The following is a 144,179-nucleotide window of genomic DNA, read 5'->3' as shown; positions in this document are numbered from 1 at the left end:
GTGACGTGTGTTTTCAATTTTATAACAGCAGCAGCAGCTCGCTAACATTATTGCAAATCATCTCTGTGACACCTCCCATTTCTCATATGTGAGGTCCTGTTATAATCTCGAAGAAACTTTTTCATGAATGTTGCTTGAAACATAAACACATTTCTCTGCAAAAAGACTGTAATAGACTCACACATCACCCACATTGAAAATAAATTAAAGGAAAACTTTATTTAAAACAATATGTTTATGGATTATCCAAGTTCATCAGGACAAGACTCTCTGCAGAATGGAGCTGGCTCTATCAAGGACCCCTCTGAATGCTATATTTGTCTTCAAGGTAGGTAGATAGATGTAGTGTTAGGTATAGAAAATCTGTACACTTGGTTTTCAATAATTTGTCTCTTGATAGTAAGTCCACGATATATGGACCTGACCTTACGTGATGTTTGAGTCACAATACCGCAAGAGTGCAGAGGGAAAGGTACCCAGTCTGGATGTTATACCCATCGACCTGATAATATGCCACACCAGTTTATGGGCGGCCCGCTGACCAATGACCAATGTTTACAATTGAAAATGTGCAACTTTACCACACTCATGGGCATCCTCTTCGATTGTACCAATCTTTAAAATGGGCGATGGATCCTTACCCAGTTGCTATCGTCCAAGCTCTCTCATAGATATTCCAGCAAAAACCATTGGGCGTGTTCTATATCGCAAGATTATTGAGTGAGTGGAGGATAACAGGATTCTAAACCCAAGCAATATAGTTTCTGTAAACCTATTGGAACACAGGAGCAGTGCCTGAACCTCAGTTCAATACTGGGTAAATACACTGTGCCGAAGCGTATCTCCATGTATTTAGCATTCATGGATCTTACCATGGCATTTGACTGCGTAAATCGGTCAAGGCTATCGCAAATACTATTGGATGTGGGGATAAAGTAGCCACTCGTACACCTCTTGGCATCCATAAACGTGCACACAAGGGTTAGAGTGAGGTTTGGCCAAAGAAGAGAACTACACTGGAGATGACAGTTGGGAATGTGGGGCGTGGGGCGTGGGGTGCGACAGGGGGGTGTGCGTGCCCCCTTGCTGTTCATCTTGTATATAAACAAACTCAGCACTCATTTAACATCATGTACGGCATGAGCTCCTATGGTGCTCTGCACCCCATACCCAGTTTGTTATATGCAGATGATGCAGCGTTATTAGCTCGCATGCCCAGAGCTCTGCGATTGGTCCATTCATCTGTGGAATTCATAGGGACCCTTGAACTGTTGAATAAATCTTTCATCATGGCTTGTGTCTCAAAAAGTATCCCACTCTCAGGTATTTCAGTAGGAATAAGCTGCCTTTCTAGCATTAACACATTTTCCTATTTGGGGGTGATTTTTAGTTCCATTAGGTCACGGAGACCCAACATAGTTGACCTGAAAACCAAGCTATCAAGGGCTGTTGTTTCACTCTTCAGCTTGCCGTCCCCACCAGGGGGTCGAGCATTCGCTCCTATGTTACAAATTTATTCAACGCAATGTGCACTGGTTGCTGCGTATGAGGTGGGATTCTGAGGCATCATGGACTCTTCAGCTATCCAGACAGAGGAAAACCGCTTCTGCTGAAATCTGTTATCCATTCCTTTTTCCACCTCACACTTCATTTGCCTTAATGAGCTGCGCTCTAATGTTCCTCTTTCGGGCAGACACAATAAAATACCTATTATGCTTCCCGTTAGTCTTCCGGAATAATCTAGAATCACTTGTATGTCTAGCCAATAACACTTGTATTATTAATTCCTTTTATTAAGTCTGGAATTATGGGGGGCCTGGCTTTGGCGCGAACTAAGATAGCCGCCTTTGCGTTGAGCTCTGTGGCGGTGTGAGGGGACAGGTTTCCTCCTGGTGTTAATTCCCGTTGTCTGGACCCCACAACCGCACATTTACATAAACGACAGTAAAGCCCAGCTGTGAGCTTTGAGCCGTCTGCCAGTATCCTGGGCGAGTGCTACCTGCCTTTTCTTTTCCCATTCCTGACGCGCATCGTTACTTGTGGCCGCCTTTTTGTTTTTGACATTTTTGCCACCCGGACTTTTTCCTCATGACGCTCGACCGCCTCCAACATTTCTTTCATTATTCAATGCCCCACATGCTTTCTGACATGCTTTCTGGTGAATGCTGACTCTAAACATTATTTTCCCAGGATGTAACTTTTATCTCCTTTGCTCCTCATACATTACATTAAGCACACATCATTTTTTGAAAGAATCCTGTCACAGAGGGATTTTCTCGATCTACTGACTTCTCTAGGCAGTGTGGACTACTCCATTTAAATTATTTTGCATAAGAAGCTCCTGTAGGTTTCTATTTTATGGCAAAAGCGCGCTCTACTGTGGTAGTGTTAATTATTTTGACTGTACTCCATTAGAGGATTATAACCCTTTCAGCACTTTACAAGAGAATATGGAAGATTTAGATTCTGGTCATTCTGCCACTGGGGGTGCAACGCCCACTATGCCTCGCAATGCTTCTAATGATAATTGGGGTTGTGAGGAGCACTCCGATTTAAACAAAATAATTATTCCAATCGTACAAATTATTCAACTGGTGCTATGATTACTCAGGAGAGTCAGTCCTGGGCGCTAAATTGATAAATTATGGTGAGTGGTGGCCCACCTAATCATGCACTGTTCACCTGGTGCTATGCACTTTAAACCATACTCAAAATGTTATACCATAATAAAAAATGTTTATAGTGGTGATTGTCACATTTATTCAACAATTTTTTGAGATGAATTATACATGATACAAATGTTTGTTATTGTGTCATCATAACAATTCACACATTTATATATACAGATCAATTATGAAAGCATAACAGTTTGTACATCATTTTAACTGTATTTTACATTTCAAATGATTGACATGAAGCCCAATGCATTTCGGCACGTGGTCGGTGCCTTCATCAGGGGCAGTTCTAAAAGAAATGAGAAAGTGATGTATGTCAGTATCTGTGTATTAGGAGACATGGGGTGTTTGAAAGTTATGATATATGGCGTACCTTAATATTCAGCTGCTGGAGGTGTAATGCTGATGAATGCCAACTCTACAACCAAGAAAATATATGTGGTTGATAATGCTGTTGTTTGCTCATTGATTAAATGATGAGCAATAAAGGTGTTTAAATGACATACCTGGTGATCTGAATGCTGATAGCTGTAATGATAAATAATAAATGTAGCTCAGTATTTAAACCATAATCCCAACCAAAAAATGCCATGTACTACGAAATAAAAATAGCCCTACCTTATCTTCGTCGAAATCTTAATTCTACACGGAAAAAAGAACCGAAGGCACTTTGTTATTGCCAGATATGAAATAAAAGCATACGCAATATAATGCGCAATAATGAGTGACTGTCAGTTTACCTTATACTGAAAAAACGGGTCGTCTGCCACAAACGCTCGCTGTTAACCTCTTGGGTCTGATACGGAGTACTGCCGACTGACTCCATTCAAGTATAGTTTGGTCCACATGGTGTCGTGGCCATAAGAATCAAAAACGGACTAACCAACTAACAGAGAAGTTGACGTGCGCGCCATCTTGGAATGGGGAAATCAGCTTATCATCCCTTGTAATTGCAATTGTACAATCAATGACAACATCAAAGATGCTGATAAAACTCTATAGTCATATACACCAACTTAAATGAATAACTGCTATATCGTGACGAATAAAGGGGAATATTAAATACCCGCAATGAAGTGCGGTGTAAACCAAGTATTCAATGCGCGATGTTATCTACTAATGCCCGATAGAGCGTCAGTCAATGAGACGGGAGATACTGTATTTTATACGGTAGGGTGTGACCACCCATGTGAAATTGCGAACCTAAGATGGACTTCGCCTGGTTGGAAGTAAAAGTGTGTTAACATAATAAGTAGTGCATCATGGGCTATGTAGTACATCTGAATACTGGTGACATTATATAATGAATGTTTTGCATGCTATCGACAGCATAAAGAATGTTATCGTGGTAGATTGTATTTGAGCCCAATACACAATATTACCTGGTGGTTTAAGTATCAAACGTTGACAATAAATGATAAACAATAACAGTTTCTATCAGTTGTAGGTATAGTAGTCATCAACCATATTGCACAAGATGATGCATTAATATGTAACAGATTTGCTGACATGGTACATCATGAATAATACTGTGGGCATACTGTAGGTAACCAACATCAACCGAGCCTCAGGATGCATGTATCCATTATGTGAATAAAGTGCTCTAGTCTGTGAATGAACAGACTGCCCTATTCATAACAAATAATGATGTCACATTGTATACATGAATGCATTTACAGAACCATGAAAATATATCCTATAGGTAACATGAAAGATCATATTTATCATTCAAACCCACTGGGCCCAAGGTCCCGAGAAATTTGATCCAGAATATTTCTCTTCGTAATAATCTTTGCTGATTATCTAGACCTTGCTGAACTTTCACATGTTCGAGAATAAGAAACCTCAGTTGTGAAATAGTATGTCGTTGTTCCTTCCAATGTAACACCAATGGTGAGGTGAGATTCTCATTGCGAATGCGGCTTTTATGCTCTGTAATACGTACTTTGGTTTTGCGTTCTGTTTTTCCTACGTACATTTTTCCGCATGGGCATTTTATAGCGTACACAACATTGGTCGTGTTGCAATCACTGGAATGTTTAAGATGTATAGTTTTCCCAGAAGTTGGATGTGGACACGTGTTACCTGTGATTACATTATTGCAATTTGTGCAATTAAGACATCGTGTAGTGCCCTTGTAGGCTGTTGGTTCAATTGAATGTGGTTTCTTCTTTAATCTCTCCCTTAAGTTTGGTCCTCGTGTGTACGCATGTAAAGGAAGTTCCTTAAAGATACCATGAAAGTCTGGTTCCAATGTCAACAGTTCCCATCGCTTGTTGATGATCTTCTTGATCTGTGCTGAGAGAGTTGTGTATTTGGTCACAAACACCATCCGGTTCTGTGAAGATTTCTTTTTTTGTGTCAGTAGATCCTGTCTTTGCATCTGTTGTACCCTATTCAATTGCGATGTAATAACATCTGGTGGATATCCTCTAGCCATGTATTTTTGAACTTGGTTCTCAAGTGTGGTCTGGCACGTTTCTTCGTTGGAGCATATGCGTTTAATGCGAATGAATTGTGATACTGGTAGATTCCTAATCAAATTCTTAGGGTGGAAACTGGTATATTCGAGTGCACTGTTCCGGTCAGTAGGCTTGGTATACAAGGCTGTGTCAAATCCATTCACTGTTGTCGTGATTCTGACGTCTAAATAGTCAATGGTGTCTTTGCTGATTTTATGAGTAAACTGAATCCTCGCGTCAACTTGATTTAATCTGTTGATCAAAGATTCCAACAAATCCTGAGTATCGTTCCAAATTAAAAATATATCATCGATATATCGTCCATACATCAGCACGTGTTTCCATTCATCCTGTGACATGAGGTGTTGTGATTCAAAGTAAGCCATGTATGTATTTGCATACGCAGGAGCCCCTGCAAATCCCATTGCTGTCCCACTTAGCTGTGCATAGAACTCATTTTGCCATATAAAATGGCTATTGTATAAGCAAAATTTCAACAATTGCAGCAAAAAGATTTTTTTAGTGGTGGAAAGCTGCTCCATTTTTAGTAATGCCCATTCACTGGCTTCCAGTCCTGCTTCATGGGGAATAGAGGTGTAAAGAGCCACCACATCTATAGTGCACATAATCCAGTGGTCCTGATACCCTTCTTTGATCCACTTCAGTTTGTTAAGGAAATCCGTGGTGTCACGTATGTAAGAGCCCCAATGTTGTACAAATTCCTGCAGGTGGTAATCAATATATTGTCCGAGGGGGTCAAAAATTGACCCACATCCCGAAACAATAGGTCTAAAAGGTGGGTTGGTAGGGTGCTTATGAATCTTTGGGATCATGTATATCAATGGCCGTCTCGGGTGTTTTTGCGTCAAAAATGCAGCAGTCTGCTCATCTATCCATTCATTCTGTGTGGCTGTTGTCAAAATAGTATGCAACATTTGTTGTAATGTAGTTGTGGGATCAGATGGTAATTTGAAATAAATGTTTATGTCATTCACGTGCTCATTGACTTTGAGTTCATAATACGTTGTGTCCATAAGAACCAAGGCGCCGCCTTTATCTGCCGGTTGTATAGTAATATTCGGGTCGGTAGCCAGGTTGTTGATGATGTTCAGTTCATTTTTAGTCAAATTGTTATGGTAAGTTTTTGTGTACTTCAGTGTACGTAAATCTCTTTTGACTAACAACTCAAAGGTATCCAGCATCTTGTGTGAGACCGGAGCTTGGAAAACACTTTTGGGTTTAAATTGCCTTTGTGGAATATCCTGGTTAGAATCTGTAGGTTCCACCACGTTTTCAAAGTAGTGCTTGAGTTTCAGTGTCCTCATAAATCTGAAAAATGCTCCTTCTGTTTCAATCTCATTGGTCGCGATTGTAGGAACAAATGTAAGTCCTTTGTTTAACGTTCTCATTTGTTGTTTAGTGAGGGTAATAGACGAGATATTGATAACTAGGTCAGTGTTCGACCACTCCTCAGTTCCTTTCCGACCGTTTCCTCGCCTTGTTTTCCTCTTGATGTAGACTGTTCCGTCTGGGACGTGGGTGGTTGTGCTGGTGTTTGAGCCTGTGACAAAAAATTCACCTCTCTACTAGTGGTAGCTTGACTAGCCATCTCTGGAGAGATTAAAGAAGAAACCACATTCAATTGAACCAACAGCCTACAAGGGCACTACACGATGTCTTAATTGCACAAATTGCAATAATGTAATCACAGGTAACACGTGTCCACATCCAACTTCTGGGAAAACTATACATCTTAAACATTCCAGTGATTGCAACACGACCAATGTTGTGTACGCTATAAAATGCCCATGCGGAAAAATGTACGTAGGAAAAACAGAACGCAAAACCAAAGTACGTATTACAGAGCATAAAAGCCGCATTCGCAATGAGAATCTCACCTCACCATTGGTGTTACATTGGAAGGAACAACGACATACTATTTCACAACTGAGGTTTCTTATTCTCGAACATGTGAAAGTTCAGCAAGGTCTAGATAATCAGCAAAGATTATTACGAAGAGAAATATTCTGGATCAAATTTCTCGGGACCTTGGGCCCAGTGGGTTTGAATGATAAATATGATCTTTCATGTTACCTATAGGATATATTTTCATGGTTCTGTAAATGCATTCATGTATACAATGTGACATCATTATTTGTTATGAATAGGGCAGTCTGTTCATTCACAGACTAGAGCACTTTATTCACATAATGGATACATGCATCCTGAGGCTCGGTTGATGTTGGTTACCTACAGTATGCCCACAGTATTATTCATGATGTACCATGTCAGCAAATCTGTTACATATTAATGCATCATCTTGTGCAATATGGTTGATGACTACTATACCTACAACTGATAGAAACTGTTATTGTTTATCATTTATTGTCAACGTTTGATACTTAAACCACCAGGTAATATTGTGTATTGGGCTCAAATACAATCTACCACGATAACATTCTTTATGCTGTCGATAGCATGCAAAACATTCATTATATAATGTCACCAGTATTCAGATGTACTACATAGCCCATGATGCACTACTTATTATGTTAACACACTTTTACTTCCAACCAGGCGAAGTCCATCTTAGGTTCGCAATTTCACATGGGTGGTCACACCCTACCGTATAAAATACAGTATCTCCCGTCTCATTGACTGACGCTCTATCGGGCATTAGTAGATAACATCGCACATTGAATACTTGGTTTACACCGCACTTCATTGCGGGTATTTAATATTCCCCTTTATTCATCACGATATAGCAGTTATTCATTTAAGTTGGTGTATATGACTATAGAGTTTTATCAGCATCTTTGATGTTGTCATTGATTGTACAATTGCAATTACAAGGGATGATAAGCTGATTTCCCCATTCCAAGATGGCGCGCACGTCAACTTCTCTGTTAGTTGGTTAGTCCGTTTTTGATTCTTATGGCCACGACACCATGTGGACCAAACTATACTTGAATGGAGTCAGTCGGCAGTACTCCGTATCAGACCCAAGAGGTTAACAGCGAGCGTTTGTGGCAGACGACCCGTTTTTTCAGTATAAGGTAAACTGACAGTCACTCATTATTGCGCATTATATTGCGTATGCTTTTATTTCATATCTGGCAATAACAAAGTGCCTTCGGTTCTTTTTTCCGTGTAGAATTAAGATTTCGACGAAGATAAGGTAGGGCTATTTTTATTTCGTAGTACATGGCATTTTTTGGTTGGGATTATGGTTTAAATACTGAGCTACATTTATTATTTATCATTACAGCTATCAGCATTCAGATCACCAGGTATGTCATTTAAACACCTTTATTGCTCATCATTTAATCAATGAGCAAACAACAGCATTATCAACCACATATATTTTCTTGGTTGTAGAGTTGGCATTCATCAGCATTACACCTCCAGCAGCTGAATATTAAGGTACGCCATATATCATAACTTTCAAACACCCCATGTCTCCTAATACACAGATACTGACATACATCACTTTCTCATTTCTTTTAGAACTGCCCCTGATGAAGGCACCGACCACGTGCCGAAATGCATTGGGCTTCATGTCAATCATTTGAAATGTAAAATACAGTTAAAATGATGTACAAACTGTTATGCTTTCATAATTGATCTGTATATATAAATGTGTGAATTGTTATGATGACACAATAACAAACATTTGTATCATGTATAATTCATCTCAAAAAATTGTTGAATAAATGTGACAATCACCACTATAAACATTTTTTATTATGGTATAACATTTTGAGTATGGTTTAAAGTGCATAGCACCAGGTGAACAGTGCATGATTAGGTGGGCCACCACTCACCATAATTTATCAATTTAGCGCCCAGGACTGACTCTCCTGAGTAATCATAGCACCAGTTGAATAATTTGTACGATTGGAATAATTATTTTGTTTAAATCGGAGTGCTCCTCACAACCCCAATTATCATTACTTTACCTAGTCATTTGCGAGGAGGCACCCATCATCTAACGAAGATGCAGTTTGAAACAATTAGTGGAATGACGGACAATAGGGCCACCACGATGGCCTATACCAATGATCAGGCGGATCAAATTTATTCTTTAATTAGGGAAGTGAGAAATATGGATGTACATGGGGGATCCATCAGCCAACAATTAAAACAATTGGAGTACATTACCCGACGCCAACTAAACCAAAGGATGCACGCCTCTACGCTGATACAATATCACCGGGCAAAAAGGATACCCAGAGGGTTGCGCTTATCTATCAAACCTATGCTTTTCCGGTTCAATCTCAACTCGAAATTTATGGACAAATGGTTCAGCATACTTAACAAATGCTCACTAGATCTCATTTTATTGATAATTGAGGAACTCTCTAAAACCATCCGAGAGTTAGAAGAAGAAATCTATACTTTAAAATCAGAACTTGAGGCCAGAATGGAGGCAGACACTTGGAAAATCAGCTTGGACAACATTAACATCAAACTGGATAAATATGAGAAAGAATTGCAGGAGGGTAAATTGAGGAAATACAAACGTGACACCATAGACTACAAACTAAGGGCCAGATGTAGGTAAATTTTATTTACCGACCTCTTAAATACCGAGTCATACCGACTCGGTATTTCATAGGTCGGAAAATAAAAATACCGAGATGTAGGTAATTGCAGATGTGCAATTACCGAATCGGAAACAGTCGGTAATTTCCGATGCGGTAAATACCGACCAGTTAATGCCCATGCATTCCTATGGGCTTTGAAGCCCATAGGATTGATTGGGCATTTACCGGTCGGTATTTACCGCATCGGGAAATACCGACTGTCACAAGGGTGCAGGGGGTGTCACTTTGACACCCACTGGCACCCCCAAAAGAGGCTCGGGTGCCATGTGGCAGGCATACCTGCCCTAAGGGCAGGTCTGCCTGTCATATGGCATAGGTGTGCATGCACACATGTGCATGCACACCAGAATCGGTATTTTACCATCAAGTATTATTTGATGGTAAAATACCGATTTTGTACTGCTTGTGGGACTCAGAAGAGTCCCACCTACATACCAATTTACCGGTATCCGTAATGTTACCGACTCGGTATTTTACATACTCGGTAAATTTACCTATCGGTAAATTTACCGAGTCTGTAAATTACAGGGACCTACATGTCAAATTGCTTTTACCGGGTGGTAACGGCCGAATTCGGCCGTTACCACCCGGTAAAAGCCTACCTACATCTGGCCCTAAATGAAGTGTACACGTGGGCTGACATCTATGCCAGACGGCAGTTTATTCCTAAAAAAAATCACCATCTGCACGTTCCTCAGAGGAAAGTCTTGTAACAGATAAGGAAACATCCATTCGAAGAGGACCAGTGGGAACCACCCAAGATGGGAATATAATACCTCCAGAGATGGCTAGTCAAGCTACCACTAGTAGAGAGGTGGATTTTTTGTCACAGGCTCAAACACCAGCACAACCACCCACGTCCCAGACGGAACAGTCTACATCAAGAGGAAAACAAGGCGAGGAAACGGTCGGAAAGGAACTGAGGAGTGGTCGAACACTGACCTAGTTATCAATATCTCGTCTATTACCCTCACTAAACAACAAATGAGAACGTTAAACAAAGGACTTACATTTGTTCCTACAATCGCGACCAATGAGATTGAAACAGAAGGAGCATTTTTCAGATTTATGAGGACACTGAAACTCAAGCACTACTTTGAAAACGTGGTGGAACCTACAGATTCTAACCAGGATATTCCACAAAGGCAATTTAAACCCAAAAGTGTTTTCCAAGCTCCGGTCTCTCACAAGATGCTGGATACCTTTGAGTTGTTAGTCAAAAGAGATTTACGTACACTGAAGTACACAAAAACTTACCATAACAATTTGACTAAAAATGAACTGAACATCATCAACAACCTGGCTACCGACCCGAATATTACTATACAACCGGCAGATAAAGGTGGCGCCTTGGTTCTTATGGACACAACGTATTATGAACTCAAAGTCAATGAGCACGTGAATGACATAAACATTTATTTCAAATTACCATCTGATCCCACAACTACATTACAACAAATGTTGCATACTATTTTGACAACAGCCACACAGAATGAATGGATAGATGAGCAGACTGCTGCATTTTTGACGCAAAAACACCCGAGACGGCCATTGATATACATGATCCCAAAGATTCATAAGCACCCTACCAACCCACCTTTTAGACCTATTGTTTCGGGATGTGGGTAAATTTTTGACCCCCTCGGACAATATATTGATTACCACCTGCAGTAATTTGTACAACATTGGGGCTCTTACATACGTGACACCACGGATTTCCTTAACAAACTGAAGTGGATCAAAGAAGGGTATCAGGACCACTGGATTATGTGCACTATAGATGTGGTGGCTCTTTACACCTCTATTCCCCATGAAGCAGGACTGGAAGCCAGTGAATGGGCATTACTAAAAATGGAGCAGCTTTCCACCACTAAAAAAATCTTTTTGCTGCAATTGTTGAAATTTTGCTTATACAATAGCCATTTTATATGGCAAAATGAGTTCTATGCACAGCTAAGTGGGACAGCAATGGGATTTGCAGGGGCTCCTGCGTATGCAAATACATACATGGCTTACTTTGAATCACAACACCTCATGTCACAGGATGAATGGAAACACGTGCTGATGTATGGACGATATATCGATGATATATTTTTAATTTGGAACGATACTCAGGATTTGTTGGAATCTTTGATCAACAGATTAAATCAAGTTGACGCGAGGATTCAGTTTACTCATAAAATCAGCAAAGACACCATTGACTATTTAGACGTCAGAATCACGAAAACAGTGAATGGATTTGACACAGCCTTGTATACCAAGCCTACTGACCGGAACAGTGCACTCGAATATACCAGTTTCCACCCTAAGAATTTGATTAGGAATCTACCAGTATCACAATTCATTCGCATTAAACGCATATGCTCCAACGAAGAAACGTGCCAGACCACACTTGAGAATCAAGTTCAAAAATACATGGCTAGAGGATATCCACCAGATGTTATTACATCGCAATTGAATAGGGTACAACAGATGCAAAGACAGGATCTACTGACACAAAAAAAGAAATCTTCACAGAACCGGATGGTGTTTGTGACCAAATACACAACTCTCTCAGCACAGATCAAGAAGATCATCAACAAGCGATGGGAACTGTTGACATTGGAACCAGACTTTCATGGTATCTTTAAGGAACTTCCTTTACATGCGTACACACGAGGACCAAACTTAAGGGAGAGATTAAAGAAGAAACCACATTCAATTGAACCAACAGCCTACAAGGGCACTACACGATGTCTTAATTGCACAAATTGCAATAATGTAATCACAGGTAACACGTGTCCACATCCAACTTCTGGGAAAACTATACATCTTAAACATTCCAGTGATTGCAACACGACCAATGTTGTGTACGCTATAAAATGCCCATGCGGAAAAATGTACGTAGGAAAAACAGAACGCAAAACCAAAGTACGTATTACAGAGCATAAAAGCCGCATTCGCAATGAGAATCTCACCTCACCATTGGTGTTACATTGGAAGGAACAACGACATACTATTTCACAACTGAGGTTTCTTATTCTCGAACATGTGAAAGTTCAGCAAGGTCTAGATAATCAGCAAAGATTATTACGAAGAGAAATATTCTGGATCAAATTTCTCGGGACCTTGGGCCCAGTGGGTTTGAATGATAAATATGATCTTTCGTGTTACCTATAGGATATATTTTCATGGTTCTGTAAATGCATTCATGTATACAATGTGACATCATTATTTGTTATGAATAGGGCAGTCTGTTCATTCACAGACTAGAGCACTTTATTCACATAATGGATACATGCATCCTGAGGCTCGGTTGATGTTGGTTACCTACAGTATGCCCACAGTATTATTCATGATGTACCATGTCAGCAAATCTGTTACATATTAATGCATCATCTTGTGCAATATGGTTGATGACTACTATACCTACAACTGATAGAAACTGTTATTGTTTATCATTTATTGTCAACGTTTGATACTTAAACCACCAGGTAATATTGTGTATTGGGCTCAAATACAATCTACCACGATAACATTCTTTATGCTGTCGATAGCATGCAAAACATTCATTATATAATGTCACCAGTATTCAGATGTACTACATAGCCCATGATGCACTACTTATTATGTTAACACACTTTTACTTCCAACCAGGCGAAGTCCATCTTAGGTTCGCAATTTCACATGGGTGGTCACACCCTACCGTATAAAATACAGTATCTCCCGTCTCATTGACTGACGCTCTATCGGGCATTAGTAGATAACATCGCGCATTGAATACTTGGTTTACACCGCACTTCATTGCGGGTATTTAATATTCCCCTTTATTCGTCACGATATAGCAGTTATTCATTTAAGTTGGTGTATATGACTATAGAGTTTTATCAGCATCTTTGATGTTGTCATTGATTGTACAATTGCAATTACAAGGGATGATAAGCTGATTTCCCCATTCCAAGATGGCGCGCACGTCAACTTCTCTGTTAGTTGGTTAGTCCGTTTTTGATTCTTATGGCCACGACACCATGTGGACCAAACTATACTTGAATGGAGTCAGTCGGCAGTACTCCGTATCAGACCCAAGAGGTTAACAGCGAGCGTTTGTGGCAGACGACCCGTTTTTTCAGTATAAGGTAAACTGACAGTCACTCATTATTGCGCATTATATTGCGTATGCTTTTATTTCATATCTGGCAATAACAAAGTGCCTTCGGTTCTTTTTTCCGTGTAGAATTAAGATTTCGACGAAGATAAGGTAGGGCTATTTTTATTTCGTAGTACATGGCATTTTTTGGTTGGGATTATGGTTTAAATACTGAGCTACATTTATTATTTATCATTACAGCTATCAGCATTCAGATCACCAGGTATGTCATTTAAACACCTTTATTGCTCATCATTTAATCAATGAGCAAACAACAGCATTATCAACCACATATATTTTCTTGGTTGTAGAGTTGGCATTCATCAGCATTACACCTCCAGCAGCTGAATATTAAGGTACGCCATATATCATAACTTTCAAACACCCCATGTCTCCTAATACACAGATACTGACATACATCACTTTCTCAGTTCTTTTAGAACTGCCCCTGATGAAGGCACCGACCACGTGCCGAAATGCATTGGGCTTCATGTCAATCATTTGAAATGTAAAATAGTTAAAATGATGTACAAACTGTTATGCTTTCATAATTGATCTGTATATATAAATGTGTGAATTGTTATGATGACACAATAACAAACATTTGTATCATGTATAATTCATCTAAAAAAATTGTTGAATAAATGTGACAATCACCACTATAAACATTTTTTATTATGGTATAACATTTTGAGTATGGTTTAAAGTGCATAGCACCAGGTGAACAGTGCATGATTAGGTGGGCCACCACTCACCATAATTTCGCAATGCTTCTAAACAGTCATCTAAAATACCTTCTGCCTCATCATCTGTATCAGGTAAACGTGTCAAGAAGGAACCACCTTCTCCTTCCAACTCTTCAACGTCAGTATCTATGGAATTACTTCTTGAGGAAATACGTGCTCTCAAACTTTACATGTAGGAAACAAATGTCTGTCTCCAAAGTCTTGAGGACAAATGGTCAAACATGGAACAAAAAGTTACTCACTTGAAACAGCAAGTTGACTCTGTACAAGCTGTTACCAAGCAAGTTCCTTCCTTGCATCTGGAGATTTCACACCTTAAACAGCAAGTGGAAAATTTGGAAAACCGTAATAGGCGTAATAATTTACTCATTTATGGCCTTGCGGAGGGTCTTGAAGGTTTGGATCCTCTTTCCTTTTATCAATCCTTTCTCCTGAGTCTTCTGGGTTTTCCCGAAACTCCAAAATTGAATATTCAAAGAGCTCATCGCGTGGGGCTAAACCCAAGATCATCATCTTCCTCAACCAAAACAAGAGGCGGTATTTTATATTTTAGTACATTGATTTGCTTAAGGTCCTACAAACTGCCAGACATAAAGGAAGCATTTATTTGCAGGGATTCAATCTTTTCTTCGTTCAGGACTATGCCAAAGCAACAGCAGACTGATGGAAACGTTTTTGGGACATGAGACCTGCTCTTCGCAGTTTCAACGCTAGATATGTTTTGTTCCATCCTTGCCTTATGAAGGGGACTTACAACAATAAAACTACTGCATATGAAAAACCGGCTTGCCTACAACATCTCTTGGATACCTGAAAAAAAGAAAACATCGAGATTTCTCATTCATCGATGATTTGATTATTTTCTTGTTGTTTGTTATGAGTCTATATTTTATTCATATTGATATTTTTTATTGTTGTTTGTTGTACTTACAACTAATTTATTTTCTACTGTCAGGTGTGGTTTATTGTGGTCTTCTGCTATGTGGCCCCGTTTCCCGCATGAGTGATGTCTCCCTTTCTCATCTTCATCCTGGAGTTACCCGCCTGACCATGCCGTCTTCCTTATGTGGCTCCACCAACCCCATGTTCATTATATGTTTGTGGTATGTCTTATTGTTTTTCTATAATTTTCTCTTTGTAATGTCCTTTTCCCACGTATCTCTTCTATCCTATTTCACTTACATGTTTTGTTTTTATATCTCTTCACACATATTCTAATTTTTTCTTCACATTCCTATTTCCCATTTTATTCCTCTTACTGGGCTTACTCTTTCCTCTGAGTTATTGCTCATTTTTTGATTTGCTGTAGTTATCTTTCCTACTTCATATCTTTCTTATCTATGCATACTGTTATTGTTCTGGGTTCTTATTGGAAAAACGTACTCATGCTGCATTATTGTATTTTGCTACTTGCAGTTCTTTCATATCAAGCTTTCTTAAATGTTTTGCTTATTTAGATGTTCTTAAAAGTTATATCTTGGAATCTTTAAGGTCTGGGATCTCCCATAAAACGCCAACGGGCTTTTTCGCATATTGCTGGTTTTAAAGGCGATATCGTTTTATTGCAAGAGATTCATGTGACAAATAAAGAGATAGCTAAACCTGAGCGCCAATGGGTGGGGCACGTTTTTGCATCTCCGGGTTCAGGGAAACGACATGGTGTAGCTATCCTTTGAACACCAACTAACATATAGCATTAAGTCGAAAAAAACCCTTTGAAGGTAAGGGTTAGATTAATGCGTGTGCTGATGGCGAAATCAATAATGGGGCACCTTCAAGTTTATTACAGTGTTCCCATCAGAGTTCCATCCTGTACCGCCCTACATCATTTGGGAAAGCCACCATAAGTACACAAGGTGAGACCCAATGTACGATTTGGCGCAGCGTAAGCCTGGTGGTGAACAATTACCCAATGAACTATGTACAGCAGGTCGGGATCAGGAAGTAACTAGTAAGCAGTGCTAAATGATAAAGAAAATAAAGAATTTTTCAAAATGGTGGTGATTTAAAAAGGGGTGGAAGAAGGAAAATAAATTTATTAACAACCTTCTGCTCCCACTCTCTAAAAACAGTGCAAATGGTAGTGTCAACAAATAACTACCTGGACAGTTCTCATAGTCAGGGTCGACATGTTTCTGCAGCTTTACCTGTGCCCCGGGGTCACCTACTGCTTCGTCAGGACCTAAATTGCTACTGCTTGATTAGTGCCTCATAAACACAGAAACTCAAAAGGTTAAAATAAATGTCACCTGTGATTCTCCTGGTAAGAGGACCATTGGATTTCACAAATTCGCACACACATAGAAAAAAGAGAGAAAAACACGCTTGTTAGCAAATCTCTCAGCGGGGCTGAGAATCTTCTACAGTATCTCGCTTTGGATGGTAAATGATCCATCCCATTTTACTTATCTTGTTATAACAATAATTCACAAGAGAGCCAAGTTACCAATCGTGTAAAAAACACTCACCCTCTATTAAGGAGAATGTTGCCCCACCTCACCCGGCATTAGCTCAGGTAACAGTGCATAGAAACTGCCCTTCTTTTGCTGTAATCCAACCCTCCCCGAGGGCTTCCTCCACTATCTGAGTTATTTGTCTGGTAAGCCTCTCAGTGGGGTCTAGGGTTAGTTTCCTATATGCCCTGGTGTCCTCTAGTTGGCGAAGGCACTCTTGCCTGTAGGCATCAGAGTCGAGTAATACAGTTGCCCCACCCTTGTCGGCCGGTTTAATGACCAAAGATGGATTATTGGCTAGATCTTTGACTGCATCTTGTTCGCCTCGTGAGAAATTTTGGAAAGGTCTATGCTCTTTCCGAAAAAGCTCTTTCAGGTCTTGGTCTACAGCTTCTTCAAAAGTGATAACTTTGGCTGGCATCCCCATCGTGGTTGGGTTAAAGGTTGAGGGTTTTTTTAAGCCAGTGTTTACGACTGTCATAGTCGTTTGGCTTGAAGCCTGTTGTTTATGTGCGAAAAGGTAGTGTAATCTTATCTTCCGATAGAACTTACCCATTTCAATTTGGGTAATAAAGGGATCACTTTTATTAGTGGAGACAAAGCCTAAACCTTTGTTCAGAGCTTTCTCTTCCATCTCTGTAAGGTGATGCGAGCTTAGATTAATCACGATGTTTGACCGCTCGACGTCCCTGCTTGATCTTGCCCTACTACCTTCCCGCTCCTCAATCCCATTGCTTGGGGTGGTGGTTGAGGAAGATTCCAGCGCACGTGACCTTGTTGCGCCGTCCGTTGACGTCCCCGTCCCCTCCGGCCAGACCCTAAAAAAGGTTGCTGTCCATATGTTTGGAAGGATTGATGTGGATCATATCCCATCATCGGAGGATAATTTTGTCAGTAGGACACTATATTATGTAGAGTGATGCGGGCAGTTAACAACGTAAATTTAGACACTCCGGTACATTAGATCTGATATTAAGTAGTCCGCGAGTATGACCGCAAATGGGCGCTAGGAGAACTACATTGCCCGGCAATCCGAGCGTGACGCTTATTCGTCATCGCGCTGCGCCAACCAATGGGGAGACACCCACGATACCCGGAAGTGGACAGACGACGCTTTCAGCCATGAGCGCGGCGTCCACAACCCGGTATGTACACCTTGGCTTATAAAAGCAAGCTTACTCCCGCCGTCGGTACCTCCCACAGACAGCCCAGTTGGATGTCTGGAGTACCGACGGATAGGTGAGTCACGAGGCACATTTTAGTGTTTTAGAGAACCATGCAATGTTGATTGGCTTGCCTTGGCTCGATACTACCTCCTTTTAACTGGTTTTTTACGTGTGTTTGTTTGTTGTTTACACAGAGCGGGGCTCCGTATTACCTGAGCTAATGCCGGGTGAGGTGGGGCAACATTCTCCTTAATAGAGGGTGAGTGTTTTTTACACGATTGGTAACTTGGCTCTCTTGTGAATTATTGTTATAACAAGATAAGTAAAATGGGATGGATCATTTACCATCCAAAGCGAGATACTGTAGAAGATTCTCAGCCCCGCTGAGAGATTTGCTAACAAGCGTGTTTTTCTCTCTTTTTTCTATGTGTGTGCGAATTTGTGAAATCCAATGGTCCTCTTACCAGGAAAATCACAGGTGACATTTATTTTAACCTTTTGAGTTTCTGTGTTTATGAGGCACTAATCAAGCAGTAGCAATTTAGGTCCTGACGAAGCAGTAGGTGACCCCGGGGCACAGGTAAAGCTGCAGAAACATGTCGACCCTGACTATGAGAACTGTCCAGGTAGTTATTTGTTGACACTACCATTTGCACTGTTTTTAGAGAGTGGGAGCAGAAGGTTGTTAATAAATTTATTTTCCTTCTTCCACCCCTTTTTAAATCACCACCATTTTGAAAAATTCTTTATTTTCTTTATCATTTAGCACTGCTTACTAGTTACTTCCTGATCCCGACCTGCTGTACATAGTTCATTGGGTAATTGTTCACCACCAGGCTTACGCTGCGCCAAATCGTACATTGGGTCTCACCTTGTGTACTTATGGTGGCTTTCCCAAATGATGTAGGGCGGTACAGGATGGAACTCTGATGGGAACACTGTAATAAACTTGAAGGTGCCCCATTATTGATTTCGCCATCAGCACACGCATTCATCTAACCCTTACCTTCAAAGGGTTTTTTTCGACTTAATGCTATATGTTAGTTGGTGTTCAGTAGTTTGAAGGGACATAGCATTTTTGGTTGTTAAATCTCCCTTTTTTGACCCCCCCTAGTGATTGTTGTAGCTATCCTTTGCCATAAACTTTTAGATATCCAACTTATAGATGAAGATGCAGATTATGAAGGTAGATGGGTTTCGGTTTCTTTACTAGTTAATACAATTTCTTTGACCGTTTTTAATTTATATGCACTCACTAATCCTGATAAGCTCTTTGGCCCCAGAGTTTAACTCAATTGATGACATATACTGATGATTATCTAATACTTTGTGGAGATTGTAATATGGTTGTTGATCCTTTTATAGATAGGCGCTCTACCTCTAAATTTACTCCCTCCTTCATATATACTCAATTTATATCTACTATAACTCAAAGATCCCTTGTTGATGCTTGGAGATTATGTCACCCCACCCTCCAAGAATATAATTATTTCTTACTGGTTCATTCCTTGCAATCTCATATAGACTATCTATTATTTTCTAAGGCCCTTACCCAACATATTTCCCATTCTGACATAGGAGCTATATTAATTTCTTATAATGCCCCTGTCTCCTTAGATCTGTACCTACTTCCTCCCATTGAAGGAACTAAGAGATGGAGATTTAATAATGCCCTTCTATTGGACCCGAGATTTACACCAGCTTTTCAGAAATTTGCAGACACTTTACAGAAAATGAATCTCCACATACCTGTCCTCAAGTTATTTGGGACACTTTTAAAGCTGCTTTTAGGGACTCCATTATTTCTTTTGTAACTCCGAAACAGAGAGCGTCTTCTCAAAACATTCAATTGCTTGATTCACGTATTAAGCAATTGGAGCATTCCTATTATTCTACAAAGCCCTAATCTGATTTGAATGAACTTATCAAAGCCACATTTACTTTTAATAAACTTTCAACTGAATCTGCTAATCTATATTTACTTAGATCTAGTGCTAAATATTATAGTGCACAAAATAAAGCTGGCAATCGTCTTGCCAATTATCTCAAGATTAAAAAAGAACGCACTAATATTAAATCTATTTTTAACTTCAGTCAATACTACCATTCATAAGAATGAGGATATTCTTTTGGAATTTACAAACTTTTATCAAAACCTCTATACTCCTGAATCTCCTTCTCAACAGACTGATGATGTCTAATATTTATCCTGTATTCCTCCACCACCTTCTCTTGATGCAGATTTATTTTCCTTAGAAGATGATATTCAAATTAATAACATTCTTACTGCTATTCATTCTATTAAAAAAGGGAAAGCCCTGGATGGTTTTACCATTGAATTCTACACACATTTTTCCCAGCTCCTTCTTTCCAAATTACATCAATTATTTTTATACTTTATCTCAACTCAGAAATAGGAGGAATATTTTCAGGAAGCTTTGATTTGATTTCTCCCTAAAGAAAACAAAGACCTCACATTGAGTAAAAACTACAGACCAATTTCTAGAATTAATTCAGATTATAAAATATTTGCGAAAATTATTGCCCTTCGTTTGGATTGTTTATTGCCTCAATCGATTGGAAAAGAACAATATGGTTTCATTAAGGGACAACACTTCTCTGACAATACGCCGAAAAGACATTCGATAGAGTCAGTTGGCCTTTTATTTTCTCAACGCTTGCTTGGTTTGGTTTCGGCCCAAAATGATCAATTATGTCTCTTTACTCTATTCCCCTCCCAGGTCTTTTATTCCAGCTAACGGTCTTGTATCTCCTTCTTTTCCTCTTCATATAGGAGTTCGGCAAGGTTGCCCATTATCTCCACTTTTATTTATCCTTGCCCTGTAACCTTTTTTAATAAAAATTTGATCAAACACAGACATCACAGGTTTCTCACATGGTGTCAATCATTTAAAACTCTCATTATATGCAAATGACATTTTATTATTTATTTCAAATCTGCAAACCTCCTTGCCAGCATTTTGCTCTTGTTTCAGGTTATAAACTCAATGTTGACAAATGTGAAATTCCTTCACTAAACAAGCTCTGTTTTCATGCTGATTTTTTATCTTCTTCTTTTCATTGGAATCCACCTAAAATTAAATATCTCAGGCCATGGTTCACTCTCTCTATTAAAGATAGGGTTGCTTAAAATCTAAAAGAATTACAAACAACATTGACTACTTTCACGTTGCGTTGGCACCCCTTAGTTTTATCCTGGTGGGTTAGATTAGATCCTATAAAAATTATGCTTGTTCCAGTAATATTGTTTAATTTATCCAACATTCCGATTAATATTCCTAAATCTTTCCATAAAAATATATATAGTATTCTTTTGAAATTTTGATGGCATAACAAAAAGCCTAGGATATCTCTTTGTAAACTTAAAAAGCCTAAACACATGGGTGGTGTTAATTTTCCGGATTTTATTCCTATCACACTTCATTTTTCCTTAAACAATCCTCTTTTTTTATTGTCTGATAATGAAAAAGATTCTAACCTTTACCCTTTGTGGGTGGATATTAAAAAAATATTTGTTCATCCTTTTACCTTAGAAGAATATATTTCTCTCTCCCATGTTCCCTTATCGCTATCTCTTCCTATCTTTAAAAATGCTTGTAAAATCTTCCAACCACTCTTCTCATCTGTTCTGGATGAACGCACACAATTTTTAAATTAATCAATTTGGTATAATAAACATATGAAACTGTACAACAGGTTTATTTTCTGGAAAGATTGGTTAACTTATGGCCTTAAATGGACTCATCAACTTTTTCAAGATGGTATATGTATAGCCTTTTCAGTAATACAGTCCTGTTTTTCTCTTCCCTCTTCATATCATGCCAAATATGTCATTGCTGCGGCTGCTCAAGCCTCTTATAATACTTTAGTCTCTACTCATACACTTACCTCTTCAACTTCTATTATGATATCGTTTTTATGTAACTCCCCTTCCGCATCTCAAATATATAAAAAGTTAATGGATAGCCCCATTACTCATGATAAATCTGGTGTGGAATGTAGTTGGGAATCTGATGTGGGAGAACCGTTTCCTATTCCAATATGGAATAAAATCTTGGCTAAAATAAGGAAGTCTTCTAGAGCAGAAAACACTACTCAAACTTTGTTTTTTATCTACAATAGGCTTCTTTCTGACCACTCCAGCTAAACTACATAATATTGACCCGGACATCCCCTCTACTTGTTGGTCTTGTAGTGCCCCATCAGCAGAACTCAAACATATGCTATTTGACTGCCCAGCCATTCACACTTTTTGGACTGGAGTTTGGCAACAAATTAATACTATTTGCCTCACCCATATTCCTTTCTCTCTTTCACATATTTTTCTAGGTAGTATTTCCAAAGTTTGGTCCTCTCATGTTGCTAAATTTCGTATTATTGATTTACTCATAGCTGTTGCATTTCAACAAATCACTAAGTCATTGAAAGATACCTCTGCTGTATCCTTTCAAGCATGGTGATATGGAGTTTGCTCTAACCATAGATTGGGTAGAGCCTATGTACACCCAACCACGCTTGCTATTAAACAAGACATACTTTGGTTGCCCGCTACTTATTTCTTAAATGTGTCAGCTAAAATGCTACCTTCACATAACCCCTACATTGAGGAAGTTTCCAAGCCCCCTTGATTTTACAACTACTGTTACTTTAAATAATATTATCCTATGTTATAGAATAATTTAATATAGTAGGAATTTTTATGCATAACTGTTGTTTTTTGCTTATAAGGACTAGTATGGAATTTACATCCCCTCTCCTTTCTATCCCCCTCTCTTTTCTCACTTTCGTTCCTCTCCCTCCCCCATATAATCTAGCTGTATTATTCTATACTTATGTAATATTCTTTTGATTATTGTACTATGTTTTAACTTTTCAGCAAATAAAATCTCTTTTAAAACAAAAAAAAAAAGTCTGGAAATCTGAGAAATTGCATTTGGTCATTACTTTTTTCAAAACCGCGTCACAATGACGAAACACGTTTTAATGTAAGCTCTGGATAATCAACACATCTTGATTAAGCTGCCATTTTCCCTCTGTATGGCCGTAAGCTCAGAACAATGTACTGTCACAGTGTCTCAGAAGCACAGTCACTTTAAGAAGGCCTCTTTTAGATATGTTTTGTTCTTTATCTTTTTAAATTGTATATGAATATTATGACAGCTGATGTGTGTGAAACTCCTGTGACCGCACTTCGGATATTATAAGTATTATTGACAATTCTGTACTTTTATGGTTGCACGGCAGCCAAATAAAGTTATTTCATTGATTTATTGATTGATAGCCCAAGATATTAGTGACCCACTATTTCTTGGACTTGATATTCCCGAAGCCACACCAACCCATCTGCGCAACAATCTCACTGTCTCCCCAACCACCATAACGTGCTCCTCTACGAGCGCTTCCAGATCCTTCAATACCCTCCTACATTAACAGTTGCTCAGCATCTACATTTCCTCACCCTCACACACTGCCTCCTACTCTTTCCACACCCCTTAAATCCTCTATTCCCCTTCTAGCCTCTCACATACCTCTGGTGTGCAAAGCAGACTATGTAACAAGACCTGACGTGTTGTACCCAACTCTTCCTACATAGTACATACTACACATACAACTCCAACCTACCTGCAATCACTCCGGAAAGCTCAGATGCTACAATGCGCACATACAAATGCTACATAACATGATGTGACCCATATGTGACCTCTGACCTCCCCTCCCTACATTGTTGCCAGTGACCAATAACACACAGGAGGCAGAGCACGGCTTCTCTGTACAGTTTTATTCGATGGGCGAAACACTCAAGTTACAAAAATGTTTTTTTTAAAAGAAGCGACACTGTACAATGAACAGGCAAAAATCGCAGTCAGTTCACTGACACGCTACACCTGCTACCACGAGAAGAGAGGGGGACCGACATGGGGACAAAAAGAACTCAAGAAAGGGGGGACGGACCATGGTATGAGGGAGGGAGGGCAACGTAAGAGGGGAGGAAATAAATACGAGGTTCAAGCCCCCTGGCAGAGCAGTCCTCTTCACAGGGATGTACTGGGGTAGGGAGTAAGCAGGTGAGGGCGGGAACAGATTAGCATTTCAAATAAATTAATCCCGCCATTTTCCTGCCATTAAACTCCCGCCACATTTCATGCTCTCGAGAATTACAAAAAGGGACAAGTGAAACAGGAAGATTTTTAGAAAATCTTGGTAAGAGGGGGCCGTAGTTTCCTAATTTAAACTGAATATGTTTGTTACAGGTCATCAGCTAATCTCCCTACCCCACCAGTCAGTTGCGGGTTTACTTTTATACTTATTTGGCTAGGAATGCCAGCGAGACCCCTCTTTGGTTCAAGTGAGGGAGATCGGGGTCTAAAGGCATTTATTTTCTCCCCAAACAACAAATTTCAGGATGCAACATTTGTACACATTTCCATCAAAACACATGAAACAGCTGCATTCGCCAAAATTTGTAGTGGATAGAAAATGTTCTTGGTGTATCTTTTGGCCAATTTGATCCTTTTCTTATTTTTTTCAGACAAAATTCAAACCACAGCTTAGTGTCTCTCATGGTCAATCAATGTTTACCCCCACCATAAACTGTTGCCTCAGCACAGTTTACATGGGACAAAAGGAGACTAAACCCAAAATTGAGAATTCCCTATTTTGAGAAATTTGTGGTAGCAAGACTAATGGAAAGAAATCCCACCTGCCCGATCACGTGCTCTTCAGCAGACATTCATGGAGCTCCGTTGTGCCAAGGCTGACGTATGCATTTCTATTATTTTTCTATATTGTGAACATTATTGTGAAGCAACACAACGCTGCTCATAGTAACGAGGCAGACGTAGAACCTATGTGAGGGAACAATGGGAGAGCTGCACTACTTCCAACATCTCGTCTCAAATATTGGAGACAAACTTTTGGCTACCAACATAATGTAAAGATTACTATAGACACAAATATCCCTGGACGATATATAGCTTTTTTAAAGATACATAGCTGTAGCGATCTAAATTGTAGCTCTATACATCGCTATATGTTCTTACCTTTACAATATATTAGTTGTCGATATTTAGCAAACGTATTTTGGTGTCACTATGTTTTTTGTGCTCGATATTCCGGCATACAACCGTTTGCGATTGTGTGCGAGAAGACGGTTCTGAGAATTAAGATTTTGGCCTGAGTCCAGAGGTCCTCTCTGAAGACTTGGGTTTTTGGTTCCACGGTCCACTGTCACCCTCCAGGCCATGGAGGTGCACATTATATGAGAGACCGGAAGGGGTGGATTATGGGTGATGGGTAAAGGGCACAAGGCCATCTACAGGCTGTGCTGGCGGAGTCCTGCCTCTGGGGGGCACCATGCACATTCTGCCTTCCTAGACATATACAAACAATACTTCAGCCCAGTCCCTTATGGAGATGTTTGAGGCCAGTAAAATAAAATCAACAAGCTCTTAGCTAACTATTAAACTGGTTTACGCAATATCTCTTCTACCTAAGGCTGCTCAGAAGTATTGTTAAAATGGGTGTCAAAGCATCCCTGCTTTGGGTAGCTCGGTGCAGATCAGGGTGCCTACAAAACTGGGTACCTGCTAAGCCAACCAGACAGTAACTCATAAAACTGACGGACTACTCTGAAAATCAGAATGGCACTCTTATAAAACCAACTAGCTATCTGCCAGACAGACTGTCAATCTTATAAAACTGACTAACTACTCTGCCAATCAGAATGGCACTCTTATAAATTCGACTTGCTATCTGCCAGCCAGGCTGCAACTCTTATAAAACTGACTGGTTACTCTGCCAATGAGAATGACACTCTTAAAAATTCGACTGTCTATCTGCCAGCCAAACTGTGACTGTTATAAAACTAACTGGGTAATCTGCCAATCAGAATGGCATGCTTATAAAACTCTTTGGCTACTTTGTCAACCAGGCTGGGATTCTTATAAAAGCGATTGGCTGATTTCCCAATCACTTATAAAAGCAATTGGCTACTGCACCAACCAGACTGGAGCTCTTACCGACTGGATTGGTGGCCTTGCCTTCCATTAACTGCACTCCAACAAAGAATGGTAGCTATGGTGTTCCGCCTCTCACCTCTCCCAGATGCATCTCCAATTGGTATTGAAGAGGTCTTGTTTACTCCCAAGGTTTTAAGCGCTAGACTTAACAAGAAGAATGGAATGAATTTCACATTTTTAGCCATGTCTTATGTGTTCCACTTATAACACATTAACTTAGTGCTGTTTGTGGGAAGACAGTCTTGCAAAAACAGTGCCACCCTGGTATTGGGAGCACTCAGCCTTGGCACAAAGGACGTTGTCTTGGAGAAGGTATGTACAGCACTCCAGGTGGTTGAGCTTTCTTTCCAACAATGCCACGTTTGCACCCACATCAGACGGGACAGGGCTCAGAATACACTTGCAGTGGGCAATCAAAGGACATTAAATATTGCCCATTGACTCAATTGTTAGTGATGGATAGCAACAATCCCCAGGTCCTTCCATTGCCTGGAAAGTTTTGGGTACGATTCGAATACGTGGTGAGGACAGGGAAGAGAGGATTGTGTTTTAAGTTCTTGTTTTTCACTGAATGGCAGAGACACAGGTTAGGAGGGTAGGGCAGTCCCTTGGATTCCTTTGAGGAGATTTAACTGGCACCAAGAGAGTGGTCAATTTAGGACAGAGGTTCTTCAGGATAATACAAAATATGGAAGCATTTTCTACCCCAAGAGTCACAGGTATTGACAGAGCTCTTACCCCATCCCCTCCCTCGCCGCTGTCCTTCACGCAGTGTTTCTGATTCTCCTTTCCCGTCTCAACCCCTCACAGTTCATTCAGACATTAACTCATTAGACATAGCTGAATGTGAAGAGCAAGCTGCCTCCAGCTCTGGTTGCTGGAGGTCTCTTACTACTCACGCAGTCAACGGTGGGCTTCAAGATGGAGCAAAACCCATGAGTTTGATGTTTTTTATCAACTTACTAAGACCATTCAAGGTTCTGAATCCTGTATGAAGGGAAAAGGACATCTCTTTCCACCCAAAGGCATTGAGATGTGAACACCGGACCAGGGTCTGAGGGACAATGGTCTGTAGTTGATACACGAGCTTTTATAATGAGCTGCTACATCTAAAAGCCTGGTTAGGGTGGAGAAGAGTCAGTCACATGACAAGTACTGATTCACCAATGAGCTAGACTGGAGACTCGTAAGGTGCTCCAGCCTAGCTTAGAGGTGGATTTTCTGGCGCCTGCATGTCATTAGAAACTATTGAATCGAGAAGAGCGGTGGTATGTATAACTCTTTTTAATCGCAGCCCATCCTCCCTCAAAAGTTATCAGGTTCCAGTTAAAACAATCAAGTTCCTGTGCCACAAGCGGATCAGCAACTCAATGTACCCAATTTGGCACTGAGATGCGCCCACAAAAACTGCTGGAAAGCAAGAAAATTGAAGTTAGAAAATACTGAGCATAGGCCTTGCACTAAACAGATTGGAATGGAATGGCTTGGGTGGATGGCAAGCAAATTACTTTAGTGGCTATTATAATTATGCACAAGTGAAGGTAGATGCTAATTATGGAGCTAAAGCTGGGGACTTGTAGAGTTTATTGCTATTGTAGTTTGATTTCTCAAGATTTGGCATCAATTGGCGACCAAAGATGTGCCGGCAAAAATTTCTTCTCAGCATAAATAAGAAAGAATCTTGGGGCCACAAATGAATGTATTTCAACCCTGGGGTGAATCACAAGTATATTGACTTTACGATGCAACCAGGCCCTGCGGGACACTCCGTTAAACGTTAAATGGTGGACTCTACCCTCTACGTCTTCACAGTTAGTTTTGGGGGGTTTCCGGTAACGTTGTAACCCGTTGCATCATGATCTAAAAGCCATATAGATAGATGGTTGTCAAGAAAAATCAGAAACATGCGTGAAAGACAGACGGACAGAAAGAGACCAGGATCCAAACAATTCATCTGACCCCAGTTTAAAAAAACAGTATTTAACCAAAATAGAAAAGACTCGGCCCTATCGCCAGTGGTTTCTCTTGCGGAACAATGATAGAATCAGCACAAAGAGAACAGTTACATCGTTGTCACAAGTAATGAATATTATAATCATCAATATAGTTACAAGAAGCTAAAATTTCAATGACAAATAGTTAAAAATATACAATTTTCTTTGCTTTGGATTGCTGAGGTCATCATGCCGGTAACTGCATTATACACTAAAAAGGTAGCGGAGTTGTGTGTTGATAAATGAAGGTCTTTGGTTTTTTCTTTTTTACTTTGTTTTTCTTCTGCCCACCTAAGTATTTCTTTATTTTGCTCTTGCTTTCTTTTTCTGTAAATTTTCCTTTGGATTGAAGCTGTTTGAATAAAATGGCAATTTTGCGCTGAAGAGAGGTTTGGGGAGGAGACAGTCTTGAAAGTCAAGGAGTCAATGGGCATTCCCACAAATCTGCTTCTTGGCCATTTTCTTCACTGTGGTGTGGGAGAGGTTGGGAAAAGTGGATCCACACATAAAGAAATACAAAGTCAGACAATCTGCGAGATCAGCCGGACAATTAACATTTCGTTTGTGTTTTACTTATAAATTTGCTTGCTCGAACTGCACACGTAAAAGCATCACCCTGGGCTTAAATAGAAAATCACTTACAAACGACCCCCCTCGCCGCAACAACAAAAAACTGCAGAAAAGTGAACATTCCCCATAGGATATTTTTGGGCAGAAGGCCTGGGAATTTAGCTTGTCCCCCCAGTCTGAGAGATTATGAGGATGTTACTTTGGTATTTCTTGGATTCCCTCAGACATAAAAGGAAGCAGCTTCCGACATTCAAGTTTTTGAACAGGCACATGAAGGGCAATGTCCCACAAAGGATGGGGTTTGTGAAACTGTGACATGGAGTCTCTCGGTGCAAAAGTAGGAAGTGCCTGGGTGTAAAAAGAGGAAGCCACCAGGTGTAAATATAGGAAGTCCCTGGACGTCAACACAGGAAGTCTCCAAGCATAGCCACAGGAGGCTCCCATGCTTAAACACAGGAAGTTACCTGATGTTGACACAGGCAGGTCATTGGAAATAACTCCAGGAAGGTCCTGGATCTAAACACAGCAAGTTATAGGCCTGAACACAGGAAGTCACTGTCAGTAAACACAGGAAGTTACTGTGAGTAAACACAGGAAGTCACTGTGAATAAACACAGGAAGTCACTGTTAATAAACACAGGGAGTCACTGAATAAACACAGGAAGTCACTGTGAATAAACACAGGAAGTCACTGTGAATAAACAATGGAAGTCACTGTGAATAAACACAGGAAGTTCCTTAGAGTAAAGACAGGAAGCAGCCTATAGAAAACACAGGAAATCCCTGGGTATTAACAGAGGAAATCTTCAAGCACAGTCACAGAAGGTTCCTACCCATAAACACAAGAGATTAACTAACCTTAACTCAAGAAGGCTTTCAGAACAGGCTGTTCCTGTATCCAAGCATAGGAAGTTCCTGGGAATAAACACTTGAAGCCCCTGAGCACAAACACAGGTATGTACTGGGCATAGGGAGAGGGTGGAGTTAGCTGAAATACAGGAAGGCCTTGGGCATATACTCATGAAGCCCCTGCCTGTTAACACAGGAAGTGCAGACAAAGGGAGTCAGGAGCGCAAACACAAAGACCCCTGATGCAAACACGGAGGCCCAGATTTATCATACTTTCACGCAGCGCCGCGCAGCCACCTTGCTGTGCTACACTGCGGTAAAGGGAAACGGCTGCACCATATTTAACATTATGCGTCACATTCCGGTCCTTTCGTAGCGCTGATGCACAATGTGCTGTTGTGCACCAACACAGGCACCCTTGCGTTATGGTGCACGGGTGCCTGCATTGTAGGCAGGGTTGTTTTTGTGCAGGAAGGGACACCTTCCTCCACAAAAACAATCCTCTGAGGCATTTTCCTCTAAGTGGAAAAAACGAGGAGAAATAAAGATATTTATCCTCGTTACGCCTTGTCTGTGGAGGTCTAGTATTTTGACCCATTCTCAGGTCCACCACTAATGGTAAATCCGGGAATGCACCGGCATCTATGGGTGGATGCGGGGGAACACCCACGCTCCACCCATGGAACGCCTCCCTGGGGCAGAGTAACGCAACGCAGTGATTTGCACTGGTTTACGTAACTCTAGATATATCAAGCCATGATGGGCCATGCAAGGTGGCCTTGCGTGGCTGGACAAATCTGACTTTAGTGTTACATCTCCCGCAACACTGATAAATGTGGCCTTAAGTCCCTGAATAGAAGAACTAAAAGCCCACAGAGGGAGAAAAAAATGTCTTTCTATGGGATCTCACAAAAATGTAAAACCAGTCGTTGTTTGAATTTGAACATACAAAGTCAATCGCTTCAAAAACGGAATCTCATTTTGGGCAATGCAATGAGCCGTGGCAGCAAAACAGGAGGTTTGTGGGCTTAGCCACAGTCGTTCATCCTTTGATATCAAGAATCAGAAACAGTCTAATTGAGGGCACAGGAAATAGAGAAAAAACAGGACTTCAGGAAGTGCATCATAGCACAAGGGGCTTCACCTTTACCCTTTGTTCTCAGGGGCACAATATGTGCTCTGGTGTGACAGGCTTCGGGTGTGCCTCGAGTCACACATGTATGCACTGTGTACTTGAGAAGCATCATTCTGAGGCACAAGTCTTAGTTGTTGCTGCCTTAGGATCCCACAACTTTCTCTCCCTTTAATTGAACTGTTGCCCTAAATATCTCTCCTAAGCCCTCCTGTTGTGGTAGTTCCCTAATTTTGCATTATGACCCCAGTCATTGACATAAGCTTGGAAAAATTGGCTTGGCAAGGTTCATCTATCTAAGAAAGTCCTATTGGAACCCTTCGTTTGGTGCGATACATATTGAGAGTGGAGTTGCAGCAATCTGGTGACTTCCAATTTTAGGCATAGCGCTGGCCAAACAGAAATCCTGGGGTGGTCCGAACATACAAGGGAAACTTGTCGCTACTGTGATCACTAAATGTTCAGCAATGCAACCACTTCCTAAAGAAGGGCACACCACGCAAAGAAAGCGTGTGTGTAGTGGAAAATTAGTCACTAAGGGCCAGATGTGGGAAGGCTATTACCGGTCGGCAACAGCCGAAAATAACGAATTTCGGCCGTTACTGACAGGTAATAGGCTTTTCTGATGTAGGGGCCGAAATTAACGATTCAGTAATTTACCGAATCGGTAATTTAAGGAATCGGTAAAATACCGATTTTCTTAAATACCGATTCGGTAAATTACAGAATTCCTAATGTAGGGAGCACTTAAATGATTGCTTATCCCATGTTAGGATTCGTTATTTACCACCAACTACAAGTTGGTGGTAAATAAAGAAAACACCCCAAAAAGCAATTTTATGCAAATTGCTTCAGTGCCATGTTGCAGACATACATGCCTTACGGCATGTATGTCTGCAACATGTGCACCCATACACAATTGAGGGGTGCAACAGGGTGTCAAAGTGACACCCTGCCACCCTTAAATGTTTTCCCCCTTTTACCGAATCGGTATTAACAGATTCGGTAATTGACATTATGAATGGCAATTACCGAATCGGTAAATACCGATTCGGTAATTTTTACCGAATGATTTGCTACTTAGCATTTACCGATTCGAAAATACCAAATCGGTAAAATTCGGTATTTTCGAATCGATAAATGCTATTTACCTACATCTGGCCCTTAATCACCTACTCCAAAAGGAACAATCTGGCTAGTACAGAATAGATAAATCGTCTCACGATGTAAGACTTTGCAACGGTTTAAAAGTCATAATGTCTAAAGCGGTTTGAGTATCAAGAAGATAAAAAGACCGTATGGTGGACACCATGGTCTCCAAACTAAGTCATTTAAGCACTTTTTAAGATTCTACCCTAAACCTTGCTCACTCACCCAAGACTTGGTTATACATCCCTACACCTATGAACTACCTGGGATTGACCCCAAGACCTAGATTGTAGTTGACTAACTTCTCACGAGGACCTATGCTCAGTTAGGACAAGTTGTCGGTCTCTGCTTCCAAAATGTTGTGTCAATGTTGGGGTGAAAAACTGAGGTCTTCTAAGTTTTCCCTCCCTACAATAAATCTTGTGCATTGACTGGGGTGGAGTTTCAAGGAGGGGCCTTCTCACCCAGTGGCTTTTACTAGGGGTGGGCGGAATTTGCGTAGTCGCACTACGCAAAGCTCTGTGAAATGTTAAAAAATATCCGCGAACACGCGGAGTTGCTTGTTCGTCCATTTGCGATGCTTTTTTCCTGTTCCCGAACACTGTTTGCATGCTCAGGGAGAAATATCCCGCGTACACGCATTTTGAAAGCACGTACAAGCAAAAATTCTGCGAAGCCGCGTATTGTGGAATTTTTGGCAATTCCGCATTCTCCACGGAATGCAAAATTTCGCCAATTCCACGAGCGGAAGGAATTTACCGCCCAGGCCTTACTTTTACCTACTGGAAATCTTCTCTGGCAGGAAATTCACAAATTTCAATATAGCAAAATTAGGCCATTTTCTATGTGGAAAAGGTCAAGGAGACACGGTGTACAGAGAGACGCTACGCTAAAACCTGGGAAGTGAAAAACATTCTGGATGGAGATGGACAAGGTTGTCACCGACCTCATGGGGATCCCCCTTCAGGCACACCATGCACCCCAAGTCCAGACTACTCCTACATCTGACACATATCCATTGCAATGATGTCACAGATCACATTTGGCTTCTCACAAAGCAGGGCATGGACCACCATGAATTTTGAACCACAGGCCGGCCCAACACATAGCGGGTGACTCGGTAAGGCGCGCACTCTGACCCATTGCAGGAAGGCTCAGAGTGCGCTCTCCCGACCCATTCATCGGAATTGACAGAGAACAAGAGGTGGCAGGTTGCTGGGATAAGAAAATTCACATGGACTTCTCTTTGGTGCAGTGTTTCAGACAACAATAAAAAAGAAAATATTAACTGGATTCCCTTTTTTTTTTTACTAGTTACATTTTCTGTCGGTTATTCTCAGTCCAAAATAAATAAAAGCACATAACAGCAATGAAAACATCCTAAGAACTAAAGGGCAGTCTCTATGACTCTACCTTTGGCAAGTATAATGTACAATAGATCTCTCATCACTCCCATAACCCCCACATTCTCGTGAGCCCCATTGAGGGCACGCCCCTCGGAAAAGTCAGAGAGGCTTCAGCGTCCCCATGCGTAAGAGAGGGCAGCAGAGGGAGTAGAGAACATTACAGTATTGGCGCGTCGGGGCAGCCAGGTTACAACTTGGCAGGGGGGTTTAACTGGCATCTTTTTCCTTCTGCAGAGCACGGTGCATGGTTTATGCCTCTTCCGCGCCCTGCCAGTGAGTCCACTGTACACACCCACAGGTACCTAGAACTGAAGTATGAGTACGTCTCTCTGTAAGTGCTGTGCCTCGTGAGACCCGAAGTTCTGCGAAGGAGCTTGGGAATTCTTTTGGATGGAAGGGCTCTGGGTGGAAGCATCAGCAAGCAGAGCTGGATACGTGTGTAGGGTGTCATTGTGAGATCGCCGGCTACCTGGGTGAAAGAGCCCTGTCTATGGTGTAGGCTGGAAGGGCATGCACTGGCCCCCTCATCACTGATCTTTCTCTTGATTGGTTTCCTCTAGGGGCCACAGAGGGCTCTTTCTAGAAGTCCATCCTAATCTTAGGGCTTTATGTAGAGTTTGGCAGACAGGATACTCCATCACAAATGCATTATAGCCTATGGCACTTGTAATATGGCGGACAGGAGATCCTCCATGTATTGGCAGATTACCCCATCTTCCAAGAGGGGGCCTTACTTAGAACCAGTTGCAAGATGACTTTTATGCGATGGTGGGGGGAGGGGACTGTCTGCACTGAATCAAACTTCTGGTGTATCGTAGGGACTGATCAGCTCTGCTGCTTTGGAACCCTCTTCTTGCGCCTATATTCCCACAGTCAGTGCTCACATAGCACCATCCCCAGACTCTGCACGTTGGTTCACAGTGACAGGGCTCAGAATTCTGGCAAAAATAAACGATGCACTCGCTTCTGCCCGAGTTCCACCCCATTTGCGGATGCCTGCACGTTGCCCCCTGGTGCCACAAGGTCTGACCCAAAGACACATTCCTTTAACACATGTAAGTTCATTTTTTTTTGGTTTATCTCTATCATCTGAGGTATGTAACAGGCTATCTCCAAATCCCTGGTAGTGGGTGGCCAGAGAGGCAGCACCGGACCCAGAAGCAGAGAAGCAGCCAGGCCAAGGAGCCAGGCACTAGCGCCAAGCCCTGACAGCGGGGCAGCAGTCGGGCCAAGGAGCCAGACCACTACTGAAGGCGTCGCCTCTAAATATTTGGTTTAACAGCTGCTTAAAGCTCTTTCAGGAGGAGGGAAGGCAGAACTGGTACACAGGTGTGGCCGAAGGATGTGGGGGGCGGAGAGCAAAGGGACATTGGAAAAGTGGTCAGAGACAGATCAGATTTCTGCTGGAACCTACTGGGGGGGGAGACATTCTGTGTGTGAGTGTCCTTAGGAAAGTAGCAGGTTGGTCTGTGGCAGTGGACATTCAGTGGTCTTCCGTCCTCAGGGGGTGAGGGGATTGGGGATATTCCGCGGGTGTTCGCTGGATATCAATATAAAAAGACATGCAGTCTCCAATGTCTAGAAGTGAGTTGGAGTAGAAGAAGAGAAATTTGGAAAAAGGGGCTTCTGGGGCAGGTGAAGAGCAGAGGGGCTTGCTGGTCCAGGGGGGCTGCCTGCTGAGCTGCCATCTCTGCCAAGACTCTTTTTCCAAGATCCACACCAGACATGGAAAAGAGGCAAAGATACATGAAATATTTTGGAAGTTTTAGCCACCACCACAAACACTAACACAAACCCATGGGATGAGCCTCTTGGTCCTCCTGTCCCCTCACCCTTTCATCAGCCCAGGCGCTGTCCTAACCACACCCCTGGGGGAGATAGTGAAATATTTGGTCTAGAATCAGTAGTATTTTTTCTTTTCTTCCTTGAACAGTCAGCAGAAGAGCAGAGGGTGTCCTCAGACTGCCTAAGCAGAGCAGAGTGCACCACCCTATCCTCTATACAAAGCATAAGAGCATGCACTCACATTCTCTAACCAGAGGCTCTGGGTGCACATGTGTGCGCTTGCGCTCTCTAAAAACTCAGGGTGTGACGGTCACATTCCACCATGGTGCTGCTTTAGTAGTATGTGAGAGTGGTATGGACATGTGTGTACTCCCAGCCCCCTTCTGGTTCTTCACCCGCATGCCTGCACGCCCCACCGCCCCCGCACCACCATCTTTTGGCAATTCCTGCATGAAACAGGAGGGTTTAGGCAAGTGGTGGCGATGGCAGGGGATGCACAGGGCACCCAGACCAGAGACCCCCAAGCCCTTTCACACCCCCCTCCCCCATTCTCCCACTGAGGACCTCCAACAAGTTAGATGTGGCTTCCCACCACGAGTCTGTCCCGCAGAGGTGCATCCGAAAAATGCTTTTTTCCAGGCATGGCAACACCCACCACTCAGGCAGTACTTAGCAGGAAGCATGAGTTTAGTCCGCGTGACGTCATTTCCCCTGCCTACCCCGCACCCCCAAGATCCGCTCCCCTCGCACCTGGACAGGATCCACCAGTAACACGTAGACCTCAAGGTGCAGAGAAGTCCTTTCGCTCTGTGTCTTTCCACACGGGGAGGAGGGATCAGAGGCTGGGGACATTTCACATATATATATATATATCTATATATTATTATTATTTTTGGTATGGTGTGGTCGTTTTTCTTTTTGGAGAGAGTTCACTGTTCACAGTATATTTTCTTGTCAACCACCTGACATCTAAAACACATCTACTCAATAGCTACCATGAGGTCATTATTCCAGTAAGAAATGTCAAAGTTCAGCCCCCTTTGTTCCATATTTTTCCAAAAATCCCATAACTTTGCACCTTCTCCGTAGCATTCCTTCTTTCTGTTAATATGTTTCCCTCTCTCTTTTCTATTCATGCCCTTTCAAAGGCTTTGTCTTTTTTTTTTTTCGGGCACTCTTTGCTTGTCATTTGACTCTCTCATCCTTTCTTTACCGCTCTTTGTATTTTGGTTTGTCCTTATTTGTGTATGTGTTTCATTCTTTCTTTTCCGTATTGTTTTTTTTGTTTTGTTTTGCTTTATGTCCTTCTTTCATTATGTTCTTACTATTTCTCATGCTTTGTGGTTTTGTCCATTCAGGTGTTCCTTCTCTCTGTCTTTGTTGTGCCATTCTTTCATTCTGTTAGTTGTGTTTTTCATTCAGTAGGTCACTCTTTCTGTTTTCCTTTCTCTTTTTTAACTTTGTCTTTCTGTCAAAGTTCTCCCTTGGAGTTCTCACACTCTTGGAATCCCCATGGCTAACATCCTTCTCAGCAAAGCTAGACTTTGGTTTAGAGGAAAAAAAATATTGAAACAAAACATTTAAGAAGCCACGTAAAGCTTTTCATACGGCGAGGGAGGGGTGCTTTCATAACCTTTGTGGGGTTATTTTTTGGTTTGGTTTGGTTTGCTTTTTTTGGTTCAAGGTCCCCTCCCTCTTGCGTGATTTTGTTCTGTACAACATCTGGCTTCTTAATTTGTTAATGAGGTATTTGTAGGCAGAGAAAGATAAATCGCTCACTACGGGGTGCTCCAACCGGTCGCACATCAAGTCTAGTTGACCGTGGTTCTTGCGGCATTGGTTTTTGGTTAGTTTCGCGGTTTTTTCCTTTTTGGTTTACAACTTCTCCGGTCACCAAGACGACAAAAACAAACAAAAAACTGAACAGAAAAAATAAATACAAACACAGCCTGTAGAGGTTAACAGAGCGCTGGCGTCCCTGCGCCTCTGTGGGCGCAAAAGCTTCTATTGAAGAGCCTGGTTCTTTGTTTTCTTCATTTTCCAGTTTTGATGGTGTTTGCTTGGAACGTCAACTCCCCCTCACAGGCACTGGAGAGATAATCTTTCAGATACATATCTTCAACGAAAATTATATTAATTGTAATAAATTAAACTAAAAAAATATTTTTGATTCCCGAAGGGAAGTGAAGAGTACAGTTTGAGAATAGAAATAAAATTCTACAAAACGAGTTGGCTGAGTTTGTTCCAGATATGTTGCGTGTGAAACAAAAATTATTTCCATGCAATCAGGGAGCAAAGCATGGATTTGGTTAAAAAAAACTGGTTTCAACCAACTAAATCGAAACAAACTTCTTTAAAAAAAATTGTGACACTAAAAAAGAAACAAATATACAAATATAATAAATGAAAATAAAATCAATACTGTATTCTCTTAAAACAAATCCAAATATATATATATGTGTGTGTGTATATATATATGTATATATATTAAAAAAAACATATGTACAAAAACCTTTGGGTGAAGCTATTGATATTTGGCAGCGCCATTTGGCTTAAAAGTTTTCACATCTTCTTTTGCTTTTTGTTTTTATCATTTTTAGTCTTGAAGTGTCCAGACCAAAAAAACAAAACTAAGAAAATGCTGAGGTTGGTTTTTCTTTTCAAGGTTTTTGTCAAAAAACAAAGATAAAAATTGTTGATTTCTGACTGTGGGTTTCTTGTTTTTGGCTTCCGTTTCATGCACTCGTGAATTGGTCGCAGTACAGCGAGTCTCTTGGTGTTTGCTGTTTGGTTAATTTAACTTTTTTGGTATCTACTGTTGGTTGAGCTCCCTCCCCTCATGGCGGGCAGGGGCTAAGCTGTTTTGGTATGTTTTTTCTTGTTTTTTTTTGGTTTCTCCATTCCCTCCTTGGCACACACGCCGTCCGGTTCGGAGAGAGAAAAAGAGACTGTGGCAGAAGCCACCATGACGCTCACTCGCCTTTGTTTCCCAGCTCAGAAATGCCAGCTCCTGGCGGGGCTGGGGTCTGGGCAGCCTCGCTGGACGAGGAGGAGGAGGAGGAGGAAGATGAGGAGCTGGAGGGGCTGCAAAGGCTTGGTGATTTGGCAGAGATGGAAGCAGCCATGGCAGCAGCCGCCGCGGACACAAGGCTGACCCCATGGTTGGTGCTGAGCAGAGGCAGGCCGGCATGGTTCAGGAAGAGCGGTGATGTCACGATGCTCTGGGTGCCGGGGCTGCAGGTCGCGGTGGCCAATACCAGGTTCCCTCCGCTGTCCAAGCCGCTGATGGGTAGGTTACCACCACTGGCTAGTGCTGGAGGAGATGGAGAGAAGCAGAGAGAAATAGAGACGGATAAGGAAATGGGCATTGATGACCTACAGACAAGAAAGACTATTCACACAGCCTCAAATTCAAGCACTGGGTGAGGTGAAAGAGACATGGTACATCAATGCTATGACTCACAAGGGGATGATGAACCTAGGGTGAGGGGAGGATACACACGGGACTGAGTATGAAACTGGAACCCACCTGTCCCTCCAAACCATTCTTTATATAGTAAGCCACTACGGCAACACCCTCTACATCGGTATCATCGCACAGCTGCTGAACAGACTTCAGACCATTCAGAACTCAGCTGCCAGGCTCGTCCTCAACATCCTGAGGCGGCCCCACATCACCTCTCACCTCGGAGCACTACACTGGCTCCCTGGCCGCGAAAGATGCTAGTTCAAGATGCTGACCCATGTCTACAAGGCTCTACACAACCAAGGACCAGCCTATATCAACCACAGGGGGGACTTCCACCAACTTCTCAGACAACTGTGCTCCGCCTCCCTCTCCCTAGCCAAAACTCCCCACCTCCACCAAAGCTGAACTGGTTCAATGACCGCCAAGGCCTGGAATGCCCCCCTCCACCTCTGAACCTCCCCCACCCTGCAGGAATTCAGGAAAGGTGTAAAAACCTGGCTGTTTGACCAACCTGCACCCAGCAGCAGCAATCCCCAGTGCCTGGATACCCTCATGTGATAGCAGCGCTTGCCAGTCAGTCATGCTGTGTACAGTGACTCGTCGGGTCTCTGTCAAGTGAGCACTTTATGAATACTAACGTGAGCAATACACTGGCCCAATCTGTATATGCCACACTGGGCTGGCTCATATATAACCACTGGCTCAGCATAATATGTGACCAGCATTTACCCGATGCATGCTCCACCCAAGAGCTGCCCACTCGTGCCAAGTATGTGCTTTGCAGGAGTAGGCAAAATATTTGGAGCTTTTTCTCCACAAAACACAGATTCCCACCTCAGTGCCTGACCCGCCTGTTCTTCCCGCCATAGTCAATAGAGAGAGAGAGCTACCCTAGAATGCCCGTCCCACTTAGATATGTTCCATACCTATCCAGTGACTGACTGGTGTATGGCCAAGCATGTGCCTTTAGGTTGTAGGCTCCCACCCTGCTGTGTACTCAGCCTGTCCGAGCCACGGACACTTTATTGAGCAGTCCATGCTAGTGTTTTACCAGCCTGGCCTAGTCAGGCATGTGGTTTAGAGTGTGCACAGGCTCCACATTCAAGCATCTGACGTACAATAAGAGTGACCAACCTAGTATGCCCGATCACATTCAGGCAAGCTTTAAACAGTGGCTCACTCGAGTGCATGTCCAGCTGGCCACACTCAGACAAGCACCTCACAATGATCTAACCCAATGTGCTTATCTAGTTTATCTAAGACATGCTCCATATAGTGACCCACGCTGGTGCGTGCCCAGCCGCTACACTCAGGCAAGCTCCATAAAATGATCTAACCTAGCGCGCAAAACCAGCCCATTCAAGACATGCTCCATATAGTGGTCCACGCTAGTGCATGTCCAGCTGGCCACACTCAGGCAAGCTCCTCACAATGACCTAACCCAATGTGCATGCCCAGCCCATTCAAGACATATAGTGACCCAGGCTGGTGCGTGTCCAGCCGGCACACTCAGGCAAGCTCCTCACAATGACCTAACCTAGTGTGCATGCCCAGTCCATTCCATACATGGGCCATATAGTGACCCACGCTGGTGTGAGTGCAGTCCTTTCTCCTCTGCACGATCCACGCACATGCAGTGCCCCATCCTAGTATCTGATTAACGTGTCATTCCCAAACAAACAGAGCAACAGACTTGGTCATCACCACGTCACACAAGTCTACGGTAGAAATTCTCTTGAATGAGCCCCTTCTTCACTTAAACAATCACCCAACAGGCATTGCCTCTTTCCGGAGCTGCTGACACCCTCTACATCTTCTCTCATCCTTTAGTGACAATCTTGAGATGAGCTATTTGGAGCTGGTAAGAGGAGCTCGGCACAAGGAATGGGTGAGTGAGTGAGACGTCCAAACGTTCAGACAGACCTGGATGGAATGGTTAAGACAGAGGAAGAGAGGACGTCTGGACACAAAGGGACGTGTGCGACTGATCCACACTGTCCGTCTTGGAGATGCACAAATACAGAGGGAGCACGAGAAGGGGTGGACAGATGGCATGGGATGTGAAGTGTTTGCACCCACCTTGGATCGTGGCCAGAGGGTTGTTGGCCATGAGGGCAGAGTTCACCCCTAGCATTGTGCTTCTGGAAAAATCAAAGGAGGGGAAAGTCAAGAAAGATAGAACAGCTGGATGGATAGTCAGAGAAATAATAGGCACAAGTATGTAGGGTCCAGGGAGTAAAGAAGACACTGTATGTACAGCCCTGCCCTTCAAGTGTACAGAGAAATGGCGACCAAGGCTAGCACAAGAGTCCCTGTCCACCGCATGCAAAAGTAAGGTACAGAAACTGGAAAGGGAGGAGGCTCTGTCGAGATGCATGTGACTGTGTCCACTGCGTGTACAGAGAGATGGCGACCAAGGCTAGCACGAGAGGACCTGTCCACCGTTTGCCAAGGTACTGAAACTGGAACTCTAAGAGGTCCTGTCGAGGTGCATGTGACGTTGTCCACTGTCTGTACAGAGAGGTGGAAATAAAGGGTGGTACAAGAGGCCCTGTCCACCGCATGCCGAGGGACAGACACTGGTACTGGAGGACGTCCCGTTGAGGTGCATGTGTGTAGATGGCGACCAAGGCTAGCGCAAGAGGCCCAGTCCACTGCATGCCAAGTTAAGTACAGAAACTGGAAAGGGAGGAGGCCCTGTGAGGTGCATGCAATGGTGTCCACTATGCGCAGAGAGAGGTGGAGACAAAGGGTAGCACAAGAGGCCCTGTCCACCGTATGCCAAGGTACAGAAGCTGGAACTCTAAGAGGTTTGGTTAATGTGCATGTGACGGTGTCCACTGTCTGTACAGAGAGATGGCGACCAAGGCTAGCACAAGAGGCCCTGTCCACCACATGCCAAGGTACAGAAACTGGAAAGGGAGGAGGCCCTGTCGAGGTGCATGTGAGGGTGTCCACTGTGCGTTCAGAGAGATGTTGAAAGGTATGTGTTGAAATAACATAAATTATCTTTCTTTTTTTAACAAAAGTGTAAAAGTTGAATTCATTTTTAATTTAAATTGGGTTGATTATTGCATTTTAAAAGAATAAAATCAGTATTTATATATTTTTAACATTTACTGAAATATATAAAGATATACATAGTAAATGTTAAAATAATTGTATTTATTTATCTGTCCTTTGTATGAGAGTTATTTTAAGTCCTTGCCTCAATTATTTTTTATGAGTGTGTTGCAGCACTTATGTGTGGCCATGTCTGCTGCTTGACTTACTCCCAGTCGAGGCTGGAGTACATTAATATCTGTTTTTGAGTCCTTTAGAGGTGCAGTGACTTTAGAGGTGTAATAGCACAGCTTACTCTTTTAGTAGGTGGGTTTTTATAGTAGCCGATACATCCGTAACACCCTCCTTATATTACCCTAAACCCCTCCCATTTTGTACTGAGTAGTCCCCATTTTCAAATAACTCTCCTTTGTCATTCTGCATTTACTACTAAAACTTGGGAGTATGTGTGCAGTGATCTCGGCCACTTTGAACAGCTCTGTAACAAGGTAGGGGAGGTAGAGGTGAAGGTCACCACCTGTAGGTAAGTCAACAACATTTTGTAGGATGTGAATAGTGCTACTGTGGTACTAGTTCACATACCATAAACTGCAGCTGGTGAATAGGCCCTAAAGGTGGAGACACAAGGCAGGGCAAAAGGTCCTGCCTACTGTGGTATAGAGAGATGAAGAAAAGAGCAGCACAAGAGGGACTGTCCAATGTGTGCATAGAGAGGTGAAGCACAAAGAGTGCTAGCCAAGAGGCCCTCTCCACTGTGAACAGACAAAGAAGCTCTGTCAATTGAGAGACAAAGAGGCTCTGTCCATTGAGAGACAGAGACTCTGTCCGTTGAGAGGAAAAAAGGCTCTGTCCATTGAGAGACAAAGAGGCTCTGTCTATTGAGAGACAAAGAGGCTCTGTCCGTTGAGTGACAAAGAGGCTCTGTCCATTGAGAGACAAAGAGGCATTGTCCATTGAGAGACAAAGAGGCTCTGTCCGTTGAGTGACAAAGAGGCTCTGTCTATTGAGAGACAAAGAGGCTCTGTCCGTTGAGTGACAAAGAGGCTCTGTCCATTGAGAGACAAAGAGGCATTGTCCATTGAGAGACAAAGAGGTTCTGTCCATTGAGAGACAAAGAGGCATTGTCCATTGACAGTCAAAGAGGCTCTGTCCATTGAGAGGCAAAGAGGCTCTGTCTATTGAGTGACAAAGAGGCTCTGTCTATTGAGTGACAAAGAGGCTCTGTCTATTGAGAGACAAAGAGGCTCTGTCTACTGAGAGACAAAGAGGCTCTGTCTATTGAGAGACAAAGAGGCTCTGTCTATTGAGTGACAAAGAGGCTCTGTCCGTTGAGTGACAAAGAGGCTCTGTCCATTGAGTGACAAAGAGGCTCTGTCCATTGAGAGACAAAGAGGCATTGTCCATTGAGAGACAAAGAGGCTCTGTCCATTGAGAGACAAAGAGGCTCTGTCCATTGAGAGACAAAGAGGCTCTGTCTATTGAGAGACAAAGAGGCTCTGTCTATTGAGAGACAAAAAGGTTATGTCCACTGAGAGACAAAGAGGCTCTGTCCATTGAGTGACAAAGAGGCTCTGTCCATTGAGAGACAAAGAGGCTTTGTCCATTGAGAGACACAGATGCTCTGTCCATTGAGAGCCTGGAGTTGTGGAGTCAGATGGCTACGGCCTGGGAATATTTTCTTAAAATGCTTTTCACAGCGCTGATGATCAATAGCCCAACTAGAAACATCATAGGAAAACTCCGCACATGCCTGAGAAGGAAGCAATGCAGCTTGTCAAGGTCTGCAAATATCTGTGAGATGATCAATACTAGCTGGATATGCAAGAACCAGGGCTCAATACACCTCCTGCTGTGAGAGACCTGCTTCCATGGGGAGGCCTGTATCTGTACTTTTGAGTGGAGGGCCAGGCCTTGCCCTGGGGTGGTATAACTGTTTCTGATTGGGTGAATGAGGCTGGAACCTGTCTCCTCTGTGTTTTCTCCAGTGTTAGAGGCCTGTCTCTTCACCAGGGTCTGTCTCTGAGGCTTGTCCCAAAGTTGTGGTTCAGGAGACCAGACTATGTCCTGGGTTAGAAGGCCTACCTAAATGTTCCTGTGAGGGAGGACAATCTATGAGGTGTGTAAAAGGGTTGTCTCCCTGCTGGGGTGGGATGCTTACCTGTGGTGTGACATTGGAGGCCTGGATCTGCAATCTGTGTAGTTATGTGTCTCTGTGTCCTGGCGTGTAACGTACAAGTGGCCTTGTTAAATTGCACCTTGCCCACACAAGGTACTCCCCCCGCTCTGTCATAGTAGCAGATGTGCTGTCAACTTACCCTGTGCTGGGATTCAGTCCGGACAAGCTGATGGAGGAATGACTGCTGCTCTGAGGACTTGGGTTTGTGCTGTTGTGGGGAGGTGGGGTGACTGAAGGGATGGAATTAAGCAAGGGGACTCCTCCGCTTCCTGATGTTCTGCTGGGGGCCAAAGATCCCATCGCTGAAGACAAGGTAGTAACTGGAAAAGAAAAGATGTGCTCCATTACAATCTATAACAAAGTCCTAGTTCTAGAGAATTCAGAGAGTGCAAGGCCCAGAGCATGTCACAGAGCCAGGCAGTGCAAAGCAGCTAGGAACAGGCAGTGCAAAACAGCTAGAGTCAGGCAGTGTAAAGCAGCTAGAGTCAGGCAGTGCAAAACAGCTAGAGTTAGGCAGTGCAAAACAGCTAGAGTCAGGCAGTGCAAAACAGCTAGAGTCAGGCAGTGCAAAGCAACTAGGGACAGGCAGTGCAAAACAGCTAGAGTCGGGCAGTGTAAAGCAGCTAGAGTCAGGCAGTATAAAGCAGCTAGAGTCAGGCAGTATAAAGCAGCTAGAGTCGGGAGTGCAAAACAGCTAGAGTCAGGCAGTAAAAAAGCAGCTAGAGTCAGGCAGTATAAAGAAACTAGAGTCAGGCAGTGTAAAGCAGCTAGAGTCAGGCAGTGCAAAACAGCTAGAGTCAGGCAGTGTAAAGCAGATAGAGTCAGGCAGTGTAAAGCAGCTAGAGTCAGGCAGTATAAAGCAGCTAGAGTCAGGCAGTGCAAAGCAGCTAGAGTCAGGCAGTGCAAAACAGCTAGAGTGAGGCAGTATAAAGCAGCTAGAGTCAGGCAGTGTAAAGCAGCTAGAGTCAGGCAGTTTAAAGCAGCTAGAGTCAGGCAGTGTAAAGCAGCTAGAGTCAGGCAGTGTAAAGCAGCTAGAGTCAGGCAGTATAAAGCAGCTAGAGTCAGGCAGTATAAAGCAGCTAGAGTCAGGCAGTTTAAAGCAGCTAGAGTCAGGCAGTGCAAAGCAGCTAGAGTCAGGCAGTGTAAAGCAGCTAGAGTCAGGCAGTGCAAAGCAGCTAGAGTCAGGCAGTGTAAAGCAGTTATGGTCAGGCAATATAAAGCACCATCAAACAAGCACTACCACAGCTGTACAAGAACTACCACCATCATACAACCACTACCACAGCTTTACAAGCACTTTCGCTATTACACAATCACCCCCACAGCCATACAAGCACTACCACCATCATACAAGCACAACCACAGCCGTACAAGGATTACCACATCCGTACAATATAATTTATCTGATAAACAGCAATATTGCAATGTATGCTCTCTCCCTAAACATTATATCGAGATTTAGGGCCTCATTACCTCTCACTAGCCAAATTTATGTTTCGTCACTGAAACTTGGCTCCATTCTTCAGCAACCCCATGCATTCCTATAGCCATTCCTGAAAGCCATATTTTACTTGAGAGAGACAAAAAAAATGGGCAGAGTTGCTATCGCTTTCTGTGCCCCGCTAAAGTCATATTAATTGATACCCTCTGTAAAGACTGGATAGAGCTCTGTGTATTCTACTTGGAGACTTCTCCTGGTGACTTGTGGAGGGGTGCTCTAGTTTACCACCCTCAAGGCCCAAAAAAAGATTTTAGTCATAATCTAACGGAATTCCTTACCCCCGTGTGCTCGCTTCCAATAAATTCCTCTTAGTGGGGGATTTTATCTTCCATGCTGAAACACAGTAACCAATTTCCAATATGGAAATTTTGGGGCTCACCCAGAAAACAACTGGCCCCACTCACATTGACGGGCACACACTAGACCGTATATTCATGAACGCACTTGATATACAGGTGAACCCCCCTTCCGCTTTAACCTGGTCAGACCACTCCTTGATTACCTTTCTAATACCTACGATTGGGAAACAGCCCATGAGTAATAATGTATCTTGTAAAAAAAACAGATCCCGGAAGAAAATTGAGGACACTTCCTTCTCGCCAGTCTATCTTAACCAAAATGTTTCAAATTTTTCTGCTATTAATTGCTCTGTCACAAATTTCAAGGAATCTTTTTCTCAGGCCTTAGATAAAATTGAGCCCCTCAAGCGTAACTCCTGCAATTCTACGAAACCCCATTCTCCTTAGTTTTCACAAGGACTAAAACTAAAGTAGGTGGCCGATAGGAAATTGGAGCGAAGGTGGTGCTCCTCCAAATCTATCCCCCACAAACACCCTTACAAAGTGGCCCTATATAAATACCATAAAAATATCTAAGTTACCTAAATGTTGCAATTCATTAACAGAATTGATCCTGCACGTAACTTACCCATAGAACAATTAAAAGTTCTGAATGCGTTTATGAAGCCCACTGCCTGCAACTCATCGATTCCGGCCTCCCACGAACTTTTCAACGCCCTGGCAGACCAGTTCAAAGAAAAAATAGCAACCATCCACCAAAACCTCTCTTTTCATCCCTCACCTACCAATACTGTGGCTGTTGTTTCCCCATCCCAATCCCTTTCTTCCACTCTGGAGCTGTTTGAACCCACCACACCAGGACTCGTTTTAGAATCATTGAATAAAAGATCTCCCTCCGACCTCGCCCCCCCAGATTGTACTTTGCTTCCAGATATCATTGCATTGTTCAACCTCTCGTTAAACACAGCGACCACCGTACCCCTGGCCTAGAAGAGTGCGCATGTGATGACGATTCTTGAAAAATCTAAAGCAGATCAACTGAGGTTTGCAAGCTATAGACCCATATCACTTTTGCCTCACCTCTGCAAAATTCTGGAAAATCTAGTAAATCATCAACTATCCCGCAATGTGGAATCTAATTCCATTCTTGACACCTCCCAGTCTGGCTTTAGAACCTCACATAACACTGAAACTGCGGTGAAGGCGGCGCTAGACGACGTCAAACTCTCCCTCGGAGATGATCCCCGGCCATGCTGGTGCTACTTATTATTATTATTATTAAATTACACTTGTATAGCGCTATCTACCCGGAGGCCTCGTAGCTACTTGACTTGTCTTCTGCCTTTGACACCAGCTCACACTCCATCTTGGTCCACAGACTGTTTACAAGACCTCCTGAATGACTGTAATCAAACAGTAAACGTAGGATCTTTTAAATCGAGTGGCAGGTCCATCGACAAAGGGGAACCACAGGGCTCACCTTTGAACCCCCCACTCTTTGACATATGTGTTCCCCTTATGGCCGAAGCAGTTAGATCCTGCGGTATGGAGGACATATTATACTCAGTTAATTATATTGATGGGTCCTAACTCTGAATCCACACAATTCAGAGAATGCAGCTTAGCGGCCGAGAACCTGCTGTTTGGCAAAGCCCATGCCCACTGGTCGGATGACTGGTAGCCATCCAAACTGGGTACCACCCCTCAACCTAAAAAGGCAGTAAAAATGTGGACATTCTTATAGAAGACAACCTCCCCATGAAAGAGAAGGCTAGGTCCACTTGCAGAACCTGTTTTAGGATCATGCGAATGCTGAGGAAAGCATTTCAGTGACTACCTATCCATACAAGGAAGACTCCCGCTCAGGCATTAGTGGTTAACCGCCTCGACTATGGTTATGCCCTACTGGTCCAGGTCAGTGAAACACTTCTATCAAACCTTCAGGTGGTCCAGAGCACCGCCGCATGCCTGGATTGCAACCCCCCCCCCCCACCCCGACTCACCCACTCACTCTTCGATCTTTCCACTGGCTCCCTATCAGGAAACGTGCCACTTTTAAACCTATTTGTTTAGTAGACAAATCACTGTCAGGCAGGAGCCCTGGTTACTTCTGTAACAGACTTCAACATTATGTTTCCACAAGAATTCTGAGATTAAAAAACTCAGCATTTGCTCTGTCCTCGTTGCAGCCGCATGGTCAAATAAGGTGGCTGAATGTTCTCCTATCCTGGCCCTGAACTTTGGAACAAACGTCTGTAATACATCCATGGTCGCTCGGACTTGGTCTGCTTCAAAAATTCCTTAAAACCTGGCGTTTGTAACCCCCTTCCTTTCTTGTCCTCTTCCACCTCCTGGCTTTGCGCTCCAGCGCTGAGATATCACTACGGGGGGTGAATTGTTTTGCTATACCAAGTCTTCTTAAAATACCATAACATAACAAGGACAATCACCACTGTACAATCACTATCAACATTGTACAAGTACTACCACAAAGGCTCATATACTTCCGCAACCGGTCAAGCACTACGACAAATGCTAAAAACTCTTTCACAACCGTACTAGATCTGCCACCACTGTACAAGCACTACCACAACCGCACAAGCGCTATGAGAAATGCCCAAACACTTCCACAACCGTACAAGTACTACCACCACTGTACAAGCAATACCGCAACCATGCAAGCACTACAACAAATGCATAAACACTTCAACAACAGTGCAAGAACTGCCACCACTGTACAACCACTTCCACAACTGTACAAGAACTTCCATAACTGTACACGCCCTACGTGTGTTGTATGTTGATGATTACAAATCAATTAAAAATGGTTTAATAGAAAAAAACTGTACCACAACCACACAAGCACTTCCGCAAATGTCCAGACACTACCACAACCGTAAAGGAACGACTACTATTGTACAAGAACGACCACAGCTGCCTTTCGGCTGCGTGGGGTCCTAATTCGCAGGCTGTGCCATGCGTTTGCTTTCATCCACAAGTGAACTTCTGGGCCGCTTGTTGGGGTGCGTTGGTGACTATGGACTGCTGGTGATTGGGGATAGTTGGGCAAAATGCCTTAATGCAAAAACATAGGCAATTACACAGCAACTGCATACAGGCAGCCATACAGAAAAGTCAGTCATAGAACACTGCATACACTGGGGCAGTCATAGGAAGATCAGCCACACATACAAGCTGTCATTAAGCAGATATACATATAAGTAACATACAGGCAGGAATGCACTGACAGCATGCGGGGAGCCACACACAGGCCGCTACTCATCAGCATGCTGCCAAGGAGTAGCACAGATTAGAACTGTTGTATGCACTCTCTGGTTTTAAAGTACCTCAAGGGCAGTTTTTGAACAGATCTAGTTAAGAGAATCCATGGAGAATGGGGTGGAGCGATTCATCTCACCACATACCTGTTGTGCTGAGGCTGCCGGAAGCCTGTGTGTTTGCCAGGGACACACCAGTCACTTGATTTGTCACCTGCAAAATAAAACAACCGGTAGAAGGTCAACATTATGAACTGTAACGCTTATTCATAACTTCAAGACACAACGTTTGGGGAGTACCAGTCTCACAATTACTTCTGTCCCACTACACGACCATGCACTACATCGGCCCGCTGTTAGGCAGACGGCTCTGCACAGAGGAGCGAATCCCTTGAGCAAAGTGGATCCCTTAATACCAGTGGTTGTGCCACAAACAGCCTCCAGCTGACACCAGATGCTGTCAAAAGTCTTTTTCGGACTTAACATCAGGTGACCAGAGCCAGATATCACTAGGTGGTGGGTACACAATACCACCCAACAGTGGGTCCTGTAAGGGCTTGGTTTGCCTACAAAAATAAATAAATAAGGAAGGGGGAGAATGGCTACTTTCAAAATATAAATGTAGTTCACACATCAGGGAAATGGCCACTTTCAGGACTGTCAATACTCAAAAAACCCCAAAATGTTTTGATAAACCTCCTGGGGAAGGCAAGAAGTCAAAACATGACTGTTATGTATAATTCAGGATGCCTACCCAGGCACCACACAGTGCCCAGGATGCACTGTGCCCTGGTTGCTCTGTGCCCCAGCTGATCTGTGCCCTGGCTGCTCTTTGCCCCCATTGCTCTGTGCCCCTCTGCCCTGTGCCCAGCTGCGCTGCGCCATGGCTGCTGTGTTTCCCCTGCTGCTCTGTGCCTGTGCTGCTCTGTGCACTTGGGCTCTGTGCCCTGATGCTCTGTGCCACCTGCTCTGTGCCCCCCCTATACTGTGTCCCTCTTCTCTGTGCCCCTGCTGATGTGTGCCCGGCTGCTCCGTGTCCCCACTGCACTGTGCCCGGCTGCTCTGTGCTCCCTTCTCTGTGCCCCTACTGCTGTGTGCCCCGGCTGCTCTGTGCCCCTCTGGTCTGTGCCCCCAATGCACTGTGCATGGCTGCTCTGTGCCCAGCTACTTTGTGCCTCTGCTGCTCAATGCCTGACTGCACTGTGCTCCTCTGCTATGTGCACGGCTGCTATGTGCCATGGCTGCTCTGTTACATCACTACCATAGTTCCTCGCTGCCTCATCTGCTCCATGCAGTGGCTAATCTCCTCTCCTTATCTCACACACTCCAGTGTTCATTCTGCCTCCTCTGTCCAGTTCTGCACATTGTCTGCACAAACAAAGCTGCTTCTCCTTCCTCCCCTCAGGCACACATGAGATGTGACCAGTGGCAGAGTGTGGCAGGAAAAGAAGGCCTTCCGAGCCTCTGCTGAAGTCTCTACACTTCAGACACGCAGCACCGACACACTTCTGATCTCTTCTACGGTGGAATAAGGCAGAAACGGATGGATGCCCCTAACTTAGCGTTCTACCCAGCATGCAAAGGAACACGCCACATGGCGCTTCTAATAGACGTTTTTATTCCTCAGCATACAATCACACACTGAACACTCATTACGTCATAACCGTGAATAACCACACCGTAACACCTCCCAGCAAGTTACGTAATTCTTCTGTTGAGTCCGCCCAGAACCAGAAGGGTCCTAGCGCACATAGTCTCACGACACTACACCTAATTGGGATTCAGGGGCTAGTTAGGCGTTCAGTTTCCCAATGGCAGCCAATACAAAGCAGCCAGATATACTCTCTGCCCACAGCACAGGGGCTGCACAAGGCCCATCCCTTCTCTGGAGGCAGTGCCAAGACAGGCTCCCTGGCATGAGGGCACATCCAGGCACTGGCAGGAAGCTGAGGAACCCACACACATTCAGATCTGACCACTCTTTGCAAGTTCAAGACCTTATATTCAATAGTGCGATTTCAAGACGCGCTACTTCGCGAAACTAGAAAAGCTGCCTGAAGCCGCCTACAGGGTAACAACCACTCCTAAGGAGAGTTATGGTGTCGCGATCTCAGGAGTCAGATGCATATGGCGATTTACATAACGCATGACCCTTTGTAACCGGCAGGATGTATGCATCTCAGTAGCACACATCATTCCCAACATGAATGCATGAATGCATAGCCTTTAATACATGTTTGTGATAATAATAAAAGTTTATATATCAGTACATTCTAGTGGCATAACCAGGCACTCTAAATTACAGGTGTTGTGATCCTCTGTGAGAAAGTGTCTACTGAAATGGACACTCATGAAAGTAAGATCTAGTATAGATATAGTGGAGTGGTGTGGCTCACTGGTTAGAGGCGGCAGACCCAGAAGCAGAGGACCGCCCAGGACCAGGGTTCAATTCCCGACGCGGCAGGGTCGTGGACCAGGGTCAGCGGACTCGATAATTCTCGCCTCGGTGCCTACTCTAACCAGGGAGCACACTCGGCAACTCTGGGCATTAAGCTTGCCTCATCTCTACAACGGCCCCCCACATTCGCCGGGGATGCCTGGTTTCACCTTGGAGATACCCAGTAGGGACCATCTCACAGGGATAGCCAGGACGGGTTCCCCAGCGGTATACAGCGCCAGGACGCCCCATTGCTGGGGTAGCCATGCGCTTTACAAGACAACATAACATAACATAACAACAGCAGGATCCAAAACCTTGCACTTCAGAAACTGAAGGGTAACCTGAACTTCAAACACAGTAGATCATTTCATGTGTAGCCTCAATGTCCCCTCTTCGAGATTCCCAGGCCCTCTGCTAGCTCTGGAAGAGCCAGAGACCCTTGTGAGTACTAAAGTCAGTCATGATCTCGCGAGCTCCTGAGCAGATTGTTGCAAAGGTGGCCGGGCCTTTGCGTATCTGGGCCCTAAGCTCTGGAACGACTTGCCTCAAATGCTGACAGCCTGTAAATGGCTCTCAGCCTTTCGCAAGCTGCTTAAAACTTGGTTGTTTTCACCTCCTTAATTGCAGCCAATGCTGGTTACTCTGTAAATGTCTGGTTGACTCTGGGTCAGTGAGGAGGCAAGCGCTGGGAAACCTTTTTAAGTAGCCATGCACTCTACAAATCACGCATAATATTATTAATATTGATATGAGAGTAACGTGTCACAAACGCCTCATATAATGTTTATAAAAAAGGATCTGGTTTCCTGAGATTACTGCTGTGTATGAGACAGGTGTACAAGCTCGGAGTGCGTTACCATCACAAATGCCCAGTACCATGAGTATGTCCTCGTCTGGAGACCGATTGCTTCCTAAACTTACAACATGTAAACCCATTCCAGAACCTAGTAATTAGGCCTAGGCGGTACATTCCGTTCCGCTCACGGAATTTGCGGAATTTTACGTTCCGCAGAGAACGCAAAATTGCCCAAAATTCTGCGTTCCGCAGCTCCGCTGAATTTTTTGCTTGGTCGCGTTCTCAAATTGCATGTTCGCGAGATGTTTCTCCCCGAACATGCAAACAGTGATCGCGAACAGGAAAAAAGCATCGCGAACAAGCAATTGCGCATGTTTGCGGAATTTCTGCGTGTTCGCAGAGGTTTATTACCGTTTCGCGGAACTTTGCGTAGCACGACTACGCAAATTCCGCCCATCCCTAGTAATATGACACCAGCCATGAACCCAACCCTACTGGGATGTGAAGGCAAAGGGCCAATGCAGGGTGCTGGACACGAATAAAGGTGAAGGGGAAGTGACTGCACCCTGCCTACCGTGTGAAGATGGCCGACCGGCCACGGCAGGGATGGCGGCTCATCTACCCTGTCCCCCTGGCCCAGCAAGGCACATTCAATGTGGAAACTGCAGGGTGTTGAATGGGTGGAAATGGAAATGAATGAAGGACAGGAACTCACCGCCATTGGAAAGAGGGAATAGTATAGGGGTGGTCCTGGGGGGCTGTCCCCTCCCCACTAAGGAAAGAAATTGAAAAAAAGGTGTGACAGGGTATATTAGCAACATAGTTGTATTGCAAGAACACAAAGTGTACTGAACTTTGGGGCAGCACCTCTTGTAAGGAGCACAATCAAGAGGCAGGGGGTGGAGCTCCCGTTTATTAAAAACCACGGTGAGTGGGGCGTGTGGACTTCTAGAACCCACTACTGCGGGGTGGAAAACAGGGAGAATATTCCCTCATCAGCAACAAGCTGTTCTTTGTTAAGTGCAATGCCTAGCATAAGGAGCTGGCCAGACCACCATCAGCCAGGCACAGTGACCCCTGAAGTCATGACTATGTTTACAGCTTAGCACAGTGACCCCTGAAGTCATGACTATGTTTACAGCTTGGCACAGTGACCCCTGAAGTCGTGACTGTTTACAGCTTGGCACAGTGACCCCTGAAGTCATGACTATGTTTACAGCTTGGCACAGTGACCCCTGAAGTCATGACTATGTTTACAGCTTGGGACAATGACCCCCTGAAGTCATGTCTATGTTTACAGTTTGGGACAATGACCCCCTGAAGTCATGTCTATGTTTACAGCTTGGGACAATGACCCCCTGAAGTCATGACTATGTTTACAGTTTGGGACAATGACCCCCTGAAGTCATGACTATGTTTACAGCTTGGGACAATGACCCCCTGAAGTCATGACTATGTTTGCAGCTTGGGACAATGACCCCCTGAAGTCATGACTATGTTTACAGTTTGGGACAATGACCCCCTGAAGTCATGACTATGTTTACAGCTTGGGACAATGACCCCCTGAAGTCATGACTATGTTTACAGCTTGGGACAATGACCCCCTGAAGTCATGACTATGTTTACAGCTTGGGACAATGACCCCCTGAAGTCATGACTATGTTTACAGCTTGGGACAATGACCCCCTGAAGTCATGACTATGTTTACAGCTTGGGACAATGACCCCCTGAAGTCATGACTATGTTTGCAGCTTGGGACAATGACCCCCTGAAGTCATGACTATGTTTACAGTTTGGGACAATGACCCCCTGAAGTCATGACTATGTTTGCAGCTTGGGACAATGACCCCCTGAAGTCATGACTATGTTTGCAGCTTGGGACAATGACCCCCTGAAGTCATGTCTATGTTTACAGCTTGGGACAATGACCCCCTGAAGTCATGTCTATGTTTACAGCTTGGGACAATGACCCCCTGAAGTCATGACTATGTTTACAGTTTGGGACAATGACCCCCTGAAGTCATGACTATGTTTACAGCTTGGGACAATGACCCCCTGAAGTCATGACTATGTTTACAGCTTGGGACAATGACCCCCTGAAGTCATGACTATGTTTACAGCTTGGGACAATCACCCCTGAAGTCATGACTATGTTTACAGCTTGGGACAATGACCCCCTGAAGTCATGACTATGTTTACAGCTTGGGACAATGACCCCCTGAAGTCATGACTATGTTTACAGTTTGGGACAATGACCCCCTGAAGTCATGACTATGTTTACAGCTTGGGACAATGACCCCCTGAAGTCATGACTATGTTTACAGCTTGGGACAATGACCCCCTGAAGTCATGACTTTGTTTACAGCTTGGGACAATGACCCCCTGAAGTCATGTCTATGTTTACAGCTTGGGACAATGACTCCCTGAAGTCAAGTCTATGTTTACAGATTTGCACAGCAATCCTGGGGTGGGTTAGGCACTAAAGGGTCAATTGTTATGTTATGTTAATGATACTTGATAAAGCGCACTGAATTAAACCCAGCGGTACTGTAGTTCGAGGCGGGTTAAGGCACATGTGAGTGCTGGGACACTTGTCAGTATGTGAGTCATCATGAGGACAAGCTGAAGCTCTGTACCAGGTCTGAGAGCCACAAACATGGGAGTCCTGACACAGAAAGTGGGCCCATTCTCTGCAGCAGATGTGGGAACCACTTCTAGAATCTTTGGAACAAACATTGGGCACGTGTTCTATTGTGGGGACCACCAGAGGCAAGCAGATGTTTTGTGGCAGAAAGAGGGGTGCCTTCAGTACCATTTGTGGGCTCTGCTGGGGATGAGGCTAGAGTGGGGTGGGTAGAGAGGAAAAGGGGATTAGGAGGACCTGAGGTCCAGAGGAGTGATGCAGTGATGGGTTGAGGCAGAGTGCAGGCCAGGTGGGTCCATACCAGATGAGGGCTGTAGAGGTTGGGCTTGCCCTGGCTGGACATCAGCGGGGTGGTGCTGCAGGGGTTGATGCGTTTCTCCTTCTGCCTGCGGTTGCAGAACCAGACCCGTATCACTTCCTTCTCCATGTTGAGCTGCTCTGCGATCAGCAGGATCTCCTCTGAGGTAGGCTTTTGGTTCTGTGGGAGAGGAGAGAGAGCAGGCACATGAGAGATCCTGTACATATATGGGAAGCACAGTACATGGAGAGGCAGGGGCGTCTTAGCGCCTGGAGGTAGGATCATTGTGAGAAACAGGGCATCATGCAAGGGAAGCAGGGGACAAAGAGGGGCAGGAGAACCTTAGCGGCTAGAGGTAGGATCATTGTGAGAAACAGGACGTCATTGAAGGGTAGCATGATATATCGAGGGGCTGGGGGATCTCAGTGCATATACGGAGTAGCACTGTGTTAGGGGGGCATCATGCAAGGATAACACAGCATGCAAGCGAAGCATGGGACATTGAGGATGAAGGGAACCTCAGTGCAGGAACCATATTGCATTGTGCGAAAGAGGGAATCATGCAAGGGTAACACAGCATGCAAGGTAAGCATGAGACACTGAGGGGCAGGGAACATCAATGCAGAGACAGAAGCGCATTGTGTGACAGTAGGAAACAGAAATCATTGAGGGACACACAGTGCATCGATGAACTCATGATGTACTGTTCACGGGTGGCACGTCATGCATGCTTTGCACAATAAGCACAAAGGCACATTATTTCAAGAGGGGCACCTAACATGGAGCACAGCACCCCGAGGATGGAGCAGTGCATCGAGGGAGGCATGAGTCCTCGTGCACGTGAAGCAGAGGGCATCAAGGAGGCACGTCCTGCAGGGAAGGCGCTATACTGAGGGATGCACAGCGCATTCACTCAGATGCATAGCATCAAGGCATGAAGGGCCCTTCGCAGGAGGCAGGTCACTTGCCTCATTTGGGTCGACGTTGTTTTACAAGAGAAGTACAGGACATGGCGAGAGGTTAAAGTGCATTGAGAAATGCACCATGTATTGAGGGCACCCAGTACATCCTGCTTGGTACAGTGCCAGGGCATGGCATACCAAGAAAGGTAGTACCCAATGCAGAAGAAACGTAGATGCAGAGGGATGCCACTCTCACCAAGCGTGGGACTCTACTGGGCGAGGAGGAGCTGTGCTGAAAATGCAGCAGAAAGAAGCCTTTAACCTACAGGAATGGAGTCACAGGAGGCCTCCACTTTACAGGGGTTTGGGCAACTGGGCTCTAAGGATACCACAAAGGGCTTCCGCTTCTCAGGTTGGGGCAACTGGTCTTCAAAGATATCACAGGAGGGCCTCTACTCTAGAAGGATACGTGCAGCTGGGCTCCAAGGATATCACAGGAGAGCCTCTACTCTAGAAGGATAAGTGCAGCTGGGCTTCAAGGATATCACAGGAGAGCCTCTACTCTAGAGAGAGCCTCTACTCTGGAAGGATAAGTGCAGCTGGGCTTCAAGGATATCACAGGAGGGCCTCTACTCTAGAAGGGTACGTGTGGCTGGGCTTCAAGGATATCACAGGAGAGCCTCTACTCTAGAAGGGTAAGTGCAGCTGGGCTTCAAGGTCACAGGAGGGCCTCTACTTGAGAAGGATAAGTGCAGCTGGGCTCCAGGGATAGCACAGGAGGGCCTCTACTCTAGAAGGATAAGTGCAGCTGGGCTTCAAGGTCACAGGAGGGCATCTACTATAAAGGAACATTGCAAGTTAAGCAGACTTTACACAGGAGAGCTTGTATTTTAGAGAACTCAAGCACATACGGCTAACACAGTCCATGGAGTAGATGAAAAACAACTCACTGCAATAAAACTCTTCTCTAAGGCGTATCGCACGTTGGTCTCGATGCTTGTCCGCTTCTTGCGCCGGCGTCCGGGGAGGCCATCAAACCCCATGCTTGGGCTGTTCATTTGGTTCGGGCTTGGCAGCGTGGTGTCGACAGACATGGTCTCTGTGGTGCCCCCGTCATCAGAGGGAGGGTTGCGAGAGTATCCATGAACAAGAGAGATGAAACAAGAGGAGATGCAGGCGGTAGAAGACAAACAATGATAGGAGATGGTAAGTAATGGTGGCAACAGGAAAAATGTGAGAAGGTGAAGCGAGAGTAAGATAGTAGACAAAACCAGGTGATATTGAGATACAAATACAGAAGAGGCAGATGGCCAGAAAGAGGCAGTGCAGTGAGTGAGGATGGGAACACAGCAATTGGAAAGTAGCCCAAGTGAGGTAGGAGAAGCAGAGAAGAATCGAAGATGGGAACAAAATGAAAGTGAAATAGGAGAAATAGGGTATAAAGAGGTAGAAGTAACAGAGGTGAAAAGCAGATGGGTTGGAGAGATAGTGTGAAAAGTAAGGCAGGAGAAAAAACCAAGATAGGTTGATAGTATGAAACATGAAGGTAGAAGCAAGTAGAATGAGTGAAAGAAAGTGGCAATATATAGAATAGGGCGGACCAATTTAATGGAGATGAAATTTTGGGAAGGACGTTTGGGAATAGAAATATGTAGTGAGGGAGGGAGAGAGTTATGGATGGAAGAGGGAAGGCATGAATAAATGAAGTGAGGTTGGGAGCAAAGAATGAAGTAATTCCCAAATGTAAATTAAAAGTGAGTGAACATCAACAGGAAAGCAAAGGATAGTGGCAGGTAAATTAGCAGTGAGAATGAAGATAAATTGTGGATAAAGTGATTGGAAAAGAGGAAGTAAAGAAAGAAGTAAAAACAGAACAATTGTTAAAACAGCATATTCATGTACAGGTCTTCCTTGTCAAACACACCGCCTGTCTCCTAACTCTGCTGATAAAGAGGGAACTGTGATTGAACAGTAATGTATGTTTTGGGAGATCGAGTGTGGTTGGATAGGAGGAGCCTGATGACGTGGACACGAGCACGGATGTGACATGATGGCCCCACTGAGGAGACTCACTACTGAGGTCTGCACCAGACACTAATCAATCCCCAATCTGACATCATTACCTTACATAAAGGGGATTGTGATATCTCTAATGGGGGATCAATCAATCATAGACAGAATATGTCTCCAGTGGGAGATCGAAGATTCATGGACTGCAAAAATTATAAGGAGAGATACTTTCAATGGGAGAATAATAACTTCTGAATAAGAAATGTCTTCATGAGACAATGAATGAATCGTGGAGATCACATGGGGCGTCATTGAATCATGGACAGGTGATGTCTCAATGGGAGATCAAACAATCATGGACAGGAAAAGTCATAGACAAGAGATATCTGTAACAGTAGATGAAGGAATAACGGCTAGGAGAAGCGGCAAATGGGAGATCAGTGACTCGTGAGCAGGCGATATCGCCAATGGCAGAAGAGTGAATTGCTGAATTGAGGTTTGTCCAATGGGTGCTCAGTGAATTGTGGACAGGAGATGTCTCCAGTGGGAATTCAATGAATCATGGGGAGGATATGTCTCCAGTGGGAAAAGAATAAATCATGGGGAGGAGATGTCTCCAGTGGGAAAAGAATGAACCATAGCAAGACAATATCTCCAAAGGAAGATAAGTGAATAATGGACACGAGACGTTTTCAGCAGAAGATCAAAAAATCTTAGAGAGGAGATGTCTTACATTTGAAAACAACAATTCATGGTGAGGAGATATCGATTCAAAAAAGTCTTTATTTCGATTATTCATCATAAAAGACAGAAAATAAAATTACAAAAGTGTACAAAGCTCAGAGTTCATCATACAAATGTCTGATAAAAGAACCATACTTAAAAATATAAATAACAGGAATACTTTGAAACCATACTAAGAAAAGATTAGATCTGGTATAATCACAAGACTTTTTATATGAAGACAAAAAGGCAACGCCTATAAAAATGCTCAGTCAAACCAATTAATACAATAATTCATTTAGCTCTAAGAGGAGATATCTCTAGTGGGGAAAGAATGAACCAAGGAGAGGCGATGTCTCCAATGGGAGATTAATTAATCCTGGACAAAAGACTAACTCCAGCAACTGCTATTTCCTTCAACAAGGAGTTACAACTATTTTAACCGCCAAAGAAATCATACTTTGTATGATGTTACCCGGACCCTTGGTAGATTATTGGCTCACCTGACACTTTTTCCATTATTGTCACAAATTTTTAACTAATTCTCAGGGTGGGCACCAAGGGGAGGAGATTAGACTTACTGCTTACATTCTCTCTGCATATGTGCAGGGCCTCGGTTTACATGCCCAGGTTGCAGCAATAGTGACTGTGTCCATATGGGTGGGTTTGGAAGGTGCTAGTCAAGGGAGAGATAGCTGACCTGGAGAGGATTGTCAGACACCCATCAGAATGAGAGAAGCTATGGTCGTTTAGTCGGGAGTTTGACAGGATCACATGAAAAGGGGTGGGCAACAGATGATGAGAAGCAAAAGAGTGGGATTGTCCCAGGAGAGGGTGATCGTTTCCTGGGTTTGCGGGTTATGACAAGGACCAAATCATGGGGGAAGTGATCTTGAGGGGCTTAGTGGGAATAAGAAATAAAGGAGCAGTCAGGAGCTGTTCATTATGGATAGGATGGAGGCTATCACAAGGCAGTGTGGGAAGGAAACTAAGAGCAGACATTCGATGCTGTATAGAAATGCAGGAGCCAGTCAGAAAGGGTCTTCCAGGCTGGGGTGCAGAAACCAGAAGTGCTCACCTGCGTCGTTCAGCCATTTCTCCAGCAGCGGCTTCAGCTTGCACATGTTCTTGAAGCTGAGGTTCAGTGCCTCAAAGCGCGATATGGTTGTCTGGCTGAAGTCATTCCCGTACAGCTTCCCCATGGCTAGTCCAACATCACCCTAGAGGAAAAACACATTGCATTTAACCCCTGTGTGTTGGCAGCTGAAGAGTTTATTTGAGAAATCATCAAAGTGCTGGCCAATTTAGGACTCTGTACTAGAGTTCAGGGCTGAGCTGGCCTATATGGGTGGACCTGCTTATGGTTGGTTCTGGTTGAAATGTAATAAATGACTGGTTAGCGCCAGAGAGTTCCTTCACCTGAGTAAAGCCCAGCTTGATTCTTCGCTGCTTGAAGGTCCTGGCGAACTGCTCCAGTTCCTCGAGGTCACTCGGCTCCTCCGGGTGGGACGCCGTCTCTAAACATTTGGTACTTTGGGAGTGTGAGAGGTGGGATTCGGGGAGACCGGGTCGGGTCACTGCCTGGAAGGAGTGCATAGAAAAAAGGAACATCAGTGTGAGAGACCACAGGAACATAGGATACCCCCAAACACAGCGTTGCTAAAATAAATCCCCAAGAAGGTATGACATCCAAAGCTTGAAACCATAGAAATAGAGCAGGCTAATTGCAGAGGACAGCAAAAACAGCATTCCTCAAAACAGATACCGAGAAGCCATACCATGGATATAATGTGCTAAAAGATGCACAGAGGAAATGCAAGAGTTTAAAAACATATCTGCAATTCCTTAAACATTTAGAGAATAAAAGAACCCCCAGGCCGGCACCTTCATTCACAATATTAAGGAACTCAATAACACACCACCCAAAATACAAGGCTAGCAGAAAATGCAGATCAAGAAAAAAGAAACACAGTGCCCTGATAAAAAACAACCCCTCGTAGCATCAAAGACAACATCCAAAAAACAATCTGTGAGAAACAGAAGCTAAAAAACAGAATCCCAAGCTCACAACTGTAAAAACTTGCAGCACAAAAACACAAGACATCGTTAAGAAGTAAAGTTCAATAACAATCAGAAAGTGTAGGTACCAGAAAGCAACAAGAAACTACAGGACCGCAAAGCCAAAGCTTCCCAAAAGAACTGCCAAAGTATAACAATCTCAGAGCACAAGAACTGAAACATAAGTTTACAAAGGACAGGTCCTCCAAGGAAAAACACCCAGAAACACTGCGACTTAAAAACATAAAACCACATAAACATAAAACCACAAAAACCTAGGAACTATCGAAAGTCAGAAGACTTAAGCCCATTAAAGGAACAGTCCATACAGCTCAGACCTTAAAAACAAAAGTTCTTCTAAAAAGACACTCGATAAATTCAGATTTGCTTAACTTCAGCTGCACTAAAACGTAGACCGACAAAACATAACTAAAACCATGAAAACAAGTGATTCCAAAATGCATAAACCTTTAAAAAGTTGTAGCTCCTAAGGAAAACCAACCCAAAGAACAAAATCCTACAGAATGCCCCTAAAATACATTATCCCTAAAATATACAGTTCCCCAAAAAATAAGCAATCTAGAAAGAGTATTTGTGAAAAAAAACACAAAAACCTGAAAAACAGGACCGCTAAAGCAAAATCCCACAAAACAGAACAAGCTGAAAATCCAAAAGCCACAACACAACGGATTCTTGAAAGTCAACGTTCCTAAAATTACTGCACCCTGAAAACAGAGTTACCTAAAAAAGATCCCAGGAAGCAGAATGTGACCACAAAGTAAACTGAAACCGTAATACTCAGGATCCCCCCAAAAAACACCAGGAAAGTCATAGAACCTTCGGACCTCATCAATCAGAAGACAAAGAAAATACACCTCAAAAACTACAAGTATGTCTCTCAGGGTGTGGGGTGTCCCCTTCCCCATGGATACTGACCTGTGCAGGGAGTCCTGCCCTGGGCTGTGCCTGAAGGAGCCCCCCCTGGCTCTGCTGAGGTAGCTGAAATAGATTTGGTGTCGAGAGCAAGCCTGCCAAGGGAGAGAAAAGGCAAAGTAGAAGTCAAGTGTGAGTTTACATGTCCTCATGCTGGACTTTACCCTTGAAGGGACACTTTCCAACACTGTGCGCCACGCATGCGGCCCGCCACCCGCCACAAGTGACCACTTGAGAACAAGAATGCCGCCCTCCAGGGAATCCAAACCTTCTGTGCCACTGGGGCTGTTAGACCCCTCAGACATTGAGGTCCCTGTTGGAAAATACATTATTCTGCACATAATTTGGGCTCGATTCACAAAGGTAAACTGAGACGAAAGTATTCGGTATTCACAAAGGGCATATACAAGTGGTAAAGTTAGACTTTTGTCTCAGTTTAACTTAAGTTTTAGTCACAGCGCCATCACCAAGGAAGGTGACAGAAAGCCCACATCTGTCCGCAGTTCCTATCCGATTGGGCAAGTTCTGCCCTAAGCTGGCCTCGAGACCTAAAGCCTGCCTAAAATGTTCAACTAGAGCCCCGGTGCAGCACGTCCCGAGTAAAATGGAGCTGTCAGGCCTTGATGGCCGGCCCATGGCAGCCCATCCAGCTGTGAAACTAATCCTCAAGCCTCCAGCCAGAGTGGCAGGATGACCGACCCGGACCTGTCTGGTTCTGCCCAGAAAGAACCGTGAATCTTTAACTGTTTTTAGTTGAGAGGGCAATGCTTTAAGGGCCTTATTCACAAAGGGAAACTTACACTTGCGTGTAAGTTTACGAGTGTTTGCTATTCACAAAGGGATCTACGAGTAGTGTCTTTACCAGTGCAGAGTCCCGGCACATAAACACTTATGTGCGGAGACTCTGTTCTCCTAAAGAAGCTACTCGTAAATGCCTTTGTGAATAGCAAACAATCAAAAACGTACACAAAAGTGCGCGTTTCCCTTTGTGAATCAGGCCCACAGAGCGGTGCTTTTACGACCCCCCAACATCACGCTCATGTGTAGCGACACGCGCAGTACCAGCACCCCTGGCTTTTGAACGACCAGCTCTACGTTCCTGGCCACACATGCACCGTAGTCTCACCCCCATCAGATGCGGAAATTGTGAGAAATGCACTATTTATTTCCTATTACTCTTAAGGTTCAGCATCAGGAGTTACATATTTGGGGTCTTGATAGACAAGGGGCATGTCTGCTTCTTCTCTGAGTGGGTTTGAGTTCCTGATGCAGCTCAGGGGCACCTGAGCCATATTTAATGAATTCAGGAGGAAGAACAAGGTGGGTGTGTCATTCGTGTTTCTTGCCCTAAATTGTGCCCTCAGGGCTACAGTGTGCGTGGCGGACATTGAAAGGTTAAATTTACTACTCTAACTCCAGTCCTAGAATATTTTGGGAAAAGTTGTAAGTTCCCCAAGCATTTTTAGGGCAGGTTGAAAAGTACTAATTTTGAACAAATGAAGGACTTTTAGAGCGCAGCGATTAACCAGAGGCATCTTGGCGCTATGAGATTAGGAGCAGTGAAGCAATTTCCTAAATACGGAGCGAGAGGCAGCGGCCTTCAGACTATACGTGAGTCTATTGCAGTGCAGCGCCACAGACCTGAAAAAACTTCTTCTACCCCAAGGTGATCGTTTGAACGATGGCCCTACTAAGTGCACCTATGGTTCTTCCTAAAGTAACTGGAGCCTGTTCATGCAGCGTCTTATAGACCGTGCACAGGGCTTGAATGATAACACTGTGTTTGACTGGCAACCAGTGTAATTGACAACTAGCCGCTTTCACCGAGTGGAATTTAGGGATTTTTAGAAGGAAACGCGTGGCAGCATTTTGAAGGGTTTAAGGTGTAAGGAGCCCTTGGGTAGATATAAATAGAGACTAATGCCGTAGTCCAGTCATGCCAAGACCGATGCAATGACCACTGTTTTTAAGAGATTGGAGGGAATTCATTTAAAAAAATTTTTTATCTTTCTAAGTGTGTGAAAAGAAGGATGAAGTGATCTTATTGACTTGATTTTTATATTTTAGTTTGTCACCGAGCAGCACCCCAAGATTTTTAAACTTTGTAGCAGGTGCTGAAAGTGGACACAAATTGGATGTCCACCATGCAGAGTACATTAAAAAAAAAAAGATACTACTATCTGAGTATCAGCAGCATACGATGCTTGTGATAGACCAAATGATTTTATGAGCGCAGCCAAGGGTGTTACATACAAATTGAAGAGTGTTGGGCTCAACGAAGATCCCGACGGGACTCCACAGGGCAACGAGTAGGGCTCCGAGGTAAATTCTCCTACGGACACGGACTGAAGTGGTCCAGATAGCAACGACGGTAGCAGTGCCAACGCCGGGCCATCTATTCCCAGGCTATGGATATGGTCAACCAAGAGAGCGTGGTTGACCGTATCAAAGGCTGCTGAGAGATCGAGCAGGATGACGCCGCAAAACCACCCCCATCCAGGGCCACTATCAATGGCGATTCCCTGCTTTGGCTCTGCGTGAAGCCGAACTGAGTGTCGTCAAGGAGCTGATTCTTGTAATGAAATTAGTAAGTTGCTTATTTAATATTTTCTCCACCAGTTTGGTTGGGTATGGGAGCCTGGAAATAGGACAATAATTATTCAGGTGCAGCACATTTAGATTGGGTTTTTTTAATTAAAGGGAGAACTGACACCAACTTTTAATGGGTAGGAGAAAGTCCTGTCTCAAACATAACCTTAATGATCTTAATCATATATAGTGCCACTACCTCTGGTGCTAAATGCACTACTTTAGGAGTACCCGGGTCCTGGGGGATCTGGATTTGATGTTTTGGATGACAGTCTTTCGTTGCTCCTTTGGGGGATCCTCAAAATGGCAAAAGTCTGCCTTTCTGGAAGAACCCTCTAATGGCTGATTATTGTGATTAGCATTAAAGGTATTACAAATGGTTATAACTTTAACCTGGGAAAGCCCGCTAATGATCCACAGAACTCCTCGCTATTTGCCGCTGATTTACTAACTGACGGCGACGTAAAAAATGTTATGCTCTGAAAAATAGTTTTATTTTAGTCACTTTATTTGATCCAAATAGTATGCTGATTTGGCAGCAAATGAAATCTTTTTATATTCTGATATGCATAGTTTATACTTTGCTCTTTCTTTCAACTCAGGTTCTGCACTATTTACGCTCTTGTCTCCGACATCTTTGTTTGGCTGCTGTAAGAGTCTCAAGAACCACAATTGAGATAACTTCTTGGTGTTGTTAGTCCTAACTTTTGCAAAGGGCAATTGCATTACAGGGGGAAACATCCTTTCCGACGCAACTTTTACCACGCAGTGCCTTTACAACGCAGGTTTTTCAACGCAAGTCATTACAACGAATTGCGCTTGGGGCGCTCTAGGATAGGCAATAGTTTAATTTACTATCCAACACCTTCCCTACTATCCACGGGGACTGGAGTTGGAATAGTAAATTAAACTATTCACTATCCAGCGCCCCCCAACGCAAGTCGTTGTAACGACTTGCGTTGAAAAACCTGCGTTGTAAAGGCATGCGTAGTAAAAGCATGCGTTGTAACAACGTACATCCCATTACAGGCGGAGTTTAGCTAGTTGGAGTAATCCTCCAGCATATGGTCTGGGTTCTGTGAAATATCTTGCAATGAGGAAATCAAAAAGGAATTTAGTTCAATGGATTGGACCTGGTGCCAAGCTCGGCCTATATATTTTTTAATGCGTAGTAGAGAGAGAGAGACTTTTCCTGGAGCCTCAACTCCCAGAGGACCAAATGGTGATTCGACCAAGTCAATAGAAGCGTAGAAAGGCTTCCCATACCCGGGTAATTTGTAAATATCCCATCAAGTGTATGTCATGAGAGATGCGTGGAACTGCGAACAACCTGAGAGGGTTCAAAACAGATTAGAGTGTCTAAACACGAAAGGTGGGAGAGGCATTGGATCCCAAGCAAAGTATCATAGGGTTCAAGTCCCACACAAGAAGAAGACTGCGACGACAGAAATAGTAGTTCTTTCACAGTGATGCTGTTTTAGGTTCTTTTTATTTAGTATATTAAAGCACAGCAGCCAACGCGTTTCACCCACACGGGCTTCTTCAGGGCAAACATTATTGGAACACACAGTTCATAGAAGGAGTGGGGAGATTCCTCCGGGAGTTGTCCCAGGACATACCCTGCCACCGTATCTGTATGCAGTAGATTAGAGTGTCTATAAAGCTCTCCAAGTCTGAATCCAGCTAATTTTCCAGATGGAAATTGAAATCACCCAGTACTGTGAAGTCGGATATCAACAACATAGATGATTCCAGGAGCCAGCTGATCTTATCAGAGAAGGCAGCCCTTGGCCCAGCGGGGCGATACATCAGGAATCCATTAAACGATTGGGTCTTAACAAGCTCAATATTGAAAAACAGCGCCTCAAGTGCGTCCACGGAGGCAGGCGTAAAAATAGCCAAGAAGTGATCTTGATAAATCACTGCCAAACCCCGTCCCCCTCTTTCTGGGTCTGTCACGGCCAAAAGTAGAGTCTCCCGAGAGAACCGCTGCCATAAGCTCTGGGCCAAAAGTGTCACCAGCCCATCAGCCCAGGTTTCCATAATGAAAACCAGGTCAGCTTGAAATACCACTAAAAGCTCAGAAAATTCAAAATGGTGCTTAACCAAGGACCTAGTACTCACCAGAAGAGTTTAATTTAATTTAATGCTAGAGTTCTCAACTGACACCTTAACCCTGTCCTAACTGGGTAAGCTATCAGACCCCATCGCTATAGCAGTGAAGCCGAGGTTTATAACGTTGGCGTTGCAGGTCTGACAGATTGGGTGACATGACTCTATATCAGATACAGGGCTCAATAACGGGCAATTATCAGTCCTACCCTAAGGCCTGAGAGCTAACAGGGGTGGTCTCTAGATCTTTTAGATCGTGGTACATGACAACGCTGCCATTACAAGGCAAGTCGTTACAACGACTTGCGTTGGAGGGCGCGGAATGTGGAATATTATAATTTTATATTCCAACACCAGTCCACGTTACAGTAGGGAAGGTGTTGGAATAGAAAATCACAATATTCCTTATACAACAGCGCCATCCAGCGCAAGTCGTAGTAACGACTTGCGTTGTAATGGCATCGTTGTAAAGGCAACACCGTGTAAACACCGCGTTGTAAACAATGTTCCCCCTGCTTTACGGTCCAAATGACCAGCGGGACGGGCACTGGACACGGTCCAGGATCAGACAGGCGCAGACAGGCTTGCCATTGGGGCGCAAGCGGCACGCCTGCTGTGTGGACACACAATGAGATGACTTAGGAAACCCATCATGAGAGAGGCGTGTCATGGGGCCTGCCAAGCACCGCACTTGCAGCGCGGGCCTTAGCGAAAACAGGTGAGGTCAAATAAAAAGTCTATCTGAGGTCCAGTAACCCCAATCGTTAAACACAGGTTCTCCTGGAATCAACGACTACTGGTGAAATTAAAGTAAGGCAACTAAAAATGGGAGTAACAAAACACATAAATAGAACAAAATAAGGACAGCCCTGCTTAAAGATGGCGCCCAGAATAACCTAAGTGCCGACAAGGAAATAAACGAGTGACCAACTTTGCCTCACTAGCGCAGAGGCTCAATCAGCTAACTTAAGAAGTCCACCATGAGAGAGGCGTATCAGGGGGCATGAAAGACAGAAAGCGCTGCCCTGACAGAGCAGGCCAGGGCAAAGAACTAGGAATACCTCAGAGGTGTCAGCTGCAGCAATGGGCAAAGGTGGCAGCCGATTGGCCAATAATGTAAGGGGGACTGTCAGCAATCCACAGGCTCTGATAGGCCACAAGGACAACTGCAACATCAGTGACTGACACTCCCCAGACTTACTGGCTGTTTGCAAGCACCGTCTTTCCTTTTAGTTTGCATTTGATGTTTTTTTACCAAGATATTACGTTTTGAGTGTGAAAAAACCTGCATACACTAGGACGCCCATATGTTCCTCTGGCTGCTTCACAACGCAAAGGTTTGTAGAACATTTTCCGGCACAATTAAATTGTCTGGATGTCTTTTGAGGAAAGGTACACATCCTTGATTTTTTTAGATAAGGTTTTTACAGCACAAAAAGTTACATTTGGAATCATCAATTCAACATTTATCAAAGCTATTTAGAATGTAATGTTGCTTTCCAGTGAATTAAAAGCACCAACCACAACTAGGGGAGTGGTGAAGCAAGGAAGCCATCAGCCCTAATGCAAGCAAGGAAAATGCCCCCCCCGCAACTAGCTGGGTAATAAAAGAAAGCCACTGCCCCGGTGCCACTGCACCTGCGGCACAGTTTATAGCTATGCCCCTTCCACCAGGACTTAAATATACATCGAAGAAAAAGACGATACATTCTTTACTGAAACCAAAAGTTCCTGGTTACAAAGTCACATGTTCCCGAACCCACTCGGAGGAGGGGAAGGGCCCTGCTTTGTGTTACTGTGTGTCTAGGGGGCGTTCCATGGGTGGTACAGACCGATGCCCTTACCTTGCTGTCCTTGCTGGGCCTGTGGCAGCAGAAACTGAGCCTGGGACTGGAGGTGGTGCCCGGGCACCAGCACCAACTGCTGCAGCTGGAGCAGCTGCTGGATGTCCTGGAAGAGAGAATAGCGGTTAGAAGCACATCTAGGAAGGGCCAGGCGCTGCCCCTGCTCTCGGGGGCCCTAGACTCCATGCAAAAATCATGCTCAAACTTCAGGGTACAAAATACAGCAAATTACCACCACTTTGTGAAGTTAGGAGCCGATATGTCCCTCAGCTTTGCCCACCCCAGCAGAGCCCCGTGGCCCGTGCCCACCGACGCAGGCTAGCAGAGACAGAAGTGTTGTGCGTGCCTAAAGGCGCTATCCACATGTTCTTCTCATTCGGAGTTTGGCCTTAAATATAAAACCTTTCCCAACCTTTCCTTTTTCAAAAAGGAAGTAAAAGCGATTCTCATGAAAAAATTCACATGATCATTAACTAAGGAAACTGTGAGTTCACGTGAACCTCTACCTGTATTTCTTTTATCTCACAGGTACAAACAGACAATCTAGGCCCCACAGCTGCTTTCTTGTTCTGCACCTTTTTGTTCTGATTTACTCTGCACAATCTGTTATTTATACTTGATTTACCTGTTTTTAGTTTTGATTTGCTTTCCACATTATGCTATGTATACTTGATCTACCTGTTTCTATTTTGTTGTATAATTTTTCTTCACTGATTGTAAAGCGCTCTGATATCCGCAGGGGTCTTGTTCGCGCTCTATAAAACTTCCAAAATAAAATAAATAAAATAAAAATAGCCAGCAATACTCCGAATCTACCAGGAACAGTTCAAGCACTTTTTATACACCTGCAGTACCCATATTATACCACACGAGGCCCTCACAGCGCCAGGAATCAGCAGTTCGAGGGCTTAATCCGTTTCCAGCTCAATACTGTCCTCACTCCCCCTGCTGGGCCCCTTGTGTATTGCTCGGCATTTAGAGACATTCCCTATGAGGTGAGACTGCGCCTGGAGAGGGGGACGTTGCACCTGCGCCTTTCTAACCCCGCAGAGCTCTAAGGCTCAGGATTACTATCTCTTTGCTCCAGGTTTACATTACTTTTTTAATGCAAACACGACACAATGGGGCCAGATTCACAGAACTAACTTAAGACAAAATCCTAAACTTACTACCATTTTGGTATTCACAGAAGGCACTTACGCATTTCGGTATTTACAGAAGTTAAAAGCACTAACTTTAGGAATCCTAAATGCCTTCTGTGAATAGCGAAAGTCTTAAAGTTAGGATTTTTCTCAACTTTACTACTACTAAACTTAGAAAAATCCTAATTTTAAGACATTCGGTATTCACAGAAGGCATTTAGGAGTCCTAAAGTTAGTGCTTTTAACTTCTGTAAATACCGAAATGCGTAAGTGCCTTCTGTGAATACCGAAATGAGTAAGTGCCTTCGGTGAATACCAAAATGGTAGTAAGTTTAGGATTTTGTCTTAAGTTAGTTCTGTGAATCGGGCCCAATGTGTTAAGCTGAGATTTAGTACCCAGCCCCAAGCAGGGTTTGTGTTGGAAAGTTTCCCAAAGTAACACAAAGTTGAGCTTTGCATTACTGCGCGTCAGGGGTGCGTTTCATGGGTGGTAAATGGGCGTTCCAACGCACCCGCCCATGGGTTTTGAAGCAAACCCCTTTCTATAAACATTTGTAGACAGGGATTTGCATCAAAGTCTTACACCTCCTTCGAAGCAGGCGTACGGAGGAGAAAGGCGTTCATTTCTTCTCGTTGTTTGTACTCTGTATGTGTGCTGCGCTGTACAGAACACGTACAAAGCAGGAAAGGTGTTAAAGGATAGTTTTTGTACTGGATTCCCTTCTATTACAAAAGCTACTCACTGCAGAACGCACATACCCTGGCATTATGGTGCTACGGTGTGTGCGTCAGCGCAGGAAGAGAGGAAACAAACAGGCAGATGGGCCCAAGAATTCACGGGACAGTCCGAGCCAGCGCCGAGCCCGGTGTCCAGCGCGGCTCTAAGAGCCAAGTACAAGCCGAGCCCAGAAAACATTAAGCAGAGGAACCATGGAAATCTGACTCACAGCTTCCAGCTCCACAAACACTGAACAATGAGCAGGGCAGGCGGATTATAAAGTAATTTACACATCCCTCCTCCTGGAGCATTAGCCCGGGGGTCCATGATATGCTAAAAGGCAGAGCCTTCCTTTACGTCTGTTTCCACAGTTCCAACACAAATTATAAACTAGAGAAAGAGTTCCCTTCTCCACATTTAATAGGCTGTGCTTGGCACTCTTTTGTGAAAGCGATGGCCCCTCAAAGGAACATCTTGAGCGAGAGTAGCGTGTTACTTACAAAGAGGAGATGGCCTAACGGCTAGGGCGGTCGACCTCGAATCTGGGGAACTGGGTTCGAGTCTCGGCAATGATGCTGAACATCCTGTGATTCTGGGCAGATCACTTAATTAATCTCCCCGTGCCTAACAAAAATGAATGTATCCTCATGTAATGCAACTAGCGCAACGTAAAGCGCTCTGATACCTGATTCAGGTGAAGTTCACGCTATATAAAACTCTGTAAATAAATAAATAAAAATACATTCTGCTTTTCACAGCCTTTGAAAACCAACCTTCTGTTAAAAGTTTAAAAAACACCAACATGCACACTGTCTTTTAAAGAGACATGCTAAAAGGTAGTACATTTGTGTTGATATTTTTAGAGTTTCAGTCCAAAGCTGCTTTTCACAGCCTGTGAAAAACAACATTTCTTTTTCGTCTTCTCTCTTTTATGCTGTTTTATATCGCGCACGATGAACCCAAAGGTATTGGGGTGCTTTACATGAGCATCAGTAACATCACACAAGGTCCCATACATTTGTTTAGGCACGGGGAGATTAAGTGATTTGCCCAGAGTCACCGGATGTTAAGTGACGCCAACACTCAAACCTGGTTCCCCAGGTACAAAGTCGGCAGCTCTGGCCATAACACCGCACCCTCCCGCCACATTCTGTTACAAGTTTGAAAAACACCAACACGGGTGCACTATCTTTTAGACAGAAGTTCTAAAAGGCAGTGCGTTTGGGTCGGTGTTTTTAGAGCTGTAACACAATGCTGCTTTTCACCACTTGTGAAAAACAACATTCTGTTCCACCTTTAACCCCTTCCCTGCTGCCGTCGGCCAATGGCCGTCGCGAGCACTACCTTCGCAATGCTGCGCACGTCCATTAGTCGACGCGGCCCCGCCCCCGCACCGCAGCGGAACTACCACCGCAGTTAACGGGTTAAAAAGCACCAACATGGGAGCATTGGCTGTTGGTATAAGATGCCAATAGACAATGTGTCAGTGTTTGCGTTTCTTGACTCGGGTGGAGGGGAGGAGTCGGGCTCAGATCGTGTTGAGCTCGCGGGCCTATGAGGACCCCGAGCCCGAGCCAAGCCCGAGCTTTGCCCACCTCTAGGAAACAGTTCCATATCTTAGTAGATATCGTGTTATTCTGCTCTCTCTTCTTCAAGAAATGCATCACAACCGTAGTTGCTGCGCTGCGTTGAGTGACTTTTTGGTAAATCTGTATATGGGTCTCTGGGGCAGTGCACTTCTTACCTGTGCAGTGCACGGTCGCGAGACAGCACTTCTTACCTGTGCAGTGCACGGTCAAGAAGCAGAACTTCTTACCTGTGCAGTGCACCGTCAAGAAGCAGCACTTCTTACCTGTGCAGTGCACAGTCGAGAGACAGAACTTCTTACCTGTGCAGTGCACAGTCGAGAGACAGAACTTCTTACCTGTGCAGGGCACGGTCGAGAGGCAGCACTTCTTACCTGTGCAGTGCACGGTCAAGAAGCAGCACTTCTTACTGTGCAGTGCACGGTCAAGAAGCAATACTTCTTACCTGTGCAGTGCACGGTCGAGAACAGCACTTCTTACCTGTGCAGTGCACAGTCAAGAGACAGCACTACTTACCTGTGCAGTGCACGGTCGAGAGGCAGCACTTCTTACCTGTGCAGTGCACGTCAAGAAGCAGCACTTCTTACCTGTGCAGTGCACGGTCAAGAAGCAGCACTTCTTACTGTGCAGTGCACGGTCAAGAAGCAATACTTCTTACCTGTGCAGTGCACGGTCGAGAACAGCACTTCTTACCTGTGCAGTGCACAGTCAAGAGACAGCACTACTTACCTGTGCAGTGCACGGTCGAGAGGCAGCACTTCTTACCTGTGCAGTGCACGTCAAGAAGCAGCACTTCTTACCTGTGCAGTGCACGTCAAGAAGCAGCACTTCTTACCTGTGCAGTGCACGGTTGAGAGACAGCACTTCTTACCTGTGCAGTACACCGTCGAGAAACAGCACTTCTTACCTGTGAAGTGCACGGTCAAGAGACAGCACGCCAAGTCTATGCAAGGGAGGCGGCTGAGAGTCAAAATGGTCTACCTGAGAAGGTGTTGCATAGCTGCCAAGTTTTAGTTGGTCTGTGTGTGACATTTATATATTTTCATGGTGCTTATGTCTGGCACTTCAATGATATGCAGTGACTGGGATGGGCCTGGGACAGTGCTTGCCTTACCTGTGCAGTGAGCTGTGGCAGGGCCTTACCTGCCTGTGGCAGGGCCTTACCTGCCTCCCCTCCCCCTCTGTGCAGTGACTGGGATGGGCCAGGGACAGTGCTTGCCTTACCTGTGCAGTGAGCTGTGGCAGAGCCTTACCTGCCTCCCCTCCCCCTGGATGTATGACGTTACAACGCATACCATTACAACGCCTACCTTTACATCGTAAGTTTTACAACGCATACCATTACAACGCATAATGCTTTTGGGCGCTGGATAGTGAATAGTTTAATTTACTATTCCAACCCCAGTCCCCGTGGATAGTAGGGAAGGTGTTGGATAGTACATTAAACCTATTCCCTATCCTAGAGCGCCCCCCAGCACTATGCGTTGTAATAGTTTGCGTTGTAAAAGTTGCGTTGTAATGGTAGTTTGTTGTAAAAGTTTCGTTGTAAAGGCTGTATACCCTCCCCCTCTTTGCAGTGAATGGGATGTCTCCGGACCGTGCCCGCCTTACCTGTGCAGTGAGCTGGATGGGCTGAGACAGTGCAAGCTGGTGGGGCTGCTGCTGGCCGCCGGACTGGTCGGCCCCGGCCTGCTGGGACGCGGCGGCTGCGGCGTTAGACTGCTGGACAGCAGCAGCGAGCAGGTGTGCCTGGGCCTGCTGCAGAAGCAGCTGCTGCTGAGCTGGCATCAGGGCAGTAAGCTGCAGCAAGAAGAGAGCGCAAGAGAGGGCAGAGACAGCGTTAGGAGGAGGAAGACAGGAGACAGCCAGGCAGGAGGAAAGCGACAGGCACTGTAGAACCAAAGAGACAAGCAGGCCAGAAAGAAGACAGTCCCACAATGGGCAGACACAGGCAGTGGAAGGCAGAGACAGGCATAAATGGAAGGTAGAAGAACAGTGGTGGAGGGGCAGACTCGTGGACGTCAGTCTGGGGTTGCCAGAGGTCGCAGCTGTGACCACTGGTTTACCTCCTGCGACCCCTAGCACTGTGCTTTCAACCCCTGGCCTCAGAGGAAAGTAACAAACTTGCAAAACAATTCATTATTGCTGCATGTGGAGCAGGTGCCTTTAAAAGGGTGTATCTCAGTGCTTAATTTGAACCGGTGGTATCCAGTGCTCGGCACCATCACTTAATTGTCAACACCAGGGCTTGTGACAGTCTGCCATGTGGTGGCGCTGTCTGACTATATTAGGTAGGAGCATAACAACAGCTGTTCATTTATTAAATATACATTCACATTGACTAATACCTGCCACCTGAGCCATTCCTATTGCTTTGGGGGCTTGGAATAGTCTGAATTGTCACACTGGTAGGGTGTGATGGTTAATAGTTGTGTTAGTGCTGTCATTGGCAGGGCTGGCAGGGGCAATGGGTGGTGCAAGCTTCAGCAGTCTCCTGACGAGGGCCCTGGCACTTATATTTTCACCAATTAAGCACTGGTGTATATGTGTGCTTTCTGCCCCTGATCTCTTGAAGAGAGTAGGAAATGCGAGTGAGAGAAGGGAGAGACAGAGAGAGAGGAGGCAGAGCGGAAATACTGAGATGAAAATAACGAAATGAAAGAAGCAAGGGGACACTAAAGAGAGACGGGTGGGAGAGCAAGAGATAAAGGCAGGTGTGTGCGAGAGACACAGGGTTAGACAGGCTCAGAGACAGGTGGGAGTTGTGAGAGAGATATAGACAGGTGTGAAAGGGAAGGAGACAGGTGAGAGGGACAGCTGATAAACATATAGACGGCTGCAAAGGGACAGCCGGGAGTCAGAGAGAGGGAGGACTGGAGAGAGGGGATGACATCATGAGTGATGTGTTGTAGACAGAGACAGGTGATGAAGAGTTATTTAAGACAGACAGGATGAGAGCGATGGACAGGTGTGTGAAAATTGATAAAGAGACAGCGATAGACAACTGAGATACAGATGGAGGGAGGTGAGTCTTGTTAAAAAAATAAAATTCAAACATTGGCAGGTAAGATAAGTAATGAAGAGGCAGCTAAGGGAGGGATGTATGACATTACAACGCATGCTATTACAACGCATGCCTTTACGACGCAAGATTTACAACGCAACTGGATAGTGAATAGTTTAATTTACTATTCCAACTCCAGTCCCCGTGGATAGTAGGGAAGGTGTTGGAAACTATTCCCTATCCTAGAGCGCCCCCCAGCGCAAGTCGTTGTAAAAGTTGCGTTGTAATGGTTGTGTCGTAAAGGTACTTCGTTGTAACAGTTGCGTTGTAAAGGATGTTCACCCTAAGGGAGTGGGGCGACAGGTGAGAGAGGAGAGACGACTGAGAGTCAGTTCAAAGAGTCAGACAGAAGGTGGGAGAGACAGTTGAGAGAGGTGAGACAATGATGTGAGACTGCTCCGAGAGAAGGTAAGACAGGTGTGAAAGAGAGGTGCGATTAAAAGACAGATCAGAAAGACAGCTGAGAGAGTTGGGGCGGTGGACAGAAGACAAATGACAGCTGAAAGAAGAGAGACATTTTATAGAGTGGTGGCAACGAGACAGGGCTGAATGGGAGACAGAGTGGTTTTACGGTTTGGGGACAGACAGAAACAGGTTACAAAAAACAGCAGAGGGACAGGTGTGAAAGAACAGCTGGAGGTTTGGAAGGGAGAGAGTTACAGATGTAATATTGAGAGAGATATGGATGATAAAGAGACAGACAAGGGAGGAAGAGAGGTGAGAGACAGGTGAAAGAGAGTTAAAAAAAAGCAGAACATGTGAGAAAGGTGAGACAGGCAAATATGAGATATTATACGAAGCTCAGGGATGTATGACGTTACAACGCATACTTTTACATCGCATGCCTTACCAACGCGGTATTTACATCGAATACCATTACAACGCATAGTGCTTTTAGGCGCTGGATAGTGATTTATTTAATTTACTATTCCAACTCCAGACCCCGTGGATAGTAGGGAAGGTGTTGGATAGTAAATTAAATATATTCCCTATCCTAGAGCGCCCCCCAGCGCAATGCGTTGTAATGGTTTGCGTTGTAAAAGTTGCGTCGTAAAGGCACTGCGTGGTAAAAGTTGCGTTGTAAAGGTTGTACACTGAAGCTCAGTGATAAAGACAGTGTTGAGATAGGGGAGGAGAAAAGGAAGGGTAAAAAAGAGACAGCAGCGTGTGAGAAAGACAAGTGACAGAGAAATAAAAAAGAGAGACAGTTGAGAAACCAACAGATGTAGGGAGGCTTACAGTAGGTCAAAGGTCATGTCACTTGACTTGCTGTGATGCCAGAGGGGAGTCAGAAGACTTGTAACATGACTTCAGCTACCCCTCACATTTGGTGAATCGACGTCCATGGACGAGCAATGAAGGACCGAGAGAGGTGGGAGCGAGAGAAACAGCAGGAATAGAGGACTGCAGTGTGCTTAATTTGAGCCGGTGCTTTCTGGTGCTGGGCACTGGCACTTAATTGTCAACACCTGCGCTTATGATGATCTGCAACATGGTGGCGCTGTTTATTTAAATTAGATTAGAGACAAGCACAACAGTTGTTTGTCAATTCAATGTACCTTAGAAAGGACTCTTGCCTGCCCCCAATCCATTCTTAGAACTTTGAGGGTCAGGAATAGTCTGAATTGCCCCACTGGATGGAGTGCAATAGTTAATGGTTGTGCTGGTACCATCAGTGGCAGAGGGACAGGGGCAACGTGTGGTTCAAGCTGCAGTGACATCCTAACAAGAGCCCTGGCACTTATTTTTTCCACAAATTAAGCACTGGGCGAATGTATGGACAGAGGCAGAGTGGATCATATAGAGATAGATCACAAGAGAGACAGAAAAAAGGGACAGGGTAGGGAGCACGGGCAGAGGGCAGGTGCAATCCAGATGCAAGAGAGAGGCAGCCTGTGTGCCAGTGGCCAGGAGGCTGCATTCTGCCAGGGCCTGATGGGTGAGGGGCGAACCCCCACACATGCCGTGGCAGGAGACTGCTTGTGACGTAGATCCCGGCATTAGACAGCCTCCGCGTGGGTGACATGTGCGTGGCACGTGCTGACTGAGGGGTCTCTGCGTGAGTAGCTGCCCTCTGAGCACCCCCCCCCACACACACACACACTGACTTACATTGAGGGTGCAAAGCTCTAACATTGACATACGGTGCCAGTGAAGGCGCGCAAACTGAGCTCGAGGTATTGGTGAATACATTTTTAGTGACATGAAAACTTTGCAACCTTAACACCCCTCAGCGTCAGTGTTTTTTCAATGAATTTCAAGGGTTTTGTATTAAACCACCTACATTTCTTTCATGGAGTGCTGCTGCCATCTAGTGTCCGAAATTGGATATTACAGGTTGCCAGTGGCGGCCAGTAGTGGCCTGGACAGGTATGGGCGGTAAGGCGGGGGTCGGGTAAATCGACATACGACAGGAAAAGTAAAATTAAATGAAAAAATAATAAAACCACTTACCTTGCGCTCACCGCATCGACGAGTCGGCAATGCGGCAAACGCAAGGTGTTTTTTTTATTTTATTTGTATTTAATTTTACTTCTCCCGTCGTATGTCGACTTACCTGACCCCCGCCCCACTGCTCTTACCTGTCCCAGCCGCTACTGGACATGTGTTCATTTCCTCTTCTGTATGTTTCTGCAGTGCCCCCGTGTGTAATGAATTGTATGTTTACATTTCCATAGTAATCCCTTCGCTGCTGGCCCGTTTCCGCCGCTATGCGGTAAACAAACGAACAGGGCGGGGCCGTGACGAACCCCAGCCGTCATCATCACACGAGCACAGCGGAGCGTGACGGTTGGGGTTCGTCACCAGCATGCAAGGGGTTAAAACAGGGAAGCACTCTGACATGAAAGGGCCTGCTTTCACTGGTTCAGGCTTCAAATAGCAATGGAGAGCTCACAGGGAGGGCCTCAAGAAAGGGCCTGGGGGTGGCCCCCGGGCCGTACAATGAGTATCTGTGCTCTAAGCTATGTCATCGAATGCCTTGCAGGGTGGGTGCAATGGCATGGAATAAGAGATACTTAAATGCTTGGGAAAGCCACTCTGCTTTCCTGGGATGTACGTTGTTACAACGCATGCTTTTACAACGCAGGTTTTTCAACGCAAGTCGTTACAACGACTTGCGTTGGGGGGTGCTGGATAGTGAATAGTTTAATTTACTATTCAAACTCCAGTCCCCGTGGATAGTAGGGAAGGTGTTGGATAGTAAATTAAACTATTACCTATCCTAGAGCGCCCCCCAGCGCAATCCGTTGTAATGACTTGCGTTGAAAAACCTGCTTTGTAAAGGCACTGCGTGGTAAAAGTTGCGTCGTAAAGGATGTTTACAGCTTTCCTGTGCTGGCCCGTGCAGCGTGGTGGGAGGTGGTGGGGCGGAGACAACCATTCAGGTGGCCCCCACTGAACCCAAGACCAATGAAAGTCTGTGTGATCTGGGTCATCACACTATGCAAGGGGGCCATTATTTTGTGTTACGCCACTGTGGTGTCAAATAAGCACAAGCAAATTGCACGAGGCACAGACACTGTGTGTACCAGGGCCGACCACTAATCACAATGAAGAAAATATTAACTATTCGAGGTCCACGGGCACTTTCATACTGGTGAAAGTGGTTCAATGGACCATGGTGAGCGCTTCTGCACTTCCACGGGTGTCTGTCTAGCTCAGTCAGTGTTCACCAACACCCGTGCTTTAAATGAGCAGGTACTGTCCGGTACGGAGTACCGTCACTTTTCTATTTTGAGAGGGAGAGTACCGGCACTTCTCAAGAGAGACGTAATACTTTTAATTGTAGAGTACCTGCACTTCTCAAGAGAGACGTAATACTTTTAATTGTAGAATACCGGCACTTCTCAAGAGAGACGTAATACTTTTAATTGTAAAGTACCGGCACTTCTCAAGAGAGACGTAATACTTTTAATTGTAGAGTACCGGCACTTCTCAAGAGAGACGTAATACTTTTAATTGTAGAGTACCGGCACTTCTCAAGAGAGACGTAATACTTTTAATTGTAGAGTACCGACACTTCTCAAGAGAGACGTAATGCTTTTAATTGCACAGTACCGGCACTTCTCAAGAGAGACGTAATACTTTTAATTGTAGAGTCCCGGCACTTCTCAGAAACAAGCAGTTACTCTGTTACAGAGTACCGGCACTTCTCAAGAGAGACGTAATACTTTTAATTGGAGAGTACCGGCACTTCTCAAGAGAGACGTAATACTTTTAATTGGAGAGTACCGGCACTTCTCAAGAGAGACGTAATACTTTTAATTGTAGAGTCCCGGCACTTCTCAGAAACAAGCAGTTACTCTGTTACAGAGTACCGGCACTTCTCAAGAGAGACGTAATACTTTTAATTGGAGAGTACCGGCACTTCTCAAGAGAGACGTAATACTTTTAATTGGAGAGTACCGGCACTTCTCAAGAGAGACGTAATACTTTTAATTGTAGAGTCCCAGCACTTCTCAGAAACAAGCAGTTACTCTGTTACAGAGTACCGGCACTTCTCAAGAGAGACGTAATACTTTTAATTGGAGAGTACCGGCACTTCTCAAGAGAGACGTAATACTTTTAATTGGAGAGTACCGGCACTTCTCAAGAGAGACGTAATACTTTTAATTGTAGAGTCCCAGCACTTCTCAGAAACAAGCAGTTACTCTGTTACAGAGTACCTGCACTTCTTTTTTTCCATTTCAAGCACTGACCAACGCTAGAAGGTTCGATGTGTGCCCACATGCCCAGGCACACATATACACACAGACACACCCACACACACACAGGCACTAACACAGACAGCCTACACACGCAAAGACACAAACACAGAAACACGTACAGGAACTCACAAACACAAGTAAACACAGATCCGTGCACTTGCACAAGTGCGCAAGCTCACACAGCTCACGGGGACAGACACACGTGACTTACCCCCGCCAGTTGGCTGCCTGCCAGCATGAGCTGTGCCTGGGGCAGGTGTGTCTGCTGTTGGTGCGGTGCAGCCTGCGCCATATGCGTCTGTTGTTGGGGGGCGGGTGCAGGGGAGAGCGCCCCGGAATCTTCGGCTTTAATCTGCACAGAAAAACACGTCACCGGCAGTTATTATCTTGGGGCACTGACACGTGATCCGTCGTCTCTACACCCCCAGACTGCCCCCTCCTCCCTGCCCCCCGCGGAGTGAGGCCCCGCCCTCTTCTCTCCCTCTCTCCTCCTCCGCCCTCAGGGCACACCTCCTTCTTTTTATTTATTGTCATTTTATTTAATGCATTTTTATATAGCGCCGACTTTACCCAAAGGTGTCAGAGCGCTTCACAATAGAACCAAGTATGTTAGATGTGGAGAATTTCACATATATACACTATACAGATACAAACGAGAAAGAAGAAAAAGTTAAATAAAACAATTTATGGCAGTCACACAAAAAACAAAAAACAAATTAGGATGAAGATCGCACAGGCATAGATTACAAATTTACAACATTGTAAGATCTTCGTTGAGGGATGTATGACGTTACAACGCATACTTTTACAACGCCTACCTTTACAACGCATTTTTTACACCGCAACATCCATTACAACGCATACCATTACAACGCATGCCATTACAACGAATTCTTTGAAACTACCTTTACAACGCATTCCACTACAACGCATACTACATTTGCAACGCATACCATTACAACGAATAACATTACATTGTATATAAGGTAAGTGTTGGATAGTGTAGGGCTAAAATTACTATTCTAACTCCAGGGGGTGCAACAGTAGGGTAAGCGTTGGTTAGTGTAGGGCTAAAATTACTATTCTAACTCCAGGGGGTGCAACAGTAGGGTAAGTGTTGGATAGTGTAGGGGTAAAAATTACTATTCTAACTCCAGGGGGTGCAACAGTAGGGTAAGTGTTGGATAGTGTAAGGGTACTATGTGTTGTAATGCTATGCGTTGTAATGGTATGCGTTGTAATGACTGCATTGTAATGGCGTGCGTTGTAGTGGTGTGCGTTGTAGTGTCATGCGTTGTAATGACTGCGTTGTAAATGCATGCGTTGTAATGGATGTTGTGTTGTAAAAGTTTCATTGTAATGGTAGTGCGTTGTAAAAGTTGCGTTGTAAAGGTTGTTTCCCTCGTTGAGGGACATGAAAAGGGGTGTATTAGCTCTGGAAGTGTCTTTGGAAGAGAAAAGATTTGAGGTCAGTTTTGAAGGTCCGGGTAGAGTTGGTGGCGCGGGCAGTGGAGGAGGCGAGTTCCAGATTCTAACCTTCCTCCCCTTCACACAGTACCCCACATCTGTGTGTCTGCTCCCTCTGCCCACACCCCCATTCTGCCCCCACCCCTGCGCCCCTCCTGCTCCTCGCCGCCCCCACCTTTCCCCACCCATCCCCCCTCTTCCTCTATGGCACCCCTGCTTCCCTTCCCTGCCTGTTCCCCCCTTGGTTCTCAGCCCCTCCACCTTTTCTTTACCTCCTCTTTTTTACCTCTACACTTTTACCCCCTTCTCCATCCTCCTACTGTATCCCCTCTACTGCCCCCACCCTCCCTACACACAGTGATAGGCGCAGCGGGGGATTATGGGAAATCCTGCCTCACCAGTGGTGCCAACCACTTCAGGATTGTGCGGGGGGGGGATATGGCTGCTGTCAACCTTCAGAACAGGGCGAGGTGCCCCACTTACTAAACTTCTCACAACTACACATGAGGGAAGGTTAATGTAAAAAAACTGTGTGGAAACTCTCCCCCGAAAAGTGTAACTCGTAGGCTTTTCCTTAAACCAGAATTACTTATTTTGCAGTATTTTTTAACAACTGTTATTTATTTTTATTTTTTTAAACCACAAAATGTTATTTTACAAATAAATGGGTTGAGCTCAGAAGTCAACAAATAAGAATTATTTCCTACTTCTGCTGTAGGCCTGTGCGGTAAATTCTGTTCCGCTCGTGGAATTTGCGGAATTTGGATAATTTCGCTTTCCACGGAGAACGCTCAATTGGCAAAAATTCCACGATCTGCGGCTTTGCGGAATTTTTGCTTGTTCGCACTTTCAAAATGCGTGTTGGCAAGATATTTCTCCCCGAGCACGCAAACAGCGTTTGGGAACAGGAAAACAGCATCGCGAACGGGAGGAACAAGCAATTCCGCGTGCCCGCTGAACTTTTGCGTGCTCACGGGATAAGAATGTAACTCCAGGTTGTAAGCAGGGCCTCAGGCCTGGACTATGGCCGCCCAGAGGGTCTCCTGATACTACCCTTGTTAATACCTGATTACCCATAGTTTCAAATTTACTGAGCGCCATATATAGCACTTTTTCCAAGCTTTGCTCAAAATGGGGCATAACATTCACATTTTGAAGCATTCCACACCAAATTCATGTGTTCGGGTATTTATCAGGACTTCGGCATCCCCTAGATATGCTCTGTCACCAGTACCAGGGCGCAGCACCCTAGAGACGCTCTGTCACCAGTACCAGGGCGCAGCACCCTAGACACGCTCTGTCACCAGTACCAGGCCGCAGCACCATAGACACGCTCTGTCATCAGTACCAGGCCGCAGCACCCAAGACACGTTCTGTCACCAGTACCAGGCCTCAGCACCCTAGACACGCTCTGTCACCAGTACAAGGCCGCAGCACCCAAGACACGTTCTGTCACCAGTACCAGGCCCCAACACCCCAGACACGCTCTGTCACCAGTACCAGGCCGCAGCACCCTAGACACGCTCTGTCACCAGTACCAGGCCGCAGCACCCTAGACACGCTCTGTCACCAGTACCAGGCCTCAGCACCCTAGACACGCTCTGGCACCAGTACCAGGCCCCAACACCCCAGACACGCTCTGTCACCAGTACCAGGCCGCAGCACCCTAGACACGCTCTGTCACCAGTACCAGGCCGCAGCACCATAGACACGCTCTGTCATCAGTACCAGGCCTCAGCACCCTAGACACGCTCTGTCACCAGTACAAGGCCGCAGCACCCAAGACACGTTCTGTCACCAGTACCCGGCCAGAGCACCCTAGACACGCTCTGGCACCAGTACCAGGCCCCAACACCCCAGACATGCTCTGTCACCAGTACCAGGCCGCAGCACTCTAGATACGCTCTGTCACCAGTACCAGGCCCCAACACCCTAGACACGCTCTGTCACCAGTACCTGGCCGCAGCACCCTAGACACGCTCTGTCACCAGTACCAGGGCTCAGCACCCTAGACACGCTCTGTCACCAGTACCCGGCCGCAGCACCCTAGACACGCTCTGTCACCAGTACCAGGCCTCAGCACCCTAGACACGCTCTGTCACCAGTACCCGGCCGCAGCACCCTAGACACGCTCTGTCACCAGTACCAGGCCTCAGCACCCTAGACACGCTCTGTCACCAGTACCAGGGCTCAGCACCCTAGACTCGCTCTGTCACCAGTACCAGTCCTCAGCACCCTAGACACGCTCTGTCACCAGTACCAGGCCTCAGCACCCCAGACACGCTCTGTCACCAGTACCAGGCCCCAACACCCCAGACACGCTCTGTCACCAGTACCAGGCCGCAGCACCCTAGACACGCTCTGTCACCAGTACCAGTCCTCAGCACCCTAGACACGCTCTGTCACCAGTACCAGGCCCCAACACCCCAGACACGCTCTGTCACCAGTACCAGGCCTCAGCACCCTAGACACGCTCTGTCACCAGTACCAGGCCCCAACACCCCAGACACGCTCTGTCACCAGTACCAGGCCGCAGCATCCTAGACACGCTCTGTCACCAGTACCAGGCCCTAGCACCCGAGACACGCTCTGTCACCAGTACCAGGCCGCAGCATCCTAGACACGCTCTGTCACCAGTACCAGACCCTAGCACCCGAGACACGCTCTGTCACCAGGACCTGGCCCCAGCATCCTAGACATTCTCTGTCACCAGTACCAGGCCCAAGCACCCTAGACTCGCTCTGTCACCAGTACCAGGCTGCAGCACCCTAGACACGCTCTGTCACCAGTACCAGGCCTCAGCACCCTAGACACGTTCTGTCACCAGTACCAGGCCTCAGCACCCTAGACACGCTCTGTCACCAGTACCCGGCCGCAGCACCCTAGACACGCTCTGTCACCATTACCAGGCCTCGGCACCCTAGACACGCTCTGTCACTAGTACCAGGCCTTGGCACCCTAGACACGCTCTGTCACCAGTACCAGGCCTCAGCACCCTAGACACGCTCTGTCACCAGTACCAGGCCTCAGCACCCTAGAGACGTTCTGTCACCAGTACCAGGCCTCAGCACCCGAGACACGCTCTGTCACCAGTACCCGGCCGCAGCACCCTAGACACGCTCTGTCACCAGTACCAGGCCTCAGCACCCTAGACACGTTCTGTCACCAGTACCAGGCCTCAGCACCCTAGACACGCTCTGTCACCAGTACCAGGCCCCAGCACCCTAGACACGCTCTGACACCAGTACCAGGCCGCAGCACCCTAGACACGCTCTGGCACCAGTAGCAAGCCCCAGGACCCTAGACACGCTCTGCTCCAGTACCAGGCCGCAGCACCCTAGACACGCTCTGTCACCAGTACCAGGCCCCAGCACCCTAGACACGCTCTGTCACCAGTACCAGGCCTCAGCACCATAGACACGCTCTGTCACCAGTACCAGGCCCCAGCACCCTAGACACGCTCTGCTCCAGTACCAGGCCGCAGCACCCTAGACACACTCTGTCACCAGTACCAGGCCCCAGCACCCTAGACACGCTCTGTCACCAGTACCAGGCCCCAGCACCCGAGACACGCTCTGTCACCAGTACCAGGCCTCAGCACCCCAGACACGCTCTGTCACCAGTACCAGGCCGCAGCACCCCAGACACGCTCTGTCACCAGTACCAGGCCTCAGCACCCTAGACACGCTCTGTCACCAGTACCAGGCCGCAGCACCCTAGACACGCTCTGTCACCAGTACCAGGCCTCAGCACCCCAGACACGCTCTGTCACCAGTACCAGGCCGCAGCACCCTAGACACGCTCTGCCACCAGTACCAGGCCTCAGCACCCTAGACACGCTCTGTCACCAGTACCAGGCCTCAGCACTCTAGACACGCTCTGTCACCAGTACCAGGCCGCAGCACCCTAGACATGCTCTGTCACCAGTACCAGGCCGCTGCACCCTAGACACGCTCTGTCACCAGTACCAGGCCCCAGCACCCTAGACACGCTCTGTCACCAGTACCAGGCCTCAGCACCCTAGACACGCTCTGTCACCTGTACCAAGCCTCAGCACCCTAGACACACTCTGTCACCAGTACCAGGCCTCAGCACCCTAGACACGCTCTGTCACCAGTACCAGGCCCCAGCACCCTAGACACACTCTGTCGCCAGTACCAGGCCCCAGCACCCTAGACACGCTCTGTCACCAGTACCAGGCCCCAACACCCCAGACACGCTCTGTCACCAGTACCATGCCTCAGCACCCTAGACACGCTCTATCACCAGTACCAGGCCTCAGCACCCTAGACACGCTCTGTCACCAGTACCAGGCCTCGGCACCATAGACACGCTCTGTCACCAGTACCAGGCCTCGGCACCCTAGACACGCGCTGTCACCAGTACCAGTCCTCAGCACCCCAGACACGCTCTGTCACCAGTACCAGGCCTCAACACCATAGACACGCTCTGTCACCAGTACCAGGCCTCGGCACCCTAGACACGCTTTGCACCAGTACCAGGCCTCGGCACCATAGACACGCTCTGTCACCAGTACCAGGCCTCAGCACCCAAGACAAGCTCTGTCACCAGTACCAGGCCGCCGCACCCTAGACACGCTCTGCACCAGTACCAGGCCTCAGCACCCTAGACACGCTCTGCACCAGCACCAGGCCCCAGCACCCTAGACACGCTCTGTCAGCAGTACCAGGCCTCAGCACCCTAGACACGCTCTGTCACCAGTACCAGCCGCAGCACCCTAGACACGCTCTGACACCAGTACCAGGCCTCAGAACCCTAGACACGCTCTGTCACCAGTACCAGGCCTCAGCACCCTAGACACGCTCTGTCACCAGTACCAGCCGCAGCACCCCAGACACGCTCTGACACCAGTACCAGGCCTCAGCACCCTAGACACGCTCTGTCACCAGAACCAGGCCCCAGCACCCTAGACACGCTCTGTCACCAGTACCAGGCCGCAGCACCCTAGACACGCTCTGTCACTAGTACCAGGCCTTGGCACCCTAGACACGCTCTGTCACCAGTACCAGGCCTCAGCACCATAGACACGCTCTGTCACCAGTACCAGGTCCCAACACCCCAGACACGCTCTGTCACCAGTACCTGGCCGCTGCACCCTAGACACGCTCTGCACCAGTACCAGGGCTCAGCATCCTAGACACGCTCTGTCACCAGTACCAGGGCTCAGCACCCTAGACACGCTCTGTCACCAGTACCAGGCCCCAACACCCTAGACACGCTCTGTCACCAGCACCAGGTCGCAGCACCCTAGACACGCTCTGTCACCAGTACCCGGCCGCAGCACCCTAGACACGCTCTGCACCAGTACCAGGGCTCAGCATCCTAGACACGCTCTGTCACCAGTACCAGACCCTAGCACCCGAGACACGCTCTGTCACCAGTACCAGGCCTCAGCACCCTAGACACGCTCTGTCACCAGTACCAGGCAAAGCACCCTAGACACGCTCTGTCACCAGTACCAGGCCTCAGCACCCCAGACACACTCTGTCACCAGTACCAGGTCTCAGCACCCTAGACACGCTCTGTCACCAGTACCAGGCCTCAGCACCCTAGACACGCTCTGTCACCAGTACCAGGCCCCAACACCCTAGACACGCTCTGTCACCAGCACCAGGTCGCAGCACCCTAGACACGCTCTGTCACCAGTACCAGGCCCTAGCACCCGAGACACGCTCTGTCACCAGTACCAGGGCTCAGCACCCTAGACACGCTCTGTCACCAGTACCAGGCCTCAGCACCCTAGACACGCTCTGTCACCAGTACCAGGCCTCAGCACCCTAGACACGCTCTGTCACCAGTACCAGGCCTCAGCACCCTAGACACGCTCTGTCACCAGTACCAGGGCTCAGCACCCTAGACACGCTCTGTCACCAGTACCAGGGCTCAGCACCCTAGACACGCTCTGTCACCAGTACCAGGCCCCAACACCCTAGACACGCTCTGTCAGCAGTACCAGGCCTCAGCACCCTAGACACGCTCTGCCACTAGTACCAGGCCTCAGCACCCTAGACACGCTCTGTCACCAGTACCAGGCCTCAGCACCCTAGACACGCTCTGTCACCAGTACCAGGCCTCGGCACCATAGACACGCTCTGTCACCAGTACCCGGCCGCAGCACCCTAGACACGCTCTGCACCAGTACCAGGCCGCAGCACCCTAGACACGCTCTGTCACCAGTACCAGGCCCTAGCACCCGAGACACGCTCTGTCACCAGTACCAGGGCTCAGCACCCTAGACACGCTCTGTCACCAGTACCAGGCCTCAGCACCCTAGACACGCTCTGTCACCAGTACCAGGCCTCAGCACCCTAGACACGCTCTGTCACCAGTACCAGGCCTCAGCACCCTAGACACGCTCTGTCACCAGTACCAGGGCTCAGCACCCTAGACACGCTCTGTCACCAGTACCAGGGCTCAGCACCCTAGACACGCTCTGTCACCAGTACCAGGCCCCAACACCCTAGACACGCTCTGTCAGCAGTACCAGGCCTCAGCACCCTAGACACGCTCTGCCACTAGTACCAGGCCTCAGCACCCTAGACACGCTCTGTCACCAGTACCAGGCCTCAGCACCCTAGACACGCTCTGTCACCAGTACCAGGCCTCGGCACCATAGACACGCTCTGTCACCAGTACCCGGCCGCAGCACCCTAGACACGCTCTGTCACCAGTACCCGGCCGCAGCACCCTAGACACGCTCTGCACCAGTACCAGGGCTCAGCATCCTAGACACGCTCTGTCACCAGTACCAGACCCTAGCACCCGAGACACGCTCTGTCACCAGTACCAGGCCTCAGCACCCTAGACACGCTCTGTCACCAGTACCAGGCAAAGCACCCTAGACACGCTCTGTCACCAGTACCAGGCCTCAGCACCCCAGACACACTCTGTCACCAGTACCAGGTCTCAGCACCCTAGACACGCTCTGTCACCAGTACCAGGCCTCAGCACCCTAGACACGCTCTGTCACCAGTACCAGGCCCCAACACCCTAGACACGCTCTGTCACCAGCACCAGGTCGCAGCACCCTAGACACGCTCTGTCACCAGTACCAGGCCCTAGCACCCGAGACACGCTCTGTCACCAGTACCAGGGCTCAGCACCCTAGACACGCTCTGTCACCAGTACCAGGCCTCAGCACCCTAGACACGCTCTGTCACCAGTACCAGGCCTCAGCACCCTAGACACGCTCTGTCACCAGTACCAGGCCTCAGCACCCTAGACACGCTCTGTCACCAGTACCAGGGCTCAGCACCCTAGACACGCTCTGTCACCAGTACCAGGGCTCAGCACCCTAGACACGCTCTGTCACCAGTACCAGGCCCCAACACCCTAGACACGCTCTGTCAGCAGTACCAGGCCTCAGCACCCTAGACACGCTCTGCCACTAGTACCAGGCCTCAGCACCCTAGACACGCTCTGTCACCAGGACCAGGCCTCAGCACCCTAGGCACGCTCTGTCACCAGTACCAGGCCTCAGATGAGGATGAGCTGAACTGAGCTGAGATGAGATGAGATGGGATGGAGTCAGAGCGAGGGGGGGGGTGGCTGGAGTTATAGAAAGTGTGCAGGAGAAGGGAGAGATGTTCAAGAGAAAAGTGGGAGCAGTGTCAAAGAGCAAATGCCAGGTAGAGAGAAGGCGGGGAACAAACAGAGGGATAGATCAGCACAGAGCAGCCAGGAGAGAAGTAGACGGAAGAGGAGAGAGTTGCTGGAGGACAATGTGGAGGAAAGAGGAAGAGAGCAGAATGTACACAAACCAGGAAAGGAAAACATACAATATTTCCTCCTGCTCGTTCCTGTTTCTAACTGTCAATGCCTTCAGCTGCCCGAGGCAGTGCTGGCTCTTCACACCCAACCTTCCTCCTACCCCTGAACTACGCTTTGACTTTCTGACTGCACCAGGTTTTAAAGACACCATCATAACTGCACCCACTAGAATTGAATGTAAATGTGTTGTACTTGTATAGCGCACGGCTGCCTCAGCAACGGGGCGTCTTGGCGCTGCACTCATACCACTGGGAACCCTTCCTGGCTTTTCCCTGTGAAGTGCCCACTCCTGGGCACCCCCAAGGTGAAGTCAGGCCTCCCAGCGCTGTTGGGGCCATTGTGGAGATTAAGCAAGCTATTGCCCAGAGTCGGACCCATGATTGGAATAGGCACCGAGGCGAGAATTATCAGGTCCGACGAAATTAAGCCCAAGTCCTGCCGAGGCGGGAATTGAACCCTGGTCCCAGGCCAGACCTCTGCATCAGGGTCTGCCGCTCTAACCATTGAGCCACACTTCTCCACAAATTCTCTTGAATTGTATGTGCACCTATGTAGTGCATTCCTGTATACTGTGAGTCCCAAAGCGCAGAGGTATTATGCTTCAATCCATATCAGGGTGTCCGCCTTCGACCCCTTCAGGGCGCTGGTCGATCCACTTGGACTCGGATGCCTCAGGCAGCACCTGAGGTCTGACGCCGGCTTCGGCCTGTTCCACAATAGTGGCTGCCACATCCAGTCCAGGCAGGTTGGAAACCTCTGACAAGATACTACCTGTGATTGGCCTTTAGCAAAAAGAACAGATGATGGACGGAATGCTGAACAAATCAAACACTCACCCCCAGTCACAGATCTGGGTTTAATCCATCGCTTTTTTGCTCACCACGCCACCCCAGTTTGGACCCAGCCATATGCAAATCAGTCTTGAGACAGTCCAGCTCGAACCGCCATGCCAGGTCCTCCCTGGACCAGAAACAAGAATCCTGGGACCGGTTTCAGGGCATCACCCCTCATCAGCCAGGCTAGCTTGAATCCAGTGGCACAGCGAGCACCGGACCCACATCTGGGGATACCCTTCCCGCGTAGGGTGACACAAGCAAAAAGACCGGATGATGGACGGAACGCTGAACAAATCAAACACTCACCCCCAGTCACAGATCTGGGTTGAAACCATTGTTTTTTTGCTCAACGCACCTCCCCAGTTTGGACCCAGCCATATGCAAATCAGTCTTGACCCTGTGCCTCATGGGAACAGTCCAGACCGAACTGCCAAGCCAGGTCCTCCCTGGACCGGAAACAAGCTTCCTGGCCTGATCCCAGATCCAAAATCAATCCAACGATCATTGAGCAACTAGCTTCATTAAAGCAAACATACACATTCCTATGGCTGGACTAACATAGAAGCACGCCACACACCGGATGTATGCCGTGCAGCACACGTGCAATGCATATTGCGTTTTAAGAAATGGCAACAGGTCTCCGTCTTAGCATCTGTCTCAAGGAGACAAAGCCCAGCCTGGCTGTGCTGATAGAGCGAGCTCAATGGGTGTGTGCACTGTGACACCCCCCAGGTAATGCCCCCTTGAAGCAGAGTGATGCAAAACAGTGCAAAGCATTATTGCACACACCAAAGCTTTCTTCATGTTATTGTGCTTTGTTGAAACGTGTGAGAATTGAGGGGCATATTATCAAGAACGGCGTTAAAATTATCGCCGGTTTGCCGCTAAAGTGGCGATAATGAGCTTCATAATATGCCCTGAAGAATTCCAAAAGAAGCCCAGGGAAACATCCTTTACAATGAAACTTTTACAACGCAGTGCTTTTACAACGCAGGTTTTACAACGAAAACCATTACAACGCATTGCGCTGGGGGGCGCTCTAGGATAGGGAATAGTTTTAATTTACTATCCAACACCTTCCCTACTGTCCACGGGGACTGGAGTTGGAATAGTAAATTAAACTATTCACTATCCAGCACCCCAAAGTGCTATGCGTTGTAACAGCATGCATGGTAAAAGCATGCGTTGTAACGTCATACAACCGAAGCCCATGTTGGCACCAGAACATGGGCTTCTATTGGAATTCTCAAGTGCGTATTATCAAGCACATTATCGCAGCTTTAGCAGCAGTTTTCTGCCGCTAAACCGGCGATAATTTGTAACGCCGTTCTTGATAATATGCCCCCAACTTCTCACATTGGGATACTGAAAATAGAAACATATAAAGAAAATGAGACATAAAAAGGAAAACAATGAAAGACAATGAAGAACAGAAAAGCAAAACAGGATTTAGAGATAAAGAAAGGACAAATGGAAAGAAAGTGCAGAGAAGTATGAGGGTGATTAGAGAGAATGTGGGAGAGGAGGAGGTGGGCGCGTGCACAGGGTCATGTCAACAAGGAAAGAGCCTGCGCTGAGATGTGTTTACCGTGCACAGCCGGAGGAAGTGGCTTGGGGTCGAGAGCTTCCCCCGCCAGCGCGCCGCTGACACGTCGGTAAATCTCGCAGGCCTGGTTTCCTGTTTGCCGTGGCACCCCAAATGCTGTCCCGCCGGGGAATTCCCCTTTGGCGGAAACGCCTGACTCAGCTTCCGCAATAGGTAGAAGCAGGGCCGGGTTTAGCGCTGGAGGCGGGGCGACTATGTTTGTTGGCGCCCCCCACAGACCACCTCTGCCACGGATTCCCTCACTACCACCCTTCAACAGTGACCGTATGGTACCAAAATATCATCGGCAGAATGTCGGCTGACGTAAATGTACTAAATATCAAGTATAAAACCTTTGTCTCCCATCATTTAATCATAGAAAATCTACACCCAATGGGATGATATTTTGTAAACAATATGTTTAGGTCAACGCAGACTAATCCACTGCTGCGCGCTGACCAGGAAGGTTCTCTCCTGTCTTCTACTGCCTTGATTCAGTCCTGGCCGCATATTAAATCACAAAATTTCTGAATTTGCAGACTCCCCAACTCCACGACAGGCAACACGCCAATTCACAAGACTCAACCCTTGCTCATATTTCTCTCTCCAGTGCAACATACAACCTGTCCCTTGCAAACCAGTGAACTTATAAAAAGATGAACTTATTTAAAGAAGAGCCACACTCATCCCTTCTCCTTATTCGTCCTTTCCATAAGTGCTAATTTCAGATTGCTCACACTCTGTCCTGAAGAAGATCTTAACTAGGATAAAGATCGAAACGCCGTCGACCCCCACAACTGGGACCCCATCTATTGCATATAGTTAAATTGGAGTCCCTCTATGTTGTCAATGTGATGTTATGCTTTTATGTCACTTCTCACTTAGGGCCCGATGTAGGTAAATCTTTTTTACCACTTCTTAAATACCGATTCATACCGAATCGGTATTTAGGAAGTGGTAAAAAAGAGGAGGGGAGATGTAGGTATTTTAGAATCGGTAAATACTGAATTGTTAAGATTCGGTATTTACCGATTCCGTAAATACCGAATCGGTAATGCCCATTGATTCCTATGGGCATTGAAGCCCATAGGAATCAATGTGCATTACCGAATCGGTATTTACTGATTCGGTAAATACCGAGTTCAGCAAGGGTGCAGGGGGTGTCCCTTTGACACCCTCTAGCACCCCCAATACGAGCATGTGTGCCATGTGGCACACATACATGCCCTTAGGGCATGTCTGTGTGTCACACGGCACAGGTGTGCATGCACAGATGTGCATGCACACCTGAATTCGATATTTTACCACCCAATAGGATTGGGTGGTAAAATACCGATTTCTGAAGGCCTGTAGCACTGGAAACAGTGCTACCTACATCTGTGTTTTACCGAATCGGTAAAGTTACCGATTCGGTATTTTACAGATTCGGTAAATTTACTGAATCTGTAAAACATTGGCCCCTACATCTCGAAAACCAATTACCGGTCGGTAACGGCCGAAATCGGCCGTTACCGACCGGTAATTGGCGACCTACATCTGGCCCCAAGTCACAGTACGCACCTTTCTACTTATGTGAGCACCTGAACGTATAAACTTTAAATTTGTTGAGCCTTTTTTTCTGTTTTATTGAAAATAAACTCCAACTGGTTTCTCACAATCCTGCTCCCGCATTTGATCAAATACCACACTTACATTAAATGTAGTCCTTTCTATAAAGGCAAAAATATAAAGGCACACTGTGTCGCTATTCCTCTGGACCTAGTAAGGCCAACCTTGAACCGCTGTATTCCCTGAAACACTATGTTTATGTCAGGTCATATTTCTGAATACAATATTCTGACATTCAGCTCCCAGCTCCTTCACTCCCACATTGAACATTGACTTAGGGCCAGTTTAGACCTGACTGATACCTCCCTGAACTGTGTCATGTCCTGGAAACCAATGGCTGGACCCTTGGTAACGGGAAGAGGTGTGGCGCAGCGGCCAGGGCAACTGACTCCGGAACCCGGGGGCTCGCGGCTCAATCCCCGGCACCCGTAGCAGATCAGCCCAGCACTCAGTGACTCTGGGCAATAGCTCACTTAATCTTCCCAACGGCCCCCAGCGCCTTGACACCCTTGGGTAATTGTTCGCACTTTACATATATTGGACCTTGGACAACCAGCAGCACGTGATGTTACAGTTCAGAGCGTGGAAATCACCCCTCCACTGTGGAAAATGCACAGCTGTGTGCACAAGCTGTAATGTCACACAAGCCCTTGTCACTCTGCCACTCTTGTGAGGTGTGTGTCGGTGTCAGGATATCCTGGAGAGCGCAAGAGTGTTTTGTTTTCTTACGGAGTTGCAAAGGTGCTCTTCTCCATTTTGACTGCTGAGGCTCAACCTGCAAGCAGGGCCAATCAGCAGCCGTGGACTTACAGGGCATCCAGAATTTAGAAGAACAGCCGCCTCTGGGGTACCGGTGCCCTTAGTACCCAGTGTACCATATACTAGGGACTCACAAAGGTAACCCAGTAACCAAACTGGAGTGTACCTAAAGTACATGCAATCATTTTAGAGAGGAAGCAGCTAGGCTGGGGTCCTGGATAGCAGGACCCCAGCCAGACTAAAGTCGAAAAACAGTGAAACACCAGCAAAAAGTGGGGGTAACCATAGTAAGCAGATCCTACTCTCCTACACTTACTACCCCTATGTGGGGTACTGAAGCGCTTACTCACATGGATAGCAAGCTACACCGTGTAGGGTGTGTGGTTGGCGGCCGTTGTTTTTATTTTGAGCCTATATGGGGTGGGTTTCCATGTCATGCGTGATGGTCACCCAGGTGCAGTTATCATTTTATGTGATGTAGCGCCTTGACAGAACAGGAAAAATCTTCAAGTTGCAGCCGACAAAAATGGGATGTCACCCGCAAGTGAGTTTCACCACCAGCAACAGCAAAGAAGCACTGAACTGGAGCCGAAGGAAGCACTTCAAGTGACAGCACTGTACTGGACCGAAGGAAGCACTTTAAGTGACAGCACTGTACTGGACCGAAGGAAGCACTTCAAATGACAGCACTGTACTGGACCGAAGGAAGCACTTTAAGCAACAGCACTGTACTGGACCGAAGGAAGCACTTCAAGCGACAGCACTGTACTGGACCGAAGGAAGCACTTCAAATGACAGCACTGTACTGGACCGAAGGAAGCACTTTAAGCAACAGCACTGTACTGGAGCCGAAGGAAGCACTTTAATCGACAGCACTGTACTGGACCGAAGGAAGCACTTTAAGCGACAGCACTGTACTGGACCGAAGGAAGCACTAGTACAGTGCCGAAGGAATCACTTCAAGCGACAGCACTGTACTGGACCGAAGGAAGCACTTCAAGCGACAGCACTGTACTGGACCGAAGAAAGCACTTCAAATGACAGCACTGTACTGACCGAAGGAAGCACTTCAAATGACAGCACTGTACTGGACCGAAGGAAGCACTTTAAGCAACAGCACTGTACTGGAGCCGAAGGAAGCACTTCAAGCGACAGCACTGTACTGGCCCGAAGGAAGCACTTTAATTGACAGCACTGTACTGGACCGAAGGAAGCACTTTAAGCGACAGCACTGTACTGGACCGAAGGAAGCACTTCAAGTGACAGCACTGTACTAGAGCCGAATGGAAGCACTTCAAGCGACAGCACTATACTGGACCGAAGGAAGCACTTCAAGTGACAGCAGATAAGTAAAAGCCCTGGTATTAAAAGTACTGGGTAGACCACATTCAGAGAACCAAGGTCACTCCAGCCTCAGTCAGCACAAAATAAGAAGACACAGACAAGATAGAAGAGAGCAGCCAATGAGGAACTAACTCCCAGGAGACCAGGAAGGCTGAATTTACACCCCGGAGTTCCCAGCACTGAAGTTCAACCCCACTTTTCGGATTTCCTGTCACCGAAGTGTCCGCCCCCTGCAGCCCGCCCTTGTTCTGGGGGCGACACGCCCTTTTGTTTTGAGGGGAGTGGGAGTGTTGCCCCACTGCCCGTGGGGTGTCCCATCTGCAGTAGAAAGGCCTCCTCCTTCGCCCCCTCTTTTTAACCCTTGGTTTCCTACAAGCAAACCGTGCACCAACTTTGAAATATTTTTTTAGTTTTTATAAGGCTGCCAAGTGGCTTCATGACGTGTCCAGCCAGGACTTGCTGTTCAGCCGGCAGCTCGACGCAGAGTGGGTTCTTGCAAACATTGCACCTCAGCTCGAAAAGGAAGATTAATTGAAAAGACTATTTCGTCCGTTACCGACCGGTAATGAGCCACCTACATCTGGCCCTAAATATTGACTGAAGAAGTGTCATGCGTACTATGGGGCTCCACAGCCGCTGTGTGAAGGTCTTACAAGGGGCTCCACTCTGATGCCTCACCTGTCTATTTCACATGCAAACCACAAGTAAGCCTGGCTCCCCTCTTTTGGGAAGGTTCATTCCTTCATTCAGATAGGGTGTAAACAAGCATTGGCAAAGACAGTCATTTTAGACGTTCCCTCGTGACAAGGTTTACAACATCAGAGCAACTTCCCCTGTCACAAAAGGGATAGGACAAGTGGCAGCAGCAGGACGAGGGGAAACAGTTCCATCACACACAGAACAGGTACAACACAGGTACCAATGGTGCAAGGTTCCCTTCATTACTGAATAGGTACGACTCGACCAGCCGCAGTGCCCTGCAAGCTTCCCTTCTTTACTGAATAGGTACGACTGGACCAGCTGCAGTGCCCTCAAGCTTCTCTTCTTTATTGAATAGGTAGGACTGGACCTGCCGCGATGCCCTCAAGCTTCTCTTCCTTACTGAATAGGTACGACTGGACCAGCCGCAGTGCCCTGCAAGCTTCCCTTCTTTACTGAATAGGTACGACTCGACCAGCCGCAGTGCCCTGCAAGCTTCCCTTCTTTACTGAATAGGTACGACTGGACCAGCTGCAGTGCCCTCAAGCTTCTCTTCTTTATTGAATAGGTAGGACTGGACCTGCCGCGATGCCCTCAAGCTTCTCTTCCTTACTGAATAGGTACGACTGGACCAGCCGCAGTGCCCTGCAAGCTTCCCTTCTTTACTGAATAGGTACGACTCGACCAGCCGCAGTGCCCTGCAAGCTTCCCTTCTTTACTGAATAGGTACGACTGGACCAGCTGCAGTGCCCTCAAGCTTCTCTTCTTTATTGAATAGGTAGGACTGGACCTGCCGCGATGCCCTCAAGCTTCTCTTCCTTACTGAATAGGTACGACTGGACCAGCCGCAGTGCCCTGCAAGCTTCCCTTCTTTACTGAATAGGTACGACTCGACCAGCCGCAGTGCCCTGCAAGCTTCCCTTCTTTACTGAATAGGTACGACTGGACCAGCTGCAGTGCCCTCAAGCTTCTCTTCTTTATTGAATAGGTAGGACTGGACCTGCCGCGATGCCCTCAAGCTTCTCTTCCTTACTGAATAGGTACGACTGGACCAGCCGCAGTGCCCTGCAAGCTTCCCTTCTTTACTGAATAGGTACGACTCGACCAGCCGCAGTGCCCTGCAAGCTTCCCTTCTTTACTGAATAGGTACGACTGGACCAGCTGCAGTGCCCTCAAGCTTCTCTTCTTTATTGAATAGGTAGGACTGGACCTGCCGCGATGCCCTCAAGCTTCTCTTCCTTACTGAATAGGTACGACTGGACCAGCCGCAGTGCCCTGCAAGCTTCCCTTCTTTACTGAATAGGTACGACTCGACCAGCCGCAGTGCCCTGCAAGCTTCCCTTCTTTACTGAATAGGTACGACTGGACCAGCTGCAGTGCCCTCAAGCTTCTCTTCTTTATTGAATAGGTAGGACTGGACCTGCCGCGATGCCCTCAAGCTTCTCTTCCTTACTGAATAGGTACGACTGGACCAGCCGCAGTGCCCTGCAAGCTTCCCTTCTTTACTGAATAGGTACGACTGGTCCAGTCACAGTGCCCTGCAAGCTTCTCTTCCTCACTGAATAGGTACGACTGGACCAGCCGCAGTGCCCTGCAAGCTTCCCTTCTCTACTGAATAGGTACAACTGGACCTGCAGCAGTGCCCTGCAAGCTTCACTTCTTTACTGAATAAGTACGACTGGATCAGCCACAGTGCCCTACAAGCTTCCCTTCTTTACTGAATAGGTACGACTCGACCAGCCGCAGTGCCCTGCAAGCTTCCCTCCTTTACTGAATAGGTACAACTGGACCAGCCGCAGTGCCCTGCAAGCTTCTCTTCCTCACTGAATAGGTACAATCGGACCAGCCGCAGTGCCCTGCAAGCTTCCCTTCTTTACTGAATAGGTACGACTGGACCAGCCGCAGTGCCCTGCAAGCTTCTCTTCCTCACTGAATAGGTATGACTGGACCAGCCGCAGTGCCCTGCAAGCTTCTCTTCCTCACTGAATAGGTACAACTGGCCCAGCCACAGTGCCCTGCAAGCTTCCCTTCTTTACTGAATAGGTACAACTCGACCAGCCGCAGTGCCCTGAAAGTTTCTCTTCCTCACTGATTAGGTACAACTGGACCAGCCGCAGTGCCCTGTAACCTACTCTTCCTTACTGAATAGGTACGACTGTACCTGCCGCAGTGCCCTGCAAGCTTCCCTTCTTTACTGAATAGGTACGACTGGACCAGCCATAGTGCCCTGCAAGCTTCCCTTCTTTACTGAATAGGTACGACTGGACCAGCCGAAGTGCCCTGCAAGCTTCTCTTCCTCACTGAATAGGTACGACTGGACCAGCCGCAGTGCCCTGCAAGCTTCCCTTCTTTACTGAATAGGTACAACTGGACCAGCCGCAGTGCCCTGCAAGCTTCTCTTCCTCACTGAATAGGTACGACTGGCCCAGCCACAGTGTCCTGCAAGCTTCTCTTCCTCACTGAATAGGTACGACTGGCCCAGCCACAGTGTCCTGCAAGCTTCTCTTCCTCACTGAATAGGTACGACTGGACCAGCCGCAGTGCCCTGCAAGCTTCTCTTCCTCACTGAATAGGTACGACTGGACCAGCCGTAGTGCCCTGCAAGCTTCTCTTCCTCACTGAATAGGTACGACTGGATCAGCCGCAGTGCCCTGCAAGCTTCCCTTCTTTACTGAATAGGTACAATTGGACCAGCCACAGTGCCCTGCAAGCTTCCCTTCTTTACTGAATGGGTACGACTGGACCAGCCGCAGTGCCCTGCAAGCTTCTCTTCCTCACTGAATAGGTACAACTGAAACAGCCGCAGTGCCCTGCAAGCTTCTCTTCCTCACTGAATAGGTACAACTGGCCCAGCCACAGTGCCCTGCAAGCTTCCCTTCTTTACTGAATAGGTACAACTAGACCAGCCGCAGTGCCCTGCAAGCTTCTCTTCCTCACTGAATAGGTACAATCGGACCAGCCGCAGTGCCCTGCAACCTTCTCTTCCTTACTGAATAGGTACGACTGTACCTGCCGCAGTGCCCTGCAAGCTTCCCTTCTTTACTGAATAGGTACGACTGGACCAGCCATAGTGCCCTGCAAGCTTCCCTTCTTTACTGAATAGGTACGACTGGACCAGCCGAAGTGCCCTGCAAGCTTCTCTTCCTCACTGAATAGGTACGACTGGACCAGCCGCAGTGCCCTGCAAGCTTCCCTTCTTTACTGAATAGGTACAACTGGACCAGCCGCAGTGCCCTGCAAGCTTCTCTTCCTCACTGAATAGGTACGACTGGCCCAGCCACAGTGTCCTGCAAGCTTCTCTTCCTCACTGAATAGGTACGACTGGCCCAGCCACAGTGTCCTGCAAGCTTCTCTTCCTCACTGAATAGGTACGACTGGACCAGCCGCAGTGCCCTGCAAGCTTCTATTCCTCACTGAATAGGTACGACTGGACCAGCCGTAGTGCCCTGCAAGCTTCTCTTCCTCACTGAATAGGTACGACTGGACCAGCCGCAGTGCCCTGCAAGCTTCCCTTCTTTACTGAATAGATACGACTGGACCAGCTGCAGTGCCCTGCAAGCTTCCCTTCTTTACTGAATAGGTACAACTTGACCTGCCGCAGTGCCCTGCAAGCTTCTCTTCCTCACTGAATAGGTACAACTGAAACAGCCGCAGTGCCCTGCAAGCTTCTCTTCCTCACTGAATAGGTACAACTGGACCAGCCACAGTGCCCTGCAAGCTTCCCTTCTTTACTGAATAGGTACAACTGGAACAGCCACAGTGTCATCCAAACGTCTCTTCCTTGCGGAGCAGGTGCAGATGGGACAACATAAGCTACTCCTTAGTTCTTCCACAGAACACAGGCAGAGCAGAACCATTTCCCCTCTCTCAAAAAGCAAGTAGATCACAGGTAGCAGCAGTGCAAGCTTGCACTTCACAGAACAAGTCTTCACAGTGCTTAATTTGTGCGGGTGGTTTCCAGTGCTCCGCACCTGCACTTAATTGCCAGCACCAGCACTTATGGCTGTCTGCCACATGGTGGCGCTGTTTGTCTGATTTTGAGATGTGCTCAACAAAAGCTGTTTATTAATTCAAAATACATTACAAAAGACTAATACCTTATGCCCAAGCTCTTCTTATAGCATTGGGTCCTACAAGAGTCTGAATTGTCTCTCTTGTAGGGTTGTGATTGTTAGAAGTTGTGTTGGTGCTGTCACTGGCAGCTCTGGCAGGGTCAATGTGTAGTGTGACCTGTGGCAACCTCCTGACCAGGGCCCGGGCACTTATGGTTTTACAAACTAAGCACTGAGCACATATCATGCCTCGGTAGTACACAGTGCGCCTCTTCCCTGAACAAGCACAGCATGGCAGAAGCAGAACAAGCTTCCCTCTCACCGAGAAGCACCGCAGTGCAAGCATCCCCTCCTTGAAAACAGACCCAGCACGGCAGAAGCAGAACAAGCTTCCCTCTCACCGAGAAGCACCGCAGTGCAAGCATCCCCTCCTTAAAAGACAGATCCAACACGGCAGAAGAAGAACAAGCTTCCCTCTCACCGAGAAGCACCGCAGTGCAAGCATCGCCTCCTTGAAAGACAGATCCAGCACGGCAGAAGCAGAACTAGCTTCCCTCTCACCGAGAAGCACCGCAGTGCAAGCATCCCCTCCTTGAAAACAGACCCAGCACGGCAGACACAGAACAAGCTTCCCTCTCGCAGAGAAGCACCGCAGTGCAAGCATCCCCTCCTTGAAAACAGACCCAGCACGGCAGACACAGAACAAGCTTCCCTCTCACAGAGAAGCACCGCAGTGCAAGCATCGCCTCCTTGAAGGACAGATCCAGCACGGCTGAAGCAGAACAAGCTTCCCTCTCACAGAGAAGCACCGCAGTGCAAGCATCCCCTCCTTGAAAGACAGATCCAGCACGGCAGAAGCAGAACAAGCTTCCCTCTCACCGAGAAGCACCGCAGTGCAAGCATCCCCTCCTTGAAAGACAGATCCGGCACGGCAGAAGCAGAACAAGCTTCCCTCTCACCGAGAAGCACCGCAGTGCAAGCATCCCCTCCTTGAAAGACAGATCCGGCACGGCAGCAGCAGAACAAGCTTCCCTCTCTCCGAGAAGCACCGCAGTGCAAGCATCCCCTCCTTGAAGGACAGATCCGGCACGGCAGCAGTAGAACAAGCTTCCCTCTCTCCGAGAAGCACCGCAGTGCAAGCATCGCCTCCTTGAAGGACAGATCCGGCACGGCAGAAGCAGAACAAGCTTCCCTCTCACCGAGAAGCACCGCAGTGCAAGCATCCCCTCCTTGAAAAACAGATCCAGCACGGCAGAAGCAGAACAAGCTTCCCTCTCACAGAGAAGCACCGTAGTGCAAGCATCGCCTCCTTGAAAAACAGATCCAGCACGGCAGCAGCAGAACAAGCTTCCCTCTCACCGAGAAGCACCGCAGTGCAAGCATCCCCTCCTTGAAAGACAGACCCGGCCCGGCAGAAGCAGAACAAGCTTCCCTCTCACCGAGAAGCACCGCAGTGCAAGCATCCCCTCCTTGAAAGACAGATCCGGCACGGCAGAAGCAGAACAAGCTTCCCTCTCACCGAGAAGCACCGCAGTGCAAGCATCGCCTCCTTGAAGGACAGATCCAGCCCGGCAGAAGCAGAACAAGCTTCCCTCTCACCGAGAAGCACCGCAGTGCAAGCATCGCCTCCTTAAAGGACAGATCCAGCACAGCAGAAGCAGAACAAGCTTCCCTCTCTCCGAGAAGCACCGCAGTGCAAGCATCGCCTCCTTAAAGGACAGATCCAGCACAGCAGAAGCAGAACAAGCTTCCCTCTCTCCGAGAAGCACCGCAGTGCAAGCATCCCCTCCTTGAAAGACAGACCCGGCACGGCAGAAGCAGAACAAGCTTCCCTCTCACAGAGAAGCACCGCAGTGCAAGCATCCCCTCCTTGACAGACAGACCCGGCACGGCAGAAGCAGAACAAGCTTCCCTCTCACCGAGAAGCACCGCAGTGCAAGCATCCCCTCCTTGAAAGACAGACCCAGCACGGCAGAAGCAGAACAAGCTTCCCTCTCACCGAGAAGCACCGCAGTGCAAGCATCCCCTCCTTGAAAGACAGATCCGGCACAGCAGCAGTAGAACAAGCTTCCCTCTCTCCGAGAAGCACCGCAGTGCAAGCATCCCCTCCTTGAAAGACAGATCCAGCACGGCAGACGCAGAACAAGCTTCCCTCTCACAGAGAAGCACCGCAGTGCAAGCATCCCCTCCTTGATTGACAGATCCAGCACGGCAGAAGCAGAACAAGCTTCCCTCTCACCGAGAAGCACCACAGTGCAAGCATCCCCTCCTTGAAAGACAGATCCAGCACGGCAGAAGCAGAACAAGCTTCCCTCTCACCGAGAAGCGCCGCAGTGCAAGCATCCCCTCCTTGAAAAACAGATCCAGCACGGCAGATGCAGAACAAGCTTCCCTCGCACCGAGAAGCACCGCAGTGCAAGCATCGCCTCCTTGAAGGACAGATCCAGCACGGCAGCAGTAGAACAAGCTTCCCTCTCACCGAGAAGCACCGCAGTGCAAGCATCCCCTCCTTGAAAGACAGATCCAGCACGGCAGAAGCAGAACAAGCTTCCCTCTCGCAGAGAAGCACCGCAGTGCAAGCATCCCCTCCTTGAAAGACAGATCCAGCACGGCAGAAGCAGAACAAGCTTCCCTCGCACCGAGAAGCACCGCAGTGCAAGCATCGCCTCCTTGAAGGACAGATCCAGCACGGAAGCAGTAGAACAAGCTTCCCTCTCGCAGAGAAGCACCGCAGTGCAAGCATCCCCTCCTTGAAAGACAGATCCAGCACGGCAGAAGCAGAACAAGCTTCCCTCTCACCGAGAAGCACCGCAGTGCAAGCATCGCCTCCTTGAAAGACAGATCCAGCACGGCAGAAGCAGAACTAGCTTCCCTCTCACCGAGAAGCACCGCAGTGCAAGCATCCCCTCCTTGAAAACAGACCCAGCACGGCAGACACAGAACAAGCTTCCCTCTCGCAGAGAAGCACCGCAGTGCAAGCATCCCCTCCTTGAAAACAGACCCAGCACGGCAGACACAGAACAAGCTTCCCTCTCACAGAGAAGCACCGCAGTGCAAGCATCGCCTCCTTGAAGGACAGATCCAGCACGGCTGAAGCAGAACAAGCTTCCCTCTCACAGAGAAGCACCGCAGTGCAAGCATCCCCTCCTTGAAAGACAGATCCAGCACGGCAGAAGCAGAACAAGCTTCCCTCTCACCGAGAAGCACCGCAGTGCAAGCATCCCCTCCTTGAAAGACAGATCCGGCACGGCAGAAGCAGAACAAGCTTCCCTCTCACCGAGAAGCACCGCAGTGCAAGCATCCCCTCCTTGAAAGACAGATCCGGCACGGCAGCAGCAGAACAAGCTTCCCTCTCTCCGAGAAGCACCGCAGTGCAAGCATCCCCTCCTTGAAGGACAGATCCGGCACGGCAGCAGTAGAACAAGCTTCCCTCTCTCCGAGAAGCACCGCAGTGCAAGCATCGCCTCCTTGAAGGACAGATCCGGCACGGCAGAAGCAGAACAAGCTTCCCTCTCACCGAGAAGCACCGCAGTGCAAGCATCCCCTCCTTGAAAAACAGATCCAGCACGGCAGAAGCAGAACAAGCTTCCCTCTCACAGAGAAGCACCGTAGTGCAAGCATCGCCTCCTTGAAAAACAGATCCAGCACGGCAGCAGCAGAACAAGCTTCCCTCTCACCGAGAAGCACCGCAGTGCAAGCATCCCCTCCTTGAAAGACAGACCCGGCCCGGCAGAAGCAGAACAAGCTTCCCTCTCACCGAGAAGCAACGCAGTGCAAGCATCCCCTCCTTGAAAGACAGATCCGGCACGGCAGAAGCAGAACAAGCTTCCCTCTCACCGAGAAGCACCGCAGTGCAAGCATCGCCTCCTTGAAGGACAGATCCAGCCCGGCAGAAGCAGAACAAGCTTCCCTCTCACCGAGAAGCACCGCAGTGCAAGCATCGCCTCCTTAAAGGACAGATCCAGCACAGCAGAAGCAGAACAAGCTTCCCTCTCTCCGAGAAGCACCGCAGTGCAAGCATCGCCTCCTTAAAGGACAGATCCAGCACAGCAGAAGCAGAACAAGCTTCCCTCTCTCCGAGAAGCACCGCAGTGCAAGCATCCCCTCCTTGAAAGACAGACCCGGCACGGCAGAAGCAGAACAAGCTTCCCTCTCACAGAGAAGCACCGCAGTGCAAGCATCCCCTCCTTGACAGACAGACCCGGCACGGCAGAAGCAGAACAAGCTTCCCTCTCACCGAGAAGCACCGCAGTGCAAGCATCCCCTCCTTGAAAGACAGACCCAGCACGGCAGAAGCAGAACAAGCTTCCCTCTCACCGAGAAGCACCGCAGTGCAAGCATCCCCTCCTTGAAAGACAGATCCGGCACAGCAGCAGTAGAACAAGCTTCCCTCTCTCCGAGAAGCACCGCAGTGCAAGCATCCCCTCCTTGAAAGACAGATCCAGCACGGCAGACGCAGAACAAGCTTCCCTCTCACAGAGAAGCACCGCAGTGCAAGCATCCCCTCCTTGATTGACAGATCCAGCACGGCAGAAGCAGAACAAGCTTCCCTCTCACCGAGAAGCACCACAGTGCAAGCATCCCCTCCTTGAAAGACAGATCCAGCACGGCAGAAGCAGAACAAGCTTCCCTCTCACCGAGAAGCGCCGCAGTGCAAGCATCCCCTCCTTGAAAAACAGATCCAGCACGGCAGATGCAGAACAAGCTTCCCTCGCACCGAGAAGCACCGCAGTGCAAGCATCGCCTCCTTGAAGGACAGATCCAGCACGGCAGCAGTAGAACAAGCTTCCCTCTCACCGAGAAGCACCGCAGTGCAAGCATCCCCTCCTTGAAAGACAGATCCAGCACGGCAGAAGCGGAACAAGCTTCCCTCTCGCAGAGAAGCACCGCAGTGCAAGCATCCCCTCCTTGAAAGACAGATCCAGCACGGCAGAAGCAGAACAAGCTTCCCTCGCACCGAGAAGCACCGCAGTGCAAGCATCGCCTCCTTGAAGGACAGATCCAGCACGGAAGCAGTAGAACAAGCTTCCCTCTCGCAGAGAAGCACCGCAGTGCAAGCATCCCCTCCTTGAAAGACAGATCCAGCACGGCAGAAGCAGAACAAGCTTCCCTCTCACCGAGAAGCACCGCAGTGCAAGCATCGCCTCCTTGAAGGACAGACCCAGCACGGCAGAAGCAGAACAAGCTTCCCTCTCACAGAGAAGCACCGCAGTGCAAGCATCCCCTCCTTGAAAGACAGATCCAGCCCGGCAGAAGCAGAACAAGCTTCCCTCTCACAGAGAAGCGCCGCAGTGCAAGCATCCCCTCCTTGAAAGACAGATCCAGCACGGCAGACGCAGAACAAGCTTCCCTCTCACAGAGAAGCACCGCAGTGCAAGCGTCCCCTCCTTTAAAGACAGATCCAGCACGGCAGAAGCAGAACAAGCTTCCCTCTCACCGAGAAGCACCGCAGTGCAAGCATCCCTTCCTTGAAAGACAGATCCAGCACGGCAGACACAGAACAAGCTTCCCTCTCGCCGAGAAGCACCGCAGTGCAAGCATCCCCTCCTTGAAAGACAGACCCAGCACGGCAGAAGCAGAACAAGCTTCCCTCTCACCGAGAAGCACCGCAGTGCAAGCATCTCCTCCTTGAACAACAGATCCGGCACGGCAGAAGCAGAACAAGCTTCCCTCTCACCGAGAAGCACCGCAGTGCAAGCATCCCCTCCTTGAAAGACAGATCCAGCACGGCAGAAGGAGGACAAGCTTCCCTCTCGCAGAGAAGCACCGCAGTGCAAGCATCCCCTCCTTGAAAGACAGATCCAGCACGGCAGAAGCAGAACAAGCTTCCCTCGCACCGAGAAGCACCGCAGTGCAAGCATCCCCTCCTTGAAAGACAGATCCAGCACGGCAGAAGCAGAACAAGCTTCCCTCTCACAGAGAAGCACCGCAGTGCAAGCATCCCCTCCTTGAAAAACAGATCCGGCACCTCAGAAGTAGAACAAGCTTCCCTCTCACCGAGAAGCACCGCAGTGCAAGCATCCCCTCCTTGAAAGACAGATCCGGCACGGCAGAAGCAGAACAAGCTTCCCTCTTGCAGAGAAGCACCGCAGTGCAAGCATCCCCTCCTTGAAAGACAGATCCGGCACGGCAGAAGCAGAACAAGCTTCCCTCTCACCGAGAAGCACCGCAGTGCAAGCATCCCCTCCTTGAAAGACAGATCCGGCACGGCAGAAGCAGAACAAGCTTCCCTCTCACCGAGAAGCACCGCAGTGCAAGCATCCCTTCCTTGAAAGACAGATCCGGCACGGCAGAAGCAGAACAAGCTTCCCTCTCACCAAGAAGCACCGCAGTGCAAGCATCCCCTCCTTGAAAGACAGATCCGGCACGGCAGAAGCAGAACAAGCTTCCCTCTGACCGAGAAGCACCGCAGTGCAAGCATCCCCTCCTTGAAAGACAGATCCAGCACGGCAGCAGTAGAACAAGCTTCCCTCTCACCGAGAAGCACCGCAGTGCAAGCATCCCCTCCTTGAAAAACAGATCCGGCACCTCAGAAGCAGAAAAAGTTCCCTCTCACAAAGAAGCACCGCAGTGCAAGCATCCCCTCCTTGAAAGACAGATCCGGCACGGCAGAAGCAGAACAAGCTTCACTCTCGCAGAGAAGCACCGCAGTGCAAACGTTCCCTCCTTGAAAGACAGATCCAGCACGGCAGAAGCAGAACAAGCTTCCTTCTCACCGAGAAGCACCGCAGTGCAAGCATCCCTTCCTTGAAAGACAGATCCAGCACGGCAGACACAGAACAAGCTTCCCTCTCGCAGAGAAGCACCGCAGTGCAAGCATCCCCTCCTTGAAAGACAGATCCAGCCCGGCAGAAGCAGAACAAGCTTCCCTCTCACCGAGAAGCACCGCAGTGCAAGCATCCCCTCCTTGAAAGACAGATCCAGCACGGCAACAGTAGAACAAGCTTCCCTCTCACAAAGAAGCACCGCAGTGCAAGCATCCCCTCCTTGAAAGACAGATCCAGCACAGCAGACGCAGATCAAGCTTCCCTCTCACCGAGAAGCACCGCAGTGCAAGCATCCCCTCCTTGAAAGACAGATCCAGCACGGCAGAAGCAGAACAAGCTTCCCTCTCACAAAGAAGCACCGCAGTGCAAGCATCCCTTCCTTGAAAGACAGATCCAGCACGGCAGAAGCAGAACAAGCTTCCCTCTCACAAAGAAGCACCGCAGTGCAAGCATCCCTTCCTTGAAAAACAGATCCAGCACGGCAGACGCAGAACAAGCTTCCCTCTCACAGAGAAGCACCGCAGTGCAAGCATCCCCTCCTTGAAAGACAGATCCAGCACGGCAGAAGCAGAACAAGCTTCCCTCTCACAAAGAAGCACCGCAGTGCAAGCATCCCCTCCTTGAAAGACAGATCCAGCACGGCAGCAGTAGAACAAGCTTCCCTCTCACAAAGAAGCACCGCAGTGCAAGCATTCCCTCCTTGAAAGACAGATCCAGCACAGCAGAAGCAGAACAAGCTTCCCTCTCACCGAGAAGCACCGCAGTGCAAGCATCCCCTCCTTGAAAGACAGACCCAGCACGGCAGAAGCAGAACAAGCTTCCCTCTCACCGAGAAGCACCGCAGTGCAAGCATCTCCTCCTTGAACGACAGATCCGGCACGGCAGAAGCAGAACAAGCTTCCCTCTCACCGAGAAGCACCGCAGTGCAAGCATCCCCTCCTTGAAAGACAGATCCAGCACGGCAGCAGTAGAACAAGCTTCCCTCTCACCGAGAAGCACCGCAGTGCAAGCATCCCATCCTTGAAAAACAGACCCAGCAGGGCAGCAGTAGAAGTGCCAACAGTACATGTTGAGGGATAAGTCGTGCCACACACCGCTCTCCAGACCAGGGGCCGGATCCAGGGGGTGAGGGTGCATGTGGAAGAATGTGCACTGAGTGCCCTTGTTTCACCTCCATCTGTATTTTAACCCTCTTCTCCTACTCCTGCCTCCCTTACACGTCGTTTATCCCTCGCTCGCCCTCATCTCTCCCAACCTGTCCTCTTACACTTACTCTGTCCCCTCTTCTTTTTCTCTACTCCTACTCTCTCTTCTGCTCATCTTACTTCCCCTTATCTGCTACTTCTAGCTCCCTCTCCACCACCAAGGGCACTGAAAAGAGTGGACCACCCTCTCTGGCAATGATGTCCCATCTGCTGCTTACACAGGCAGTATGACCCCCCAGCTGGTGGCATCACATGTCCATCATCACCCCTTCGTCTATAGCGCCATGAAACCGCCTGGTGTCCGTGCACTGTACAAATGCTTTTAACATAACATAACAACTCAGGCGGTCATCTAATAGTCTCAGCGTCAACTATGCCCTGTCCTCTTTTTCTCAAACACCTTCTCTTGTTCTTTTTCTATCATTCACCCTTCCTCCTCCTCTTCAACGTGTCCTCCTCACACATTCTCCCTCCTGCTCTCACTTATCTCCCCTTCCTCCTCATCATAGCATGCACTCTATATTGGGTTATGCCCCATTACTCTAAGGGCCCGATTCACAGAACTAACTTAAGACAAAATACTAAACTAACTACGATTTACAAATTTTGGTATTCACAGAAGGCACTTACAGCTAGATTCATCAAGCCGAAAACGGCTCGCAAAGGGCCAGATTCTGAGAATCTGGCCCTTTGCGAGTGCAATTTTTGCATTTGGGATTCATCATCCCAAATGCAAAAATCGCTAATTGCGAAATCGCATATTTGAGAGGAATTGCATTTAAGGAATCTCTATTTGAGATTCCTTAAATGCAATTCATCAACCATTTTCAATTTGCGAATTCGCAATTTCTGGCCGCTATTTACCACGAAGTCAGACTTCGTGGTAAATAGCGAAAACTCAGAAAAAATGCACTTTAGTGCATTTTTCTGAGTGGTATGTTACACACACACATGTCCTTTGGACATGTGTGTGCGCAACATCTGGCTACATTTGCTTTTCAGGGGTGCTACAGGGTGTCCTTTGGACACCCCTGGCACCCTTGAAATCGCATAGTTATTTGCGATTAGCAAATTGCTATTCGCAAATAAGGATTAACTTCCCATTCATTCCTATGGGCCTTTAGGACCATAGGAATGAATGGGGAGTCATTCCTTATTTGCGATTAGCAATTTGCTAATCGCAAATAAGGAAGATGTAGGAATTGCAATATTTTTTGCAATTCCTACATGAATCCCGTTTTGCAAGTCCTTAATAGCGATTCCTTAATAATCGCTATTAAGGACTCGCAAAACGGGACAATGATGAATCTGGCTGTTACTCATTGAAGAGTAAGTGCCTTCTGTGAGTACCAAAATGAGTAAGTGAAAACATCTTGTGAAAGCTTGCCCCGCCTGCCTCCCTCTCGCTTTGTTCTAGGTCTCCAAACACACACACACCTCTCTTCCCACTATCCTCATTCATAACCTTCTTACAACTTCATTCCTAATAGCCCATACACTGGACTACAAGTCCCAGAATGCAAAGCAAATGCTTAGGCAGGATGAGCAGGTTTGAATGAATGCAGGGATTATACTCTTGTGATCTGTTCTAAAAAGGTGAGACTTCAGTTCTTCCATCTTATGTAGTTTGACATTTCTTCCCATAACTGTTCAACAAGTGTTTAGTATTTCTCCTCTCTCTTACATTCCACTTCCTTGGGTTTGCCCTCCTGCCCCTTCCAAATAAAGGGTGGCTCCTGGGAATGAAGTTACTGACATTGAAGTGTCTTACCTTTGGGTTTTGGCCATTGGGTGAGAGGGAGAAGGGAGAGCCCCTGCTCTGCTGGGTCTGCAAAGGAGACAATAAGATGTAGTCAGGTTCAAGGTGGACCTTACAGAGGGTGAATGTATGGGGTGAGTGAGAGGCTGTGGGGTGCGCCCTGCTCTGACTGTATCTCGGCGGACGGGATATCCATCACCGTTGTGACAGAGTAACCCTCTCTACTTACCACATAGCTAAGTGGTATCCATTTCTTGTGTACTACCTCCACGCTTTACTCCCGCCATCCACTCTTTTCTCGCATCCCTCCTCCTACACTTCCCCTGCCCGCAGTTACATCCCTTTCATCTCACCATCCATTGCCCTACACTCTCCTCCCTCTCTTCACCTTCCACACTCCCTCCATCTGCAACACACTTACTACATCACACACTTAATTTTTCTCCATGACCCCACCACCTCCCACTCCACTGGTCTCCCCACGTCTTGCTCCCTTTTTTCATCCCCCACCACACCCCCACATCTCTTAGTCCACCTCCACCACACTCCCCGCACCCCTCAGTCCACCCCACCACACTCCCCACATCTCTCAGTCCACCTCCACCACACTCCCCGCATCCCTCAGTCCACCTCCACCACACTCCCCACATCACTCAGTCCATCTCACCACACTCCCCACATCCCTCAGTCTACCTCCACCACACTCCCCACATCCCTCAGTCCATCTCACCACACTCCCGCATCTCTCAGTCCACCTCCACCACACTCCCCACATCCCTCAGTCCATCTCACCACACTCCCGCATCTCTCAGTCCACCTCCACCACACTCCCCACATCCCTCAGTCCATCCCACCACACTCCCCACATCTCTCAGTCCATCTGACCACACTCCCCACATCCCTCAGTCCATCCCACCACACTCCCCACATCTCTCAGTCCATCTCACCACACTCCCCACATATCTCAGTCCATCTCACCACACTCCCCACATCCCTCAGTCCACCTCCACCACACTCCCCACATCTCTCAGTCCATCTCACCACACTCCCCACATCCCTCAGCCCACCTCCACCACACTCCCCACATCCCTCAGCCCACCTCCACCACACTCCCCACATCCCTCAGCCCACCTCCACCACACTCCCCACATCTCTCAGTCCATCTCAGCCACACTCCCCACATCTCTCAGTCCATCTCACCACACTCCCCACATCCCTCAGTCCTCCTCCACCAAACTCCCCACATCCCTCAGTCCATCTCACCACACCCCCCACATCCCTCAGTCCATCTCACCACACTCTCCACATATCTCAGTCCATCTCACCACACTCCCCACATCCCTCAGTCCACCTCCACCACACTCCCCACATCTCTCAGTCCATCTCACCACACTCCCCACATCCCTCAGCCCACCTCCACCACACTCCCCACATCCCTCAGCCCACCTCCACCACACTCCCCACATCCCTCAGCCCACCTCCACCACACTCCCCACATCTCTCAGTCCATCTCAGCCACACTCCCCACATCTCTCAGTCCATCTCACCACACTCCCCACATCTCTCAGTCCATCTCACCACACTCCCCACATCCCTCAGTCCTCCTCCACCAAACTCCCCACATCCCTCAGTCCATCTCACCACACCCCCCACATCCCTCAGTCCATCTCACCACACTCTCCACATATCTCAGTCCATCTCACCACACTCCCCACATCTCTCAGTCCATCTCACCACACTCCCCACATCTCTCAGTCCATCTCACCACACTCCCCACATCCCTCAGTCCTCCTCCACCAAACTCCCCACATCCCTCAGTCCATCTCACCACACCCCCCACATCCCTCAGTCCATCTCACCACACTCTCCACATCTCTCAGTCCACCTCCACCACACTCCCCACATCCCTCAGTCCATCTCACCACACTCCCGCATCTCTCAGTCCACCTCCACCACACTCCCCACATCCCTCAGTCCATCTCACCACACTCCCGCATCTCTCAGTCCACCTCCACCACACTCCCCACATCCCTCAGTCCATCCCACCACACTCCCCACATCTCTCAGTCCATCTGACCACACTCCCCACATCCCTCAGTCCATCCCACCACACTCCCCACATCTCTCAGTCCATCTCACCACACTCCCCACATCCCTCAGTCCACCTCCACCACACTCCCCACATCTCTCAGTCCATCTCACCACACTCCCCACATCCCTCAGCCCACCTCCACCACACTCCCCACATCCCTCAGCCCACCTCCACCACACTCCCCACATCCCTCAGCCCACCTCCACCACACTCCCCACATCTCTCAGTCCATCTCACCACACTCCCCACATCCCTCAGTCCTCCTCCACCAAACTCCCCACATCCCTCAGTCCATCTCACCACACCCCCCACATCCCTCAGTCCACCTCCACCACACCCCCACATCTCTCAGTCCATCTCACCACACCCCCCACATCCCTCAGTCCATCTCACCACACCCCCCACATCCCTCAGTCCACCTCACCACACCCCCACATACCTCAGTCCATCTCACCACACCCCCCACATCCCTCAGTCCATCTCACCACACCCCCCACATCCCTCAGTCCACCTCCACCACACTCCCCGCATCCCTCAGTCCACCTCCACCACACTCCCGCATCTCTCAGTCCATCTCAGCCACACTCCCCACATCTCTCAGTCCATCTCACCACACTCCCCACATCTCTCAGTCCATCTCACCACACTCCCCACATCTCTCAGTCCATCTCACCACACTCTCCACATCTCTCAGTCCATCTCACCACACTCCCCACATCTCTCAGTCCATCTCACCACACTCCCCACATCCCTCAGTCCTCCTCCACCAAACTCCCCACATCCCTCAGTCCATCTCACCACACTCTCCACATCTCTCAGTCCACCTCCACCACACTCCCCACATCCCTCAGTCCTCCTCCACCAAACTCCCCACATCCCTCAGTCCATCTCACCACACCCCCCACATCCCTCAGTCCATCTCACCACACTCTCCACATCTCTCAGTCCACCTCCACCACACTCCCCACATCCCTCAGTCCATCTCACCACACTCCCCACATATCTCAGTCCATCTCACCACACCCCCCACATCCCTCAGTCCATCTCACCACACTCCCCACGTCCCTCAGTCCACCTCCACCACACTCCCCACATCTCTCAGTCCATCTCACCACACCCCCCACATCTCTCAGTTCACCTCCACCACACTCCCTACATCCCTCAGTCCATCTCACCACACTCCCTACATCCCTCAGTCCATCTCACCACACTCCCCACATCCCTCAGTCCACCTCCACCACACTCCCCACATCTCTCAGTCCATCTCACCACACTCCCCACATCCCTCAGTCCACCTCCACCACACTCCCCACATCCCTCAGTCCACCTCCACCACACTCCCCACATATCTCAGTCCATCTCACCACACCCCCCACATCCCTCAGTCCATCTCACCACACTCCCCACGTCCCTCAGTCCACCTCCACCACACTCCCCACATCTCTCAGTCCATCTCACCACACCCCCCACATCTCTCAGTTCACCTCCACCACACCCCCCACATCCCTCAGTCCATCTCACCACACTCCCTACATCCCTCAGTCCATCTCACCACACTCCCACATCCCTCAGTCCACCTCCACCACACTCCCACATCCCTCAGTCCATCTCACCACACTCCCACATCCCTCAGTCCACCTCAGCCACACTCCCCACATCTCTCAGTCCATCTCACCACACTCCCACATCCCTCAGTCCACCTCCACCACACTCCCACATCCCTCAGTCCATCTCACCACACTCCCACATCCCTCAGTCCACCTCAGCCACACCCCCCACATCTCTCAGTCCACCTCCACCACACCCCCCACATCTCTCAGTCCATCTCACCACACTCCCTACATCCCTCAGTCCATCTCACCACACTCCCACATCCCTCAGTCCACCTCCACCACACTCCCTACATCCCTCAGTCCATCTCACCACACCCCCCACATCTCTCAGTTCACCTCCACCACACCCCCCACATCCCTCAGTCCACCTCCACCACACCCCCCACATCTCTCAGTCCATCTCACCACACTCCCTACATCCCTCAGTCCATCTCACCACACTCCCACATCCCTCAGTCCACCTCCACCACACTCCCTACATCCCTCAGTCCACCTCCACCACACTCCCCACATCTCTCAGTCCACCTCCACCACACCCCCCACATCTCTCAGTCCATCTCACCACACTCCCCACATCCCTCAGTCCATCTCACCACACTCCCCACATCTCTCAGTCCATCTGACCACACTCCCCACATCCCTCAGTCCATCTGACCACACTCCCCGCATCCCTCAGTCCACCTCCACCACACTCCCCACATCTCTCAGTCCATCTCACCACACCCCCCACATCCCTCAGTCCACCTCCACCACACTCCCTACATCCCTCAGTCCATCTCACCACACCCCCCACATCCCTCAGTCCATCTCACCACACCCCCCACATCCCTCAGTCCACCTCCACCACACTCCCCACATCCCTCAGTCCATCTCACCACACCCCCCACATCCCTCAGTCCACCTCCACCACACTCCCTACATCCCTCAGTCCACCTCCACCACACCCCCCACATCTCTCAGTCCATCTCACCACACCCCCCACATCCCTCAGTCCACCTCCACCACACTCCCCACTCTCTACACCTCTCACTCTGCCACGACTTCACTCACTCTCTCACTCATACCACCTCCTACACACTCCCTAAGTCTCACCCCATCTCCTGCACGCCCTCCCTAAGTCTCACCCCATCTCCTGCACGCCCTCCCTATTGCTCATCCGTCCTCCACCACACTCTCAACATCACCCCCTCTTCTCCACCACACTCTGTCTAACACACTCCCCTTTCCACCTCATTCCCCATCTCTCACTTCACCTGCCCGGCTGCCCTGGGACTGATGGGGTGAGACAAAGGATGGATGGAATGAGTTGATGGGACCCATGGTCTCACCTGGTGGTTTGTATCCGGCCCATTCCGTTCTGAGTCTGGAAGAAAAGGTAGAAGAGGGTATTATTCATCAGAACAAGCTTGGCTACTGGTCAAACAGGGTCCGCCGCTGCCCCGCACCGCTGTCCAAGCATGTGTGTGGAGTCCTCAGTCTGTGCTGGAATCAGAAGCCCCCTCAATCCAACGTCAGTGGAGCTGGGCGCGGGGGTGTCTGGTAACAACGCCTTCAGTAGATCACAACGATTTTCACTGATCAGAAGTAGCTCTCTTTACAGGAAAGGGTAAGGACCCCTGGTCTAGACGGGTGGCAGGGAAGCCCAGATGTGGTCAGGTCTGTTCAGGTCTGGTCAGATCTGGTCAGGTGTTGTCAGGAGTGGTCAGGTGTGGTCAGGTGTGGTCAGGTGTGGTCAGGTCTGGTAAGGTATTGTCAGGTGTGGTCATGTCTGGTCAGGTCTGGTAAGGTATTGTCAGGAGTGGTCAGGTCTGGTCAGGTCTGGTCAGGAGTGGTCAGGAGTGGTCAGGTGTGGTCAGGTCTGGTCAGGTGTGGTCAGGTCTGGTCAGGTGTGGTCAGGTCTGGTCAGGTGTGGTCAGGTGTGGTCAGGTGTGGTCCGGTGTGGTCCGGTGTGGTCAGGTCTGGTCAGGTGTGGTCAGATGTGGTCAGGTCTGGTCAGGTGTGGTCAGGTGTGGTCAGATGTGGTCAGGTCTGGTCAGGAGTGGTCAGGAGTGGTCAGGTGTGGTCAGGTGTGGTCAGGAGTGGTCAGGTGTGGTCAGGTGTGGTCAGGAGTGGTCAGGTGTGGTCAGGTCTGGTCAGGTCTGGTCAGGTGTGGTCAGGTCTGGTCAGGAGTGGTCAGGTGTGGTCAGGTGTGGTCAGGTGTGGTCAGGTGTGGTCAGGTCTCGTCAGGTCTGGTCAGGTGTGGTCAGGTCTGTTCTGGTCTGGTCAGGTCTGGAGGTGGTGGCCTTGGCCAGAGGTGCCGCCAGTTCCCCCCTCAGTACGGTTGGCATATGTTGCCTCCTATCTGTGTCCGTGGGCTGTGTGGGTGGCACACACGTGGGCACTGACCATCAGCCAGCTGCAGAGACTTGAGGACAGTGAAAGACAGGACACTGCAGGGAGATGTTTTTGGGTTGGATTACGCTTTACTCAACCAGTATCGTTGAGGAGGGGTGGACGCGGATGAAGTGTAGAACCCTTCGTCCTCCACCGCGCCGCCAGTGCTTGGATGGGCACTGAATACAGTGATACCTGTTCCACAGGGTAGTGCAAACCCATACAGACTGTCCCCTCTCACTGCAAATGTGATGTCACTAGTGATGTACCATAATATTGTCATCATGTACCATACTGTGTTGTCTGCCAAGTAAATTCTCAGCAGTAGCGGCTCCTGGAGGGACTGCTGCATGGCGGTGGGGCGGGTAGGTTAGGGGCAGGGTGAGGGGTAGTAAACTACAGCATAAGGACAAACAAAGGTAAGTAAACAAATAAATAAAAAAATGTTGGTGCGCGCGCTGCATCGTATTTAGCGATGCGGCACGTGCAATGAAATTTATTTTATTTATTTATTTGTTTACTTACCTCCACTGTTATTGAAACTCTCACCCCTAAAACATCACTTTGTGTGCTGTTATTGAGATCCTCCCTAAAACATCTCTTTGTCTGCTGGTTTTGAAATTATCACCCCTAAAACATCTCTTTGTCTGCTGTTATTAAGGGGGACCCAACACACTGCTTTGTTTCTATTTTTTCTTGATAAACTAAAATTCCCTACCAAGCCTTACCATCAGATTAGAGGAAGACATTGCTAGCCCTGGCTCGCCCCTTGGTCCCCCAAGCACTGCCCTTGGTACCCTGATCCCAAGGTCATGAAGGCAGCACCAGGAAGAGGCATTGAAGAGGACCCTGTGATGAGCCATGTTTACCTCCTGCTGTGCTCTGGCTCCAGAGCCTCCCCTCTACAGATGTGAAGATGCAGATGTAGAAGACATAATGTGCGGAAAGGGCGGTCACGTGATGTCATTGTGGGTCATAGGATGTGGGATGTCACCGTGGGTCATGAAATGTGTGATGTCATTGTGGGTCATAGGATGTGGGATGTCACCGTGGGTCATGAAATGTGTGATGTCACTGTGGGTCATAGGATGTGTGATCTCACTATGAGTCATAGGATGTGTGATGTCACTGTGAGTTATAGGATTTGTGATGTCACTGTGGTTCATAGGATGTGTGATGTCCCTGTGGGTCATAGGATGTGTGAGGTCACTGGGTCATAGGATGTGTGATGTCACTGTGGGTCATAGGATGTGGGATGAAATTGTGGGTTATAGGATGTGTGGGGTCACTGTGGGTTATAGGATTTGTGGGGTCACTGTGGGTCATAGGATGTGTGATCTCACTGTGAGTCATAGGATGTGTGATGTCACTGTGGGTCATAGGATGTGTGATGTCACTGTGAGTCATAGGATTTGTGATGTCACTGTGAGTTATAGGATTTGCGATGTCACTGTAGTTCATAGGATGTGTGATGTCACTGTGGGTCATAGGATGTGTGAGGTGACTGGGTCATAGGATGTGTGAGGTCACTGTGGGTCACAAGATGTATGATGTAAATGTGAGTCACAGGTAAGCCTGGGAGGTAAATTCAGTTCCACTCCCGGAACTTGCCGAATTTGGGTAATTTTGCATTCTGCGGAGAACGCAGAAGTGCAAAAAATCCACGCTTCGCGGAATTTTTTGCTTGTTCGCGCTGTCAAAATGTGTGTTCATGAGATATTTCCCCTCTGAGCACGTAAACAGCGTTCGCGAACAGGAAAAAAACACCTCAAACGAGCGGATCAAGCAATTCCGCGTGTTTGTGGAACTCAGCGTGCTCGCGGAGATATTTCACTGTTTTGCCGAGCTTTGCGTAGGGCGACTGCGCAAATTCCACCCACCCCTACTCACAGGATGTGTAACGCCATTGTGGGTCACAGGATGTGTGATGCCACTGTGGGTCGTAGGAAATGTGATGTCACTTCTGCTATAACTAGCATTTTGTTGAATCAGCTGTCAGGAGACCCAGGTGTGCGTACAAAATGCCCAATAAGAGAGAGCGCATACCGGAAGAGCCCGCCCCCGGGGCAGTCACTCACCTGTGTGGCCCAGCGGGGAGTCTGCGTCTGACTGCACCTTCTCGGCCTCCCCCGGCTTCGACATTCTAATTTCTGCAGCAGAAGGGTTGGGATGGAGAGGGGAGGACACGCATGGGGGTGAGCATGTGAGACAAACGAAGGGAGGGAGAGACAGGTCGAAAGAGAGACATGAAGAGTGATGGCGACAGCGGGAGAGAGAGAGATAAGAGACTGGTTAACTTTTGTAGACATGCAGTGCGGGAACATACTTCAGACATCTGTATCATATGGAGGAATAAAAGGATCACAACTTTTATTCTGACAACAATGCAGAATATTGAGTTTAGTTCGAAACAAAATACAGGTATCGCGGAGGGACCAAAAAACTCTGCTGCGCGACATGGAATTCTGCAAGCGGTGGAGTGCATTAGGTCGCACAGTTTGCACAGATTTTTAGCACCGGGTGTTTGCCCCGCACTGTAAAATCCGATTGAACGTCACCACATGCAGCACAAGAGGGCGCAGCTTCTTTCTGCCACTCGAGTAGATGTTCTAGTTGAGCAGCAGCTTCCTCGACGCGAGCCGAAGGTTTCACACACGAGCGGTAGCAGCCGTGCGCGACCGTCCGCGTTTAGAAATCTCGCCAGGAGGTGGTCTGGAGTAAGATTTTCCTCGCTCTCATTCGCCATCTTAACGTGGGCGAGCAAGAGTGACGAGAAGCTCTGCGGAGTGAAGCAGAGTATTCAGAACAGTGCGCACTGTGCAGAGAGGAATAAATTTCACAAACTCCGCCAGCGGAACGGAATTTCACGCCCAAGCTTAGTATCAGCATTCTGTTGTATTTAACGTGGGGAACAACCTTTACAACGCAACTTTTACAAGGCAACATCATTACAACGCATGCAATTACAACGCAACCATTACAACGCATGACACTACAACGCACACCACTACAACGCATGTCATTACAACACAGTCATTACAACACATACCATTACAACGCATGACATTACCATCCAACACTTACCCTACTGTTGCACCCCCTGGAGTTAGAATAGTAATTTTTACCCCTACACTATCCAACACTTACCAAACATGCAATGTAATGTTATGCGTTGTAATGGTATGCATTGTAAAGGTATTATGCGTTGTAATGGAATGCGTTGTAAATGTAGTTTTTAAAATTTCGTTGTAATGGCATGCGTTGTAATGGAATACATTGTAATGGATGTTGCGTTGTAAAAAATGCGTTGTAAAGGTATGCGTTGTAAAAGTGTGCGTTGTAACATCATACATCCATTTAACGTCACACACAATAGCACCGCCTGTTATAGGATGAGATCAGACACCAAATCATACAAATACGTTTTCAGAGAGTATGGATTTTAGAGTAAAATTGTGATTTGACAGCGGAGCCTCTGTGCCTTTTATGTGAAATTCCTGTGGAAAAGTTGAGCTAAAAACACAATTTCTGTGCATATTTTGCCAGATATAATGCAGATTTTTATAGCACGAACTCAACCAGAAGGTATTGGAGTGCGTTACATGAGCACCGGTTACGTTACACAAGGACACATTCCGGCACGGGTAGATTAAGTGATTTGCCCAGAATCACACAATGTGGATGCGACCCCGAGGCTCGAACCTTGGTTTCCAGCACCCAAGTCGGCAATCTAGTCGGTGGACCACATCCTCTCCCCTAAATATGTATTCTTTCCAATTTCTACAGTATTTTACAAGGTATATTTTGCATGGAAATCTAATTAATAGAACTTCACCGCATGCACAACACAATGATGATGTCATAATTCAGTGTGACGACATGTAACGCATAGTATACATTTGTGATGTCAACAGCAGTAGTAAATGGTGTTCGATGGTGTCATGAGCAAACAACCTGTCACCCTGGAATATTATCAGCAATAAAATATAGCGCTCTTTGATTTTATCTGTAGCAGAACACAGTAATGTGTGATGTCATCAGTCATAAAACATAATGTGACGTCATGATGACATCAGGGGTGCAACAGGTTCTACGGAGATAACGATGGGCCACATTGGCTTGGGTATGGGAAGGCGCCTCTTGGGATAATGGAGCAGGCCTCTTGGAGCTATGAAAGATGCCCCATTGGATAAGGAAGATGTGTGATGGGGGTGAGTGTCTGAAAAGTTTCAACGCTCCGTCCATCATCCCCTTTGTGTTTGCTTTGATCGCTCTAAGTTGGCCGGGTATGCCAAGACGTGGGTTCCTTGCTCACTGTGTCACTGGATTCAAGCTCGCCCGGCTGATGAAGGGTGTAACCCAGAAACCGGTCCCAGGATGCTTGTTTCCGGTCCAGGGAAGGCATGGCTTGGCAGTTCGGGCTGGACTGTTCCCATGAGGCACAGGGTCCGACTGATTTGCATATGGCCATGTCTGAACTGGGGTGGCTGAGTGAGCTAAAGAACGGTGATGGATTAAACCCAGATCAGTTGACTGGGGCTGAATTTTTGATTTGCTCAAACACTCCGTCCATCATCCCCTTTGGTATCGCTTTGTTTGCCTTGAGTTGGCAGGGTATGCCCAGAAGTGGGTCCCTTGCTCACTGTGTCACTGGATTCAAGCTATCCTGGCTGATGAGGGGTGTGACCCTGAAACCGGTCCTCTGAAGCTTGTTTCCGGTCCAGGGAAGACATGGCTTGGCAGTTTGGGCTGGACTGTTCCCATGAGGCACAGGGTCAGACTGATTTGCATATGGCCATGTCTGAACTGGGGTGGTGAAGTGAGCTAAAGAATTATGATCGATTTAACCCAGATCTGTGACTGGTGGAGAGTGGCTGAAAAGTTTCAGCGCTCCGTCCATCATCTCCTTGTGTTTGCTTTCCTTGGGTAAGGAAGGCGCCTCTTGGGAGGACGGAGGAGGCCTCTAGGAGCTATGAAAGATGCCCCCTTGGGTAGGGGAGGGCGCCTCTGGTGCCAGCTGAAGAGGCCTCACAGACCGATGGTTTGCACCTACTGGTGGCCGTCAGTCTGTCTGCCTGATGGGACGATGGTAAATGCAGATGATTGGTGGAGGAGGCCTCCTGGAGTGAACTATGGCCCCTTCCCTTCGGGTTGGCGTGAGTTGACGCAAGAGGTGTTGACTAGTCAGGGCAGTTTACCCCACCGGATTGCCCTATCTCATGCCCCCCCCCCCGCGCCTCCACCCCCCCCCCCCCCCCCCCCTGGTGATGAGAGGTGTCTCCTGGGGGCGGTTTCACCCTCTCTTCACAGGTGCTGACACCAGCAACACACCCGAGAAAGCGCGGCCTGGAAAGAGTGACGGGTGACACCACGCCCCACACGCCCACACGCGTGCACCAGCCCCAGATGAGCCGGGGCAGGCTGCCCTCCAGCCCACCTGGCTGTGACTACCACTTCCGCTTCCGGGAGCCTCCCTGGGCCCTTCCTCCACGTGGCTGGAAGAGTAGGACATGTGCTCTGGCGGTTGTGGGCGCATCCGCTTGAGAGGTGTCCAGAACAAACCAGGAAAGAAACCGAACCACAGGGACAAACAACTGAGAGAAACAGGGGCGCCCAAACGGAAGCAAAACACCCCCGGCGAGGTGGCAGGTCCAAGAAGGGCAGAGGATAAAAAAACTGAGCAAAAACGAGAGGACTACATAAACAAAACTGAAGCAAACACCAAAGACAGAAATAAACAAACCGTCAAAAAAACTAACACGTAAAGAACGAACAAAAAAACAGTAATATTCATGCACAGGGGTGAGACAATCAAGACACAAAGATGTAACGAAAATCTACACAACCATTGACACACACCAGAAGTAAAACTACCCCGAAGGCACAAAATAAAACGTTTAAATAATCAAGAACAAATCCCAGCACAGATAAACATGTATGTGCTGAGTCTCACATTAAAAACATGTGCAGAGGAACATAAGAACTAAAGAAGCACCCACGGGTACAACAAAAACAACCATCTATGGAGGGACAGCACGTGCATGCTGTCACAAAGGCACAGCAGGAATAAACACAGAAAGCAGAGGCACAACAGACATTCACCGAGCACTCTTACAGGGCAGACACACGAGCATACAGGAAAACAGCTCATATGAGCAAGAACGGGGGCAGGATTGAAACATGCAAATGTGGAAACATGGAAGCAGGGCTGCGGCAGACAAACACACAGCACAAAACAGAAATCAACACGCAGGGAAATGCAACAGAAATGAACAAATGCGGAAACACGGCAGAAATAGACACACGGCACAAAGAGACACACAGACACACGGCAGAAATAGACACACAGACACACGGCACAAAGACACACACAGACACACGGCAGAAATAGACACACAGACACAGGGCAGAAATAGACACACAGACGCACGACAGAAACAGGCACACCGACACATGGCTGAAATAGACACACAGACACACGGCAGAAATAGACACACAGACACACGACAGAAACAGGCACACCGACACATGGCTGAAATAGACACACAGACACACGGCAGAAAGAGACACACAGACACACGGCACAAAGACACACAGACACATGGCAGAAATAGACACACAGACACACGGCAGAAATCAACACGCAGGGAAATGCAACAGAAATGAACAAATGCGGAAACAAGGCAGAAATAGACACACAGACACACGGCAGAAATAGGCAGATAGACACACGGCAGAAATAGGCACACAGACACACGGCAGAAACAGGCACACAGACACACGGCAGAAATAGACACACAGGCACACGGCAGAAATAGGCAGATAGACACACGGCAGAAATAGGCACACAGACACACGGCAGAAACAGGCACACAGACACACGGCAGAAATCAACAAGCGCAGAGGCCGTGGAAACACTGCAGAGGCAGGGCCTTGGTAACTATTTCCTGAAGCATGCACGTGCACCATTGCCTTCCATCCACACGGCCACCCCACAGAACATGTGATTGGTGCTGGTGTGAGTCTAATGTAGTGAGGGTACACATTGTTGCTCGCCCACCCCACTACACAAGCATACAGAAACCAGCATGCAGAAAGACACAGGGGAGAGTAATCATACATGAAAACATACGCTGGCATCCATCATATCGGCATGCAGTTACACACATGTACACACACACACGCACCCCCAAACATACACTCACACACACCCACAAACACACTTAACTAAAGATGTAGCCACAATGACACACAGACACATACACACATGCACACGTAGACACAGGCACACTCAGATTCCAAGACTGAAACACATGCGCCCACACAACCGTGGAGAACTACAAACAGACATAATGCACTCACACACACACCATCACACATGCACACATAGACACAGGCACACTCAGATTCCAAGACTGACACACATGCACCTACACAACCGTGGACAACTACAAACAGACATAATGCACTCACACACACACCATCACACATGCACACATAGACACAGGCACACTCAGATTCCAAGACTGACACACATGCGCCCACACAACCGTGGACAACTACAAACAGACATAATGGTCTCACACACACACACACAACATCACACATTCACATGTAGACACAGGCACGCTCAGATTCTAAGACTGACACACATGCGCCCACACAACCGTGGACAACTACAAACAGACATAATGCACTTACACACACACACCATCACACATGCACATATAAACACAGGCACACTCAGATTCCAAGACTGACACACATGCACCTACACAACCATAGACAACTACAAACAGACATAATGGTCTCACACACACACACACAACATCACACATTCACATGAAGACACAGGCACGCTCAGATTCCAAGACTGACACACATGCGCCCACACAACCGTGGACAACTACAAACAGACATAATGCAAACGCACACAACAGCACACATGAAAACTAAGGGTGGGCGTAGTTGGCGGAGTGCCACTACCCAGAATACTGCAGAGTTGAAGAAAAACTCAGTGAAACTCCTCCGTCTCATCCCAATTAATAAAACAGAAACCTCGCATACTTTTGGTAAAACAACAAGTAACCGGGTCCTGATTCACAGAACTAATCTGAGACAAAATCCTAAACGTACTACTTTTGGTATTCACAGACCGCATTTAGTAGTAGTAAATACCAAAAGTAGTAAGTTTAACCAAAAGTAGTAAGTGCATTCTGTGATTACAAAAAGTAGTATATTTAACCAAAAGTAGTAAGTGCATTGTGTGAATACCAAAAGTAGTAAGTTTAACCAAAAGTAGTAAGTACATTCTGCGAATACTAAAAGTAGTAAGTTTAACCAAAAATAGTAAGTGCATTCTGTGATTACAAAAAGTAGTATATTTAACCAAAAGTAGTAAGTGCCTTCTGTGAATACCAAAAGTAGTAAGTTTAACCAAAAGTCGTAAGTTTAACCAAAAGTAGTAAGTGCATTGTGTGAATACCAAAAGTAGTAAGTTTAACCAAAAGTAGTAAGTGCATTCTGTGAATGCCAAAAGTAGTAAGTGCCTTCTGTGAATACCAAAAGTAGTAAGTTTAACCAAAAGTTGTAAGTTTAACCAAAAGTAGTAAGTGCATTGTGTGAATACCAAAAGTAGTAAGTTTAACCAAAAGTAGTAAGTGCATTCTGTGAATACCAAAAGTAGTAAGTTTAACCAAAAGTAGTAAGTGCATTCTGTGAATACTAAAAGTAGTAAGTTCAACCAAAAGTCGTAAGTTTAACCAAAAGTAGTAAGTGCATTGTGTGAATACCAAAAGTAGTAAGTTTAACCAAAAGTAGTAAGTGCATTCTGTGAATGCCAAAAGTAGTAAGTGCCTTCTGTGAATACCAAAAGTAGTAAGTTTAACCAAAAGTTGTAAGTTTAACCAAAAGTAGTAAGTTTAACCAAAAGTAGTAAGTGCATTGTGTGAATACCAAAAGTAGTAAGTTTAACCAAAAGTAGTAAGTGCATTCTGTGAATACCAAAAGTAGTAAGTTTAACCAAAAGTAGTAAGTGCATTCTGTGAATACTAAAAGTAGTAAGTTTAACCAAAAGTATTAAGTGCCTTCTGTGAATTCCAAAAGTAGTAAGTTTAGGATGTTGTCTCAGATTAGTTCTGTGAATCGGGCCCTCTATCTTTACTTTCTAAAATGCATATCATCATCTCACAAAAGTGAAAATTAAAATATAGCAAGCAGCGAGAGAGGTGATGATTTTGGGGTACCCCCTAACCTAGGGAGAGAACCAAGCAGGTGCCTTGAACACAACGAGCACATCATGCTGAAATGATTCGATGGTGGTCCCATCCTCCTAGGACCACCCCAAGCACAGTTATGGGCAAAATTACAATCCCAACCAAAGGCCCTGCAAAGCATTATGGGACGAGATTCTAGAGTGCAGTGAATATTATAGTATCCAATATCAAAACATTCCGCAAGCGCCAGTGGCTTTCCCGGCTCAGCTGAGAGCTAATAAGATAATATGCAAGGACGCCCTAAGTGCACAAACAGCTCTATTGGTGAGGAGACGTCTTGGAGGAAGTAGAGGCCCTCGGGTCAGAAGCAGGTTTAGATGACTCAAGGTTTCGAAGTCCCGGGGAGTCTGTAGATGGGTGAGGGGATCAAGGAAAAACGGGGGTCCAGAAGCATGAGTAGATCAAGGGCATTAGGGGGTCTAGGACACCATGAGGGTCTATGGCACAAGAAGGCCCGTGGAGCACAAACATGACGTAAGGCCACGAGGAGCATAGAGCCAGCAGGACATCCTATGAGTACGAGCATAAGGAGGTCCTGGGGGTGGACAGGGCCAAATGGATATACCAACATTCCTGTGGAACCTTGGCGGCATCAAGGTCAGCATGAGGTCAGGGGGATACGGAGGAGAGTTTCCCAGAGCCTCAAACAGGTGCAGGGGTGCAAGGAAGCTTTTGGTGCAGATTTCAGACACAGAGTATCTATTAATCCATGATTTCCCCTGACACCATTGAGAAACTTGGTTAAAAGCATCACGGCTATCTCCATGCACAACTCATTTGCATAATCAGACCTCATTTGCAGATTTTTGTGAATCAGCATAGATTGCCTGAGCACACTGCGGCCGTCATTTATGGGATTTTGGCTTAGGTCAGCACAGAACATCTCCTTGCTGCTCTATGCCAAAGTGAAAGAGCAGGAATGCACAGTATTTTTGCAGTATGGTGACTTTTCTGTGCTTTCCTCCCGCGCTGGCACCGTTTTTGCAGCCCAGCTCCAACGTAGGAACCCTTGCACCATGGCGCAAGGGTGCCTCCGTTGCATCTAGGGTTGTTTTGTTCAGGAAGGGGCACCTTCCTGCATAGAAACAATCCTAACAGATGTTTTCCTTGTTATCACATCTGGTAATTCTCAGATGTGATAAAGTCTGCATCTCTAGACACATTTTGACAGGTTAAACCTGCTGGATTTTAGCAGGGGACTCTTGGGACAAAACATGCGAAAAGAGCAATTCTGACCCCTCAGCTCTTCGATTTCATTAGGTACAATAAATACGGAATACTATTCTGGCCCCTATGTATTCATTCTACAGCAATACTGTGCCATGCAGATAATGCCCACTAGAAATGTGCAATAAGAAATATTCTTCCCATAACAACTGTGCTGTAGAATCAATTCCCATAAGGAAAATAATGCCCTCAGGGAAAGGTGAGCCATGCATAAAGACATACATGAAATACTGTGCTACAAGTGGAGTGGTGTGGCTCACTGGTTAGAGGCGGCAGACCCAGAAGCAGAGAACGGCCCGGGACCAGGGTTCTATTCCCGACGCGGCAGGGTCGTGGACCAGGGTCAGCGGACTCGATAATTCTCGCCTCGGTGCCTACTCTAACCAGGGATCACGCTCGGCAACTCTGGGCATTAGCTTGCCTCATCTCTACAACGGCCCCCCACAGACGCCGGGGATGCCTGGTTTCACCTTGGAGATACCCAGTAGGGACCATCTCACAGGGAAAGCCAGGACGGGTTCCCCAGCGGTCTACAGCGCCACGACGCCTCAGGGCAGCAGTGCGCTTTACAAGACACATACATTTACATACATTTACAAGAAATAATGCTAACCAAGAATACTGTACCATGAAAATAAAGCCCATTAGAAATGTGCAGTGACAAACATTCCCACCCTAACAGCTGTGCTGTGGAGAATAATCTCAATACGGAAAAAATGTCCACAGAAAAAGCTGTGCCATGAAAAAAGGCACACAAGAAATACTGTGCTATATCAAATATTGTTCACCGAGAATACAGTGCCATGAGAAATGGTGATCATTACAAGTACTGTGCACACTGAAACACTACCCATCAAGAAAGGCTTCTTTGGGAAAGCCACTGGGGTGCTCTACAATGAGAAATGCATCCCTATTAGAAATAGAGAGCCCAGTCAGAGTGTGCCCCTGAAAAACACTGTGCCCTGTGAAATTAAGCGTGTTACTAATACTAAACCATGGCAGTGATGACCTTCCAGAATATGTACGGTTAAAATCTCTAGAAACTTTGCTTTATGAGAAATAACTTCAGTAAGCTTAAGGTTCATACAGTATTCCAGAACAGTATTTGTTAGAGATAATAAGAACAGAATTTTGAGCTGCTTAATATTTCAAAGCTAATTGCGGCTAAACTGATCAACTTAATTTCTAATCTATTAAGCGTTCACCGAAAAGAGTGCTCAATTATTAGTGTAACAAAACTGAATAAAAATGTAGAGTGGACAACACTAAAAACAAAGAAGTCATATGGGAGAAATTTGATTACCAAAGTCTTAATACCGGTCGTCTAGTGGATTTAGCTTCACCAAAAACCATATGTAACAAGACTCAACCCTGCAGACAGTGAAAACACTGGGCCCGATTCACAAAAGTAATCTGAGACAAAATCCTAATTTTACGACTTTCGGTATTCACAAAAGGCATTTAGGAGTAGTAAAGTTAGGATTTTGTCTTAGTTAAACCTAAGTTATGGTCTTAAGTTAAACTTAAGACCAAAACTTAAGTTTAACTGAGATAAAATCCTAACTTTAGGGCTTTCGGTATTCACAAAGGGCATTTAGGAGTAATAACTTTAGGATGTTTTCTCAGCTAAACTTAAGTTTTACTTAAGTTAAACTTAAGTCCAAAACGTAAGTTTAACTGAGACAAAATGGTGGCCCCGAATGGACACTGCTTGTTAGTTCTATTGTTAGCACTGGCCCGGCTCGGCAGTCCATATCTTCTGGAGTCTGTTCACTAGTTCCATAGGGGGCCGGAGAGAGGGTAAAGAATGAATGAAGGATGGCTCGAGAGACGGTGTGAGAGAGACGTAAGGGAGAGACAGCAGTGTGCGAGAGACAGCAGGAGAGAGGGGAAAGAATGAATGAAGGACGGCTCGAGAGAGACGGTGTGGGAGAGACAGCAGGAGAGAGGGGAAGGAATGAATGAAGGACGGTGCGAGAGACGGTGTGGGAGAGACGGTGTGCGAGAGACGGCAGGAGGGAGGGGAAAGAATGAATGAAGGACGGCTCGAGAGACGGTGTGGGAGAGACGGTGTGGGAGAGACGGTGTGGGAGAGACGGTGTGGGAGAGACGGTGTGCGAGAGACGGCAGGAGAGAGGGGAAAGAATGAATGAAGGACGGCGTGAGAGACGGTGTGGGAGAGACGGTGTGGGAGAGACGGTGCAGGAGAGACGATGTGGGAGAGACAGCAGGAGAGAGGGGAAAGAATGAATGAAGGACGGCTCGAGAGACGGTGTGGGAGAGACGGCAGGAGAGAGGGGAAGGAATGAATGAAGGACGGCTCGAGAGACGTGTGAGAGAGACGGTGTGGGAGAGACGGTGTGGGAGAGACGGTGTGGGAGAGACGGCAGGAGAGAGGGGAAGGAATGAATGAAGGACGGCGTGAGAGACGGTGTGAGAGAGACGGTGTGGGAGAGACGGTGTGGGAGAGACGGTGTGCGAGAGACGGCAGGAGAGAGGGGAAAGAATGAATGAAGGACGGCGTGAGAGACGGTGTGGGAGAGACGATGTGGGAGAGACGGCAGGAGAGAGGGGAAGGAATGAATGAAGGACGGCTCGAGAGACGGTGTGAGAGAGACGGTGTGGGAGAGACGGTGTGAGAGAGACGGTGTGGGAGAGACAGCAGGAGAGAGGGGAAGGAATGAATGAAGGACGGCGTGAGAGACGGTGTGAGAGAGACGGTGTGGGAGAGACGGTGTGGGAGAGACGGTGTGCGAGAGACGGCAGGAGAGAGGGGAAAGAATGAATGAAGGACGGCGTGAGAGACGGTGTGGGAGAGACGGTGCAGGAGAGACGATGTGGGAGAGACAGCAGGAGAGAGGGGAAAGAATGAATGAAGTACGGCGTGAGAGACGGTGTGGGAGAGACGGTGTGGGAGAGACGGTGTGGGAGAGACGGTGTGCGAGAGACAGCAGGAGGGAGGGGAAAGAATGAATGAAGGACGGCTCGAGAGACGGTGTGGGAGAGACGGTGTGGGAGAGACGGTGTGGGAGAGACGGTGTGGGAGAGACGGTGTGCGAGAGACGGCAGGAGGGAGGGGAAAGAATGAATGAAGGACGGCTCGAGAGACGGTGTGGGAGAGACGGTGTGGGAGAGACGGTGTGGGAGAGACGGTGTGGGAGAGACGGTGTGCGAGAGACGGCAGGAGGGAGGGGAAAGAATGAATGAGGGACGGCTTGATAGGGAGACCGAGAGACGGTGTGGGAAAGACAGCAGTGTGGGAGAGGCAGGAAGTGTGGCTGTGGTGTTAGAGGCGCTATACTGCTGCGCTGTTGAGACTTCCGTGCAGCCCGAGATGCTCCCTCTAGTGGTGGGTGTGTGGTGCTGCGGAAAGAGAGGTGCTGTTTTGGCTTTAGTGCTGCTCCTGGCGTGGTGCTGCTTCAGGGAGCTGTACTGTGCTAGCAGTGCTGCTGGTCTGCTAACTAGGATGGCATGCTGAGTCTGCTGTGCAGGTTCTGTGCAGCTCAGTGTGCTGTGCTGCGGAGGGTGCTGTGCTGGTAGGGGTGAGCTGCTGTGGGCTGTGCTGCATAGAGGATGCCCCTGCGGCGTGCTGGGTCCAGGACTCTCATGCTGCTTGGGTGCTGTGCTGCTAGGGGCTGAGCTGGTAGGCGATGAGCTGCTATGGGCTGTGCTGCTGACGGTGCTCTGCTGGCAGGGGATGAGCTGCTGTGGGCTGTGCTGCGGGGGGGGATGCCCCTGTGGGGTGCTGGGCTCATATGGCTCTTGTGCTGCTATGGACTGCGCTGCTGAGGGTGCTCTGCTGGTAGGGGTGAGCTGCTATGGGCTGTGCTGCAGAGAGGATGCTCCTGCGGCGTGCTAGATTCAAGACTCTCCTGCTGCTTGGGTACTGTGCTGCTGAGGGTGCTCTGCTGATAGGCGATGAGCTGCTATGGGCTGTGCTGCTGAGGGTGCTCTGCTGGTAGGGGGTGAGCTGCTCTGGGCTGTGCTGCGGAGGGGATGCCCCTGTGGGGTGCTGGGCTCGTATGGCTCTTGTGCTGCTTGGGTGCGGTGCTTCTGGGTGGACTCAGCTGCTAAGGGTGCTGCCCATCCGGGCAGAGGTGGGAGCAGGGGCACTGGAACTAGGGGTGCAGCAGGCACCGCACCACCCCAGCAGCACAGGCAGGTCAGGATAATAATGAAAACAATGAACCCGTTCACTCAGTGTCCTCATAGCAGCATCAGCTGCTTGTCCACGGCAGTGATGGGTTGGTGGTAATTAAGGGCCCCCAAAGCACACCTGCTGCCCTTGTTTCTCTAACTTGACCCTGCGTGGCCCCCGAGGCCCGGCAGTGGTGAAGGGATGGGTCAGGGCTAACCATGGGCGTAGTTCTCATAGGAGCAGTACGCGTAACTACGCAAAGTGCACTTCGCACTACGCGAGCTACGCGTAGCTACGTAAACTGCGTAGTGCACTGTGCAAAATGCTGTTCGCACTGATTGCACAGTGCCGGATGCTTGTCCGCACTGTGCAATCAGTGCAAACCGCATCTTGCACAGTGCAAGCGGTCGTTTTCTGCCGCTCAAGTAGATATTTCTTCTCGAGCGGCAGCTTTCTCAATGCGGACTGGTAGTTTCTCATCGTGAGCGGTCGCGAGCATACGCAACCACTCACAATGAGAAACCTGACTTCCCAGCATTGAGAATCTCGCCGGGAGGTTTATTTTCCACGCTCATGATTGGCAACTTGATGTTGCTGATCGCAAACAACGAAAAAAGTCTCGCCGGGATGTCACTTGCCGTTGAGGACCGCGAGCAAGCAAAAAATGACTGCTGCACTACGCTATACTACGCTACGCGTGTTTGTACTGTGCTACGTGCAATTTGGGTTGTGCGTAGTAGCGCAAACTTCGCAAACTACGCGAGCGTAGTGTAGTGCTTTGCCCAGGATTAGTCAGGGCTTTAAGTGGGATGAAAAAACTGTGGGGTCTCTCAAATGGGCGTGGTGAATGTAATTATGGGCGTGGCTTAAAAACATTTATGCTAAAAATCTGTGCTCAGCATAGTGTGCCGCCCGACTTGTATTTTGCTGTTCCTGTCATTGCATTCAGATATGTGACACAACAAGTAACATCATACTTACAAGTCAGGACTGTTGGCTTTGTTATTGGTTACTAGTCGCATGAGATAAATAAGCAGCAACTGTGGCTTGTTGTATATAATATTGAAAAAGCTTCCACTTAAAGCCCTGGTGACATCACGACAATGTCGCTGCTCCTGAGTTTCAAGAAGAGAAGGGAAATCCAGAGAGAAAATGACTCTAAATGATTTCCCTTTCTCTGCCACGCTCACCACGCACACATGATATACCCGCTGTCACTGCAGGACCGCCTGTGCCGGGGCACAGAACAGAGCCCGATAGAGGCCCCCTTTAAAAAACTGCTGGTACTCAGACCCGGTGAGACCCGGCCCACTTAAAGCCGTGGGACGGGTGTCTCTCAAGTGATCAGACCCTTTCCTCAAATCACTGCTTCAGAGTAATTCCATAAAAAAAAAGGAGTCAGGGTGGTGGGGGAGGCTAAAAAAATGCACGCATTAGTTTACACTAGTGAAACACACCTGAAAACAAGTGAGGCCACTTCTACTGAGGTCTCCTGCCCCGCTCAGTATGTGCATACGTTAATGGGCCGGCCAGCGAGACCAAGGGAGTGATACCTCTGCCTGTTGCTAAACCGGGGTGGGGGACCGGCGGTGTTGGTGTGTGTGTGTGTGTGGGGGGGGGTATTGAGCGCCCAACTGCCTGCAGAAAGGCCACTCAGCCACCCACTGGGCCGCTGGCTGTATTCTGAAAATAGAGACACGGCCCAAATCGGCCCCAGACTGCTCAAAAAAGCAGCCCACAGCAGGAACTCAGACACCGGCCCCTCGGGCATTGCCCGAGTGCCCGCGTTACCAATCCGAGGCTGGTAGCAGCATACTGACAATAAGTCGGGTCTATTGGCTTTGTCAATGGTTGTTAGCTGCAAATGATAAATAAGCAGCAACTATGGCTTGTATACAATATTGAAAAAGCTTCTACTTAAGCCCTGGTGACACCAGACAATGTCGCTGCTCCTGAGTTTCAAAAAGAGAAGGGAAATCCAGAGAGAAAATGACTTTTTAAACTGTTTCCCTTCCCCTACAAGGCTCACCTGGCATGACGTCATGATGTAACTACTCCACTAGTGAGAAGTGAGCAGCGTGAGGGCATGCACATCCATGTGCCTGCGGTCACTGCACGGGCCGCCTGTGCCAGGGCACAAAACTGAGCCCGGTAGAGACCCATTTCGAGGCCCCTTTAAAAAACTGCTGGTGCTCAGACCCGGTGAGACCCGGCCCACTTAAAGCCCTGGATGCACGGGAGGTGGGGGCCTGGCTTGGCTGCACGCGGTACAGTTGCACCAGTATCCGTGTGCCCCCCTCCGGTGCGGTGTTGGGGGGCCTGGCCTGCAGCTGGGGGGTGCAGTCGAGCGTGCCCGCTGCTGGTTTCACTTCTCCAATCCGCTTCCCCTCTCAGATCGGAGCTGATAGTGCGCGGCGTTTACCGACAGCACCCTAAAAATAGCCGCCCCGATAAGAGAGAAATGCACTCTGGGAAAAGGCCTGTTCCGTAGAGCTCCCCCCCCCCCAGACGGGTGCACAGGGCACCCCCACATGGGACCGGGGCCAGGCCACTGCGGGTGCTGCTTCCCGGACCCCCTGGGTGGGTCTGTGCACATGGGGCCCGGAAGAGAGAGCATCAGAGAGTAACAGGACCGGGGAGTAACAGGACCAGAGAGTAACAGGACCAGAGAGTAACAGGACCAAAGAGTAACAGGACCAGAGAGTAACAGAACCAGGGAGTAACAGAACCAGAGAGTAACAGGACCAAAGAGTAACAGGACCAGAGAGTAACAGGACCAAAGAGTAACAGGACCAGAGAGTAACAGAACCAGGGAGTAACAGGACCAGAGAGTAACAGGACCAAAGAGTAACAGGACCAGAGAGTAACAGGACCAAAGAGTAACAGGACCAGAGAGTAACAGAACCAGGGAGTAACAGGACCAGAGAGTAACAGGACCGGGAGTAACAGGACCAGAGAGTAACAGGGCCAGAGAGTAACAGGACCAGAGAGTAACAGGACCTGGAGTAACAGGACCAGAGAGTAACAGAACCAGAGAGTAACAGGACCAGAGAGTAACAGAACCAGAGAGTAACAGGACCAGAGAGTGACAGAACCAGAGAGTAACAGGACCAGAGAGTAACAGGACCAGAGAGTGACAGGAACAGAGAGTAACAGAACCAGAGAGTAACAGAACCAGGGAGTAACAGGACCAGAGAGTAACAGGAGCGGGGAGAAACAGGACCAGAAAGTAACAGGACCAGAGAGTAACAGAACCAGAGAGTAACAGGACCAGGGAGTAACAGGAGCAAAATGTAACAGGAGCGGGGAGTAACAGAGCCAGAGAGTGACAGGACCATAGAGTAGCAGGACCAGAGAGTAACAGAACCAGAGAGTGACAGGACCAGGGAGTAACAGAGCCAGAGAGTAACAGGACCAGAGAGTAACAGAGCCAGAGAGTGACAGGACCAGGGAGTAACAGAGCCAGAGAGTAACAGGACCAAAGAGTAACAGGAGCAGGGAGTAACAGGACCAGAGAGTAACAGGACCAGAGAGTAACAGGACCGGGGAGTAACAGAACCAGGGAGTAACAGGACCAGAGAGTAACAGAGCCAGAGAGTAACAGGACCAGGGAGTAACAGAGCCAGAGAGTGACAGGACCAGGGAGTAACAGAGCCAGAGAGTAACAGGACCAGAGAGTAACAGAGCCAGAGAGTAACAGGACCAGGGAGTAACAGAGCCAGAGAGTGACAGGACCAGAGAGTAGCAGGACCAGAGAGTAGCAGGACCAGAGAGTAACAGGAACAGAGAGTGACAGGAACAGAGAGTAACAGAACCAGAGAGTAACAGAACCAGAGAGTAACAGTACCAGGGAGTAACAGGACCAGAGAGTAACAGGACCAGGGAGTAACAGGAGCAAAAAGTAACAGGAGCGGGGAGTAACAGAACCAGAGAGTAACAGGACCTGAGAGTAACAGGACCGGGGAGTAACAGAGCCAGAGAGTGACAGGACCAGAGAGTAACAGGACCGGGAGTAACAGGACCGGGGAGTAACAGAGCCAGAGAGTGACAGGACCAGAGAGTAGCAGGACCAGAGAGTAACAGAGCCAGAAAGTAACAGGACCGGAGAGTAACAGGACCGGAGAGTAACAGAACCAGAGAGTGACAGGACCAGGGAGTAACAGAGCCAGAGAGTAACAGGACCAGAGAGTAGCAGGACCAGAGAGTAACAGGAGCGGGGAGTAACAGGAACAGAGAGTAACAGGACCAGAGAATGACAGAACCAGAGAGTAACATGGCCAGAGAGTGACAGGACCAGAGAGTAGCAGGACCAGAGAGTAGCAAGACCAGAGAGTAGCAGGACCAGAGAGTAACAGAGCCAGAGAGTAACAGGGCCAGATAGTAACAGGACCAGAGAGTAGCAGGACCAGAGAGTAACAGCACCAGAGAATAACAAGACTAGATGGTGGTTGGACAACATATGAAGAGTGACAGAGTTACAGCACCAGAACGTAACATCACTGGAGAACCATGCAACCACAGACATGTGTGGAGTGGTGTGGCTCACTAGTTAGAGGCGGCAGACCCGAGAGCAGAGAACGGTCTGGGACCAGGGTTCGATTCCCGACGCGGCAGGGTCTTGGACCAGGATCAGCGGACTTGATAATTCTCGCCTCGGTGCCTACTCTGATCACACTCGGCAACTCACACTCGGCAACTCTGGGCATTAAGCTTGCCTCATCGCCACAACGGCCCCTCACAAAGGCCGGGGATGCCTGGTTTCACCTTGGAGACCCCCAGGAGGGACTATCTCACAGGGAAAGCCAGGACGGGTTCCCCAGCGGTCTATAGCGCTACGAGGCCTGCGGTGTGGGTAGCAGTGCGCTTTACAAGACACACACAGTTTACAATGTGTATAACGGTACTGCTCACACATGTGTGTTAATAGTTTAACTGTGTGTTACGGGAATGCTCACACTTGTGTGTTAATAGTGTAAATGTGTGTTACGGTACTGCTCACACGTGTGTTAATAGCTTAAATGTTTGTTACGGTACTGCTCATACTAGTGTGTTAATAGCTTAAATGTTTGTTACGGTACTGCTCACACTTGTGTGTTAATAGTTTAAATGTGTGTTACGGTACTGCTCACACTTGTGTGTTAATAGCTTAAATGTTTGTTACGGTACTGCTCACACTTGTGTGTTAATAGTGTAAATGTGTGTTACGGTACTGCTCACACGTGTGTTAATAGCTTAAATGTTTGTTACGGTACTGCTCATACTAGTGTGTTAATAGCTTAAATGTTTGTTACGGTACTGCTCACACTTGTGTGTTAATAGTTTAAATGTGTGTTACGGTACTGCTCACACTTGTGTGTTAATAGCTTAAATGTTTGTTACGGTACTGCTCACACTTGTGTGTTAATAGTGTAAATGTGTGTTACGGTACTGCTCACACTGCCCCCGGTACATAATCCCAGTGGCCCTGTCGGTACCACACAGCATTGGCAGCAAAAATACAAGTGTGAGCAAACACTGCACGTCAGTTGTGTGCAGTGACACACCTAACAAGTGACGCCAACACACAAGCTTGAGCCATACCGTGCAATATATGATGCAATATCAGCATTTGTGAGCGTTATCTAAATCTACGCCCAGTGCCAGTATGCTCCCCGCCTATACAAATAATATATACATTCATACATAACTTCAACAACTACCACATAGCAAGTGTGAGGTATAGAACGAGCCCCCCAAAATGGCTTATTTTCACACTTCATGTATGAGAAACTATTGCATAAATGTAAGCAGCACAGGGAAATAACTGTATCTTTGACTACATAACACGTGTGAGCAGTACCATAGCACACATTTAAACCATTAACAAAAAAGTGTGAGCAGTACCATAACACACATTTAAACTATTAACACACAAGTGTGAGCATTACAGTAACACACATATAAACTATTAACACACAAGTGTGAGCAGTAACATAACACACATTTAAACGAGTAACACACGTGTGAGCAGTACCGTAACACATATATAAACGATTAACACACAAATGTGAGCAGTAACATAACACACATTTAAACTATTAACACAAGTGTGAGCAGTACCGTAACACACACATAAACTATTAACACACTAGTGTGAGCAGTACCATAACACACATTTAAACTATTAACACACAAGTGTGAGCAGTACCATAACACACATATAAACTATTAACACACAAGTGTGAGCAGTACCATAACACACATTTAAACTATTAACACACAAGTGTGAGCAGTACCGTAACACACATTTAAACTATTAACACACAAGTGTGAGCAGTACCGTAACACACATATAAACTATTAGCACACAAGTGTGAGCAGTACCATAACACACATTTAAACTATTAACACACAAGTGTGAGCAGTACCATAACACACATTTAAACTATTAACACACAAGTGTGAGCAGTACCATAACACACATATAAACTATTAACACACAAGTGTGAGCAGTACCGTAACACACATATAAAGTATTAACACACGAGTGTGAGCAGTACCATAACACACATTTAAACTATTAGCACACAAGTGTGAGCAGTACCATAACACACATATAAAGTTTTAACACACAAGTGTGAGCAGTACCATAACACACATTTAAACTAATAACACACAAGTGTGAGCAGTACCATAACACACATATAAAGTATTAACACACAAGTGTGAGCAGTACCATACCACACATTTAAACTATTAACGCACAACTGTGAGCATTTCCGTAAATAAACATAAGCTATTAAAATGCAAATATCTGACAACCTATCCACCACTCAAATTAGTTTCATATTTCGCTATACTAATTCACCATTAATCCTTTATGGGTTCTGGAGCATCGTTGCGGAAAAAGCACCTTGACACCACGTCAGGTGTAGTAAGCGCTATATAAATGCAATTACAATACAATACAACTCAATTAACAAACAAGTGTCAGATGGTACCACAACGTAAACATAAGATGTTAACACACAAGTGTGAGATAGCGCCATAGCATAAACATAAGATATTAACTCACGTGTCTGAGCTGGTACCATAGCATAAACATAAGATATTAATACAGGTGTGCAAGCTAGTTCCATAGCATAAACATAAGATATTAACACACAAGTGTGAGCAGTAACATAACACACATTCAAACTATTAACACATGTGTGAGCAGTACCATAACACACACATATAAACTATTAAGACACAATTGTGAGCAGTAAAATAACACACATTTACTATTAGTACACAAGTGTGAGCAGTACCATAACACGCATATAACCTATTAACACACAAGTGTGAGCAGTACCATAACTCACATTTAAACAATTAACACATGTGTGAGCAGTGCCATAACACACATATTAACTATTAACACACAAGTGTGAGCAGTACCATAACACACATATAAACGATTAACACACCAGTGTGAGCTGTACCATAACACACATTTAAACTATTAACACATAAGCGTGAGCAGTACCGCAAATAAACATAAGCTATTAAAATCCAAATATCTGACTAACCTATCCACCACTCAAATTAGTTTCATATTTCACTTTACTAATTCACCACTAATCCTATATGGGTTCCGGAGTAGCGTCGCAGAGAAAACGCTTTGACACTTCGTCAGGTGTAGTAAGCGCTATATAAATGCAATTACAATACAATACAACTCAATTACCAAACAAGTGTCAGATGGTACCACAACGTAAACATAAGATGTTAACACACAAGTGTGAGCTAGCGCCATAGCATAAACATTAGATATTAGCACATGTGTCTGAGCTAGTGCCATAGCATAAACATAAGATATTAATACAGGTGTGTGAGCTAGTTCCATAGCATAAACATAAGATATTAACACACAAGTGTGAGCAGTAACATAACACACATTTAAAATATTAACACATGTGTGAGCAGTACCATAACACACATATAAACTATTAACACACAATTGCGAGCAGTAACATAACACATATTTAAACTGTTAACACACGTGTGAGCAGTACCGTAACACACATCTAAACTATTAACACACGTGTGAGCAGTACCATAACACATATTTAAACTATTAACACAAGTGTGAGCAGTACCATAACACACATATAAAGTATTAACACACAAGTGTGAGCAGTACCATAACACACAATTAAACTATTAGCACACAAGTGTGAGCAGTACCATAACACACATTTAAACTATTAACACACATGTGAGCAGTACCATAACACACATATAAACTATTAACACACAAGCGTGAGCAGTCCCATAACACACATTTAAACTATTAACACACGTGTGAGCTGTACCATAACACACATATAAAGTATTAACACACGTGTGAGCAGTACCATAACACACATTTAAACTATTAGCACACAAGTGTGAGCAGTACTGAAACACACATATAAACTATTAACACACGTGTGAGCAGTACCATACCACACATTTAAACTATTAACATACAAGCGTGAGCAGTACCATAACACACATTTAAACTATTAACACACGTGTGAGCAGTACAATAACACACATTTAAACTATTAACACATGTGTGAGCAGTACCATAACACACATTTAAACTATTAGCACACAAGCGTGAGCAGTACCATAACACACATATGAAACTATTAACACACGTGTGAGCAGTACTATAACACACATTTAAACTATTAACACACAAGTGTGAGCAGTACCATAACACACATATAAAGTATTAATACACAAGTGTGAGCAGTACCATAACACACATTTAAACTATTAACACACGTGTGAGCAGTACCATAACACACATATGAAACTATTAACACATGTGTGAGCAGTACTATAACACACATTTAAACTATTAACACACAAGTGTGAGCAGTACCATAACACACATATAAAGTATTAACACACAAGTGTGAGCAGTACCATAACACACATTTAAACTATTAACACAAGTGTGAGCAGTACCATAACACACATATAAACTATTAACACACAAGCGTGAGCAGTACCATAACACACATTTAAACTATTAACACACGAGTGAGCAGTACCATAACACACATTTAAACTATTAGCACACAAGTGTGAGCAGTACCGAAACACACATATAAACTATTAACACACGTGTGAGCAGTACCATACCACACATTTAAACTATTAACACACAAGCGTGAGCAGTACCATAACACACATTTAAACTATTAACACACGTGTGAGCAGTACAATAACACACATTTAAACTATTAACACATGTGTGAGCAGTACCATAACACACATTTAAACTATTAGCACACAAGCGTGAGCAGTACCATAACACACATATGAAACTATTAACACACGTGTGAGCAGTACTATAACACACATTTAAACTATTAACACACAAGTGTGAGCAGTACCATAACACACATATAAAGTATTAATACACAAGTGTGAGCAGTACCATAACACACATTTAAACTATTAACACACGTGTGAGCAGTACCATAACACACATATGAAACTATTAACACATGTGTGAGCAGTACTATAACACACATTTAAACTATTAACACACAAGTGTGAGCAGTACCATAACACACATATAAAGTATTAACACACAAGTGTGAGCAGTACCATAACACACATTTAAACTATTAACACATGTGTGAGCAGTACCATAACACACATATAAACTATTAACACACAAGCGTGAGCAGTACCATAACACACATTTAAACTATTAACATACGAGTGAGCAGTACCATAACACACATTTAAACTATTAACACACGAGCGTGAGCAGTACCATAACACACATTTAAACTATTAACACACAATTGTGAGCAGTGCCGTAACACACATTTAAACTATTAACACACGTGTAAGCAATACCATAACACACATATAAACTATTAACACACAAGTGTGAGCAGTACCGTAACACATATTCAAACTATTAACACATGTGTGAGCAGTACCGTAAATAAACATAAGCTATTAAAATCCAAATATCTGACTAACCTATCCACCACTCAAATTACTTTCATATTTCACTATACTAATTCACCACTAATCCTTTATGGGTTCCGGAGTAGCGTCGCCGAAAAAGCACTTTGACACCTTGTCAGGTGTAGTAAGCGCTATATAATTTACAATAAAATACAACTCAGTTAAGAAACAAGTGTCAGATGGTACCACAACGCAAACATAAGATATTAACACCGGCTCACAATAGGTCACTATACTATCACTAGAGGTGTGCACAGAGTCACAATAGGTCACTGTACTATCCCTAAAAGTGTGCACAGAGTCACAATAGGTCACTGTACTATCCCTAAAAGTGTGCACAGAGTCACAATAGGTCACTGTACTATCACTAGAGGCGTGCACCGGGTCACAATAGGTCACTGTACTATCACTAGAGGTGTGCAGTGTCACAATAGGTCACGGTACTATCACTAGAGGTGTGCACGGTGTCACCAGCGCTTTGAGGCTGCCGGGTCACGCTGGGAGGAGTGGGTCACTATACAAGTGTGCACGGAGAGCAGCCCAGGAGAGGGGACCCGAGGCAGTCCCTTGACGCCCCCCTACCTGACAGCCACGTCCTGCTGTGCACCATGAGGCCGCCTGCCCCGGCGCCCCCCGGGGCGGGGAACGGGTAGAAGAGGCCCGCCGTGGTCTCCGTGGGCACAGCTCCTGCCCCTGCGCCCCCCGTGCCCGGCGAGAGAGCTGCCTGGCACCACGGCACACACATCATGTGCCCAGGCAGCTCGGAGAGGCACTAGAGAGCGGGAGGAAGCGCTGCCTTTCCACCCACAGCACCACGCCCACTGCCTGCCGGGCCCAGGGCCACGCTCCCCCCCCCCCCCGCCACGCCTCGTGCACCCACCCACCCACTGCCTGCCGGGCCCAGTGCCACCCCCCCCCCCCCCCCCCCCCCCCCGCCGGGGGCAGAACCAGCGGCAGTAAGCAGAGGGCAATATTATCACCAGTTGTGTGTGCGTGTGTGTGGGGGGGGGGGTATATCTGGCCAGGGGATCTATGGTCACTGCTCAGACCCGGAGCAACCCCCCCCCCCCACCCCCCTGACGCCGTGCGAGACTTGTGGCGGGAACAGAAGGAAATCAACGCGCTGCTGAGGCTGCAATTACGAGAGAAGATAGGGTTATATGTGTGTGTGTGTGGGGGGGGGGGGGCTTTCACTGCCCCCCCCCCCCCCCCAACGACCCGAGGGGAACTCCCCGAAGTCTCCCACAGACTAAGAACTGGGCCAAGACCCCCCCAGCACCTCAGACCCACCTCCCTGATACTCCCTCACTGCTCAGACCCCACCTCCCTAATACTCCATCACTGCTCAGACCCCACCTCCCTGATACTCCATCACTGCTCAGACCCCACCTCCCTAATACTCCATCACTGCTCAGACCCCACCTCCCTGATACTCCATCACTGCTCAGACCCCACCTCCCTAATACTCCCTCACTGCTCAGACCCCACCTCCCTAATACTCCATCACTGCTCAGACCCCACCTCCCTGATACTCCATCACTGCTCAGACCCCACCTCCCTAATACTCCATCACTGCTCAGACCCCACCTCCCTAATACTCCATCACTGCTCAGACCCCACCTCCCTAATACTCCATCACTGCTCAGACCCCACCTCCCTGATACTCCATCACTGCTCAGACCCCACCTCCCTGATACTCCATCACTGCTCAGACCTCACCTCCCCTAATACTCCATCACTGCTCAGACCTCACCTCCCCTAATACTCCCTCACTGCTCAGACCCCACCTCCCTAATACTCCATCACTGCTCAGACCCCACCTCCCTAATACTCCATCACTGCTCAGACCCACCTCCCTGTTACTCCATCACTGCTCAGACTCCACCTCCCTAATACTCCATCACCGCTCAGACCCCACCTCCCTAATACTCCATCACTGCTCAGACCCCACCTCCCTGTTACTCCATCACTGCTCAGACTCCACCTCCCTAATACTCCCTCACTGCTCAGACCCCACCTCCCCGATACTCCATCACTGCTCAGACCCCACCTCCCTCATACTCCCTCACTGCTCAGACCCCACCTCCCCGATACTCCATCACTGCTCAGACCCCACCTCCCTCATACTCCCTCACTGCTCAGACCCCTCCTCCCTAATACTCCATCACTGCTCAGACCCACCTCCCTGTTACTCCATCACTGCTCAGACCCCACCTCCCTAATACTCCATCACTGCTCAGACCCCACCTCCCTAATACTCCATCACTGCTCAGACCCCACCTCCCTAATACTCCATCACTGCTCAGACCCCACCTCACTGATACTCCATCACTGCTCAGACCCCACCTCCCTAATACTCCATCACTGCTCAGACCCACCTCCCTGTTACTCCATCACTGCTCAGACTCCACCTCCCTAATACTCCATCACCGCTCAGACCCACCTCCCTAATACTCCATCACTGCTCAGACCCACCTCCCTGTTACTCCATCACTGCTCAGACTCCACCTCCCTAATACTCCCTCACTGCTCAGACCCCACCTCCCCGATACTCCATCACTGCTCAGACCCCACCTCCCTCATACTCCCTCACTGCTCAGACCCCTCCTCCCTAATACTCCATCACTTCTGAGACCCCACCTCCCTAATACTCCCTCACTGCTCAGACCCCACCTCCCTAATACTCCATCACTGCTCAGACCCCACCTCCCTAATACTCCATCACTGCTCAGACCCCACCTCCCTAATACTCCATCACTGCTCAGACCCCACCTCCCCTAATACTCCATCACTTCTGAGACCCCACCTCCCTAATACTCCATCACTGCTCAGACCCCACCTCCCCTAATACTCCATCACTACTGAGACCCCACCTCCCTAATACTCCATCACTGCTCAGACCCCACCTCCCCTAATACTCCATCACTTCTGAGACCCCACCTCCCTAATACTCCATCACTGCTCAGACCCCACCTCACTGATACTCCATCACTGCTCAGACCCCACCTCCCTAATACTCCATCACTGCTCAGACCTCACCTCCCTAATACTCCATCACTGCTCAGACCCCACCTCCCTAATACTCCATCACTGCTCAGACCCCACCTCCCTAATACTCCATCACTGCTCAGACTCCACCTCCCTAATACTCCATCACTGCTCAGACCCCACCTCCCTGATACTCCATCACTGCTCAGACCCCACCTCCCTAATACTCCATCACTGCTCAGACTCCACCTCCCTAATACTCCATCACTGCTCAGACCCCACCTCCCTGATACTCCATCACTGCTCAGACCCCACCTCCCTAATACTCAATCACTGCTCAGACCCCACCTCCCTGATACTCCATCACTGCTCAGACTCCACCTCCCTAATACTCCATCACTGCTCAGACTCCACCTCCCTAATACTCCATCACTGCTCAGACCTCACCTCCCTAATACTCCATCACTGCTCAGACCCCACCTCCCTAATACTCCATCACTGCTCAGACCCCACCTCACTGATACTCCATCACTGCTCAGACCCCACCTCCCTAATACTCCATCACTGCTCAGACCTCACCTCCCTAATACTCCATCACTGCTCAGACCCCACCTCCCTGATACTCCATCACTGCTCAGACCCCACCTCCCTAATACTCCCTCACTGCTCAGACCCACCTCCCTAATACTCCATCACTGCTCAGACCCCACCTCCCTAATACTCCATCACTGCTCAGACCCCACCTCCCTAATACTCCATCACTGCTCAGACCCCACCTCCCTAATACTCCCTCACTGCTCAGACCCACCTCCCTAATACTCCATCACTGCTCAGACCCCACCTCCCTGATACTCCATCACTGCTCAGACCCCACCTCCCTAATACTCCATCACTGCTCAGACCCCACCTCCCTAATACTCCATCACTGCTCAGACCCCACCTCCCTAATACTCCCTCACTGCTCAGACCCACCTCCCTAATACTCCATCACTGCTCAGACCCCACCTCCCTAATACTCCATCACTGCTCAGACCCCACCTCCCTAATACTCCATCACTGCTCAGACCCCACCTCCCTAATACT

The 144,179-nt window shown here is 47.5% G+C and overlaps 1 protein-coding gene across 4 annotated transcripts; it reads right to left on the bottom strand.

The window, feature by feature from the left end:
* Positions 1-37,985: 37,985 nt before the first annotated feature.
* POU2F2 (POU class 2 homeobox 2) lies at positions 37,986-140,876 on the bottom strand. Of its 4 annotated transcripts, XM_078651337.1 has the most exons (16): positions 140,691-140,876; positions 117,542-117,613; positions 114,419-114,453; positions 109,398-109,454; positions 79,725-79,865; positions 73,352-73,540; positions 68,295-68,400; positions 61,753-61,844; positions 60,178-60,339; positions 59,837-59,978; positions 56,976-57,124; positions 55,127-55,303; positions 49,093-49,159; positions 44,007-44,187; positions 40,708-40,769; positions 37,986-38,472 (listed from the first exon to the last, which is right to left on the bottom strand). In XM_078651337.1, exons 1-16 carry the CDS (start codon positions 140,854-140,856, stop codon positions 38,132-38,134), a joined length of 2,139 nt encoding a protein of 712 aa, XP_078507463.1. In that variant the 5' UTR covers positions 140,857-140,876; the 3' UTR covers positions 37,986-38,131. The 4 variants fall into 4 exon arrangements, with proteins under 4 accessions (XP_078507463.1, XP_078507464.1, XP_078507467.1 ...); XM_078651338.1 differs by lacking the exon at positions 73,352-73,540; XM_078651340.1 differs by lacking the exon at positions 40,708-40,769 and having other exon boundaries at positions 38,308-38,472.
* Between the last annotated feature and the right edge of the window lie 3,303 nt (positions 140,877-144,179).

Source organism: Lissotriton helveticus, chromosome 7 (assembly GCF_964261635.1).
Source record: "Lissotriton helveticus chromosome 7, aLisHel1.1, whole genome shotgun sequence".
Taxonomy (NCBI): Eukaryota; Metazoa; Chordata; class Amphibia; order Caudata; family Salamandridae; genus Lissotriton; species Lissotriton helveticus.
The sequence above is the reverse complement of the archived record's forward strand: the minus strand, read 5'-3'. Positions and strand labels throughout refer to the sequence as shown.

Excerpts from the sequence above, each read along its gene's own strand:
- POU2F2 (XM_078651337.1), bottom strand. The coding sequence starts at position 140,856 with ATGATGTGTGTGCCGTGGTGCCAGGCAGCTCTCTCGCCGGGCACGGGG. Across the intron at positions 73,541-79,724 it reads CAGGCAGCCAACTGGCGGGG|CTTACTGCCCTGATGCCAGC; the intron begins GTAAGTCACGTG and ends TTCTTGCTGCAG. Across the intron at positions 61,845-68,294 it reads GGCCCAGCAAGGACAGCAAG|GCTTGCTCTCGACACCAAAT; the intron begins GTAAGGGCATCG and ends CTCCCTTGGCAG.